Here is a 144,179-nt window from a genome sequence, read left to right on the forward strand (position 1 = left end):
TTGCAGCTCTATTTACAATAGCCTGGAGATGGAAACAACCGAAATGCCCATCATCGGATGAATGGATAAAGAAGATGTGGCACATATATACAATGGACTAATACTCAGCCATAATAAGAAACGAAATTGAGCTATTTGTAATGAGGTGGATAGACCTAGCGTCTGTCATACAGAGTGAAGTCAGAAAGAGAAAGACAAATACCGTATGCTAACACATATATATGGAATTTAAGAAAAAAAAATGTCATGAAGAACCTAGGGGTAAGACAGGAATAAAGACACAGACCTACTAGAGAATGGACTTGAGGATATGGGGACAGGGAAGGGTAAGCTGTGACAAAGTGAGAGAGAGGCCTGGACTGATACACACTACCAAACGTAAGGTAGATAGCTAGTGTGAAGGAGCCGCATAGCACAGGGAGATGTAAGAGGGAAGAGATATGGGAACATATGTATATGTATAACTGATTCACTTTGTTATAAAGAAGAAACTAACACACCATTGTAAAGCAATTATACTCCAATAAAGATGTAAAAAAAATAATAATACCATTTTGGGTGTCACAAATTAGCAAAAAATATTTTTAATAAGGCTAACCAATGCTAATGAGTGTTGTGAGATGAGCATTATCATACACTGATTTTTGGTGGTGCATACAATCCTTTTGCAGAGGTAATCTGAGGCGAACTGCATTGAAGGCTTTAAAGGTCTCCATATTCTCTTATTGAAATTTAACTTTGTGGAATATACCCTAGAGAAACAATTTGAAAATTAAAAAACTTAATGTACTAACATATTCATGGCAGTGTTCTATATATACATCCATGTAGTAGCAAAAATGGAAACAGCTAAACAATGGCTAAGATACAGGTATCTACGCATATATTTATATACAAAATAGGATATTACGTAGCCATTAAAAACAGTCTGTATGTAACACTTCCACGTTTACTACATGAAGAACAAAACATAAAACTGTTTATGTTAAAAGAGGAAAAGAAGGAAAAAAATTATGCCTAAACGTTGGAAGAAAACAAAGAAATATTAAATGCCTGGTGAATATTTTCCCCTTCTTTTAAATTTCCTGATTTTTTCAAAACTAATTTTCCATAATGAGTTTGTATTGCTTGTATAATAGAAACATATAAAATATAAGCATAGTTTTATTATTAAAATTAAAATGAAAAGTACTCAATGATTTTTGATATAGTGTCTATTAGCAGCAAAAGAGTACAACACACATATTATTCATTGAAGCTGTACACCAGCTTCTGACAACTCGATGACGGAGGGAATTGCTGAGCTTGTGCACAACTCACTTCTACCCTGATTTCAAATAAACGTGCAAACATATGATGACAGGAAACTAAGGAAAATGCTTCCTTGCACTGAGGAAAAATCTACTCATCACTCAACCCACAGCATTTGTGCATAGTTTTTCAGATTTCAAAAGAATAAACAATCAAATGTATGCAGGTAAGAATCTAATAGCATAATTTATATAAGAGTAAGCAGTAGTGCGGTATGCTTATTTTTTTTAATTAATTTACTTTTGGCTGCATTGGGTCTTTGTTGCTGCGCACAGGCTTTCTCTAGTTGTGGTGAGCGGGGGCTATTCTCTTCGTTGTGGAGCACAGGCTCTAGGGGTGCGGGCTTCAGTAGTTGTGGCACGCGGGGGCTCAGTGGTTGTGGTGCATGGGCTTATTTGCTCCACAGCATGTGGGATCTTCCCGGACCAGGGCTTGAACCCGTGTCCCCTGCATTGGCAGGCGGATTCTTAACCACTGCGCCACCAGGGAAGCCCCACAGAATTGTTTTAAAATGGTCAAAAAAGATCACTGCCAATGTAAACATGGTCAATACATCCAGGAAACTATGATTTCTACCTTCATATCAGAATGATTTCAATTTTAAAATGTGTGTTTAGTAAAGAATGAGGAAAGATAGAAAACACACAAAAGAATCTTCAAGGGCTTTTTTAATTTAAAACATATATAGCACATGAAAATAACAAATTCATATTAATACATTATATTTACATAAAACTTGTTTCAGTTAATACAGCTCATCCATTTTTGTTGTTAAATTCTACCAACTTCTTTAAAATGTTGCCTATGAAAATACCATCCAAAATGTGTCACTTTAATTTCATGAATGTTAGGTGTTATAGCTCTTTGCCTTCTTTGTCCCACACTTACACCAAAATGAATTATTTGAAAATGCTAAAATAAAGCTTTCTTAGTGGCTTAGTGGCTTTGTATTTGTATTAAAATATTTTACAACTATAAAAAGTTTAAAATAATTATATTGGTTTCCCTATATATAAATCCACATAAATATATTTGTATTGCATATTTTATTAGCTAATACAGTTTTTAAAAATATGCTACCAACTTCTTTAAAATATTTCCTATGAAAACATCATCCAAAATCTATTTTAATTTTTATGAATGTTAGGTGTTGTATCTCCTCTCTTTGCCTCATACTTATGCCAAAACAAATTATCTGAAATGCAAATATAAATAAAATTTGGTATGCTTTCTTAGCTGTTTTGTATCTTGTATTAAGATATTTTACAAGTATAAAAGTTAAAAATTTTATTGGTTTTCCTGTATATATTATATATATGTAATCTTCTACCTACTGTAAGTGAACTAATCTACAGAATTTAGTCATTTTGTTATCTCAAATGTAGAGGTCCAAAAAATCAGGGGATTACAAAAATTTCAAGGTGATTAAAGCAGATGCACATTAAAATACTACAGCTATGGCATATTTAACATCCATCAATCAAAGAAAGAGTGTTTATCTTTCCATTTGGCAACAATATCTTCAAGATAACTATTTACCACTTTTCAAAGCACTACTATCAGGTAGGTTTTATACTGGGAGAGAGGATCTATAAAACATTACTGTCCTCATCCAAAACCAAAAATAAATAAAGGACTTTAAAATACATTAATTATGAAAGATGATGACCAGAAAAAATGACTATGTCCAATGAGCTTACAGGGCTTCAAGATGAGAATGCCTTTGCTTCATTCAAGATCTAGAATCTTCAAATTTCATTTGATAAATTTAACTGGATTTTCATTTCTGATTATGTTTAACCCCTACATTTGGCTGTGTACTGTAACAACTTTTATTTTACTTGGATAGTAAAAGAAAAACCACTGAATTCTAAAGACAGATTAATAATCTGTTGAACTCAAATTGAGAACTAATCAGTGAAAAATACTTATCTGGCTCGGTAAATAAATTTAAAGAGATTGAAAACATTACAAAATAAGCTGTTTTGTAAAATATCTAACCTGAAATGATAAAAAAGTTTTTAAAAGCTATTAAAGATCTTTCCTGAGGGCTACTAAAAGCAAAAACAACCTTAATAAACACATGGTTACAAATTTCCTCACAGAGGTAAAGAGGTTGTGATCAGTATCAGGATCTTAAGGAAGTGTCATTTCAGAGACTGCATTAGTCTCTTCTAAGTGGTTTAAAGAGTCTGAGCTGGTACATCCTGGAACTAAGGAAAATCCGAAGCAATTCACCTAGTGGGATACCAAAAGGACTTACATATCCTTGATTTATTCAATTTCATTGTTCTTTTACATATATTTTTCTTCTTTAAAACTTTAAGATGATTTACTCATTTATATGACAAGCTTAATAAGGCTGACATTCAATGGAAAACAATGAAATACTTTACCTTTTAGCAATTAGAAAAATTTAAATCATTTTTATTATCTTCTTTTTAAGGGTCCCTTATTAAAGCTTGTGAATCTTATTAATGTAAATAAACTAAAGTGATTGTTTTTTATGCACCTCTTTGCACCACAGTGTAAAGGGTAGTCTCGTTAGCAGTTAACCTTTAACACTCTGTACATACTATTCTGAAACACTGTGGTGAAGTACGGCCTCTCATCCTTGAGCAAGACGCTACATAAGGGAGGGTTAGCTGAGTTGGAAGGGTCTTCCACATCCCAAATTTCAAGCATACTGCAACCAGGCCTGAAAAAAACAGGCACATATATCTGTATTAAAAATGCATTCATATCTAGAAGAAATATAATTATAAAATATCTCCTAGATTTTTAGAGACTAATTTAATAAATTAAAGATTTAAAAGCATCATTTCAAAAAACGTAAGTTTAAAATTTAGAGATAATAAAATGAAGGTACGCTGCATTTTCGTGTTCCACTTAGTGAAATAACTAATATATTATTGAATCAAATAATAAGGGCTCAATGCACATTCAGAAATATATATTTAAAAATCTACTTTCAAAGTAAAATATAAATGAATATTCTAACTGGTATTGCCATCCAAACATAAGGCCCATTTATAGCAGAATGAGACAAATTAAAGGAAAGTTAATCTAATTCCTGATGAAATTCATATTTCATATTTTTCAGCTTAAATTGACTTGGATTAGCATGAAAACATATATAGTCCAAAGCAGGGAAAAGAAGCTCTTCTGCCAACTTTATTCTCCTCAACTCTTTCCCTTCTGAATGGATTGAATGAAATAATACTTCTCACTAGGCAACAACCTGGCATGAGAGTCATTAAAGGGAAGAAGTCAGGCAAAACTGGTTTCTAATTTTTTAACAGCTATATTGAGGTATAATTTATGTACGATAAAATTCACCCATTTTATGTGTAAAGTTTGATAAGTATGGGCAAATGTGTATAGGTGTGTGAGCACCATCATAATCATAACACAGGGAATTTCCATCACCCCAACAAGTTCCCTTGTAGCAGCCTTTTAGAGTCAGTCCTCTCCCCCAAATATAAACCTAGGCAAGCACTGCACCCTTCTGCACTATAGTATTGCCTTTTTTAGAATATGCTAGATAATGCATATCTAGCATATATTACATACATGGTTACTCACATGGTAACATTGCTATCCTTTCTCCTTCAACCTTTCCTTCATGTATCTGTATTTACAATGCATCTCTTACAGGAAGGACATAGTTGGGTTTTGCTTTTGTATTCAGTCTGTCAATCTCCGACATTTGATTGGAGTGTTTAGTCACCATTCACATTTGCAGGTACTGATATGGTTTGATTTAGGGTTGCCACTTTCCTGTTTTTCTTCTGTTTGTTTCGTATCTTTTTTGATCATCTGTTTCTTTGATTTCTTTTATGTAAAGCAAAAAGGTTTTATTATACCATTCAATTCAGCTACTGGCTTATTTGGGTTTTTTCATTTTGTTTTTTGCTTTTGCATTTTTCAAGTGGTTTGCTCTAGGGATTACAACAGACATCTTCAATGTATCACAATTTACTTTACATTAAAATTGGATTATTTCCAAGGAGGTGTGCCAAGAAGGTGGAGTAGGAAGGCCCTGAGCTCACCCCCTCCCATGGGCACACTAAAATTACAACTATTTACAGAGTAACTATTGATGAGAAAGACCAGAATCTAGCAGAAAAGATCTTATACAACTGAAGATATAAAGAAAGAACCACAATGAGACAGGTAAGCGGGGCAGAGGTGTGGTAATAGTCAAGACTCATCATATACCCAGGTGGGTGACCCATAGATGGGAGGATAATTACAATTGCAGAGGTTCTCCCCAAAGAGTGAAGGATCAGAGCCCCACTTTGGGCTTGGGGTCCTATATCAGGAAGATGAGCCTCCAGGATATTCAGCTTTGAAGGCAAGCAGGGTTTACTTTTGGGAAAGACAGAGGGCTGTGGGAAAGAGAATCCACTCTTAAAGGGTGTACACAAAATCTCATACACTACAGGACCCAGGGTAGAAGCAGTAATCTGAAAGGAGCCTGGGTCAGACCTTCCTGCTGATCTTGGAAAGTCACCCAGAGAGGCAGGAGGCAACTGGAGCTCACCCTGGGGACGTAGATGCTGGTAGCAGCTATTCTGGGGAGCTTGTTCTACCACGTGGACACTGGTGCTGGTAAGTGCCATCGTGGAATTCTTCCTCTAGCTTATCAGCATGGGACCTGTCCCGACCCACCATCCTGTGAGTACCAGTACTGAGAAGACTCAGATCAAGCAGCTAGCCTGACACAGCCCCATCCACCAGCAGGCCAACATCAGCTTTGCTACACCCTGGAACCTATAGCCAGGTGCCTCATGATCTGGCCCCACCCACCACTGGCCAGTAGCCTCCACACAAGGTAGGGCCTGGCAACGAACAGGACTGGGGGCCAGCCACATCTACCTGACCATCCATAGTTCTCAGCCTGCCACAACAGAAGGGCCTGCGCAGCTGACACAGGGGGCAACCCTAGAGCATATAGCTCTGGTGACCAGAGGGGAGTGCACTTCTGGAACCCACAGGATGTCTCCTACAGAAGGTCACTTCACCAAGATTGGGAAGTGTAACCAAACTACCAAATACATAGAAATAATAACGGCAAATTAGGCAAAATGAGATGACAGAGAAATATGTTCCAAAGGAAAAAGATAAAAACCCTGGAAGAAGAATTAAGTGCAGTAGAGATAAGTAATTTCAAATAAAAAGTTCATGGTAATGATCACAAAGATGCTCAAAGAACTTGGGAGAAAAATGGATGAACACAGTGAGAAGTTTAACAACGAGATAGGAAATATAAAGAACCACCAAACAGCTGAATAATACAATAAGTGAAATAAAAAAAAATATACTACAAGGAATCAACAGTAGATTAGATGATGCAGAGGAATGGATCAGTGAACTGGAAGACAGAGCTGTGGATGTCACTGATGCTGAACAGAAAAAAAGAAAAAAAAATTACTGAGGACAGTTTAAGAGACCTCTGAGACAACATCAAGCATACTAACATTCTCATTTTAGGGGTCCCAGAAGGAGGAGAGAGAGAAAAAGGGGCAGAGAACATATGTGAAGACACAATAGCTGAAAATTTCCCTAACCTGTGAAAGGAAACAGACTTCCAGGTACACAGAGAGTCCCAAACAGGATTAACCTGAAAGGTCCACACCAAGACACATTGTAATTAGAATGACAAAAATCAAACATAAAGAGAGATTCTTAAAAGCAGCAAGGGAAAAGCAACAAGTTACCTACAGGTTTTGAGCTATTATGAATAAAACTGCTCTGACACTCTTTCTAGAGAGATGGGGTTTTTTTGTTTGTTTGTTTGTTTGTTTTGCGGTACGCGGGCCTCTCATTGCTGTGGCCTCTCCCGTTGCGGAGCACAGACTCCGGACACGCAGGCTCAGCGGCCATGGCTCACGGGCCCAGCCGCTCCGCGGCATGTGGGATCTTCCCGGACCGGGGCACGATCCCGTGTCCCCTGCATCAGCAGGCGGACTCTCAACCACTGCGCCACCAGGGAAGCCCTAGAGAGATGTTTTAATTTCTCTTATTTAAATTCTTTGGAATGGAACTGCTGAGTAATAAGGTAGATGTGTGCTTAAAATTTTTTAAGATTCCTCCAAATAGTTCTCCAAAGTGGTTGTATCATGTTCACTCCCCTTAGCAATGTCAGAGATTTACAATTATTCTGTATCCTCTCCAATGTATGGTATTTTAGTTTTAAAAATTGTATTTATCGGTCAGTCACACATTTTCTTTGGTGAATTATGTCTTTCCAAGTCTTTTGCCCATTTTCAATTGTACGGTCATTTTATTATTAATTTATAGAATTTCTTTTTTTTTTTTTTTTTTTGCGGTACGCGGGCCTCTCACTGTTGTGGCCTCTCCCGTTGCGGAGCACAGGCTCCGGACGCGCAGGCTCAGCGGCCATGGCTCACGGGCCCAGCCACTCCGCGGCATGTGGGATCTTCCCGGACCGGGGCACGAACCCGCGTCCCCTGCATCGGCAGGCGGACTCCCAACCACTGCGCCACCAGGGAAGCCCCCTATAGAATTTCTTTATATGAACTATAAGTCCTTTATCAGATATATGCTTTCAAATATTTTCTTCTAGTCTGTGGCTTGCCTTATCATTTTCCTAATGTCTTTTTGGTGAAAATATTTCAATTTTGATATATACAATTTATTGATTTTTTAAATCGTTAGTACTCTGTGTTCTAAGAAATCTTTACAATTTTAGCTCTTACATTTAGTTCTATAATCCACATAAAGTTAATTTTTGTATATGGTGTAGTATGGGTCATGGTTTAATTTTTTTCTGTACATTATATCCAGTTAGATCAGCAATATTGTTAAAAGACCCCTTTTTCCATTCAAGTAAAAAATAGTGTTTTAAAATTTTCTTTGTGGTTTTTTTCCTTTGACCCATAAATTACCCATAAGTTTACTGCCTAATTTCCAAATATGCATGGATTTACTAGGTATCTGTTTATTATTGTTTTCTATTTTAATTCTGTATGATTTAAAACCTTTTAAACATATTGAAACCATTTTACAGCCCAGCATATGTTATCTCTTGGTGAACATTCCACATGCCCTTTAAAAGAATGTGTATTCCACAGCTGTTTCCTGTAGTGTTCAATAAATGTCAGTTGGGTCAGGTTATTTGATACTATTTGTTGTTCATCTCTTTTATATGCTTACTGACTTTTTATCTACTTTTCCTAGTAGGGGAAAAAAATGTTAACTTTTCCAACTATAATTAAAGCCTTGCTTATTTTTTCTTTTAGTTCTACACATTTTTATTTTTTGTGCTTTGAAGCTCTGTTTAGAGGTATGCATATTTAAAACTGTTAGATATTTTTGATGAATTAATCCTTTTGTCATCATAAAATGTCCATCTTTATTTGTGACAATATGCCCTGTTTTGAAGTATGTTTTGTCTTAAGCTTTAAATTAATATGATACGCATATACATTATGATATTTCTGTTTCTTCTTTTGCAAGATGCCGTTTCTTCCTATACATATTTATTAGATCTTAAAATTAGATACAAAAATTAGCTACTAAAATTTACGAACTTAGCTCTTCAAAATCTGTTATAGCCAATTCTTAATTATCCATAGGAGAAATGAAAATTCTTAATGCTAAAATTAATATAACTAAGGACTTCTTAAATCAAGGAGACTAAACAAAGGTCTCAAGATATCCATTACACATCTTAGAATTTTATGTATTATTAGAGATTCAAAATTTAGAAATGAAAAAATGTTAATTAGAAATGTTTTCTTATTATGTCCTTTTGAGTTACGTGAAACTTTTCTTATGAGTCTTATAAATCCAATGTAAATCAGCTGTAGTAGCAGAATGCTAATATCTCACTTGGTTGTAAATTCAAATCTGTATTTCAGACATCTAATAAAAGTTATCAAAAAAAATTTAAAGATTATGGAAAAAAGCTACATTTAAGATGTTAAATTAAAATGAAAAAATTAGGATAGCAAAATATACTATACTTTAAAAAAAATTACATTATGCTTAAACAATAGTATAATTTTAATTTCCTACATGAAATAATTTTAAATAAAATACCAGCGCAACAATTTAATGGAATTAATTTAAAATAAAAATTTTTAAAGAATCAGGACTGCTGTAATAAAGTAAAACATTTGTTGTTTTAAAATATACCATATCATATACCACAGGACTCATACTCACTTAGTTCTTACAACACACCACGCCTCTTCTAAAATGTAGTAATTCACATGTAACTCCACCAACTTATCTCTCACTTCTTTTGCAGATTTTCGACTATATGCAGAATAAACTATTTTTGTCCGAGCTCTTTAAATTCAAACAAGTTAAAAAATTTTTAAATAAATGATAATAGATTTGTTACCAAATTAAAACCTCAATGCTTACTGGATGGAGCATTGATTATATATGACCCCAAATAGCATGAATTATTTTGGGAATAGCAATTGCCACATATCTATTTATATTTTGCATGTGCTTAAACTTACAGCAATTTGATTTTTGCAGGTACTGCTTATTAGTGTATAAACCAGTTTAGAGTCTAGAGGTAGGTAGCAGTATAATAGTTCAGAATATAAAATTTGCTTTGCATAATTCATAAAATAATTAATCTGGAACAAATTCAGATAGAGGCTAAATATAGTGAAAATATAGATTTCAGTAGATAATTTCATTCATAGAAACTCTGAAAAGCATATGAGTTGAAGCTGAATGTAGCAAATAGAACAATTAGACAGTGGGCATCTAGGGTAGTAGTCATGTAGAGAAAGCAACTTAACAGAAGCTTGAGAGACAGGGATGCTTACCAAAATATGGTACAACAGATGGTTTAGCCCTAAATGGGGTTTTTTTATAAAATCCTGAACAAATTATCAATTATGCATTAGACTTTTCTTAGGATTTCAAGCATACAGAATGCCCAATCTCTACAACCAAACATAAAACTTTAAATAATTTAAAATATTACCTCTAACAATAAGCCAAAAATACATTAAAAGGAAATGATTACCCAATTACTAGAATGATTAAAATAATTTTTAAAAGTCAGTCATTTAAGGAAAACAAAACTTTCAGACCTCAGTGGAAGCTAGAGTTCCCATAATCAGCTAGGAAAAGAGCACCCCAAAGTTTCATAAAAGCATTTAATATAGCAAATTTCATGTACCTTTTCTATCTGTTAAAAAAGGCTAATCATTGGCCACAAGTAAGATGAAGAATGGTTTCTTAAACCAGGCAGAGGGGCTGTGGAATCTAGAACAGGGGTTGGCAAACTATGGCCATGAGCCAAATCTATCCCCACTCTTATTACTATTACTTAGGAGCTTCACTGGAACACACACCCACATAAACACACAGAGGCTAGTCATAAATGTGACATATTTTTCACTTTGAGAAAAACTGGGTGTTGCTTCTTTCAGTTTTCAGAGGTTTATTAAGGTTACTTTAAGTCAACAGGTACGTATTGTAAGTTCTGAATGGTTATTATTCTTTAACTTCTAGCACAAATATGAGGATAAGAGTGATTGTGTGTGTGTGTGTGCATGTGTGTATAAAAATTTCCCTATTCCTATGAGTCAGGAGAAGTCGTTAGTGTGTCTGGTTGAAGTATTCTATCAGTTGCCCACCTCAAGCCTGCATCCTCATAATGTGGGTGATTCACAATGGGGTGAAGAGTGGAGAGCTTGACACTTGCCATTGTAGGCATGGCACCAGCAAAAACAGCATCTGGAAAACAAGATTATATTCCTTAACAACATGTTTTAAAGAAAACCAAAAGTTACCTATCTGTAATATTTGAACCCAGATTAAGAAAGACGAAGTACATTTAAATAATAATCATTGGCAGCATTCTTTTTCTTCGCTTAATATTTACTGATGGTCTACACAATAGCCAACTTTCATTAAATGTTATCTTGGTGCCAGGAACTGCTAAATACTTTTACTAGGATTATAGAATTTAATTTGCACAGCTTTGAGGTGGGTTCTATGTATTCTTATTTTGTACATCAGGAAGCTGAGACACAGCAAAGTTAATTAAGTGACTTGCCCAAGACTGCACAGCTAGAAAGTATCAGGGCCTACCCTCTTAGCCACTTCACTACAGCATTCTACCATGTTCAAGCGCTATACTAAGAGACAGCACTACAAAGACACACAGGACTGGAAAGAATTGTAAAATTTGATATCTTGTTCCAATAGTTTAAAGTTCTAGGAACTGGGAGACTATTATAAAGGGCAAGTCTTACGGTACATGTTTTAAAGTGACTTTTGTGGGTTGTGAACTGTAATCTTGAGAACTTTCCAGATGAAAGCATTGTTTTCTTCCCTCAGATCACCTTTAAATATTCATAAATAAGTTTTCTTAGTTTCTGTTTGACTTTATAAATGTATACATTTCATCAAACAATTTCATTACTTGTTAGTAGTACTTTCTGAAGTAATAGCTTGTATAAATGTATTGCCTTTTGGTTATAACTAGTCTTACACCAAAATCTACTGTCTGGCTTCAGTTTTAGTTCTGTCTCTTGGGAGACAAAAAGACCAAACGCTTACTTCCTGGCACTCGTGTACAATAAATGATTACATGATTAGCAAGGTTATCGTCATTTTTAATCAGCACAGTAAAATCACTAATAAGAACAAGGCATATTATTCAGATCTACTGTAAATAATTGAATGTTTACTTTCAAATGTAATTAAGCATTCTAAATGTAACTTTGGAGACTTCCCTGGTGGTGCAGTGGTTAGAAGTCTGCCTGCCAATGCGGGGGACCATGGGTTCGAGCCCTGGTCCGGGAAGATCCCACATGCCACAGAGTAACTAAGCCCGTGCGCCACGACTGCTGAGCCTGCGCTCTAGAGCCTGTGAGCCACAGCTGCTGAAGCCCACGTGCCTAGAGCCCATGCTCCGCAACAACAGAAGCCACTGCAATGAGAAGCCCGCGCACTGCAACGAAGAGTAGCCCCTGCTCACTGCAACTAGAAAAAGCCCACGTGCAGCAACAAAGACCCAATGCAGCCAAAAATAAATAAATAAATGGATACATTTATTTAAAAATAAATAAGTAAATAAATAAATATAACTTTGCATGAATATCTCTTTATATGCCTTAAATTTGAAAATACATAAATAAATTGAAGTAGATGTGTATTTATTATTGTAAGATTCAATAATTAATGATGAAAAGCTCTTAGGCTAGAGCAGTGGTTCTCAACCAGAAGTGATTTTGTTTCCTAGAGACACTGACAACTTCTGGAGATATATCTGGTTAGCACACTGTGGGGGGAGAGGGGCTACTGACATCTACGGGTAGAAGGAAGGAATGCTGCTCAATATGCTGCCAATGCACAGGGTAGCCCCAAATATCAACAGTGCCAAGCTTGAGAAACTCTGGGCTAGAAGGACCCAAAGCTCAGGGCCAGGGTCATCCAGAAGAAACTAGGTAAGCCTGTCCAGCAAGAACTGGAACCACTGAGAAGCAACCATCTATGAAACAGAGAGAAGGGGAGAGAGAATACTCCCCAAATGCTTCTTTCCTCTTGGGGGCAAAGTAAACATGAGTGTGACAGGGAAACAATAGGATCTTTTCTATAATATATTTAAATCTCCACTTAGCTTACCGCATGTATTAGAAAAAAATTATCCCTTTGACTTGACAGAGCCTCACTAATACATACATGACTTGGTAAGTGGACCACAGGCTGGATATCAGTTCCCACTTGTCCTCCCAACTGAGCACCTTTGTGCTGTGTACAAATTATACAACCTTACATGGTAGACCTGAATGTAAGCTCTAGTTCCACCTTTACTATAGAATTTAATAACCCATGTGGTAACCATGACAGGACTCATAATACAGCGATGAGAAAGATTGGTAAGATCAAAGAAGAGGCAAAAATGAGGTAGGAGTTTGTGAGAGTTATCTCAGAAGGGTAAGTTGCCAAACATAGGCTCTCTCTGCCAAGAACCCAAGACAAACACTGGAACAAAGAAAGACACAAGCAAACATGGAAAGAGCAGGTATCTTTTAAAGCTTTGGAAAAACAGCTGTAAGTGGGGAGGGGCAAGGGAGAGTAAAGGGACTAGCTACCTTGTACAACTGTACTACAGGGAAAAAGTCAGTAAAATGTTAATTCAAAAATTCTGATTAAACTAACCTGGAAGCTCTAAGTGATGAGGCACTGTCACCTACACCCTTTGAAAGCCATAGGCCAAATATCTGAGTTGAAGTTCATAAGAGTTTACCTTAATGATAGCTAGTTAGTAAAATGATGACTACCAAATAAGAGATAAGAAGAAACTGGCTCAAGGAGTCACAGGATAAATTTAAATAAACCATAGTGAAGAACTTGTGCCAGAAAAAAATTATGAAACGTCAAAAATTGTCTAGGACAAGACTATAGGTTACTTACAGAAAATAATGTACAATATATTTATCCTCTGGAAAGGTATTTAAAAGTGAAATAAATATCAATCTGCTTGAGGTGGTTTTGGACAAAGATAGCAAGAAAAGAAGATAAGCTAAAAGAATATTTTAAAGTATTTAAAAATAGCATGTATACTCATCTTTTTGAGATGAATTAGTGAAGAAAACAGAATATCCAAGATTTTAACTCTTCTCCATGTGACTGGTCTTACAGACATGGAGCAGAGAGTAGGCACTGAATGGAAGTGAAGGGAGGGGTATTGTTAACCTCCCCAGTCAAAACTATCTTCTCCAGTGGCCTGTCACAAGGTGTGAAAGTTGTCATTAAAGGTTTTTTTTTTTTCTTTGAGGTGTCACTGTTATGGTTAAAATACAATAATCTCAGAGTTACAGCACATAACTTGTGGACAATCAATAACTCTTAAAGTCAGTTAAAATTCTTTTCGACAGGTACCTAGGAGGGGTTTAAAGATGACACAAAACCACCTTTTAAAAAGGTTTGATTTGGTGAACACTGCAATTACCATGCTCAAAATCTGTGAAGGTATGAATGCATATGTATTTTAAATTTTTATATATATACACACATACACATATATATGAAATGATAACTGTACAATATATGCAAATGTATAATGACATATAATAATAATGTGTGTGCGTGAGTGTGTGCTAGCTATACGTATAACCAAACAGCTACATACCCGGTCTGGTATTGTGTTTGATCCACTGTATCAGTTCTTCCTGGGGCAAATTATTAAATTCTCCTATTATGTTCCATTGATTATGGAGGTTTGTACAACCTTGTATTGACATCACTGTTAGAATGCCAAAGATAACATTCTCAAAACGAACTCTCCGAAAAAGCCAGCCAAAGAGCTGAAATGAAAGAAACCAATTATTTATAATTCTTATATGAAGGAGGCTATTGGGTCAATAATAAATTACCACCTTTCTACCTAAACCAAGGTGGATTACCATTTGATACTAACAATATACAGAATATAATAATCATCACCTATTGTTTAAAAACAGCAAATATTTTGGAATTGGAGTCCAGTTAAAAATGGAGCTTTCTGGGCTTCCCCGGTGGCACAGCGGTTGGGAGTCTGCCTGCCAATGCAGGGGACACGGGTTCGTGCCCCAGTCCGGGAAGATCCCACATGCCACAGAGCGGCTGGGCCCGTGAGCCATGGCCGCTGAGCCTGCGCGTCCGGAGCCTCTGTTCTGCAACAGGAGAGGCCACAACAGTGAGAGGCCCGCGTACCGCAAAAAAAAAAAAAAAAAAAAGAGCTTTCTTTCCTCTTAAAAGAAATAAAGAAGGAATACCTGATCCTTCTGGTACTGATTTACTACCAGGAATTAAGATTAGCAAATCACAATTCTGAAACATCCTGGAACTAAATCCATAACATCTGGCTGCCTTTTATGGACATCTTGAATAACTAGGGAAACCTCATTAGTACTGACAAGTATATTCCTCTCAGGAATATAAGCATTATGATATTCTAAGGCAAGACACTTACAATCAAAACTAAATAAGGTGTCTCTAGAAGTAACTTGGTCCCAAAATTCTAGCTACTTTGTCTAGCTCTTTTGCATACAGTAACAGAACCCCAGAATTGACAATTTTCCCCCACGAATTATCCAAGCCCAACAAGACAACACTAGAGCAATTACGCTGCGTCTTCTCTAGTATTACAAGAGCACTTGAGGATAGTTTTGACGGGCCAAGAATCTCTTACACTGACCTGAACTTCAAAAAACTATATTTGTGGAGAGGATACTAATAGAGGGGAAAGTCATAGAATTATCAGCTAAAATCTAGGAATAATTTTCAAAGCTACCTGAATTTACTTTTCTTACTCTATAATGAATCATGAACTAACATTTTACATCATTTAAGATAAAAACACCTAGTGTTTTTATGTTTTGGATTACTCAGCAAAGCCATGGTAACTACACCGTAGTTGCTGTAGTGTTATAGTGTAGTTATACAAGAATGAATACCTTACCCGCCGAGAGCATATCAAGGAAGCCATAACACACATGTGAGGTGTCAAAAAGAGCTTCAGCCTCATAATTAAAATGGCAAGGGAAGCAAATGCAAACAACTGCAATATGTGAAAAATTAGCTATAAAAACACAAAACAAAATTACATTTTCACTTTATATGTTTTTTAATTAATATATGTAAAATAAAGTATATTAAAACTATTATTCACTAGGACAAGGATCTTTTAAGTTATTAATAAGTCTACTAATATTTATTCATTCATTCAACAAAGATTTATCAAATGCCTGCTATATGCCAGGTGCTGTTCTGGATGCTTTGGATATAGTAGTGAACAAAACAACACTGAGCAATTCCTGTCCTATGAGGCTCACATTTTAGTACATTTACTAAGGAGAGACAAAATAAATAGACATAGCAAATAACAAAATCTATCATACAGTCTATCAGAAAGTGGTAGGTGCAATGGAAAGGGAAGCAGAGCCAGGAAAGGAGACTGAAGTGCAGGGTGTGGTGTGAGACCACAGGCAGGAGAAGTTGCAAGTGTAATTAGGATCATCAGAGTGGGCCTCTTCAAAGAGGTGGCATTTGAGCAAGGACCTACACCAGGTGAGAAAGGGAGTCACAGAGACATAAAAATATGGGATGCTTCACAAATTTGTGTCATTTAGTCAGCAACAAAAATCATAACACAAACTAGATTATTTTAGAAGTAGTGGAATTGTATCAATACTTGTACTAATTAGTAGGACACCCCATTTTAAGATGGGGTTCCTCTGAGCAAAGGTTTCAAACAAAACTTTTCTAACAGACATATTCATAAAATTTCAACAAACTCCTCACTAGAAAAATGGACAAAGAATTAATACAACCAAAAGTAAGCACAACTAAATATTCATGTTCTAATTCACTAATATTCAAACAAATTAAATAGTAAAGATAATATTTTCACCTATAAAATTGACAAATATTAAATTAATAGAGTGTTAGAGAGTATGCCATGAAACACACCAAAATAATTGGTATATTTCTGTAATTCAGTAATATTTATCAAGACCCTAGAAAAGAGCCAGCTCCTTTGACTAAAATTTTGGTTCTAGGAATTTAACTTAAGAGAATAATCAAAACACAAAAATGCTTCTACAAAGATGATCGCTGAAATGAATTTTTCACAGCAAAAACAGAAACAACCTAAGTGACCAATATAGAGGACTAAGTAAATTATTGCATTTTCACATGTATACAACCATTAAAAGATTACATACTGGAAGATTATTTAATGGCATGGAAAAGTTTTCAGAATATAAAACTCTATACTATAATAATATTAATTCTATGAAAACCATCTATGTGTGTATATACATGCACAGGGGGAAAAGGCTGTAAGAGAATATACCTAAAAAGTTAACAGAAATTATTTCTGAATGGTGATTTTTCTCATTTTTCAAATTTTAAAGACACTTGCTATTCTTATAATCAGAAATATATAATTTATATTTAAAACAGAATGGCAAAAACTGTACCTAAAGTTATCTTTTTTCCTTTTCTAAATGGTATTTGAAATGGAAAATCTGTTAATTTTTTAAATAATTCTTGAACCCAGAGTTGGAATGTGGAACATTTATTTCAAAATCAATCCTTCATTTTTCTTTAGTCAAACTCACCTTTGGACAAAATTAGGAACATGTTTTGGAGAGAAGACAAGACATCAACACACTTCATCCTCAAATAGGTCCTTTTGTTTAGGACCGCTAAATCACAGATTGATAGGTTATGTGAGCCATCTACTTTAATCATCTATCCAAAACAGGGATCACTTCTATAAATCTATCAACTGAATATTCACTATTTCCTGAAAAGGAATATGCCATAGGAGTACCTATTACAAAGACGGATAGCTGTATATGTTAGAAAATCTTTTCTAAAACAGAACTAATGTTTTCCTGCAACTTCCACACCTCTGGAACTGCACAAAACTGGCCTAAACCCATTTGTGCATGACAGTTCTCGATTATCTAAATACTGTAATTATGACTTTGCATTATTCCCACCTTCAACCTTAGAAAGCTTTCTATCTTTAGAGTAAATATTCAGAAAAATTCAATTATTAGTTGTGTGTTGTCATAATTCTGGTTGCCCTGCTCTGAATGTGGTACAGATTGTCCATCATCTTCTTAAAATGTGGCATCTAGAAACAGACCATAATAGATAACGGATAATCGATACAAATACACATCTGAATTCTCCCAGTATTCCTTCCTTTGGTTATTTTGAGCCACAGGATGACACTATCATTTCCTCCCCTAACTTCTGTTACTTCTACTTTAGCAACAATTTCTCACATGACCAAAATCAAATCCAAGGTAGTAATACTCCTTGACTTTCCTCTATCATCTAAAGGCTGAAGGAAGGACTGTTTTCATATGGAGACTTGAAAGATCCCCACCATTACCTTGTCTTCCCTGAATGATGCTTTTTGTGGCTGGATGACACAGAACAGCTATCCCAAATGGCATCACTTACGTTTGTTTTCTATTCTCACCCAAATGCTCCTAAGCATTCACTTACCCTCAGGCTACGATTTTCCATAAAGCTCTTTTGCCATAGTTATTTTATCTTCCATTCTGTAAGACAGCCTTCTTTTTAACTACCAAGTGGAGGACAGAAGGCTACAGTCAAAAAGTATAGTACAAAAATCACTATTGTATGTATGCCATTGTCAATCTGGTACCTCTTGCCATATAAAAATTACTAGGAAAATTCTCACAACATTTTTTAGAGGCTGGAAGGAAGGAAGAGAAGCTCAGGGAACTGTTTACTACTCATCTTTGGAATAAGTGAGCCCAACTGGGTAAAATGTGAGGTAGCAGCTACCGAGCAGAAAGAAAGCAAGGACTAACTAAAGCCAGTCCAAATAGCGAGTTGTTCCTGTCAAAATTACCTCACATGACAGTGTGAAGATATCTTGAGAACATGCTAAAGAGATGCCCTTCACTGGCACAGTTAACAGGGAGCAGAATATTAGATCTGAAATTTTGATCCAGAAGGCACACTAACTGTAAAAGTGGATATTTACACAATGCTTAACTTAGACTAGGCATTATTGTAAGGACCTTTCATGTAACTCATATAATCCCATAGCAACCATACGAAGATAAGTACTATTATGATTGTTGTTGTTTTTGTTGTTCCCCAAAAGATGTAAAATAACTTAGCCAATATCACATGCTGAGTAAGTGGAATAACAAAGATCTGAGTCCAGTCTAGCTTCTGAGTCATTGTCTTTAACTACTACCCTATACTTTCTCTCCAAACAATAAACTATTCAACAACATAGTTCTATTAGTCTGTGAATACAGAAGTGTACAGATTCCCAAAATATGTCACTCAATATCAGTTTCTCAAAAGAAGTAATTCTTCCCCCAAATTCCTTATCATTTCACTTCTTCAACTGAATAGCTCTATATAAGTTCAGATGCCTTCAGCTGTATGTCACAGAAAGCTCTTTGGCTGTAAGTAATAGAAAAACCTTGTTTATAATAGAAAACACAAACTAAACAGACTTCAAATATAAAGGATCTAATATAAACTAATCACGTAATATAATAAACTAGGGATTAGAAAAAATTGAAGGCTGATGCAGGACTTTCTGTCATGGACAAAATGAGATATGAGTGGGTCAAAAGAATATTCAGGAGTGAATACTCTGAATGTTCTCTCTCCCTAGCCAATCTTCTCACCAGTTCTTCATAGTATTAGGACATTCTGGGACTAAATATTTTTCCTAAATCTCTTTCCTTTCTTTTCTTCCCTGTGAATTACTAGGTACTCCTTCACTAATTTCTAAGCCCATAACATAGAAAAGTTGGCTAAAAGAAACAAATCTGATGTAATAAATAAAACACAAATACATTAAATTATGAGGAAAAATCACAACAGTATCCATTAATCTAACAAACTTTAATAATCAATATCATACCAGTAGGGGTTAATTTAGTGAGTTGAGGTTTGCAGACTATCCCTGATTCAGAGGGTTAGCACAAAGCGAGGAATTTAGAACTTACCCCCAGTGAAAAAATTATCCTCAGGGATCCTCACCTAATTTTGAAACAAGCTGGAATGTACAATCTTTGGCTATCATATCACATTCAGAGTGAATCAGGGTTTGTGCCTCTCACATCCTATCATCCCTAAGGTGAAAACAGTCCCATCCCAAACCAAACAGATATTTATCAAGTGTGAGTCACAAGTGGAAGTGGGATTAGGAGCCACTTCATTGCTACTGCCCAGAAATCTATCATCTCCTTCCATAAGACCTACTATTTTTAGAAATTTAAATCTCTAATCTGCCTATACATCAGGAGTTTAGCATACCCTCTTTAGTTTGAAAAAATTAAGAGATTTGCTATCACTGTCTTTTCGGTCAGCTTGACTTCTTACTGCCTTTTAAAAAACCATCTTCTTTACTGCCAACAGACTTAAAGATCTGACCATACCATCTCCAACTTAACAACAAAGTCCAGAATGAAGCCCAGCTGCTTTGCATACAAAGGCATCATACTCTGAACGCTGCTTTCTTTTCCCATCTTCTTGTCTTTTTTATGCATCAGCAACACTGATTTGCCTGTAGCTCTGGATAAATTTACTACCTTCTGTCTTCTTTGCACATGTGCATCCTTTGACTTTGGTAAACTCTTCCTCTATAGTCATCTGAAAAGCCTTTCCCTAACTACCCCATCCCTTCCAAACACAGATTTAATCACTTCTTCTTCTGTACTACTTTTGTATCTTCCTTTGTCATTGCACATATAATTATGTGGTCACATTTTTTTCCCTCTACTATACCTTAAATTCCATAAAAGCAGAAACCTGGTGTATAGTAGGCACATAATAAAGACTGAACTGATAAGTATGCAGAATTAATAGAAAAAAGAAAAATGGGCAAAACAAGGACAAATGGAGAAATGAAAGAAAATGAGAAGGTAGCAAACTATATGAGAAAGAGAGGCAGAAACTTAAGGAATACTATATTTCTAAAAAGAGGTGGGTTTTAAATATTGTATGATAAAATATGAAGTACGAATGTGTACTAGTAAGTAAAGCTGGATAATGTGACATGCCTAATTTACATAAACGCAGTTCACATTAGGTGGTATCAGAGTGAATGGCCAACAGCATGGATTTTGCTGCTACACTGCCTGGGTTCATAGTCCTTGGCTCTATAGAGCTAAGGCCACTTTAGCTTTGTGACCTTAGGCAAGTTATCAATACTTAACCTCTCTATGCCACAGTTTTTTTCATCTGTAAAATAAAAAAATAATAGTACTTACCGTCAATGGGTTGCTGTGAGAATGAAATTATCAAATAACTTCCCCCAAAATGCCCTGCACATAGGAAGCAGTAAGTGCTGACTACTCCTCTGAGAGCACTGGAAATGGATTGCTAGTGGTTAAATGCAAGATTTACTGCAAATTAGCTATGAGACTTTAGGTAAACTACTTAATTTCTCTAGGTCTCTAGTCCTTGGCAGAGATCCCTTTGCTCTCTTTCCTACACACACAGCAAAACTCCATTTCCCAGCCTCCCTGGCAGTCAGGTGTGGCCATGTGCCTGAGTTCTGGCTGTGAGAAGGAAGTGATGTGCATCTATCTTTTCCAGCCTTACAAAGCCTCCAGTGCACAATCTTCCATGTTCTTTCTCCTTTGCTGCCTTGTACACATCAAGCCTGAACACCACATATTGAAGATGGCAGAGCCATAGATGGAAGGAGTCTGGGTCCCTCAAATACTGCTTGTTGGAGAACTACCTGCTAATCAGGAACTCCGGTTTTAACCTTATGTGAGCAAAGAATTAAATTTCTACTGATTTAAGTCATTTTAATGTTAGTGTTTATCTCTGTAACATCTAATATCATTTAATTAACATAATTTTCTTATTTGCAAAGTGGGAGTAATATTATTATGAGAATCAAAACAGTACAGTACATGGCACATAGTAACTATTTAAAAAATATTAGTTATCATCATAAGCTATTCCTATTAAGTTCAAATTCAGTTGCCCTCTCTTGTAAATTTGACCTGCCACTTAAGACTCAAAGTTCTATTATTTAGGAAATTGTATTTCTAGCCCATGATGATCTTTCTCTTGTATGTCACAAAATAATTTAGCACCATAAGAAAGGCTATGTTGTTTTGCTCTCCATTGAAAAATTAGACATTTCTGAGAGCAGGAACATCGCTATACCATCTGTTGTATCCTATAACACGGCTAAGCTTGTAACTGGTTGACCATCAGGTCTGTGTGTGGCAAAAACCCACCAGTTACAGGGCCACGGGTACCTACCCTGATGGCTTGTAGCTGATTAGCTCAGCGGGTTAGAAATTAATGTTTGTTATTGTTGAATGAATGAAGGAAGGTAATTTAATTTAATTATACTCTGTGGTCATAAATCAGCCTTCTGGCTGTCAAGTCCTTACTACTGTTCAAAACTGAGAGCAGATTAAAAAGTGGGAAGGATGAGCAGAAATTTATTACCAGTGCTGAAGCACTTAAGCACTGATGTTGGTGTATCAACAGCAGAGTTATACCTTTGTGAATTATCCTTGAACTAAAATATAATACACAAATCTAGCAGAGATTAAAAAGAAAGTTTTACCTCACCACGTTCAAGGAGATGTTTTCTGGAATAAAACAAAAATATTCTCTATTTACTGACTGTCCATTATACTATGATTACATCAAAATGAACTTCCATTTATTTGTTCTTATATTTTAAATAAATAAATATATAAATAAATAAAGCTATCAGATAATATTACTAAAAATTATGGCAATTTAAAAGGCATGATTTATAGTCATTCTATTTAAAGTATATCAAAATGCTGTTCTTTGGTTAACATAAAATGGGTTTTACTGATTGCTGAAAACTGTATCTCTGGAGACATAAATGAATAAAAAGAATATCTATTAAATATTCAACCATATACAGAATATATAATGCTTTATATAAGCACTGCTGTGACTTTTGAGTTGTTTTTATTTTTCACAATTACTAACATGAACATCCTTGTACTTAAAACTCTGTGAGCATCTCTGAGTATTTCCTTAGGATAAATTTCTAGAATAAAAGTTACTAGGTAAAGCTTATAAATATTTTTAGTTCCACAAAAGTTGTCTAACAAATTTTCTAAATATTTATGTCTAAAAATTTACTAAATTTTTATGGCATACCTACTGTGTTCCAGGCACTGTGCAGTGAGCACAGTGTGAACAGAATAGATACTGTTCTTATCCTCATAGAGTTTATGTTAGATCCAGACAAGAGATACAAGACTACTTATTTTATTGCCCATTGTAAAGACTGAATATTTCAGTCTTTGCAGGATGAGAGGCCTTCTCATATGGATTTTTGGGTTGGAGAGAGAAGTAAGACAGTATAAATAAGAAAGTAAGAAGTATAAGGAAGTTCAGGGGCACTCACAGATCCAGAGATTTTTTAAGAAGAGTAGTGGAGGGAAGGCCTCTTAGAATAGTAGTGAAATCACCAAATTATTTTTCCAACCTTGCAAGTCCTTCCTGAGTTTATGCAGTCAAGGGTGGAGGTGGGGGTGAATGGATGGGTTCCCACATGTCCTGAAATCTGCCAGTCACAACAGACTCTTATAGTGAGCTACTGCATGAAGGGAGAGGCCTGGTAGGTAAGTATTATAATCACCAATGACCCCAACAATAAGTATGGATACAAATAAATCTAGTAACTAATTTAGAATATCAATATACAACCAAATCATGAGACACAAATAGGATGAAAGAAAAACATCAAGATAAATGAGCAAATGAACTGAACACTCGAGAAAGAGTTAATATAAGGAATAATAGTATTAAATGAAAATTTCAATTATTATCTTCACAGAAGTCTAAGAGGATTCTGCATCCATTCAATTAAAACAAGCTGCAGTAAAAAAGAGCTTTCAGAAATTATGAAAAAACATATTTGCCTAATTTAAAACCTTAGAAGAAGGTTGAATAGCAGAATTTACACAGCTGAAATTGGTCATTTTGAAGACCCAATCATAGAATTCTCTGAGAACATAAGAAAAAAAGAAATAAAAAATATGATAAAAGCAATAATATATGTTCAAAAAAGAGAGGCTAAAGCAAAAAAAAAAAAAAAAAAAAAAAAAAAGAGAATAACTACCCCCTGAGCTAAAGAAAGATTTGAGTGTTCAGATTAAAATGCCCATGAATAAACATATAAATAACAGGGTAGAAATCTTATTTAGGGAACAATGGCTGAAACCTTGCTAACTCTGGGGAGATATGGACATCCAAGTAGAGGAGGCTCATACGTGACCTTTCCCAAATTCACTAGATACATTATAATAAAACTGTCAAAATCAAAGACAAAAACTGAACTTTGAAAACGCAAATCATCTCATATAAGGAAACCCCTGTAAGCCTATCAGCAGATTTCTCAAAGGAAACCTTGGAGGCCAGGAGAGAGTGGGATATTCTAAGTGCTCAAATAAAAAATCTGCCACCTAAGAATACTTTACCTAGCAAAGCTGTCCTTCAGATGAAGGTGAGAAAGACTTTCCCAGACAAACAAAAGCTGAGGGAGTTCATCATCACTAGACCTGCCTTATAAGAAATGCTAAAGGGAGTCCTTCAAGCTGAAACGAAAGAACGCTAATTAGTAACATGAACACACATCAAAGTACAAAACTTGCTAGTAAAAGTAACTACACAAATTCAGAATACGCTAATACTGTAGTAGGGTGTGTAAATCACCTAACTCTAGTATAAAGACAAAAGACCAAAGCATTAAAAAATAAATGTAGCTACAGTAATTTATTAATGGATACACAATATAAGAAGATCCACATTGTGACATCAAAAGCATAAAATGGGGACAAGGGAAGTAAAAAGGCAGAATTTTTATATGCAATTGAAGTTAAGTTGTTATCAGCTTAAAATAGACTCAAAACTGTAAGATGTATTATGTAAGCCTCATGATAACCACAAAGTAAAAACCTATAGTAGATACACAGAAGATAGAGGAATCAAAGCATACCACTATGAAAAATCATGAAGTGATAAAGGAAGATAGCATGAGAGGAAGAAAGAAACTACAAAACAGAAAGAAAACAAGATGGCAAAAATAAGTCCTCATCTATCAATAATTACTTTAAGTATAAATTGATTAAATTCTCTAATCTAAAGATACAGAGTGGCTAAATGAATAAAAAAACAAGACCCAATTATAATGCCTATAAGAGTCTTATTTTAGCTTTAAGGATACACATGAAGTAAAAGTGAAGGGATGACAAAAGGTATTCCACACAAATGGAAATGAAAAGAAAGCAGGGGTAAATATATATATATATATATATATATATAATATATTATATGTATATATAAAATCAGGTGAAACACACTAAGTTGAAAAATGTAACGAGACAAAGGAGAAAGTCACTATATAATGATAAAGGAGTCACTTCATCAAAAGGATATAACAATTCTAAATCTATATGCACCCAGCATTAAGACACTTAACTATATTAAGCAAATATTAATAGATAGGAGAGGAGAAATAGACAGCAGCACAATAATTCCAGGGGACTTAAGTACCCAATTTAACATTGGATAGATCATCCAGACAAAAAATCATTAAGGAAATGTTGGACTTGAACTACACTTTAGACTAACTGGACCTAAGCATACACACAGTGCATTCTATTCAACAGCAGCAGAGCACACATTCTCCTCAAGCACACATGGAACATTCTCCAGGATAAATCACATGTTAGGTCACAAAACGAGTTTTAACAAATTTAAGATTGAAATCATATCAAGTATTTTTTCTGCCCACAACAGTATGAAATTAGAAGTAGGAGAGCTGGAAAATTCACAAATATAATCCTGAACTATCAATGGGTTAAAGATGAAATCAAAAGGAAATCAAAAAGTATCTTGAAACAAATGAAAATAGAAACACAACATACCAAAATTTATGAGATGCAGCAAAAGCAATTCTAAGAGGGAAGTTTATAGCAATAAATGCCTACATTAAGAAAAAAGAGTTCAAATAAACAACTTAACTATACATCTCAAGGAACTAGAAGAAGAAGAACAAACTAAGCCCAAAATTAGAAGGAAGAAAATAAACATCAGAGAAGAAATAACTGAAATAGAAGAAATAATAGAAAAAAAATCAATGAAATTAAGAGGGTTTTTTTTTTTTTTTGGAAAAGATAAACAAAATTGACAAGCCTTTAATTGAACTGAGGAAAAAAAGACTCAAATAAAGAAAATCATAAATGCAAGAGAGGACATTACAACTAAATACAAAGAATCATAAGAAACTGTATAAACAATCATAAACCAGCATATTGGACAACCTGGAAGAAATGGATACTTTCCTAGAAACATACAATCTACCAGGACTGAATTGGAAGAAATAGAAACTCTGAACAGACTTAAAACTAGTAAGGAGATTGAATTAATAATCAAAAGTCTCCCAACAAAAAAACCTGCAAGACCAGATGGCTTCACTGGAGAATTCTATCAAACATTTAGACAAGAATTAATGCCAATCATTCTCAAACTCTTCCAAAAAATTTAAGAGAAAAGAAGACTTCCAAACTCATTTTACAAGGCTAGTATTACCTTGACATTGAAGTAAGACAAGGACAATAAAAATAAAAGAATATTGTAGGCCAATATCCCTGATGAATACAGATGCCAAAATCCTTAACAAATAGTAGAAACCAAATTCAACATCACATTAAAAGGATAATACACCATGATCAAGTGGGATTTATCTTTGCAATGTTAGGATGGTTCAACATATACAAATCAATAAATGTGAAACACTACATTAACAGAATGAAAGATAAAAATCATGTGCTCATCGCAATAGAGACAGGAAAAGCATTTGACAAAATCCAAAACCCCTTCATGATAAAAACAAAAAAAACTCTCAACAAATTAGGTATAGACAATACAATACAGGCAATATATGACAAGCTCACAGCTAACTTCACACTCAATGGTGAAAAGCTCAAAGTTTTTCCTCTAAGATCAGGAGCAAAACAAGGATGCCCACTCTTGCCATTTATCTTCAACACAGTACTAAAAGTCCTAGCCAGGGCAATAAGGCAAGAAAAAGAAACAAAAGGGATCAAAGTCAGAAAGGAAGAAATAAAATTGTCCATGTTTGCAGTACCTAGAAATAAATTTAACTGAGGAGGAGACAGACTTGTATACTGAAAACTGTAAGACACTGATGAAAGAAATTGAAGAAGACACAATTAAATGGAGAGATACCCTATGCGTTTGGTTTGGAAAAATTAATGTTAAAATGTCCATATTACCCCAAGTGATCTACAGATTCAATTAAATCCCTAACAAAATTCCAATGACATTTGTCACATATATAGAAAGAACAATCTTTTTTTTTTTTTTTGCATTGCAGTATGGGTAAGAATTGCTTTATGAAAATTCATTTACATATACATGAGTGTGCCTAAGAACAATCTTAAAATTCATAAACCACAAAAGACCCTCAATTTCCAAAATAATCTTGAGAAAAGCAGAACAAAGCTATAGGTATTACATTTCCTGATTTCAAACTATATTACAAAACTATAGTAGTCAAAACAGTGTGAGACTGGCATAAAAAAAGACACAAAGACCAATGGAACAGAAATAGAGAACCCAGAATTAAACCAATGCATAAACTGCCAATTTATCTTTGACAAAGGCACTAAGAACATGCACAGAGAAAGGACAGCATTTTCAATAAATAATGTTGGGAAAACTGGACAACCACATGCAAAAGAATGAAATTAACTCTTATCTTACACAACTCACCAAGATTGAGTAGAAATGGATGAAAGGCTTAAATTTAATACTTTAAACCATAAAACTACTACGAAAAAACAAAGGGGAAAAGCTTCTTGACAGTGGTCTTGGTAATAACTTTTTTGGACTTGACACCAAAAGCACAAGCAACAAAAGCAAAATGAAAAAAGGGTGACAATATCAACTTAAAAGCTTTTGCACAAAAAGGAAATAGAATGAAAAAGAAACCTACAGAATGGGGGAAAATATTTGCAAACTGTGTACCTGATAAGGGGTTAATATCTGAAGTATCTATATATAAGGAACTCATACAACTAAATGGCAAAACAACAAAAAAAATCTGATTTTAAAATGGCAAAAAACCTGAACATTTTTCCAAAGAATATACATAAATTGTCAATAAATTGTCAACAGGTACATGAAAATGTGCTCAACATCATTAACTACCAGGGAAATGCAATTCAAAACCACAATGAGATATCACCTCATGTCTATTAGAATGGCTATTATCAAAAAGAAAAGAGATAACAAATGTTGATGAAGATGTAGAGAAAAGGACTGTTGATGGGAATGTAAATTGGTATAACATTGTGTAAAACAGTATGTAGGTTCCTCAAAAAAATAAAATAGAACTACCATATGATCAAGCCATCCCACTGCTGGGAACACATCCAAAGGAATAAAAATCCATATCCTGAAGAGATATCTGTACTTTCTTGTCCATTGCAGCATTATTCATCATAGCCAAGATATGGAAACACCCTAAGTGTCTGCTGATGGATGAATGGTGTATTTCTAAAAGCACTGCTGTTGGTCCTTCTAAATCTTAGATCCACCACTTTTGGAACCCTCACCCTGTGAGAGAGTCACAGGATTCTCAAGGCACTTGTCTCCTGCTTCTTTTGACTTACAGCTTACAAAGGGAGAGATACTCCAATATCACAAAGGCATAATTGCTTCTATTAAAAATAACCATGTTTTGGGGAATGGGCTTAAAGGAGAGATGTGAGGTCAGAAACAGCCAACAAAGGGGAGCAGGAAAGAAAAGTACCTAAAATAATAGACCTAAAGAGTAGCACTGGTAGCCTTAGAAGTTGCCAGGAACCAGATCTTTTGGTGGAGTCACTGTCATTCATTAAGGTTATGTAATCATCTCTACTGTGCAGAAGAGAGTGGAGACTGCTAGACCAACAGAGAGGTGTGAACCATAGAGCATATGCAGAGGAAAAACCAGGGAGTTGAGAATTCTTGATAAGAAACCATAATAGAGATTGACCATGGATTCCAGGCTGTGTCAGAAAGCAAACCGGGAATGCTGATTAGATTACAGCAGTTGACATCTTGGCGCCTTGAGGCAGCTGAAGAACAAACAGATTTAGTGAGCGGGGAGAAGAGGAATGCAAGCATGTGGATACCAGGTGGGATTTCTTAAAAGGAGCAGTTTCAGGCAATGGCAAGGTCTGGGCTGTGACCACAGAAGCAGAATTGGCAGCATGCAGTTCACCCACTGTCTTCTTCAGGGAGCCTTGCAAATAAGACAGGCTTCTGTTAAGGACATTGTTTAGATTCCAAATTAAAAATGCCTTATAGCCACCAAATATTAGAGTGTTATTGTGAAGGGATGTGGGGAGATGGCTTCAGGTCATATGCTTGATGGTCACCTGGCACCTTCCCTGAAGCACTTAAACCTGAATACAAAAAACTACTGACCTATATTATCTTAGGAGGTGTTCTATTTAAGAATAATTTCTACTATTATGCCATGAAGAAACTAAAATCACTGTCTCAATTCAAAATGTCATTCTGTTGCTGACATCCAATTCTTACAACCCTTGGTTATTTTTCAATCTTGGATGAAATGCCTGTCAAGATCTCCGTTGGCCTATTGCAAGATGATTTCCCATTGGTTGTTGGTTGATTTGTTTTTTCAGTCAACCAGAGGTTTGGCTGTGGGATTTAGCTGAAAACCCAGGGACTGATTTGGAGAAGTGAAGAGAACAAGTAGGAACTGAAGTCCCAAGCACATGGCTGTGAAAGGCAGCAGAGTGAAGAGTTAAGATCACTGGCTCGGTAGTCAGATCTGGCATCAAACTCAATCTCCACCTGCCAGTTGAGTAGAAGAATCCCATTCTCAGTGTTGTCTTCTGTACTATGGGCTAATAATGTCTACTTTGCTGACTTTTTTTACAAAGATTAGACAAGATCAATTATGTAAAGCACTAAACACAGTTCATTAAACTGTAACATTAGCATTAAAAAATAAAATAAATTAACCATGTTTTATTAGAGCAATCTTTTCACAGTGTACTCTTGGGAGACAAAAACCTTAACCATCACACCGTGCAACCTGGAGATTTTACCTATTGGAAGAGACACCTCTAGAAGAACTCTCTTCAACCTTGCTGGAAGGACCCCATCAGGTACTGCTAACCAACCCTTATGCCACCAGAATCCAAGGAACAGACTCTTGGATTCATGCGACACACCTAAAGAAAGTACAGAACCCTGACTGGACCTGCACATCATCTGGTGACTTGAAAGTAAAGATTTCCCAGAACTGACGTAGATGACATCTGATGAGACAGCTTTCCCAGGATACCCAGGCCAGGACTGTTGGAAGTTTGTCATCAAACTTTTAAGGATGACATAACACTTCAGATGACCACAGATATTTAGTATCTTGATAACATATGAACTTTAGATAAAAAAGTGCCTGTGAGTTCTCCCTCTCACCCCTCCTTGTTACTCGCATGTGACCTCAATATGTTTCCAATCTGTGCACTTTTCCTCTGATGTGAGACACTACACTCAGGAAAGGTCCTTCCTGGCACTGAGGGACAAAAAGCTGCTGAAACTAGAAAACCTGACTCTTGATCAATGATGCTTTCAGAGAAAGGTCTTGATCAAAAGGGGGAAAGTAAAAAAAATAATAAATAGAAATCTCAATTAAATAGAGTTGGAGACAAGAAGGAGGAACTTTCATGCCCTGTAACAACAGCAGAGTCCAACAGGAAGAAGGAGGATTCCTCTTCTTTCCTGGCAAGGATTCAGCCAATGAAAAGCCATGGACTTTTGGTTTACTATAGCTCTCCCAACTTCGTTTTCCCCTCTATGAAAGTCGTTGCTGTGCAGGGACTTGCATGTGGCTCACCATGGTTATAAACCTCAAAGTGCAATCCTCTGCCGACCCCCAATAAACCCATCTTTGTTGGAGAAATATCTGGCAGTCCATTTGTTTTAGGGCAACTATGAATAAAGAAAATGTGGCACATATATGCAATGGATTATTATTCACCCATAAAAAACAAGGAAATCCTGTCATTTGCAACTACATGGATGAACCTGGAAGGCATTACGCTATGTGAAACAGGGCAGACAGGGAAAGACAAATATTTTATGGTATCACTCACATGTGGAATCTAAAAAAGACCAAAAAAAAGTCAAACTCAGAAACAGAGAGTAGACTGGTGGTTGCCAGGGTCTGGGGACTGAGGGTAATGACGTGATGTTCTTTAAAGGGTACAAACTTTTAGTTATAAGATGAAGGAATTCTGAGGAAGCAATGTACAGCATAGTGACTATAGTTAATAAAACTGCATTATATACTTGACATCTGCTAAAAGCGTAGCCCTTAAGTGTTCTCACACACACACAAGGTAACTCTGTGAGGTGTTGGATGTGTTAATTAACTTGGTTGTGGTGATCACTTTACAACATATATGTATATCAAATCATTGTATTATATACTTTATATATACACATATTTATTTGGCAAAAAATGAAAACTATGAAAGAGAATATGGGGAAATACTTCTACGATTTTGATGTGAAGTGTTTCTAAGCACAGAAGTTAACACAGAAAACAGAGCAAGTGTACAGTTGTGATTGTATACGAATTTTAAACTTCTATAAAGCAATGACCATTAATAAACTATATATTGATATCCTAGAATAAACTATGTTATAGACATAATAGACAAAAGATTATTGTCTATAATATAAAAAGACACCACAAATCAATTTTCAAATGGTCAAAAAGAAACGCAGGGCTTCCCTGGTGGCGCAGTGGTTGAGAGTCCGCCTGCCGATGCAGGGAACACGGGTTCATGCCCCGGTCCGGGAAGATCCCACATGCCGCGGAGCGGCTGGGCCCGTGAGCCATGGCCGCTGAGCCTGCGCGTCCGGAGCCTGTGCTCCGCAACGGGAGAGGCCACAACAGTGAGAGGCCCGCGTACCGCAAAAAAAAAGAAAAAAAGAAACACAAACAGCCAACAGACTTATGGAAAGATGTAAAACTTCACTGGCAAAGACTTGTAAGGTGAGTTACTTTTAAAAAAACTATCAGTTAGAAAATGTTATAAGTTTAATAGCAGTGGTGTTCATGGAGATGCAGAGAAATGGACACTCTCACCATTATAAGTTCTCAGTATCCATCAAATTATAAAAATTCATACCTTATGGTCTAGCAGTCCCATATCAAATATTTCAAATATTCAATATTTTAAATACTGAAATAAGTGTTCAAATGAATGTGTACAAGGATGTTAATTACTCATAGCACTGGTTGTTATGACAAAAAGGTAAATATAATCTAAATGTCCACTGATGTGGGAATGGCTAATTACATGATAGTCACTCATGATGCTGAACAATAAAACGTGGAGACTACCACAACGTATGAGGAAGATCTAGGCAGATGCCCAAGACACGCTGTTACATAAAAGTTACAGAATAATACCATTTAAACAATACATTGGGTTTTCAGAAGTGTTTTCTGGAATGATACATACAAAGCCACTTACAATCAGCACTAATTGAGGAGTACACTGAAGAGAGGGGAACATTTCCCCTTTTCTTGATATACTATTTTTTCTGATTGTATTACTATAAGCATATAGTTGACTCCTGAACAACATGGAGGTGAGGGGCGCAGTTCAAAGTCCGAGTATAAATTATAGTTGGCCCTCCATATACCTGGTCCCTCTGTATCCCGGGATTCAACCAACCACAGATCTAGTAATAGTGTAGTATTTATTATTGGGAAAAACATCTGCAAATAAGTGGACCCATGCAGTTCAAATCCATGTTGTTCAACAGTCAACTGTATTATTTTTGTGATTTAAAGGCCACTCTGCCCATAGCCATCACTTTCAGGAATGTAATCGCCAAAAAGGACCTCCTAACTTTGAGCGAAGTATCTTCCTTCCACCAATTGGCTCCCTCAAGTCTGTCATCTTCCACATTATACTCTCTCAAATGTTTGAAGACAGCTGCCATGTACCCCTCAATCTTCTATTATTCAATTAAATATCCCAGGTCTTTTCATGCATTCCTTAAGTGAACAGTTTTCAGGGCTCTAAAAACATTCTTTTTAGAATGTCAAGACATGTTCCCCCAGGCTCCATCTGACCAGAACAAAGTAGAGTGGATCTACTAACCCTCTTGATTTGGAAACAATTTCAACAAACAAGATGTTACCATTTCAACCATAAGATTCTAATTAGCTCTTCTGGCTACCATACAAAACTGTTTACTGAAAATATAAGCATGGGGTACAGGGTTCATGGAAACTCTATTCTATCTTCAGAATTTTTTCTGTAAATCTAAAGCTGTCCTAAAATAAATTTTATTAAAAATAATCCATCTAATGAACATATCTACAAATATAAAATGTAATCTGGGTAAAATTTTCCTCAGAAGGAAGTTTTCTTCACAATTCTCATGTCCTATAGCAAAGTGTGATTTGAGTTATATTTTGCTCATATTTATCCCATAATTCTAGTGACTAATAAAACTACAAAGAAATGCAATAAAACAAGCAGTTTTAACAATAATGTAGGAAAAGTTATTTCATGAATATTCAGAAAAACAAGTATGTTTTCTCTGAAAGTTCAAAAAAAAAAAAAAGAATCGCCAAAATAAAACTTTAGCTTACTTCTGTTTACTGACTTTAAATTGTAGTGGTATATTAAAATTAAACTAAATCAATTTAAACTTTGAGTTAATTCACAAATATAAACCCTTCAAAACAAGTCCAAATGCATAAAAGAGAGACAGCCATAAGAATAATACATTCGGTCTTTTTTTTTAAGAAGACATCTAAGTTTGGTTCATGTTTCCTGTTGTAATCATAATGCTTAAGTTTAATGTATATTCATTTGAAAAACTGATATTACAGTAAGTTATTTAATAACTGAATATAGTATGGTTTAAAAACAACTATGAAATAATTACCTCAGATAAGTGTTTGCAGATAAGACACGTAAAATATCACGAAAAGCCTGTGAATAGAATCAAATCGATGAAATTTCTAAGGAATTAAGTGATGTTTAAAATGTCCTGATTCATTAACAAAAATACCCCCACTAGAAAGAAGTATTTTTATTGTTAAAATGAGTCCTCAGAAACAGTTTAGTTCCAGCTCTACCTCAGGCAAAAGTTGTAACCTCCTTTTCTATTAAAAAAAAAAGTTTTGGAGTAAATCTTTCAGCTCTAAAATTCTAAGCTTTTTATATGTGGATAACTTCTTACCAGTGTTTAAGTTTATATTTTACTGGGAGGCAGGTGGGTTGTGGGGGATTGGTTTCCACAAAGGAGGCAGCTTCCTCCAGGTACTTTCAGAGACTATTTTATCTTGACCTTCTAAGCGAATTAGGAATTTCTCTCTATCTACACAGTCTATATGCCTGCTTCACTCAAACTCCTGATTATTATAAAATTAGCTATGGCGTATCTGCTTCCCTGACCTACCTCAGCCTGAAGTGACTGCTACAGAAGGCTTAAGAGCACTTATCAAAATGGGACTTCCCTGGTGTACCAGATGATAATGAGAGAGGGAGAAGTGAAGGCAAAAAATGTGGAAGATAACTTTGGCCAAAGAGGTTTTAGCAGCAATTACACACAACTTAAGAAATTTACAGGGAACTTAAAATTTTGCACTCTGCATGATATGTGGCTTATAACCCACAGATAAACAATGAAAAAAATACGTAATAAAATTTCGACTCTAATGTTAAATTAAATCTAAGTTTAGAATTTTTAACTTCTCTCATTGATTCAAGGGCATCTGGCATGGACGAATGTTTCAAATAATGAAAATGAGATTATCAGTCTTTTTGGCAAGCAAAAGCCTATTCAAAGGTATAGATAACCGAATATATGCATTTATAGGAGACTAAGATTCAATAGTGTTACAGGAAATCATACTAGACATGCCTTCCTCCTTTCCTTCTCAGAAGTGATTTCACACAAGTGAAAAGTTAAATGAACATCAGAGGTAGCCCTGAGGTGGAAAATAAGCCATAATAGGACAATTAAAGACTGAGGTGTTTATGTGGATGCAGAAAGGAGTTAAGCTTTAATGGCTGCAGGGATGTGTGTGTGTGTGTGTGTGTGTGTGCATACGTGAATGCATGCGTGAGTGCGCCTGCTACTGCACGTGCACGGTTTGAGCTGTGGTATGTTTGGGGGCTAGTATGATGTTTATGAGTCTTAGATCTTGTATCTTTATTTTTAAAATAGTTAATAGTAGATCTAGTTATCATTTTCTCCTGTGCTAGATATCTCCCCTCTGAACAGTTAATTCTTGCATTAGTCCCCCCCCAAGTGGAGCCTTGTAAGAATAACATAAATTGCCATGATGGAATAGAGAAATAGGCTAGTGGAGAAAATATGCAACTTGAGCTAAGCAGGGCCAAAGCAATGGAAAGCAGCAAACCTGTGTGTAGTTTACCCATTTGTATCTATCCTGACTCTTTCCACATGGTCCCTAGAGAACTGGATCAAGGGTGAAACAACAGAGATGTACAGGGAGATGCCTTTCTCACTCATAAATTATTCATCTTCTATGTGAAAACAAAGGAATGAGAAATGTGGGAACTGGAAATACATAGGGAAGATAGACAATTTGATTTTAAATTTAGAACACTGGCTTCAACAGAACCACACTTCGTATGACAGTAGAGAAATCATGTTATTGCTATCTGCTTAAAAGCATAAAATACATACTGACTTAAGGCAGGACAACTTTTAAACAATAAAAACAAAGATGGTTCAAAATTGCTAAAAACTGAGGACCCACTGTCTTTAACCAGACTTTTGGATAAACTACTCCCAGACCAAGAAAATCTTCCAGTGGTATTTTAAACATTATTTCTTCTACTGTGATAACATTTTGGTTTTTTGTGAACACAGTGAACAGTAGAGAATGATATTTTACTGGCTATACAAATTTCTCCTGTTCATGTCTCAAAATGGATCAAGACTTTTTTGAATGTGCTTTATATTTGAAAGATACCAAAGTGGTCATTGTACTTTTCTTTTTTAGTACCTATAACAATTGCAATTATTTAATCATTTGGGAAATTATTTGCTGAATGTTCCCCCCGGCTCAGACTGTGAGTTTCAAGATAGGGCTGGGCTTGTTTTATTTATCTCAGTGTACCTACTTTGTTAACGTAGTTCTTAGAACATGGTAACTGACAAATTTCTTTCGAAAGAATGAGTAAAAATATCTTTTCTAATGTGGCTTTCAGAAAAACACCCACATAATACTAGATAAAGAAAAATCTGAATAAAAAAAGTTTTTTAGGGAAGGAAGAGTTCATCCTAAAAGTAAGACAGAATTCTGAGCTATTAGCATTAATCTAAGTCCTTGTCGTGAACCCAACAGCAAGTGAAAAAAATTTTAAATACCTTTTTAAAGATAAAATAAGTAATCGCAATAACGATTGGAAGCAACAATGTCTCTGTGTATCTCAGTGGCGTCTGAAATATAGCAAATTATTCAAAATAATTATTTATTAAATTTTACATTAAATGAATAAAAATGTATGTCAACTTGAGTGTCACAATAAGATTTCATAAAGGTAAAAGATATCTTTGTCATTAACAGACTATATATTTATTGAGTTTCATGTTCTAATACAAGAATCAAAAATATAAAATAGTTACACAAATATATCAAATAGTTTTAATGATAAAAACTATTAAAATTAGCTATGGATATTATTTTTTCCTTTCTTTTGGCTTTATCTTTGCTTTATTTATATAATAGTAAGTTTAAAATGCGTGTTTACTGATCCCTGGGCCCTAGATTATCATTTCCTGGGCTGCAAATTCTATTATTTTCATTTGTGAAACTACAGAACTAACAATGAAGAAAGTTACATTAAGTAATTACTGTAAGTATGAATAAGTAATAAAATAATAGCAGCAGCTAAATTATTCTCATGAATTGTGATAAAGAGTGATTTACCATGTAACAAAATCATATATTTCTTGAAGGCAGGAATCAAGTAATTTTACTCTTCATAGTCCGACTACAAACTGCCTCACAGATAATTAGTGGTCAATAATTGTTTTTGAATAAATGTATGACTGATTGGATAGATAAGAGAATAATAGATGATTAGTAGTATATCTTTCTTGGCAATGTCTTATTTTAAAAGTTTGTAATATTTGGGATATTAAGTGAAAAAAACCCTGAATTTTTAAAAAACAAAAACAAGAATTTGGGTTTATATTTCCTGAGTGGTCCTCCAACTGACCCAGATTATTAAAAGTAATTGAACTGTAGTAACAGTAATTGACTATGGGTCATACAGTATGTTAGGCACTTGCCCTGGTAGGGGCCATTGTTTACTGATTTTACACATAAGAAACCAGGTGAGGAAGGCCATATAATTAGCAAAAGTTACCGTAAAAAAATGATAGAGTAAGTAAATTGGGTGTTTCTGAATAAAACTTTTGAGTTTCAGATTAAAGGGAAAACTTAAGAGCAAGAACCCATCATACCTGTAGAGGAGAAAAAAAGAAACATTCATACCGCTTTCTCCATGAAGTCAAATTCAGGAGCACAGGTGTAAATTAAAGTATCAAAATCTGTATATCTTAAGATTCTGGCTGCAATAAGGTCACTCAGGCCAATCTGGAAGAAAATAAAAACAAATTAAAATTACACAAATAATTATAGTTAATAATAATTGGTTTGATGTAATAGTAACAAAGTCTACAGAGAAGATAAATCCAAGGTACATGGATGACTCTCCAAAAAAACAAAAAATACAGTGAATCACATTATGCGCTGAATTATGAAGAAAATTGAAAACAAACAAATAGCAAGAGAAATGAAAAGGAAAAAGAAGTTCAGAAAAAGCAAGCAGAGAAGGTGATAATGTAAAGAATGAGCTAAAATCAACATTTGCTGGGCACAAACCACCATGCAGTTGATCATGAGATTTTATTATCAGATCACTTATCAAGAAAAAACCAATTTCAGTTAACTCCTTTCACCACACATTGTAAATCATGAACAAATTTTCCATGCACTGTCATTTTCACAAAGCCTCATACATTAAGCACAATTTTTGGTGCTTCTTGAATTTTTCAGACATACATTCAAGCCATTAACTATGAGAGTTATTCTTCAAGAGAATTACAACAACTATACATAGTCCTTTGATTTAGTTACTTGATCTCAAAGAACTTTAAAATAAACACCACCAACAAAATCCAATGTAGAGCTATTTTCTACTGATTATTTATTACCTACTTTGGTGAGACAATTGTTTTTATACTGCATTCTTAGAAGGCCAGATAAAGAAAAATATTTGGCATGTAAAACATTAACTCAAACTACTTGAAAAGGACATAAATTATTATATATCAACTTTGATGATTATCTATGGTTTTCATTTATTCATGATTCCCCTTATCTACCAGTAGCAAGGATAATTTACAGTTAACTTTATTTTTCTAATTTAGAATAGGCCTGGTGACTAATTACAATTTAACCAAGCCACTTTAGTTTCAAGTCTTTCTCACAGCTGTCACACAGAAGTCACTTAAGAATACCAAGGGGTGTGTGTGTGTGTGTGTGTGTGTGTGTGTGTGTGTATGTGTGTGTCTTAGGATTTGTAAAGAGCTGGGTGACAATGTGGAGCAAGGCAAGAAAGAAAATAACAGACCAACTTAATAAATAACTTAGGAGGCCTAAATAAATTTACCATAAAATGTATACCCCCTACAGAATAAAAATTTAAGAACAACAAATAAACCTAATAAACCACTCTGCAGATCTAACAGTAAATGGCAAATAAATCCTTACATTTTGAAATTTTATTTAACATGAACATGTATGCAGACTCAATTCTCCTGGATAGTGACAGCATTTGACATTTTAAGAGAGTAACTATCTATAATCCCTTGTTAACGTTGAAGCAATTTCAGCATTAGACAGAGTCCTAATTGGAGAGTACTACATAAGGTAAATTTCAGAGTAGATTATTGTATGATACACTCATCTATCCTCATATACAAACAGAGAGTGCTGAAAAATCAAAAGTTAAAATCATGCATTGTTTTCTATTCCCAAAACAAACTAGTAAATAGGAACTTTTGCTTTGAAAAGGGCCATTATTTGAGGTATTAGCCTTAAAACAGACAGAAACAACATGCATGAGGGACGTGGTCCATATATTTTCCAGAAGTTGAAAAGACAGAGAAGTTTTATCATTCTCTTTATACAAGAAAAACTTTAAAAATATCAAATCACATCTTAATTTTAATCTATAATTATAAATAAAATTATATTGAGATCTTGACTTCTATATTGCAAAGCTGAGTACAGACTCTTCATATGTTAACATTTACAATGAATTAATAACTTATTAAACAAACTACTTGTATTTTAACCAAAATATAAACAACTACTTAACATATTTTTTTCCTAGAAGGCTAAGTCACCATTCATTGATATACTTTCTTCTTAGTGGGTTGAAAAGATCTGCAGGGTATTAGTACTGACTCTGCCAATAACTGGTTTGGGACCTTGAAGAAGGCACTTAACCTCTATAAAATGAAGAGGTTTCATTTAAAAATAGATGGTTTCAAAGTCTTCATCCAACTAAATATGTATATAAATTCTAATGTTTTAACCAGAAAGTACTTACATGGTCTGAAACACCTAAAATTTTAGATGTCAGAAATTTCAGAATGATTGTCCCACAAAACCAAGCACTTCCTTGAATTATCTAGAAAATAAACAAAATAGATATAAGTCAGAAGACCAAAAGGCCCTCCTCCTGGAAATTAAACCTCCTATTAGTAAGTCTTGAGTGAAAGGGAAATACAAACTCAAAAAAAAATTTTTTTAAATATGGTTATGAAAACTACATATTAGAAACTAAGGGATGCATGTAAAGCAATGATCAGAAGAAAATTCATGGCCTCATAAACTTTTATCAATAAAAATGAGAGTAAAGGAAATAAATGAAAAGCTGGACTCAAATATCTAGATAAAGAACAACAAAATAAACAAAAACACATGAAAGGAAATATTCAAGAGAAGAACAGTCTATTATATTTAGACCTATGTGCATCCATTTTGTTGTCCTTTACTTCTTCTGGATGTTCTAACATTCCTTCTCCCATCATTTACTTCCTGTTTCAAGGATTTCTATTAATCATTATTTAAGGGTTGCTCTGCTAGCAACAAATTCTTAGTTTTCCTTCATCTGAGAATATGTTTTACTTTCCCCTTCATTCCTAAAAGACACTTTCATTGGATATATAACTTGTGGTTGACAATTCTTTCCAGCACTTGACAAATGTTGTGCCACCTCCTTCTGGCTCCCATAGTTTCAGATGAGAAGTCTGCTGTAAATTCGAATCAGTTTTGCCCTAAAGGTAATGCATCATTTCCCTCTGTCTGCTTTCAAGACTTTTTCTTTGCCTTTCGTTTGCAGAAGTTGAATTATGATGTGTCTTGGCATGGATTTTGTTGGCTTTATCCTACCTAGGATTAACTCAGTTTCTTGACTCTATAGAGTTACGTCTTTTACCAAATTTGGAAAGTTCTCAGCCATTACTTCTCTTTTTTAACATCTTTATTGGAGTATAATTGCTTTACAATGGTGTGTTAGTTTATGCTTTATAACAAAGTGAATCAGTTATACATATACATATGTCCCCATATCTCTCCCCTGTTGCATCTCCCTCCCTCCCACCCTCCCTATCCCACCCCTCTAGGTGGTCACAAAGCACCAAGCTGATCTCCCTGTGCTATGTGGCTGCTTCCCACTAGCTATCTATTTTACGCCATTACTTCTTCAAATACTTTTTCAGCCCCACTCTTTTTCCTCTCCTGTGGAACTCGCACAATACAAATATTAAATCTTCTATTATTGTCCCACATTTCCCTAAGCCTCTATCATTTTTTTCCAGTTACTTTTCCTCTGTTGTTTAGATTGGGTAATTTCTATTATTCTATCTTCAAGTACACTGATTGCTTTCTTTGTTATATTCATTCTTCTATGAAGCTCATTCACTGAGTTTTTTATTTCAGTTACAGTATTTTTCAAGTTATTATTTTTTTTTAAATTCCCAAGTTATTCCTTTTTTTAAAAAAAATTTTTGATTTCTTTGGTGATATTTTGTTTGCTTCTAGAGTACTTATAATTGCTCACTGAAGTATTTTTATGATGACTGCTTTAAAATTCTTGCCAAATAATCCCAACATCTTACTCATCTGGGTGTTAACATCTCTTTATTGCCTTTTCTCATTCAAGTTGTAATTTTCCTTATCCTTATTACATGATAAATGCTTTTACACATTTAAAAAAAAATTAAATTTCAAAAATATTAGATTTATTCAGATACTATGTATTTTTTTCTCCCTAATATATATAGCATATTTTCAAAAATATGTTTTTTGTTTGTTGCCAAAGAACAGAAATGCAATTAACTTTTGAATATTAATCTTATACCTAGCCATGTTATTGAATTTTTATAATTTCTTATAATTATTTTGTTTTACATGTAAATAATGATATAATAAATTTTGATTTTTCTTTCCATTTCTTTTCTAATCCTGTTATTTACTTTCTTGCTTTTACATGTTTGAACCTTTAATAAAATGTGAAAAAACATATTTATCTTGATCTTCATAAATGGAATACTCCAAATATCTCTCCTGCAAAACCAATGACTGCTGAAGAATTTTATTGGGTTAAGTAAACTCCCTGCTATTTCTTCTGTGCTAAGAGTTTTTATCATAAATGGGTGTTTAATTTTATGAAATTTATTTTCTGCATCTAATGAGATGATCATAAAGTATTTTTCTCCTTTAATTTGCTAGTGTGACAATTTATATTTATAAATTTTCCAGAAACATCTTTGCATTCGTGGGATGAACCCAATTTGACAAGAATGGATTATCCCTTTTTCCTACAAAAACAGGTGTTTTTGTAAGAAAAAGTGCTATTTCACAAAATAGCTTTGCTATTTCTTTTTGACGGTCTTCCAGAAAAAAGACATAAAAAGCCAGAATGTTTTCTGTGTTGTTCAGATGACTACCATGACTAATTTCTCCCTTTTGCAAGAGATTGATGGTATTAATTATATCAGTTTTAAAACGTAAGTATAAGCTGAACATTCAATATATCTTAACTGTTCTCTCCTTAGATTTTTGTTTCTTTGAAATTCTTGACTTGAAAGCTTTTTATTCTTTGCAGTCTAAAACTGAAAATATTTAAGACAATAAAATTTCCTCTGAACACAACTTTGGCAGAATTCCCTAAACATCCACAGATACTGCTCTATTTGTTGTCATTTTTCAGTAATTTGTAATTAAAATTTTGACTTCCTTTTGAGTTAAATTATTAAATAAAAATCTTTAAATTTTCTGTTGATTTCTTGGTTTAATCTTTAAAAAAACAAGCTTTGCCAATTTTTCTGAAGAAAAAAAATCAAAATATTAGAAGGGTCATATCATTCAATAACAAGTGTATTTTCACCATAGGGTATGGGAGAATGCTTCCAGCAATAAGAAACTGGCAACTCATTCCATTTTGTTTGTTTATATTCTGAGTGGCTATCTACCCTCTTATCATTTCCAGTTTTACCATACCAATATATAATATGTAATCACAGAGTTCTTTAATATGGTAGATTTTATTTTTTAGTAGGAGTACATTAAAGACCTAGAGAAAAAGAATGTCATCTGTCTGATACTATGAGAATTAGTCATTGCAGTGCCTACTTAATAAGGTACTTATTTTACTTTGTAACGTAACATACAAATATAGAGATAACATGGGCCATCCATTTGTACATTTGCAAAGAAGTCAAACAAAGATCAGGTAGTGGCTGAGTTGAAATAAAAAGGAACTGGGAGATTGTAGGGAAAATGTTAAAAGGACAAAAATAATAAGAGTCTAAAGTTGGAAGCCAAAGGAAAGATAGATGATGGATAAATGTAGAGAACAGAAAAAGGGAAAGTGGGGACAGAACTACGACTGAGTTATTTTGAAGAGAAGGTTAGTAAATGTAAAGAAAGAAACTCAAAGCAAATAGAAAAAAAAATTAAAAGCAAGGTAGTAGGGTATATCAGAAGGAAAAGTAAAGAAGAAAGGCCTGAGGGTAGTGCTGAAATAAATGAACTAACTTCTTGAAAATGACTTGTAGGTATTGCTAAGGAGGGTTTCCCACCTTATGTAAGTAGCTATTTATAACATTTACTAACTATAAATCATTCATTTTTAAAGCATATTATCTGTATTCAGTTTATAGAAATAAAAAAGGATTTGAAGAAATTGTGTTAAAAATGTTGACCCTTACCCAAAAGTGGAGTTCAGATGCATCCAATCTTTGAATTTTATTTCTCCTTAGAATTATCACCTAAAATGCATATGACATAAAATGACACAATCAAATTAAATTAACTTTTTAAAAATTACATTTCAAAAGTTACACAGCCACCCCCTTCCATCTTGGCTATCACCAGACATTTTCCTTCTTAATTGTTGATTTTTCTGAATTTGGACATGGAAAATTTCCTTGGGGTGAAAGCCAAATGCTTTGTGTACCAGAAAGTTGACCCTAGAATCAAGTTAATTCCTTACTGAGTTACTTGGGATGTTTTATGCAGGGCAGTTCCTCCGAGGAGATAGATGGTGTGTGAAAGGTATGTCCATGCAAGCATACATGTAAGTTATCCAGAAAAATTAGTGGTCTAAATTAACATGAAAATCCTTCCTCTCCAAACCCACAAATATTTTAAAATGTTTAAAAATATATATATATCTAACTGAATTTATAAGAAAGAAAAGGAACTTTCCAGGTGCCAGAGAAAAGAAGGTGATTTTTAAAAAGCAAAACATTAGTTAGGAGAGTTTTTAAGGAGTTGGCAGTTTTTAAGGAGGTCTGTAGAACAAGGTTACAACTATGGGCTTGTATTAAAAGGGAGGGCAGCAGAAGACTTGGGACTATGAAAGGTAAGAAACTGGAATTAAGACTCATGCATACAGCTGGGGTCCTCAAAAACTATACCCTTGGTGCTATCAACTGAATGTTTACGTCCCTCCACCGATCCTGTGTTGAAACCCTAAGCTCCAATGTGACACATTTAGAGGTGGAACCCTTTGTGAGGTAATTAGATCATGAGGGTGGGAACCTCATAAATGGGATTAGTGCCTTTCTAAGGACAGACATGAGAGAGATGATCGCTCTCTCCATCATGGGAGGATACAATGAAGATATCTGTCTGCAAATCAAGAAGAAAGCCCTCATCAAGAACTAAATCAGCTGACACCTTGATCTCGGGCTTTCCAGCATCTAGAACTGTTAAGAAATAGATTTCCATGTAAGCCACCCATTCTGGTATTTTTGTTATAGCAGCTTGAACTGACAAAGACATGCAGGAACTAGGAATACTCCTCCTACTATCTCTACAAGTTGGTAAGGTATTCGTTTATTCCCAAGTTTGTGTTGGAAAAACAAAAAGCTCCAATGAGAAACAAATCTTAGGCCTGTGTATTACTAAGATTTGGAGAATTTTGCATCATCTAATTGGCCCAAGATGAGCCAGGATTCCTGAAGTTCCAACAATAGGAAAATATAAATGTACCAGATTACACAATGCACAATTGTTTGTAAATGCAAAATACAAGAAATAAACAAAATGCCCAGACTTAGGAGAATGGTTGAATTATCTACGGAATATGCAGAAGGGAATACTTACTATGAAATTACAAGAAAGAATGAAGATCTCCGTGAACTGATATGGAGTGATATCTATGAAAGGTTGCTAAGTGATACCCAGAATAGGTTGATAAATCAAAATGCAAAAGACTATAGTATGCTACCTTTCATGTAAGTAGGAGGGGGTATAATAAAATATACATGTAATATTTATTAGTGCAAAAAAGAAAACAACTAAATGGGTAAACCAGAAAAATTGAGGAGGAAAATGTAAAATTATCTCTGTTCACAGATGGCATGATCTTATATGTAGAAAACATTAAAGATTCTACATACACCCACACACATAAACTGTTAGAATAAACAAGTTCTGCAAAGTAGCAGGATACAAACTCAACAAAGAAACTATGTTGCATTTCTATACACTAACAATGAACTATCTAAAAAGGAAATTAAGAAAACAATCCCACTTACAATAGTCTCAAAAAGAAAATATTAAGAATAAACATAACCAAAGAGGTGAAAGACCTACACACTGAATACATTGCTGAAAGAAGTTAAAGAAGACACAAATGAAAAGATAGTATTTGTCTTTCTCTGACTTATGTCACATAATTATGCCCTCAAGGTCTATCCATTCTGTCACAGATGGTAGGAAAACCTTTAGCTACCATTTCCAGGGCTCTTCATTTGTGTGAGCCAGACTGACATCTAATATTATATTCCTTTCATCTGAAAGACCTCCTTTAACATAAAGGTCATAAAGTCTTTATTTTGCCTGCATTTTTGAAAGACATGTTTGCTGGATATAGAATCATAGATAGTATTTTTAAATATTTTAAAGATGCTTCTTGACTGTTTTGTTGCTTGCACTTTTTTCTTATGAAAAATCTGCTGACATCCTTACTCTTTGTTCTTCTGTATTTAACATGTCTTAATTCTATTGCTACTCCGAAGATTTTCTCTTTATTGCTGATCTTAAACAATTTGATAATATGCTTACTCTAGCTCTATGTTTTTTGTATTTGAGATTTACTGTTATTCTTCATCTCTGAGACTATAATTTTCATCAAATTTGGAAAATTTTTGGTCATTATTTCTTCAAATATTTTTCTACTTCCTCCCAACTCCCCCCATTTAGAAATGTACTTTACTTTTCCTATATGAAATGTGAACTGTAAAGGAGGGATTGGAATATCATCATTTTGCAATCCCTACTGAATTAATGGTTCTGGTACCAAATGCTGATCATAAAAAGAGAGGCACCAGATAAATATGTGACTCCTGACTGAAGAACAATACTATATACTTGCCAAAGGAATTAAATCTGAACACGTCCAGGTTTTAGACCCAAGTATTAATATAAATACAGAAGACAAAAGAAGATGTAAAGCGGCACCATGAGGACTCAGGAGCAAAATCTAGACCACAGAACCCTTCACATGTTCAGTGACCCAGATAAAAAAAAATATCCCGGGGAATAAAACAGGGAGACATATTGGAAACCTATAGATAATAATAGAAACTTAAGTGATAAAACTATAAAGAAAAGCCTGGAGTGATCACCATAGTCAAGATAGTCACTACTGTTTTAGAGCAGCTCAAGGGAGTTATGATTGAGGCAGCTTACATGGAAGGCTTCTAGAATGGTTAGAAAAGTTCTAGTTTTGACTTGACGGTAGTTTAAGGATGTTTGACAAGTAACAGTCCATTAATCAGTACTTATCAGTACTAGTCAGAACTAAGTACATAAAACATTGGTTTTATGAGGTTTTCTACATCTGTGCTATATTTTAGAATAAAAAATGTTTTCATAGAAAGATGTTGATGAACACACTATTACAAGTCATCTACTTTGTAATACTGAAAAAGTGTGACAAAATGTTGAAAAGAAAGGGCCTATGCCTTTTGGAAGAGATAAAGAGAAGAAATTACTTACTGGGAGGCAAAAAAAAAAAAAAAAGGTATGGGGAGAAAAAATGTTAAAAACCTAAATCTCAAAAGATTCAGTCAATGCACCACACATGGAAAAGTGCTATATTTTGGTATTTTTGTAGTAAGTTATCATTTCTGGTCATTGTGGAAAGAGAATATTCTAGGAACATTCCAGTGGAGAACATTCCAGGTTCTGGCTTATGAATATCGAAAGTGTGACTATAAGGTAATAAAACTGATTTACTGAACCACCATTCCAAATACAACTCTAAATGAGTGTTATTCCATGAAAGTAAGTCACATGAAGAAACTACACCCTTATTATAATTATGTTGCCACTGCTCAAAACAGTTTGGAACTCCTCTTTATAAACTATCTTTAGAGATTATTTCCTTATGCGTGCAAGAAAATAGGTCTTATTACTTTGTTGTCACACTATATTTTGATCAAGATCTGTATTACCCAGCCCAATCACCCACCTTATTCACAAGACTTTGGTCATTTCCAAAAATCAAATCCACCCTTAAAAGACAAAGATTTGCCACCACTGAGGACATTCAAAAGAATGTGCCAGAGTCTGTGAAGGCAATTCAGAGGAGTTCCAAAAACGTTTTGGGCAATGGCAGTGTCACTGCAGTAAGTATTTAGCCTACTGAAGTGACTTAGAAGGAAATAACTAATTTTTGTCATAAATTATGGCATATTTTAAAAAGTAAGTCTTATTACCTTATTATTTTAAAAAAATTTTACTTGGGCATTGCCTTAAAAAGGTAAACTTTGCTTATATTATTTTGCAAGGATTAGATAGACAAAAAGCATTATCTGGGAAAAATTTTTCATGTGGGCAGTAATCCAGAAAGGGCCTTATTTATTCTCTTTAACCTATATTAAATGGGTAAACTTGCTATTTGACAGGTTAAAAAAAAATCTTCACAAGCTTAACAAACACTTACCAATGTCATCAATAGAGACGAAGAATAATAAGAAGATAAATACATTGGATTTCCAAACATCAATACAAAACAAAGGAGAACCGAAACCTGAAAATTGCAGAAAATAAATACATTTTATAGTTATTAGATAGATAGCATAATGCATACTTTGTCTACAGGGATATACTCATTTCCAATACAAACTTTATTTGCATAAAAAGATTAATAAATAGATCCTGACCAAGTGATAACAGAATTTCAACACACTGATAGGTTCTAATTATTTTCAACACCATAAATACTATATAGCAGAATTTAATTTTTTTCCCCTATTTTTAACTTGGTACAAAGAAAACAGGAAAAATCTTATTGTTTCTATTAACTCAATAATGGAGGAATATAATAAGAAAGACTTACTTATAACTATTAGTTTTCTAATCTGATTTTTGTTGAACTACTTGAGGATTTTCCTCACTAAGGAAGCTTTATTTTATGTTCTTACCTAAAAGATTTTTATTTTCTTAAGGGATATGTGTTTGGAAACTAATATAAAAAAACAATAATGCAAAAACATAAATTTCACAGAGTGTCAAATTCATGCAAAGTGTTAAAAATCTCAGGTCTCAGGGAGAAAAGGCAGTTACAAAAGTAGTGACAATAGTAATTAAAAAAAAATTTTTTTAAAGTTTCAGAGAATACAAAATGTCTATAGTCTAGTTGAAAGTATAGTTGCTATAATATGGCATTCAGTTATCCTTCTAAATATTAGCAACATCATATGTATTAAATACTACTTGAGAGGAGGTATATAAAACAGTCAGTTCTATTTTATAAACCCTGAGATCTTATTTTAATATATGACTTATAAATATTAAAAATGTTACCAGGTGTACAGCAGAAACTAATAAAAAATTGTAAAGCAATTATACTCCAATAAAGATATTCAAAAAACTGTCACCATGTTCATATAGATGATCTTCCGAAATTTTTTTGGCTCAATGTACCCCACAACATACATGGGAAATAATGAGGCTATCTGAAATAAAAATATAAAAAAAGCAGAAGTGAAAAAATGTAGAAAAGCATTTCACTATTCATAAGCAAAGTAAATATAAGAGGAGAGTTATATTTCCAATAATGATTGTCAAAGTAATGTGAACCAACTGAGAACTAGAAGAGCTCTAAAAAATAATAAAAGTACCTGTATGAAAGCCACAGCTTACTAATACAGCAAAAAAAGAATTAGGAAGCTAAGACCAGAGAAAAGGTGGAAATCTACAGAGATGAGCATGACATTTTGGGTCACTTTTCTTCTTCTGCCAATTCTAACAGAAGCAGATGCCTGCTAGCTGAGAGGCAGTTGAGACATTTCCACACACTTAGCTGTCAGGTAACCCCAAGAATGAGATCTCTGCTAAGTCCCCAAGCTTTGGTTTGGGACTTCAAAGGGTTATACTATAAGAGAGAACCAGAAATCAAAGCAGTGCTCCAAAATACTGAAGCCCACTTTTGAATTATCTCATTCTGTGATTGCATGAGGGAGATTAAAGATTGTTAGTCCCTGTGTTTGCCTGCTGGAAACAAATTTAATTTTCTCTGGAAGAACTTAATATCTTAGTCTCAAATTAACTGTACAATTGTTCAGGTACAATGTCTAATACCACATCAAAACTAATCAGATACAGGAGGAGATAAGACATTATCACTAAGACAACAGAAACAGATCTATGAAGAATCTCAATCTAGTTCAGGGGTCAGCAAACTTTTTATGTAAAAAGCCAGATAATAAATATGTTAAGACTTGTAGGCCACGTACAGTCTCAATTGTATACTCTCCTTCTTTTTCTACTATAAAAATGTAAAAACTACTCTTAGCTCACAAACCATGCAAAAACATGTCTGGCATCATCAGACATAGACTTTATGCTTGACATATGCACAGAAATAACAGATAAGATTGAAAATTCCAGGAGGGTATTGAAAGCCATTAAATAAAGAACCGAATTAAAAATATACAACTAAATATTACAATAATCAATAATAAGAAGTCAAAAATGGGTTTAAGCAGGTTGAACACAGCCAAACAAAGAAGTGATAAATTGGAAGATAGGTCAGAAGAAAGTATAAAATGACGAAGGGATGAACAACATATGAAAGAACATAAGAGATGTAGAGCATATAGTATAAAGGTCATACTTTACATCTCAGAAAGGGCTGAGGGAATTAAGTAAAATCTATACTTAAAGACATTATACCTGAGAAGTCCCCAGAATCTATAGAAAAAGAATCAAGCACTGATTCATAAAGTATTAGTAGCCCCCAGCAAGGGATAAATTAAAACAAACAAAACCCAACCATACATAGGCATGTCATAGTAAAAACTGCTTATAACCAAAGGCAAAGAGAAAACTCTTAAAAAGGGTCTGAGACTAACTGACTTTAAGACTTACTACAAAGCTGCAGTAATCAAGACAGCACGGTACTGGAGAAAAAAATAGACAAATTGATCAAAGGGATAAAATAGAGGGTCTAGAAACAGATCCACACAATTATAGGCAACTGAGCTTTGACAACTGCACAAAATGGAGAAATGACAGTCTTTTCAACAAATAGCGCTGGAAGACTTGGACACGCATGCATTAAAAAAAAATAAATCTAGACCTAGATCTTACACCTTTCAAAAAACTGACTCAAGTGTATCTTAGAGCTAAATGTAGAACACAGACTAAAAAACTTCTAAAATATAATATAGGAGAAAATCAAGGTGATCTTATTTGAGGATTAGTTTTTAGCTATGACATCAAAAGCATGATCCATGAAAGAAAAAAACTGATAAACGGAACTTCCTTAAAATTAAAAACCCCAGCTTCACAAAAGACACTATTAAGAAAACTAAAGACAAGCCAGGGACTGTGAGAAAATCTTTGCATAACCCATATCTGATAAAGGTTTGGTAGGTCAAATGTACTAAGAACTCTTAAAACTCAGAAATAAGAAAACAAATAACCCAATTTAAAAATGGTCAGAAAGGGCAACCACTGCGTCAAAAAGGGTGGCGCAGTGGTTGAGAGTCCTCCTGCCGATGCAGGGGACACGGGTTCGTGCTCCGGTCCGGGAGGATCCCACATACCGTGGAGTGGCTGGGCCCGTGAGCCATGGCCCAAGAGCCTATGCGTCCGGAGCCTGTGCTCCGCAACGGGAGAGGCCACAACAGTGAGAGGCCCGCGTACCGCAAAAAAAAAGGTCAAAAGATGTGAACAAATAACCTAACCAAAGAAGATCTACAGAGGGCAAATAAGCACATGTAAAGATGCTAAACCCAATACTACATTAGGAACTGTAAATTAGAACAACGAGATACTGCTACACACTTAATGGAATGGCTGAAATCCAAAAACCTGACAAAATCGGCAATTTCTTACAAAACTAAACATAGTCTTAACATACAATCCAACAATCACACTCCTAGGTATTTACCCAATTGAGCTGAAATCTTATGCCCACTCAAAACCTTCACATGAATGTTTAGGGAATCACCAAAGACTGGAAGCAGCCATGATGTCCTTCAAGAGTTGACTGGATAAACAAACTGTGGTACATCCAGACAATGGAATATTATTCATCAATAAAAAGAAATGAGCTATCAAGTCATGAAAAGACATGGAGGAACCTAAAATACATATGCTTAAGTGAAAGAAGTCAGTCTGAAAATGTGACACAACCTATGATTCTAACTATATGACATTTTATTTTGGTTGTACTTTATTTCATTAAAAATTGTACAGCTCTGCTGTGAATTACAGTATTAACATTTATTTTAGAGGACTGCATTCACAATAATAATTACGACTGGGCCCAGGAATTCTTTTCTTTGGGCCTTTGAAAAGTCTCATGCAATTTAACATTTAGTGGTAACCAGATTATGAATTTGTTGTATAAGTAAAACAACAATGGATAATTCATTCAAGAATTCCAAAGAGATTTTTATTTCAAGAGGTGCCAGTTGAAGATGGTAATACTTTCAAGTAATAACCAATTTACCTGAATATAGTTTCCCAGAACTTTGCTTATAACTTAATTGCTTGGAGCTTAAAGTATAGTGTTCTTAGAAACGATGCTATAAATTCAAAACCATTCAATGGATACTAGAGGGCCAATGCTATCTCCACCCTAAAGAAACTTATTTGCTGGTGGTGTGGAAAAAAAGGCAAGGACACGAATATCTCTGCAAACTTCATTTCAACACATTATCAAGTGCCTCATAAAGTAAGCTCAGGCAAGGTCATAGAATCTCAGAGTCAAAAGAATGCATAAATTGTTATAAGTATATTCTATAGATCAACTACCCAGAATTTGGGAGTTTGGTGCTAATATCTTACTCTCAAACTTCCTGTCATTTTTTCTTCTCCCAGCGTAAATACCTTACTACCTACCTCCTCCCCCAAAATGGATGGGGAAGGCATAAAGTGGTTCCAACTAAAATTCCAGCTAATGGATAATCAGAACTTTACTGGATTTAAGAAATTTGTCCCTTTTATTAAGCTTAGAGTCTCTACCAAGGATCCCTCTGTTATTTTTTTTCAGCTTTATTGAGATATACTTGACTTAAAACATTGTGTAAGTTTAAGGTATACAACCTGTTGATTTGATACACATATATTACAGTATTATTACCACTGCAGTGTTAGCTAACACCTTCATCACGTCACGAAATTCTCATTTCATTTTTGTGGTGAGAACGTTTAAGATCTACTTTCTTACCAATGTTCAAGTATATAAAACAATAACGTTAATTACAATCATTATGCTATGTGATAGATCACCAGAACTTATTCATCTTCTAGTTGCAAGTCTGTACCTTTGTCCAATATCTTCCTACTTCCCACACTCCTCAGGCCCTGGTAGCCACCATTCAACTCTCTGTTTCTATAAGTTTGGTTTTTTTAGATTCCAAACTAAATACTAATACGTGATCCTAATATTATATCCCATGATATAATACAGTATTTGTCTTTCTGTCTGACTTATGTCACTTAGCATAATGCCCTCAAGGTCCATCTATGTCCTATGGCAGGATTTCCTTTTTCTCATGGCTGAGTAATACTCCATTGTGTATATATGTAGCTCATCTTCTTTATCCATTCATCTGTTAACAGACACTTAGGTTATTTCCATACCTTGGCTATTATGAATAATGCTGCAATAAACATAGAAGCACAGATAATCTCTTCAATATTCTGTTTTCATTTCTTTTGGATATATACCCAGAAGTGGGATTACTAGATCACATGGTAGTTCAATTTTAAATTTTTTGAGGAGCCTCCATACTGTTTTCAATAGTGGTTGCACCAATTTCATTCCCACCAACAGTGCACAAGGGTTCCCTTTCCTCCACATCCTCACCAACACTTGTTATCTCTTATTTTGATGATATTAATCTCTTATCAGATATAAGACAAGTGAGATTACATCAAAGTAAAAAGCTTCTGTATAGCAAAGGAAACACCGAAAGGGTAAACAGCAACCTATGGAATGGGAGAAAATACCCCATATATCCGATAAGGGGTTATATCCAAAATATATAATGAACTCATATTACTCTAGCAAAAAACTAATAACAATTAAAAAATGGGCAAAGAATTGAACAGCTATTTATCCTAAGAAGATATACAAATGGCCAACAGATATATGAAAAAACACTCAATATCATTAATCATCAGTGAAATGCAAATCAAAACCATTATGATATATTATCTCACACCTGTTAGGATGGCTATTTTCAAAAAAACAAATGACAAGTATTAGTGAGGATGTGAAAAAAAGGGAATCCTTTTACATTGTTAATGGGAATGCAAAATTATGCAGCTGCTAAAGAGAACAGTATGGAGGTTCCTCAAAAATTAAAAATAGAAATAGCATATGATCCAGCATTTCCACTTCTAAGTATTTATCCAAAGGAATTGAAAACAGGATCTTGAAGAGATATTAGCACTCTCATGTGCACTGCAGCCCTACTGACAATATCCGAGATATGGAAATAGCCTAAATGACAATCAACGGTCGAATGGATTTTAAAATGTGTTGTACACATACAACAGAATAGTATCAGCCTTAAAAGAGAAGGAAATCCTATAACATGCAACAGTATGGATGAGAATATTATGCTGAGTAAATTAAGCCAGTCACAGAAGGACAAATACTGCATGGTTCCATTTATCAGAGGTATTTAGAATAGTCAAACTCACAGAAATAGATAATAGAATAGTGATTGCCAAGGGCTGAGGGGAAGAGGAAATGGGAAGTCGCTAATCAACACACATAAGATTTCAGTTATTCAAGATCAATAACTTCTAGAGATCTATTATACAATATGTGTCTATAGATAACAATACCTATATTGTACACTTAAAAATCTATTAAGAGGGTGTATCTCACGTTCAGTGTTCTTACCACACACATACACACAAATACACTTTAAAAAATTTTAAGGCTCATTACATAAAAATAAAAGGACTATATAACAACTGTGCACATAAAGATGTTGCATCAAAATGCTTAAAGCAAGGGGTTTCCCTCGTGGCGCAGTGGTTGAGAGTCCTCCTGCCGATGCGGGGGACACGGGTTCGTGCCCCAGTCCGGGAAGATCCCACATGCCGCGGAGCGGCTGGGCCCATGAGCCATGGCCGCTGAGCCTGCGCATCCGGAGCCTGTGCTCCGCAACGGGAGAGGCCACAACAGTGAGAGGCCCGCGTATCGCAAAAAAAAAAAAAAAAAAAAAAATGTTTAAAGCAAGAATTTACACAGCTAAAAGTAGATACAGACAAATCAGTTATAATGGAAGACTTTAGCACATTCCTCCTCTAGTAACTGAAAGCAAACAAAAACAGTAGAAATCTAAAAGATTAGAATAACACAATTAACAAGCTTTGCTTAACATACATAGAACCCCATATCTAACAAATATAATCAATCTTTTAAAATGCAACAAAAATAGAAAATACCTGGGAACAAATCTAATGAAAGATCTCTGAAAATCTGTATTAACATTATTTATAGAAATTAAGAACTAAATAAGTAGATATATATCATGTTCTTTGATCAGAAGACACAATATTTTAAAGATCTTAAAAGTTTTTATTTACTGCAATCACACTTATTGTCAAACTGAAAAGGAAAAGAATACAGTATGTATATAAATTTGGGGATGGGGACAAGTCTAAAATATAGGTTTTAAGAGAGACTGTGAGAAAGTGTGTCCAGCTCATTTAATAAAATAACTATAGTTGTTAAAAGTTCATAAATTTACTTTGTGAAGAAAATTAATCTTGACACTAATTATGAAAAATGTATCATACAGATTCTTATATAGAAAAGCAATTAGGTAATACAGTAGACTCAATTAATTATGGTTTTACAAAAGGTATAGAAGTATGCTTTAAATGCATATTTCTTTTATTAATGCTTCATGAAAACTGAAGGTATTTTAGTAAGGAAATAAGACAACACACCCAAGTGTATGGCCTTCAACAGAAAAGAGTTGAAAGACCCTAGAGATGCAGCAAAAATAAATTGGAAAGTGTTGGTGCTCTGAAGTAGGCCGACTTGATTTTAACTTAATCTCTGAGCCTCAGTGTCTTCATCTGTAATCGTAAATTAATAATACCCATGTGCCTGGACTCCTTGAGGATTAAATAAGCTATAATACTGAAGTCTGGTATATGTTAGTCTCTCTTTCCCTCCTCCCATAGACCAATACTATTAGGATATGCAGATCTAGACCCCCCTTCTTAAACATCATATTTACACTTCTGCTAAAAAAAAAACCTTCACAGGAGAAAATTATACTTAATAGCTGGACTGTTGCTATTTGAACTGCTGGTTGAAAAGAAATCCCTCTCACTGAGATACAAGCAGCAGAGCCAACATTCTGTTGTGAAAATGTAGAAAACTGACTTCTATTCTTGCCTCCTTTCATCATACTTCTCAAGATAAGTAGTTCTGAGGATAGGGCAAAATTTGTTTCCATGAAACAATAAAGAGTTTTTAATCTGTTCAAATGCTTGGACCAATTTTGTTCCTGAAATCAGAAATGAGTACAGGCATTTAAAATAAATTTTAAATAAAACTGTGTATAAGGAATGAAACTATAAATCCCTTCTGTAAGCTAATTCTTGATTCCCTGTTAGTTTACACATATAGAATCAACTATATTTTAACCACTGTGGCCACAATAAACATTGTCAAACTAATAGAAAGAAATCAACCTGTAGACTGAGTTTAACAACAAGATGCAAGGTCAGACAAAGCTTTCAGAAAGAGAAGCTGACATTTATAGTAAGAGTAGCTGCTTCTACATCCAGAAGAAGAAACATCAACTCCCCTTGGAAAAAAACATTTTGGTGACCTTTTAGGTTTTGTAGATCGAAGACTCTTCTTGAACAAAAGGTTTATTTGACTTGCCAAAAAACTGTCCTTTCTCAGCCCCTTGGTGTGTGAAATTTGATGTTCAGTAAAGACAAAGGTACTGGAAAAAAGTTTCATAAGCAGCTATGAGTCTCCTGGTGGAAAACCTTTCTGAGACTCACCAATACTTTAACATCTCCAAAAAACTAATATAATCCTAATTTGGCAAGACAGAACCCCAAGGAACTTGAGAAACAAACACATTGTGTGGATGATAGAATTCTGAACTTGTGAGCTCACTCACAAGAACTGTACACCAGAACTGCAGTCTTTTTTTAGGAGAAGCCTGGTTCTACAGACAGCATTTAGCTGATGCTGAAATTCCTTATGACTCAACTCAGCTATCTCAGCACTGCAGGCGTGCTATGAGACATTTACAAGAAAGAAAATGGTGCCACTCGTAAGTAAAAGCACACAGTCCAGGCCAATTTTAGTGTGAAGCACTTGGCATCTATGGCTGTTAGGAGTTTTCTATCTTCAATAAGGTGAATTTGAGTTCTTGACATCAGTGCAACCCAGGGGGTTTTAAGTGCACACTTGGCCTCTGGTTCATTCAGAAAGCTGTAGGACAGGAAACAGGACTTGTCAGCAGGACAGATTCAGATATTTCTCTTCAGTGGGAGCTCTCAAAGAAGTCTTCATGGTAGCCTCACCCCAGGTGACAACTCAGGAGCAAAGAAAGAAGATGCACATCACATAAATGCAGAAGCCACTCTGGCTTAGAAGATCCATAACCCATGGAAACTTCTGCAAGGGAAATGACACTTAAGAGCGTCACTTTACTTCAGGAAGCCCAAAGTCAAGGCATCCCCCTCAGGAAGAACTTAGCTCACTTACAATTTCTTCCTCTCGGATGCAATTAGGCAATCACCAAGCAACTTGCCTAGTAACATCATGGTCTCACAACACTAGCAGGTTTCTAAGGGAAGAGAGCTAGAAGGTTAACTGAGGGTCACATTCCATGCAGAAGGGGTAAGTTTTGCTAAACAGCAGTGTGGTGGCTTTGACTGTGTACCCAGATTTCTGAATCCTCCAGATACAAGTAGTCTCATTTCTGGCTTCAACAGTGAGGCAAAAACATCTAGTCCTGATATTTGGCCCAAATAAATGGCCGATGGGCTTATCGTTGGAAGAGAAACTCCAGGGTAGGAAGAAAATAATCTTCTTATAAGCAAGATGAGGTCATGGAGTCACATTAATTTAAATATTAAAAGAGATATGGCTTTATACATACCCAAGCAAAGAATCAGTTATATAAAGAAAGAATATGAAATTGACAACCAGTTTTGTATAGATATATTGATACTCTCTCTTCCGGAAATAATCTGCATCTCTATCACTTCTGATTTTATAACCTCCTTTCTGCAACTACCCCTGTTACTGTGCTTGGTCATAACAATCTCTCCTACATGAATGGGAATTCTCTAATAAAATATAAGAAAATAGAGCATATTATAAATTAAAATCCAGTTACTGAATAAGTAAGTCACAATTTCTCAGTTTCTTAAGAATGATAATGCTTTAAGGTCTTCTCACTCCAAATATTTTAGGTTTCTACAATTGTTGCTTGTAACTTTTTTCCTTTAAAATATAGCCAGTCCTTGAGTCCTTCAGCCCCATTTCTCAGACAATATGTGCAAGAGACGTGAACTAATCTTAACTTTAATCTGTGAAAAATATAATCAAGAATAAAAGCCTTAGAACACTCCCAGAAAAATAACATTGAATTATCTTCACGTTAGTATTAAAAAAAAAAAAACAGAAGCAAACAAAACTTTATACGTTAATTCAGAAAACTAAAAGCTGGGAGTTATGTCAGCATCATGGCAGCATAAGGTGTCCTGCTTTTCTGCCTCCCCCTTTTAACAACTAAAATTTGGCATCCACCCATGAACAAAAGTGCCTCTGTGGAAGTTGTGGGATCCAGCACCATATGCCAAGGGTACCGGAAGGAGTCTTGCCCACCTATGTATCTGGTAATAAGCAGACAGTACAGTTCCTCAGTACAGGCTGTGGAATAAGCAGGAGCCAGTGAACTAATCCCAGCTCTTCTCAGCTATGGTTGAAGAAAATCTGGATACTGCTGACTTCGGCAGACACCCACAGACAAGAGAGTCCTGTAGAATGCAGTCTTCCTGAGGAGAGGCTCAAGCACTTCATTGGAGCAAAAATATATATGAGTTTGGATGCACTAGAGAGAGTAAGAGGAACTTTGTCAACACCACCCTATCCCCAAGGTGGCACAGTGAGAGCCTGAACTAGCCAGTGGCAACCTCTCCCATGGGGGAAAAGGAGAATGATGAGTGTGTGCCTGGCATCCCCAGCTATGCAGGACATTGCTGGAAAAAACAATTTCTTTCCCACAGCACTCAGAGCTCTGCGGTGCGACCTCCATGACTGGGGCAGGTAGGAGATTGAGAAAGAGGCAAATAAGAATATCAGAGGGCATTGAAAGGATGCAGTTCCTTCTGGTTGTGCTCAGGACTCTGGCAGGAAACCTGCCTACCAGCTGCTGAGAAAACCACCCAAGGATCCCTCCACTTGGCCTGCAGGCACTCTTGACACCTCCTGAGTGTTAAACTCACACCTCTCCCGACTCTGCAGCTGGCTCCTTTTTCATGTTCCTTAGTGTGGCAGTAAGAGTGAGTTCTAGTAGATAAGGAGCTCATGTGAAAAAGAGGCCAGGGTCTGTGGGCCTGTCTAGAAAAGACATACAAGCTTAATAATTCTGCCACAGAGGGAGCAAGAAGCATGAAGCAGGTGTATCCATATAAGGTCAGAGAAAACCCCAGATATAAGCAGGATGAATGAAGAATATATCCCACCTGAAGGCAACCTGAAATGCAAAAACTGCAACACAAAACTTCAAGGAACATGAAGAATCAAGGAAACATGAATAAGAATAACATGAAATATCACCAAAAAATCTCAACAGTCCTCCAGTAACCAAACTCTAACAGAATTCTACGATTTACCCGATAAAGAATTCAGAATAGCTGTTTTGTGGAAACTCGACGAGGTACAAGAAAATACAGAAATACAATTCAATGAAATCAGGATAAAAATACATGAAAAACATGAGAAGATTAACAAAGAGATAAAAATGATTAAAAGAACAAAACAAATTCTGGAACTGAAGAATTCAATGAATGAAATGAAAACTGCAATAGAGTATCAACATCAGGACAGACCAAACAGAAGACAGAACAGTGAGATAGGAACTTTGAAATACGCTGTCAGAGGAGAAAGAAGAAGAAAGAATGAAAAAGAGTGAAGAAAGTCTATGTGATTTATATGAAAATGTCAAATGATCAAATAAGAGAATCACCGGAGTTCTATGAAAAGAGAGGGAGAAAGGACAGAAAGTTTATTTAAAGAAATAATAGCTGAGAACTTCCAAACCTATGAAGAGATTTGGACATGCAAGTTCACAAAGCTAATAAATCACCCCATTACTGTAATTGAAAAATACCTTCCCTAAGACACACTATAATGAAACTTAAAAATCAAAGACAGAATCCTAAAAGCAGCAAAAAAAAAAAGGACTGTAACATATAAGGAACCCCCATTACTCTATCAACTACAGTAATCAAAACAGTATGGTACAGGAATAAAGACTAATATACACAGCAATGGAACAGATTGAGTGACCGTAAGTAAACCCATGCATATACTGTCAATTAATATTTGACAAGGAAGCCAAGAATACTTAGGGGGAAAAATAATGTCTTCAATAAATGGTGTCAGGAAAACTGGATATTTACATGAAATTGGACTTCTATCTTACACCACTCACAAAAATTAACTTAAAATGGATTAAAGACTTAAATATAAGACCTGATGCCATAAAACCCCTAGAAGAAAACTTAGGGAATAAGCTCCTTGACCCTCATCATGGCAATGATTTTTTGGATTGTAACACCAAAAGCACGAGCAACAAAAGCAAAAACCAACAAGTGAGACTACATCAAACTATTGATAAAAAGCTTCTGCACAACATAGGAAACAATCAACAAAATGAAAAGGCAACCTATGCAACGGGAGAAAATATTTGCAGATCATCTATTAGGTGAAATCTTAATATCCAAAATGTATAAAGAACTCATACAACTCAATAACGAAAAAAAAACTGATTAAAAAATGGGTAGAGGAACAATAAATATTTTTCAAAAGAATACATCCAAATGGCCAACAGGTACATGAAAAAACACCCAATATCACTAATCATCAGGGAAATAAAATCAAATCCACAGCAAGATATCCCTCCATACCTATTAGAAAGGTTATCATCAAGAAGACAAAAGAAAACAAATGTTGGTGAGGATGTGGAGGAAAGGGAACCCTTGTGCACTGTTAGTGGGAATGTATATAAATTGGTGGAGCCACTATGAAAAACACTATGGAGGTTTCTCAAAAAATTTAAAATACCGCTACCATATGATCCAGCAATCCCACTTCTGGGTACATATTCCAAAGGAAATGAAAACAGAATATTGAAGAGATATCTACACATCTATGTTTACTGCAGCATTATGCACAATAGCCAAGGTATGGAAACAACCTAAGTGTCCATCAACAGATGAATGGATAAAGAAGACATGCTACACACACATATATATATGTATATAAATATACATATATATGTATATAAATATATATATATATATAAATCCTGCCATTTGTGACAACACAGATGGACCTTGAAGGCATTATGCTAAGTGAGATAAGTCAAACAAAGACAAATACTTTATTATATCACTTGTATGTGGAATCTAAAAAAGCCAAACTTGTAAAAACAGAGAGTAGAATGGTGATTAACAGGGGCTTGGGGGTGGGGGAATTAGAGAGATGTTGGACAAAGTATACAAACTTGCAACTAGAAGATGAATAAGTTCTGCAGTTCTAATGCATAGCATAGTTATTATAGTCAATACTGTATCATATAATTCAAAGTTGCTAAGAAACTAGATCTTAAACGTTCTCACCACAAGAATGAAATAATAATTATGTGACTTGATAGAGGTGTTAAATAACACTATGGTGTTAATCAGGGGATAATCATATTGCAATATAATAATGTATTGATACATCGTATATCTTAAACTTACAAAATGTTAATTACATCTCAAAAAAAAGAAACAACAACAAGTAAAAGTATACTATAACTTTTGAATGGATAGAAAATCATTAAGGCAATATCAAAATTACCGAAGGAGCTAAATTAATACATTTCCTTGCCAGGAAATGATGCACATTAGAAATCTATTCTACTATGTTGGCATATGCAAATAATGAAAACCACAGAAATTCTGTGTTAGTTATAGACCAAATATAAGGAAGTAAGGCAGAGGGAATACTCTTAACATGCTTTAAACATGCAGCATCAATTAAGTTGTGGTTATAACTTCATTCTTTGTAGACAATTGGCAGCACAAGGATTCTTGGCAGAATTTCTCACTGCCAATAAAGAACATCATTACATATTATCAGTGTTTGTTAGTTAGGTGGAAAGGAGTTCTAAAGAAAAATCATAGTAGGAAATTTCATCCAAATTGACCTTTTACTCTCTGCTTCCCCAGCTCAGTTTCTTGCTATTAGTTACTTAGTTGTTTGAAGAAACAGGATATGGCCTCAATTCACTGAATAATACCATGATTAAAGCTCTGAGAAATGGTGTCCAGTAAGATTCTGCTCTTCAGACAGAACAGCCAACATTTAGCTGGATTAGAAGCAGAAATCCCCTACCATGAAGAATCGAAATGGCCCTTACCATGTTGCGCAGCTTGGCTCCTAAAATGATTCCTCAGACAGAAGGAAAATCTACAGGAAGGTTTACAGAGATCATCTCAAATACCAACAGGAAAAATTATGGATTAAAATAAGAGGAAAAAGTCTTTTGCAGGTTTAATATCTGCCTAACTAACAAACACATTAACAGAAGGTAGATTTATATGATTAAAAAAAAAACACACATGTATATAAACTTTATAATTATTCCATATTTTGAAAATCTATTAGGGCACAAATATAATCACATTTAAAATTTCTCTGTAATGAAAAAGAATATAAAAAAAGAACGTATATATGTGTATAACTGAGTCACTTTGCTGTACAGCAGAAATTAGCACAATATTGTAAATCAACTATACTTCAATAAAAATTTTTTTTCCTATGGAAACAAGCAAGCACATCTTGCATTCAACTTAAATTAGTTTAAAATCATCTTACCTGTGTAAAAAGTATAAACTGAGCAAATTGCCAGGGAAGCATAAAAGCAACATTGGAAAGGCACAGTGCAATAAAATGCTTTTTACTATTGTTCGATGTCCTTAATGGAGAGAATTGACACCAGTAAGTTTTACTATAAAAGTAGCCTATCATTAAACTGAATGACTAGTTGCAAAATGCTAAAATCTATTGATCCCCTTACCTTTGATGTTAGACAACAAAATATAGTTAACTTTTAAAAGCTCATTAAGAAGAACTTAAAATATTTGGGTTATAAAAATGTTTATAATAAAACAAACAAAATTAGAGCTTTAAATAAAGTATTGTATCTAGTTTATCAGTAGGTATCTTAAACATATAGCACAGGGAATTCAAGTCATTATTTTGTAAACTTTTAATGGAGTATATAATCTGTAAAAATAATGAATCACTATTCTGTATACCTGAAACTAATAAAATATTGTAAATCAACTATATTCAACTAAAAATTTATTTTTCTTTAACTATGCATGACATTAGAAATTTAATACTCCAGCAAGAATGTCAGAAAGTAGAATCTGAACTGACCTTGCATACCTCGAGATATTTATACTACATGAGCAGCAATAACTTTCATATACCACCACTTTTATGTTTCAAAAAGCAATGAAGAAAAGTATAAGTGCTGGTGAAATAATAAGCTAACGACTATGAGAAAAACCTAAAGAGATTTTAAACAATGACTTTAAAGAAATAATTCTGGAATACAGTTAAACTAATGCATATTGAAGTTTAAACCGTCCATTCTGCAATAATGAGATTTATCAGTAACCAATACCTTTTACCACACAGATTTTATTACCTTTTAGAATATGAAAAAAAGAAATGCACGTATTTTGTGTAAATTATAAAACTGTAACTCTTCTTTTTATAAAGGTTGTATTGGATTTCCATAAATTCTTGTACTGTGGTATATACATTTTCAAAAGGAAAATTTTTAATGATCATATTGTTTAATAATATTATCACAAAATATATTCACTAAGTACTCAGTTATATTTATAAAATAAAAATTACTTTTGGCTAAGGAATGGAGTATAACACATGCACTCAAGGATACAATTCTAAATGTTCTAATTAACATATTTAATTCCATGAACTCTCTGATTGGTTAGACTAATATCACTTCAAAAAATAAAAGTGGAAAATAAACCATCTTTCTAGAAATTTAACTGGGAATGAGTGGGGATAAACAGGCAGCTTCCTCTACCATAATCTTTGAGAGAAGATAAGGTTTAGAGCAAAGATATAGAAATCGGGATAAGGATCAGATTCCCAAATCCATATTCAATCCAAAAATAAACTTTCATGTAGGTTAACAAACCACAAGGTAGTCTGCACCTTTCTAGAGGTTGGTAGTCATGCCAGTATGCCTTTATTTACCTTCCTTAAGCTAACATATAAGAGCCTTAAATGTCTACATGGCAGTGTGCTAAGTGCTCCATGGTTAAAGAGATAAATGTGGCACGGTCTCTGTTTCCAGTGGCATTTTAATACATTAAGTGTATGTTTAGACATTTGTGTATGTATGCTTTATTAACAAATTTACAGTTTTAAGAAAGAAAGAAGACATGTACACAAATGATCTTAATATAGGCAAAATCTGATGGGTACTAGTAAGTGAACTACGGGTTTCTCTGGGAGTTTGGAGGGGACAGTGATCACTCTCTCAATAAGAGATCTCATGAACATTCTATGAACCTATCTCTATGGTAAAGTTATTTATAGTATTCTACTATTTATGTTTTTGTTGTTGTTCCTCAGACTTTTAAAATTTCTGAAATGCTTATAAAATTAATCCCAACCAAAAAATGTGTCCAGGAAAAACAGTTGAGATGAAACTTTGGCTGAGTTTCTAGAAACATCTGTAGTTCCGATATAGTCATAAACATATGAATATAGATACTCCTTATCTATCCAACCTAGCATTTCCCAAATTTATTTGTGCATAGAACACTTTTTTTTTTCATGCTACATCAAAACCATAGGATGGACAACAATGAGTCAGAGTACATAAGCATTGAGGGAAAAAAGTAATACTTTCTCAAAAACCTTTGCATCTTTACCAAATATATATGAACACATACATATTGGTTTATTAAAACATAACAGTTATGTAAAACCTGTAGCCTAGACTCTTAAGTGGAAAACGATTTTTTACATAGCAATTTTAGATTCTTTTTAAACTGGACACACTATTTTTGAAGTAATTTTTTAAAATAGAGTCCAAATTTAGTAATTATAACGATAGGTTGAAGTAATTTTGAGAAACTTACAATTTAGCTAGTTTCGTTTTATAAATAAAAATTACCTGAGAATCACAGTTAAGATGTACATCTGAAGTACAAGAAATGGATATGAAAAACTTTCCCGGAGAGGTGGTGTCCACATCACCCGAGTAGCCTGAAATCAATAAAATGCTTACCTCACTCTATGTTCCATTGCAATAAACACAATTAATTTAAAAAATCATGGGTGGGCTGGTTTTAGTAATTTTAATACTAGGCTCATTTATTTCTGGATACCTGGTATAGCTCCTCAGTTTTTGGAGTTCTCTTACAGCACATAGCCATTAGGTAGAGAGCCATTAACTAGCAAGTCCAGAAACAAGTGAAAGATAGATCAGGCCAAACGTAAGGACACTCGAAGGACAAACAAGATGATAGGGTTAGGAGCAGTGAGAATTCTGGGAAAGACAAACCAGATCCACATTCCAGCTCTTCAGTGATGACCCTGGGCAACCCAGGGCTTTGGGATTTATACATGCTCAGAAAAATATCTAAACAAATGTCACCTAGGGCATTCACAAACACCAAATGTTTACACATGACAAGTTTAATGTGTATAGACACTCACTACAAGTAATTAAGACTGTCTCTGAATTTGTGAAATATACCTTTGAAAGAGTTAACTATAAATTTCTAAAAACAACTAGAAGTATTTGGGATTCACTGATATGATGTATACAATGAAAGTATTAATTAAATTCATATAGACTTTAAAACTATTTCCAAAACATATGGGTGGGAATATTATAAAATTTTATATCAAGAATTCTGAAATTCTAGAAAGAATCTAAACTCTTACAACTTTGCAAGAGTCTTAAAATTTATTGCTCTTCTTCCAGGAAACCAAAATCGTAAACCTCGGAAGGTGAGTTACGGTATGTATAAGAAGGTCAACTCATAGTGTCAGTCATCTGGCATACTCAAAGAAAAGGTCTTGTGTTTATACTAATACACTGGTGACTGACAATGTATTTGTTTGCTTTAAGTTAATATATTTAAGATACTTATGTATAATTTTTATGATTCCCTTGTCTAACTGATTTTTTAAAATTAACCAAGTATCTACCTTTCCCAATAGTAATGGATAGAGATTTCCACCCTATATAATCTGTGCCATAACATACTACATATTTTGCTTCCAAAAACTAGCAGTCAGATTCTTCCACTTTTCTTGGCCATATCCTCAGCATCTAACACAGACTCTGGCACACGTTTTGTACTTGATATTTTGTTGAACGAATCTATCATATTCTAAGTAAGTTTCCATGAACTCTTTTTAGGTGGACCATGTCTTATTGGGCTGAGTTAGTAAGTTAATTTGTATTTTGAAGTCAGCATTTTGTGTAATTAAAAAGGCAGCATGATGTAACAGAAAGAAGTAAGGTTTTAGAGCCAGAAAGATGTAGAAGAGGAAACCCAGCTTCATCATGGTGTGAATGTGGAATCTTGAGTACGTAACTTATCCTCTCCAAATTTCAGTTTCATATCTTCTACTGTGAGGATAACAGCCACCTCCCTAAAAATTTTGGTGGGAGTGAGATAATGTACATAAAGTGCCTAAACTCAACTAATATAGTACTTCCTTTTTCTATAAAATATATGTAACATATATACATTCTAAAACCAGGCAAGATAGCTCACACCATAAATTCTAATTATTATGTAAAAATGTGGATCAACATGATTAAAACATCAACTTACAACACAAGGTTCTTTAAAATACTGTCAAATCCTAAGTAATATACAATTAAATACTGTTTTGATGAATAAGTTTCCTTGTTCCTATGCCACCCCTTCTATTTGTACAAATTATTTTCTAGAAAACAAACCTCTCCATGGTTGAAAAAGTAGCATAATACTGTAATTAGACCTCCAAGTTGAGTCCCACTGTAAAAAAAAATGTATACAATCAAAATTCATGTAAAATATAGTGAGTTTTTCACAAAATTATCTTAGATTTTTAAAATGTCATAGTACTAAACCATATAAAATAACAGTAAAAATTTCAGAAGTACCCATGTAGTTGATGTTTTATTCTTGAATGTAAAAGCATACAAAGTGTACATACAAAGTAATCTGAATGTCATTAATTTTATATTTAAAATATTTTCTATGTAAAATATTATATGTGAACATAAAATAATTTTTAACGAACAGGCCAGCACTTTAGAGTTTATACTGTATTCTTTGAATATTCTGAGTGGAGGCAAATTTTTGTCATTCCAAATTGGATTTCAGTGACTGAGAGATGAAGAGTCTTAACAGTTTCATTTAGCGGTAACTGAACCATCTAAACTACTGCAAATATTCTTTTGTTGAGTCCCAAGAAACAACAATGTAGAATACAAAACTGAGATCAAGGATGGCTGATTATTATCAAAGATTAAAAACCACTTCTTAAAGTTGCCTTTTCTTTAAAGTATTGTTCATCATTATATACACAGCTTCAGACTCGGAAGACAATAAATATTGGTTGAATGATTGAAAAAAGGAAAGAATGAGTTTAACAAAACAAGCAGAGGAAAGCCAATGGGAAGTAATTTACCTTTAACAGTTTTCACTAAGGGAAGTTCAAAGGACGCACATCAGAAAAGAAGAAATTGAAAGGAGGAAGGTGTGAGAAGCAAGAACAAATGCTGCATATAGAAACTAGGAACATGTGGATAAATCTAAGGAAGATTTGACAACAAAAAATAACAGTGATGACTGCTGTGGAGGGGTACTAGAAGTACTAAATTATGGTAATAATTACAAGATGCTAGGGGCTGTTTTGAAGTAAAGTGTTCTGAAATTCCTTGTACTGATCAAAAAGAAGAGGAAAGATATCAATTAATTTTAGACTTGATCAAGTTAGATATGCATGTTAACATTTTATCATTAACCACCAAAAGAATAGAAATGGAATATCTACCTTCCAAGTTAGTGCCAGTGCGGAAGGGTGGCCAAGGTAAGAAATAGAAAAATTTCCCCAAATCCCTATTTCTTTTGTTTCTCATATTCTCATATGCCATAGTTTCTAATCTCCTCACAGTTTTGGTGACACTTTTATAGCCAACATATGTTATATCTACATATCCTTCTTAAAGACTGGAGCCTAATAATGTATTTGATATTCTAGAACTGTGTAACCAATTTAGAGAAGACTTTCACCTTTTGGGTAGCTCTCCCAATGAAAAGTACTAACTTTTAAAATGTCTTAGTCTCGTGTAACATTTTCCATATTTGAAAAAAGCATAATAAATAAACTATTTTTTAAACTAGAACAATTTAAAGCCTGTTAACATAATCTAAAAGTCATCCTTTCCCTCAAAATACTGATGAGCTTATGTATTTTTCCTATCTGACACACATATAGAAAAGTACATAAAAATTTCTAGATAGCTTATAGAACACTTATAAAGTAGATATTCTTGTATCTACATCATTGAAACAGAAAACTGATCACACCCTGAGACCTCACTTGCCACCTCTTAAGACAGACACTATCCTGAGTTTTGTGATTACCAATATAACTGCTTCTATATACATATCATACTATCATTTAATCTGTGTTTAAACTTTATACAAATATAAGTATGCAGTATTTTTAAATTTTGTGCATGCCTTGATTCATTCAGCATTTGTAAGACTTTTCCACATTGATGTTTGTAGCTATAGTTCATTATCATTGTTGTACAGTATTTCACTGTATTAATAAACCTACAATGTGCACACTTCTCTGCTGAAGGACACTTAAGTTGTTTCTAGTTTGGAGCTAGTACAAACAATGCTGCTATGTTCTTGTATATATTTTCTGGTGTACATAAAAGAGTTTCTTAGGCATATTTACTTTAAATTGGAATTGCTGAGTTATAAGGTACCTGTATCTTCAAATTACTAGATAATGCACACCATTTTTCCAAAATAGCTGTACTAATTTATATATCCACCCACCAGGGTTAAAAGTTGCCTTTGTAAATCTAGTAGGTGTGAAATGGTATCTCATTGTGGTTTAAATTAGTCTTTTCCCCATAATTAATGATGGTGGTCAATTTTACATGTTTATTGGCAATCTGGAATTCTTCTGGGAAATGTCTATTCATAAATATTTTGTCCGATTTTCAGTTGGGTGGTCTATCTTCTTAGTCTTTGTCTATCCCCTAGAACATAAATTCCATGAGGACAGGGATTGTTTGTTTTGTTTTCCTAGCACCTAGAATAGTGCTCCCAGTCACAGTAGGCATTCAATAAATATTTGTCTAATTAATGAATGTAAGTCTAGATACCACATTGCATACATGCTTTGCAGTATCTTTTCCCAGCTTGTGGCTTATCTTTTCATTCTATTATATCTTGAGGAACTTAAATTCTTTTCATCAAATTTATCAGTTTTCTTCTTCATGGCTGGACTTTTGTACCTTGTTTAAGAAATCCTTTCTTACCCCCAAGTTACTGATGATAATCTTCTATATAACATTTTAAACATTTTATAATTTTGTCTATCACATTTGAGTTTTTAATCCAACTAGTATTTGTTTTTCATAAGTTCTGACTCTGCTTTGTTCCATATGATCTCCCCATTATTTCAGCACCATTTATTGAGAAGCCTATCCTTACTCACTGATCTGTAATATCCACTTTGTCATATACCAGGTGTATATCAATGTACATTTCTGCTTCTGGGTTCTACTTTATTCCAGTGATCTACTTGTCTATCTCTATGCCAATATCACATTGTCTTATTTACATTAGCTTTATAATATAGAAATAATTAATGAAGCAAGTTCTCACATTTCCTTCAGGATTGTCTCAACTATTTTAGGCCCTGTGCATTTCTGAATAATTTTAAAATCAGCTTATCAAGGCCAACAATTTTATCAAGATCACAATTTTTCACTGATTCTGTGCTAGGATTTTTATGCTGAAAACTTCCAAAACCAAGGGGTATATATGTATTAATCTCTATAGAAACATAAACCTTATGAAAACTCAGTAATTGTTGAAAGATTAAATCTAAATTTTTCACTTTTAATGTTGCACAGTTCAAGAATAACATTGTAAAGAAATCTGATGATTCAGTTAAAAATGTATTCTGTTGTCAAAAACAAAATCTGACAGAAGTGTCTTAAATAATATGGATGCTTATTGTATCATTCAACAAGAAAATAAAAGATAAGTGTCTGTTGGCATTGGTTCAGCAGCAGAAGGATGTTAAGGCAGACATATGAGGGCTTCCCTGGTGGCGCAGTGGTTGAGGGTCCACCTGCCAATGCAGGAGACAGGGGTTCGAGCCCCGGTCCGGGAGGATCCCACATGCCGCGGAGCAGCTGGGCCCGTGAGCCATGGCTGTTGAGCCTGCACGTCCAGAGCCTGTGCTCCGCAACAGGAGAAGCCACAACAGTGAGAGGTCGCGTACCACAAAAAACAAAAACAAAAACAATAAAACAAGTATGGTTTATGGCTAATATGTAAGTGAAAGATTCTCAAAAGACTATAGAATCTTTAGAAAGCACAGGAATAGAAAAACTGCAGGGTTTGTGAGAGGCCCACATACTGCAAAAAAAAAAAAAAAGGCAGACATATGTGCTATGTTTATGGCCTTTTCCTCATGATCACAAAATGACTGCAATAGCTCCAGGTATCACATCCAGGTAAAAGCAGGAAAATAACAGAAAAGCGGCAGCTGAATCTAACCTTTTGTTAGAAAGGCAAATGCTTTCCTGGTGTAACCAAGTCTGATTTCACTTTCTTTTTCACCAGAAAAGCTAGCTCATATGGCTCTCCCAACATGCAATGGAGAGTGGGAAGCAGAATACACAATGGTCATAGTTAACTTCAACCTATCACCTGAAATTGGGCACCCTGCTACCCCAAACAAAATTGTGGTTGCTGTTATCAAGAAAGATAGGCTATCAAATGTAAGTGTATGCTACAAGTGATATACATTTTCTTTTACTGCTTTCTTAATTTCACATGTACAGAGATGAAAATTAGAAATATTAATACTTTGCTACTAATGCCAACCAAAGATCCCCTCTAATGTTATAATAATTTTACACATGATCTAGAGGTATTTTCATTAAAATCTTTGTTCAGGAATCTTAATAAGCTTAAAAAATACCCCCATAAGGATAAAAGACAGGCCTTTAAGATATTGTTTTAGTGACAGCTCTAGCTTTTGGCTGCATATTTGGCTCAGCTTCTGCAAAAAATAAAATCTAAAGGTTTCCTACTATTAGTCAATTAATCTTGTTATTTATCCTTTTAATTATTTATTTATTTATTTATTTATTTTTGTACGCGGGCCTCTCACTGTTGTGTCCTCTCCCGTTGCGGAGCACAGGCTCTGGACACACAGGCTCAGCGGCCATGGCTCACGGGCCCAGCCACTCCGCGCCATGTGGGATCCTCCCGGACCGGGGCACGAACCCGTGTCCCCTGCATTGGCAGGCGGACTCTCAACCACTGCGCCACCAGGGAAGCCCTATCCTTTTAATTTAATCAACAAATGTCAGAAAGTCCTTATTATCCCACTGAAAGATCTTTTAATACAGTAGTCTTACCTCAAGTATGCACCATATATGAAGAACAATCCCATCATTATTCCATTTAAAATAAAAATCACACCAACATAAAAGCAAGCAGGGTCTCCCAATCCTTTAAAAAGACACAGATTATTCAGTATTTAATGAATAAATTACTATACAGTAATTGGGCATAATTATCTCAATGCTTTGTAATCAAGAGCTAGTGAATTTGCTGAAAGCTTTGCTGCTCAGACTGCTGCTCTATTTAATAGTTACATTAGTACTTTCCCCATCCATGAGGCATTATTAGTTACATTTATACTTTTCCCTATTGAAGTGTTGTTATAGTGTAATGATTAGTTGGTGCTTCATTTTATTTAGGTGATGCTGCTATTGTTCCGTATCTAGAACTGTCTGTAGAGCCATTTGATAAATTACAAGCGAAAATCCATTGCATTAATTTTATCTTTTGCTAGGCTCTAGGATGAGTAAAATACGGCCCCTGACTTCAAGGAGCAGCTTTAGTCTGTATGGGATAAATTAATCCATTATCATGTATAGCCAGGACCTTAATACTTACTATATCCTGTGTATAAGACAATACATATATATATATATTAACACACACACATAATCTACTAGGTACTTTGCAATCATCATCTCACATAATACTCAGAACAAATCTTTGAAATTACTTGGTATGAAAATACGTTTTTTAATGGTTGAGAAAACAACACAGAAAACTTAAGTAACTTGTCAAAAGTTATTTAGCTGTAACTGGTGGAGCCAGGATCTAAAGGCTGGCCTTTCTGATTTCTTCTTCTTCTCTGATCATTCCTTTTCAGTCTGTCCTAGTAACTTCTCATCCTTTTACACCACCGCCCTTCAATGTTGGACCACCTTAGGCTCTGTCATATACCTTCTTCTTTTCTCAGTCTGTATATTCTCCTTAAAGAAATTCTTCCAGTTCCATGGTTCCAATTATCATCTATATACAGATGACTCCAAGTATACCTTCAGATGAGAACTTTCTTCTTATTCCTATAGGTATGTATATGCAGGTAGCCTCTTGACATCTACACTTTGGGGTTTCTCAGGTACCTCGAATTAATAGCAATTCAAACCTGCTACTTTTAAAAATGTTTCTTACCACTTTGAATGGAGGGACTCAATTAAGCTAGAAACCCAACAGTGTTACATAAATTCATTCTCCTTCCCCTTCCCCATCAAACAATTACCAAATCTTGTCGTTTCTCCTTCCAGCTATCTCTCAAATCCATTCATTTTCCAGTTACCTTTCCTGCAATCACTTGCTGAGAGCAAAATAGTTTCCTACCTGGCCTCACTGAATTCACTTTTGTCCTTTACTAGTGTCTTTTCCATGTAACTGCCAAAATTGTGTTTTGAAAATAAAAATCTGTCAAAAGTCTTCAATGAATACACATAAAATCCTTAACTAGTAAATGGTCCTTCATTATCGGACCCTTGCTTACATTCTAAGCATCATTTCACACCATGTTTTCTTCTCTATCTCTCTGCTCTAGGAAATCTAGCTTTCTTTCAGTTCTCCCTTGCCTCAGGACTTTGGAAAATTATGGTTCCTATTCTTGAAACACTTCTCCTAACCTCAGCAATCTTATTTTCCTATTTGTAACATCCACCACAGTTGTAACCGCTAACATCCCTCTTATGTTGCAAACTCTATGAGGGTAAGGCCCCATGTTTACCCAGTTTATCTTGGGGTCCCAAGTGCCAACACTAACCTATAACTTAGTGGCAACTTAATAAATACCATATATGTACATATATAAGGTGATTTTTTCCCATCCCTCAGAAAAGTTTATACCTTATAAGCTGGTTCAGGCAGTCGCTCAATTCCTTTAGTTTGTACAAAAAAAAAAAAACAACAGTCTAATTGCCCTCAAATATCTTCTACCAATGCTGCTTTAGACCATGGTTATAAAGACCATCTGAGGGAATCAGTAAAAATGTAAGGGAAACATGGCAATACAAATTTAGGATATATTCTGAGAACTGAATGTTACTATACACAAGTCAACAAAAATATATTTATAAAACATAATGTTCTAGAGAATATGAAGAAATAAAGAAAAAACAACTATGTGTTATGCAAGTAGATACACGTGATTTCAAATAAGAGTTTCAAGGAACAGCATCATGCTAAGATTTTAACAGTGCTAAACTGCAAACATCTTAAATGGAAGTGACAATCACAGATCCTGGAAAACTGTTAGATGATTCGAAAAGCAGTTCTTTGACAAAGATACTGATGTAGAAGATGTATATGAAGAGTTTGATTAGAACTATTCATGGACTGTGAGAGCACAAAAACAGCAGAATTTCTACAGTAATCTATTATATATCTGATTTTTAAATATTTATGCATAACTAAATTTTTACATTAACTATTTATGTTAACTATTACAGGTAGAACTGTGACTATTTAATCTACATCCCCCAAATTTATATATTCAAGCCACCCCAGTACCTTCTGAAATGGAGGAATGACTTATAATCAGTGTGGCCTTACACTGGAGCATATTAATACTCAAATTAAATTCCAAATTAACACTCTTATTAGCAAGTACATTGCCTTCTCAGAAAATTAAAGGGTAAATACACTTTTAGGTGAATCAGTTCTAGACTGTTTTTAAAGAAAAAAATCACAGTAGTTTATAGTAATTCTTAAAGGAGTCATAACATTACGTTTATGTAAACATTAATGACAATACAACAGCATTTTAGGAAGAAACATGCCTTCACAGCTTTGAACTTCATTTAGAGGTTCTACTCTGGTCACATTCCAGCAGGTCTTTGTTTCCAGCCCAAATAAATTCATTATTCCCATAAATGTGCGATACCAGAAGGCTATAATCACCTACAAAAGATAAAATCAAAAAGATAATGAAGAAAAATTCAATATCTTCTTAATAATAATTTTTCCAAAATACCATTTTATGATGGTTGCCTTTAACATTATAAACTTTGATGAATTTATTTAAATCATTTCATGTGGGAAACAATCATTTAAAATTTTATACACACACACTATCAACTAAAGTTAGGTATTACTGAGTAATGCACATCTACAAAATTTATGTTGTGATCAACATCTCTGTAATATACTCTTGTAATCAACTCTAACATAATTAATAGTAGCTGTAAAATCAAGCATGAAGTACATAATTATGATAATTAATAGCAAAATACAAAGATTTACAGAAGTATTTTGTAACACTTCCCTTAGGTCCTTGAACTTATTTTCTTCATAGTCTAAAAACCAACTCATAGTCTATAAAACCAACTGCACATGGAATAACAGCTCCTGTGCCCATTAAAACACTGACCAAGCAGATTTAATTAACCAGTACTTCCCAACCTGAAATCTACTTTAAAAAGTTTAGGGCTTCCCTGGTGGCGCAGTGGTTGAGAATTTGCCTGCCAATGCAGGGGACACAGGTTCGAGCCCTGGTCTGGGAAGATCCCACATGCCACGGAGCAACTAGGTCCGTGAGCCACAACTACTGAGCCTGCGGCGTCTGGAGCCTGTGCTCCGCAACAGGAGAGGCCGCGACAGTGAGAGGCCCGCGCACCGCGATGAAGAGTGGCCCCCACTCGCCGCAACTAGAGAAAGCCCTCGCACGGAAACGAAGACCCAACACAGCCAAAAATAAATAAATAAATATTAAAAAAAAAAAAAAAGTTTAAAGACAAGGGAAAATAGCAACAAAAAAATTACAGACAAAATGCTCATGCCTGGGAGATTTTTTAATAAATAATTTTATAGATTTGGGAAAAATAATGCAAAATCATTGGGGAAAAAAGTTAAAAAAAAGTAAAGAGGAGTTCAAAGGGAAACTAAAAATAACCTACAACTAACTACTTTTACTATTTTGGTGACCATCCTTCCAGTCTCTCCCTAGGCATAAGAAACATGTAGTTAGAGTTATTCATTATGTAATATTATGTATTATAGGATGTTAATGTAATATACATCACTAAACAATGTCATAAACATCTTTTCATATATAATATTATTTACGATTTTATCACTTAATTTTATAAGATGACATTCTGTTTAAACTTATAACTTCTATTCTTGTGTGTTTTTCATACATGTACAAAAAATTTCCACATTAAATGTATGTGCAAATTCTAGAATTATACTCCTTTCTGAGATGTCGTTTAATATAGTAGAAAAGCATGACTTTGAAGTCAAAATAGAACAAAAAATTCTGACTCTACAAGGTATTGTTTCTACGGTGTGAAGTAATCCTTCAACCTCTGAACCTCAGTCACCTCATCTGTTAAATGAGGTTAATATCAATAATAACCGTCTTACAAGAGTGATTGGAGATTAGAGCTTATATATATAAGTACTGGCATATAGTAAGCATTAAATGCTTTTGTCTTTACAAAATACATTGTTTCAAACTTACACTTTTAGGTGAGAAATTAATTTCATCTTTAGATGAGAAATTAATCTTGTGAACACAAAGTATGGACATTTACTTCAACACTTAAGTACTATATAAGGTCGCAAGCAAATGTAAATCTGCATATTGTATCTATGCAATATGAAAATAAGACTGGACGAGTCCTTGTTGCCTGTCATTTACATGCTTTCAAGTTTTGAAAACAAATGAACTACATTACCATGATTACTTTTTCAAAGCATCAAAGAAGCTGAAAACTGCAAATTATTCAATAAATATTTTTAATAAGTAAAAAGAAAAAAATTAGCTAATGTTTTAGAGACCATACTGTTTGAAACTAGTGGAACAAGAAACAGAGATGTAACGACAAAAAGTTCCAAAAGTAATCAAAAACTAAAAATAATACTTAACAAACACTGGAAAAAATGGGCCTAGTCTAATAAGCTAAGTCCTTATCTTATATACACAGAGTAAGTGAATGTTAACTAAAGTTGAAGATTCAACAAATAGTTTTTTTTTTCTTTTTGATTTTTCCATTTACACTAGAATTAGACAGATAATCATTAGAGGAAATATGGTCAGACTGCCTTTGAAAAGTAAGCCGGGATATAGAGAAAGCTGCTGCAGAAAACTGCTTCTTTCATCTTAGATCTTAGGTAGGTCTATACTATACAATTGTTACTACTACAAATTACATTGAAAAGTACTTATAGAAATTAAAAGAAAAAAAGAAAGAAATTTGGGAAACCCTTAAGTACTCTGAAATTAAATAACAATATTTAAGTATCCAATGGATCAAAGGAGAAATCACATGGGAAATTAGAAAATCACTTAAACTAAATGAAAATGAAAAAAAAGTCAACATTTAAATAATGTAAATTTCCTATTCCTACAAGTACAACTAGAACTCCTGTGAATAATATAAATCAAACACAAGAAGACCCTTAAAGGTAGAGAAAAGAGGCAAACTAGATAGGAATGTCAGGGCCCAAGGAATGACATGGTAATAAGTTCCCTGGACTTTCCCTTTGCTTTATTTTCTCAGGTTTGGAGTTAAAGATATTTTGATACTTGATACCAAAACCAACGAAGAAAGTACCAAAAAATTAAACCACATACTAATACCCCTTATAAAGACAGACGTAACAAACCCTAACAAAATATTAGTAAATAGATTTCAGCAATATACTAAAATAATTATATGCCATGATCAGATGGGGTTTATTCCAGGGATGCAAGACTATTTCAGTATGAAAAAATGAATGTACTCCATCATATTAATGGAACAAAGAAGATAAATTCCATGATCATATCAATTGGTGCAGAAAAAGCATTAGAAAAAATTCAATACCCATTCTGATAAGAACTTACAGAAAAAACTAGGAATAAGAGAGGAACTATCTCAATCTTATAAAGGTCATGTGCAAAAAAACTTACAGCTAACTTTATACTTAATGGTTTGAGACTGAATGCTTTTTCCCTAAGATCAAGAATGAGGCCTGGGGCTTCCCTGGTGGCGCAGTGGTTGAGAGTCCGCCTGCCGATGCAGGGGACACGGGTTCATGCCCCGGTCCGGGAAGATCCCACATGCCGCGGAGCGGCTGGGCCCGTGAGCCATGGCTGCTGAGCCTGTGCGTCCGGAGCCTGTGCTCCACAATGGGAGAGGCCACTACAGTGAGAGGCCCGTGTACCAAAAAAAAAAAAAAAAAGAATGAGGTCCAGATGTCCACATTCACCAGTCTTAATAAACATAGTACTGAAAGTTCTAGCCAGTGCAATAAGGTAAATAAGAGAAATAACAGACATACAGATTAAAAGAAAAAAAATAATACTCTATTTGCATATTAAATGCCTCACTATGTAGAAAACTCCCAACATATGTGTAAAAAAAAAATACTCCTAGAACTAATAATTGAATTCAGCAAGATTGCAGGGTAAAAGATAAACATACCAAAAAAATCAACTGTATTTCCATGTAACAATGAACATGTGGGCATCAATATTAAAAATATAATCCCCTTTATCATCATTTAAAAAAACATGAAATACTTAGGCGTATATTTATCAAAACACATACAAGACTCGTATGCTGAAAACTACACAATGCTTTTGAAAGAAACCAAAGAATACCTAAATAAACAAGCGACACACCATGTTCATGAATTAGAAGACTCAATAGCAAAGAGGTCAGTTCTCCTCAAATTTATTTACATGTTTAATGTAATTCTTATTAAAGTATCAATAGAATTAGATATAGAAAACATTATTGTTAAATACACATTAAAAGGCACATGAACTAGCTAAACCAATTTTGAAAAAGAATGAAGTGAGAGAAATCAGTTTACCTAATCCAAGACTTACTGTATAGGTACATTAAATCAAGACTGTATGGTACTGGCAGAGGGATAGACACATAAATCAATGGAAGAGAGAAGGGAACCCAGAAATAAACCCATAGAAATATGCCTAATTTATTGTCACATAGGTGCAAAAGCAATTCAATGAAGAAAAGATAGCCCTTTCAACAAGTGGTATGGAAACTACTGGACATCCATAGGTAAAAAACAACAACAACATAACCTTTACCCAAGTCTCACGTCTCACGTCACATAAAGAAATTAATTCAAAATGAAATGGATCACAGATAGAATTCGAATTGCTTTTAGAAAAAAACGTAGAAAATATTTAGCATCTAGGGCTAGGCAAAGAATTCTTAGACTTGACACCAAAAGCACAATCCACAAGAAGAAAAATTGCTAAACTGGACTCCATTAAAATTTAAAAATTGTCTTATGCAAAAGACTCTACTTAAGAGGATGAAAAAACAAGGTATAGACCGGGAGAAAATATTTGCAAACCACATACCTGGCAAAGAAGTAGTACCTAGAATATATAAAGAACATCCTAAGATTCAACATTAAAAAAAAAAAACCCAATTAGAAAATTAGCAAAAGACATGAAGACACATTTCACTGAAGAGGGTATATAGCTAGCTAATAAACACAAAAAAGGAGCGTTCAACAACATTAGTCATTAGGGAAATGCACATTAAAACCACAATGATAAATCACTACATTCTGATAAATCAGAATCATTAAAATAAAAAGTAGTGACAACACCAAATGCTGGAGACCCTGTGGAGAAAGTGAATCACTTATACATTCCTGGTGGAAATGTAAAATTGCATAACCACTCTGGAAAACAGTTTGGCAGTTTCTTATGGTTTGTTCCTTTTTTATTGCTGAATTGTATTCCTGGTATGAGTGTACCACAGTTTCTTTAACCATTCACATGTCAAAGGACATCTGTGTTGTTTGCAGTTTTGTGCTACAATGTATAAAGCTACAATAAATGTGTATAGGTTTTTGTGTGAATATAAATTTTAATTTCTCTGGGATAAATGTCCTGGAGTACAACTGCTGGATTATATGGTTTACATCTGTAATTTAAAAACTGGAAATAATTTAATATCCATAATAGGGAAATATACAAATAATTTTGGAATTCATAAAATGGTTGAAATTAAAGAAAAATAAATATGTACATACATTTTCAAAAATTCCAAAATAAAATACTGAGGAAAAAGTTGTAGAGTGATATGTTCAGTATGAGAACACTTATGTGAAATTACAAAAACACATAAAACAATCCTTGAAAAAAGAACTGGATGGATATACACATCAAATTCACGATAATGATGCTTGTGAGAATGGGAAAGGAACAAACTTAACTGGGAAGCAGAACAAAGATGACTTTAACTGTATTTATAATGCTTTATTTATTTTAAAATATCAGAAGCAAAAATGATAAAAGAATAGCACTTATTTATTGTAGGTGGTTGACCACACATATTTGCACATTATTCTCTAGCTTCTGCAATTTTAAACATTTAAAATCAAAATAATAATTTTTAAAAGCTATAAAATATGAAGAAAGAAATAAAAAGCTAGACTTTTTAACTTATCTGCTGGATTCTGAGATAACTCAAAAGTAGTTCTTACCATGCTGTCAAGTCAGCATTTATCTTCAGAGTTCACAAACTGAATCTACTATTTTTTTTTCTTTTTTCCAATTTCTAGAATTTGAAGACTATCATAAAGTTCATACTTTTTTTAGTATTGGGAAGTATTCATAGATTTCTAGCTATATAACTAAATAAATCTTGCCTTATTAATGTATCCCCAAGGTCACTATTCTACTCGTCACTGTCATTGTCCCTTCATGTGATCAGTATACCCATCTACACGGTCTCTAAAGCCAACAGATGCAACGGCCAAAGGATTAATCTCCAAAATATACAAACAGTTCATGCAGCTCAATATTAAAAAACAAACAACCCAATCAAAAAAATGGGCTGGAGGCCTAAACAGACATTTCTCCAAAGAAGACATACAGATGGCCAACAAACACATGAAAAAATGCTCAACATCACTAATTATTAGAAAATGCAAATCAAAACTACAATGAGATATCACCTCACACCAGTCAGAATGGGCATCATCAAAAAATCTACAAACAATAAATGCTGGAGAAGGTGTGGAGAAAAGGGAACCCTCTTGCACTGTTGGTGGGAATGTAAATTGATACAGCCACTGTGGAGAACAGTATGGAGGCTCCTTAAGAAACTAAAAATAGAACTACCATATGACCCAGCAATCTCACTACTGGGCATATACCCTGAGAAAACCGTAATTCAAAAAGAGTCATGCACCACAATGCTCACTGCAGCACTATTTACAATAGTCAGGACGTGGAAGCAACCTAGGTATCCATCGACAGATGAATGGATAAAGAAGATGTGGTACATGTGTACAATGGAATATTACTCAGCCATAAAAAGGAACGAATTGGGTCATTTGTAGAGACATGGATGGATCTAGAGACTGTCATACAGAGTGAAGCAAGTCAGAGAGAGAAAAACGAATATTGTATATTAACGCATATATGTGGAATCTGAAAATATTGGTATAGACAATCTTATTTACAAAGCAGAAAAAGAGACACAGATGTAGAGGACAAATGTATGGAGACCAAGGGGGAAAAGGGTGGGTGGGATGAATTGGGAGGTTGGGACTGATATATATACTATTGATACTATGTATAAAATAGATAACTAATGAGAACCTACTGTATAGCATAGGGAACTCTATGCAGCGCTATGTGGTGACCTAAATGGGAAGGAAATCCGAAAAAGAAGGGATACATGTATACGTATAGCTGACTCACTTTGCTGTACAGTAGAAACTAATACAACATTGTAAAGCAACTATACTCCAATAAAAACTTTTTAAAAAGAAGCTATTGTACTTATATTTGTATCTATTTTGCTTTTGCCCTGATGTTACTTTTATCAAATCATTCATTTATTTCATTTTATAAATCAAGGAGTAGGTAATTTGATGAATACTGATTAAAGAATGCTTCAATAATATCTTCCCACAGCGTTTTCTCTGCTGATGTTTTGTAATATATGGTCTTTGTAAATACTGCAGTAGCCATGTACTGCTTTTCACCAAGACTTGCTTGGGGAAAAGAAGAGGAATTTAACAGGATATATTTTTGCTAGAATTAGAAAATAATAGATTGAGGTTTTAAAAAAAATAAAGCCAACAGACCATCTCCCTCGAGAATCCTTCTTGGCTCCTTCCCATTTGGCCTATTAAACTAGTCATTAATTTCATACTAAGGTTCTATTCTTTAAGTTGTGAGCATAATTTCTGGGGCTTTTAAATTTAGGACAGGAACTTTTGATACACTGCTCAACTATAAGGACACATACAATCAATAAACTTTAAAATCCCCTCCTTCCTATAACATCATTGTGCTTACTATTTTTATCTGATAAAGAAGAATCCCTCTACAAATATTTGTTCCCAAATATTGCTTACCTCTGGATAAAGATGGAAGCGTTTCACTGTATTAATTGCAAGGGGATATTCAGTAAGCTTGTCATTCATAATCATCCATAGTCCTTCCAAAAATGAAGGTGCTTCGATAATGGTTTTGAAGTAGGAATAATAAAGTCCCTTTAAAAAAGTACAAATTGTTAATGTAAGTAAAATTTGAAAATATTTATTTTTATAACTCTTTTTAGAACAAATTTACTCTGAAAAAAAGAAAAGGATAGATAATAAGACTACCTAATTTCTCCTCGCTAGTGCATTCTTGGATGCAAAAAAGGCATACATTTTCAGGTTACCACTATAATATTCTTTCATATTTTCTGTAGGTTTGAAAAAGAGTTAAAGGGATGGTTAAACATTTTAAGGAGCTTTTCTAACCACACCTTAAAATATGTAAACAATATATTTTTAATTTTACCAAACCTGATTTTACCCCCACATTATGAGATGCCTAGAAGTTGAGATCTGATGATTCTGGCACAAACAGAGATGACTTCATGTCCTTGTACGTGTAGAACTTTGCATAGAGAAAATTACTTCTTTTTCTCCAACTCTTAAGAAATAACAGTGACTACAAGAGCATTAGATGCAACTTTGTGCTTTCATCTTACTTCCTAGTTCCATCTATTGGCTCTGCACAAAGTGAAAGCTAACTAAATGTGAACCGACTATTGTTCATGACACAAATGCTGTGTCCTAAAAAAAGGATTACTTTAGTGCATTATTCCAGCATGTGGAATAATGATTTTATTAGGTTACTAAAAGTGCTGTTTAAATTCCAAAGATTAACAAAAGCATGTTGTTTCATATTACTTCCTCATCAATTTCCTGCCTTCCTTCCTAAAAAATAAAGGGCCACATAGTTTGTAATACACGCTCCCTCAAAAAACATTAAAAGCAATTTTCAACCCCACACTCATTCCTGCTTCATACAACTATAGGTACTTTATTTTTGATAGACTAAGCAACACTAGTGACTATTAAAATTAAAGATCTGGGGGGCTTCCCTGGTGGCGCAGTGGTTAAGAATCTGCCTGCCAATGCAGGGGACACGGGTTTGAACCCTGGTCCGGGAAGATCCCACATGCCACGGAGCAACTAAGCCCGTGCGCCACAACTACTGAGCCTGCGCTCTAGAGCCAACGAGCCACAACTACTGAAGCCTGGGCGCCTAGAGCCCATGCTCCACAACAAGAGAAGCCACCGCAATGAGAAGCCCACGCACTGCAATGAAGATCTCTGCAACTAGAGAAAACCCACACGCAGCAATGAAGACCCAACACAGCCAAAAATAAAAATAAATAATTTTTTTAAAAAGTATAAAAAAATTAAAGATGTTTTAGCTAATGTCTGAAAAAGCATTTACTCATAATTTTGATTAGTAAAATAAGTTCATATAAGGATCTTTCCCTTTTCTTATGAGAAAAACAAGGCAATACTACAATGAAAAGATATTTAATATGCATGTCTATACTTAAATAGAAAACATATAAATTTTTATTAATAACAGTTATTATTTTTGGGCCAGGTACTGTGCTATGTGCTTCATTCATTTTCATCTTCCTTCATTTTCAGTAAAACCCTGTAAGGCTGGCATTATTCCCAGTTAACAGATGAGACTGAGAATCAAAGTTAACTTACTAGCCATTACACAAGAAAGCACAGAACTGCTATCTGAATCTAGTGATCTGTCATCAAAGCCCAGACTCTGCCACAGCTATGCTCTTTAATATTTTATATCCTGTCTTTGGAAATAATACCTATAATAAAAATTCAAATGCCATACAAATGCTAACACACCCAATTCTTCAAAGCTTTAAGTGGCTATACGGTGAGACTTAAAAAGCAATGGCTGAGATACCTAGAGTAGGCAGTTTTATAGAGACAGGAAGTAGAATAGAGGTCACCAAGCAGCTAGGTGAGGAGTGAGTGTGAGTGGGGAGCTAAGTGTTTAGCAGGTACAGTCTGTTTGGGATAATAAAGCTCTGGAGATGGATGGTGGTGATGGTTGCACAACTATACAAGTGTATTTAATGCCACAGAACTGTATACTTCAAAATAATTGAAATGGTAAATTTTGCTAATTTTTTTAATTAAAATTTTTTATTTTAATTTAGCCACAATTAAAACCAAAAAACAAAAGTAGTAGCTAAACAGTCAGGAGGGCCAGTTTCAATTCTTCTCTTGGCCCCTAACTAGCTGATCTGGAAGACAGCCCTGGTCTCTCTTAATTGTAAATTTCTGCAATTCTGGCATTCTTTTTCCCATTTAACCCACATAACAATTATGTGAAATACAGATGGTAGATAGATTATCTCCATTTTATAGATTAGATGTCTAAAAAACAGAAAGCATTATATCAAAAGTTGTCTCTTAAAAGAAATTATCTTGAAATCAAGAGAGCTAAAAAAAAATTTAAAGAGCCAGATAAAACACGGGGTCTCCCAACTCCACCCTAAGAGAAAACAATTTCTGATCATTTTGGTAGCCCTGTATCACTTTTTTTTAATTTATTTTTTTGCGGTACACGGGCCTCTCACTGTTGTGGCCTCTCCCGTTGAGGAGCACAGGCTCCGGACGCGCAGGCTCAGCGCCCATGGCTCACGGGCCCAGCCGCTCTGCAGCATGTGGGATCTTCCCGGACTGGGGCACGAACCCGTGTCCCCTGTATCGGTAGGCAGACTCTCAACCACTGCCCCACCAGGGAAGCCCCCTGTATCACTTCTTAAACCTTGTCTTTGTTTTCCTTCTTTCTCAGCTATTATAATTGATCTTTATTATCTTAAAAAGGAGTCTGCCTTAGGAGAGGAGGAGAATGAGGTAAAAGAAAAAGAATCCTGAAACACTTTTTTTGTTATATGTTTTATTTTTTAGATTCCATACATAAGTGATAAAATAGAGTATCTGTCTTTCTCTGACTTATTTCACTAAGCATAATACTCTCTAGGACTACCCATGTTGTTGCAAATGGCAGAATTTCATTCTTTTTTATGGTTAATATCCCACTGCATATATATGTATATATTACATCTTCTTTTATCTATTCAACTCTTGATGGACACTTGGGTTGCTTCCATATCATGGCTATTGTAAATAATGCTGCCATGAACATTGGGGTGCATGTATCTTTTCAAATCAGTATTTTTGGGTTTTTTTGGATATGTGCCCAGGAGTGGAATTCCCGGGTCATATGGTAGTTCTATTTTTAGGTGTTTTGTTGTTGTTGTTTTTTTTTTTTGCGGTACGCGGGCCTCTCACTGTTGTGGCCTCTCCCGTTGTGGAGCACAGGCTCCGGACGTGCAGGCTCAGCGGCCATGGCTCACGGGCCCAGCTGCTCCACGGCATGTGGGATCTTCCCAGACCAGGGCACGAACCCGTGTCCCCTGCATTGGCAGGTGGGCTCTCAACCACTGCGCCACCAGGGAAGCCCGATTTTTAGTTTTTTGAGGAATCTCCATAATGGCTGCACTGATTTACATTCCCACCAACAGTGTACAAGGGTTCCCTTTTCTCCACATCTTCAGCAACATTTGTTACCTGTACACTTTTTGATGGCAGCCAGTCTGACAAGTGTGAGGTGATATCTCATTGTGGTTCTGATTTGCACTTCTCTAATAATTAGTGATGTTGAGCATCTTTTCATGTGCCTGTTAGCCATTTGTATGTATTCTTTGGAAAACGTCTATTCAGGTCTTCTGTCAATTTTTTTAACTTTTTCTTTTATATTGAGTTGTATGAGTTGTTTATGTATTTTGGATATTAACCCCTTATCAGTCATAGCATTTGAAAATATTTTCTCCCATTCAGTAGGCTGTCTTTAAGTTTTGTGGATGGTTTCCTTTGCTTTGCAAAAGCTTTTAGGTTTAACTAGACTCTATTTGTTTGTTTTTACTTTTATTTCTTTTGCCTTAGGAGACAGAGCCAAAAAAAATATTGCTACAATTTATGTCTAAGAGTGTTCTGCCTATGTTCTCTTCTAGGAGTTTTATGGTTTCAGGTCTTACATTTAGGTCTTTAAACCATTTTGAGTTTATTTTTGTTTATGGTGTGAGGACTAAAACACTTTTTTATTTAAATAATAAACCTACAGGCCAGATTTCAAAAACAAACCTATGGTTACCTAAGGGGAAAAGTGGGGTGGGGAGAGATAAACTAGGAACCTGGGATTAACATACACACATTACTATATATAAAATAGATAACCAACAAGGACCTACTGTATAGCACAGAGAACTCTACTCATATTCTGTAATAATCTACATGGGTAAAGAATCTCAAAAAGAATGAATATATGTATACATATAACTGAATCAGTTTGCTGTACACCTGAAACTAACACAACATTGTAAATCAACTATATTCCAATAAAAATTTTTTTTAAAAACGGCAAAAATAAAACAAAATAAACCTATAGGCTATAGCTTGAGAAACAGTGCAATTCACCAAAAATTCATTTCAGTTCCTAATAAGTTTCCACCTTATAGTCTCACTATTCTTAAACTACAAATGAATTCATTAGAAGAAAGAACCTAACCATTTCAGTGCGAAAAGTCATCTCCCGTTCCAAGGATGAGAGGTGAGAAAAATGACGATCATTTTCAAAAAGTGTTATTAAATGTATCCTAGAAGAAAAATAACATGTTTCAAAAACAGCACTAAAATAACTATTATAAACAAAGTATGAAAGCCATAAAAAGATAAAGAATAAATTTTTATAATAAATATTGAGAAAATTTTGTAACTTGCTAATTTGTATATTTTTAGGCATTCATAAGCTAGCATTAGCACACAGCTGAAATTCCTTAACTCCCTGGTTCCTAATCTTAATTATGTATCTAAAACTCCTGCAGATCTAATCACCCTTCCTCCTACTCCAGGCCTCTAAATCAGAACAGAAGCATGTTTTTGTCTGTTTGTTAGGTTTCACAAGTGTTTCCAATGTACCAGGTTTGGGAAATGCCTCTAAATGTTGAAAAGCTTTGGAATATAATTTTAAATAAAATTATTTTAGGTTAAAGCAATTTTTAAATAAGTATAATACTACACAAAGTGCCAAAAAACACAGGACTGTACTTTGAGATATTTTATTAATGCAACTTAAAAAAACAGCTGTAGGTACTGAAAACAGGTGCATATGTGACAAATAAATTATTGTCAGCAATTATGCTACCCTTAATTTACATAGTAGATGCTTTCCAATGAAGTAAAAAATAAATCAAAATTCCATATAGCAACCCTGTCTTTCACTCACCTTCGTTTACACATAGGACACATGCCATGGTACCAACAGCTGTAGGAAATGTTTCTTACCATTACAGCCTTAGTTCTAACATCAAAATCTCCCTGCAGAATAATGATCAGAAGAGCACTGTCCCAACAGGATGTGGGGCAGATCCCATTCTTCCCAATAGTAGAAATCCTTGAGCTCAGGTAGAAATGAAGATACGTCAGAGGAAAAATATTATTTTACATAGAGTTTTTACAAACATATCATTTGTGTAAAATTATGTGCAGGTGTATGCATACTGAAAGGTTCATTTAATTCTGTATTACCATCACAGAGTGTTTATCTTCATTTCTACCTGATTTCCAATGACAGGTGTCACTGAAACTTTATCTCTAAGTTTATGTCACTAACAACACTCAATTACTATAAAATGAGGAAGGTTTCTACATGAAATAAATATGAAAAGTATACTACAAAAGCTAAATATTTAAGAAATATAGTGGTGAATCCTTTGATAAAGCAAAAATACTTTAATTCATAAGTTACTATTCCCCTAATGCATCCATTTATAAAAGTTGCTTCACATGACGTTTTAAAACAGGTTATATATATATATATATATATATGTAAACTGGTGCACATACAGACGTTCTATACATGTAACAAGCAGTTATTGTTTTATTATATGCAAACAGCAATGGCAATTTTTAATTCAAATGTTTTCATTGATTTCAAACTGAAACTAATCTTACCAGTGCAAAATTGCCACAAAGACAGCTGGAAAAAGAAGAAAAGAAAAAAGTCATTAAAAGCTGCTTCATTATAATATACCTTTAAAACAACTATTTAATAATTTTTAAAACGAACATTGCACTGTTGAAAGTTCCCAATCATGCTTCTCCAGCTCTTTTTCCATAGTCTTACCATCCTGAGCTCATTCCTACCACTCTTCAGTATTTCTCAGATTTACTATTCTTATGCCACGATCAGCAAACTATGGCCCATGGTCTGTTTTTGTATTGTCTGCAAGCTAAAAATATTTGTTAAATTTTTTAAGGGTTATAAAAATAAGGAAGAAGAATAGTTAACAGAGACCGTATGTGGCCTGTGAAGCTTAAAATATTTACCACCTGGGTCTTTATAGAAAAATTATATACTTGCTACATATGTTAACTTTCTATCTAATACATACATAATATACTCTGAACCACTTTAAAATTAAACCTATACCTCCCCTCGCAACTCAAAACAGATGCCCCTCTGATAAGGTTTCATTAACTCTTAAGATGCACAGAGAATGCCTTATTCAACTATACTTGTATCCTCTTTCTTATTCTCCAGACAATTACTCTTAAAAATGACATTTAAGGAAAAGATCAAATATCCTACTAAGTCCATCTAGCTTTCCAAAAACCCTCAAAATATTCGTGTGCCTCTCCCTCCCCTTACTCCACATTCCACACCTGATAAAATGGTAAGGTGTAATGACGCCAATATTGTAAAACTAAAGAAGTGCTTATCACAGTTCCTTTCAAAGTTGTGATAAAAAGCCTGTCCCCTGGGCCCCTGTATCCTGGGCCCCAGTATCCTGTCTCTGTCAATCTCACCTCTGATAGTGACCCAACCTTATACTTTACTGAAACAAAGATCATTTAATGCGAGCACTCCCAAAGTCTCTTATATCCACTTCAACATTTCTCTACATAGTAATCTTTGCTTCTCTATTCTCTACCATCTAAGAAGAGGAAGCATCTCTTCTTTTCAACAGTTAGCATCTCAAATTTGTGCCTTTAATTTCATCCTTCCCAATTACTCCAAGACTGCACTATCAAGTATTCCCTCTCTTGGAACGTTAATCCCACCCTCTCCCTTTGGTTCTTCCCTTCAGCCTTTAATTTTCCTAGGCCTTAAAACACTTCTCTTGATCTAGTAGGCCTTCCAACTATGAAATATTCTCTCCTCCACCCCCCTGCCATTATCTAACAAGATTCTTAGCCAACTTCTTTCTTCTAAGTTCCTATAACTCTTTTAAACGACCAATGATCAGTTAGTGATCAACATCAATGGCCTCTTTCACTTCTGCTTTTCAATCTCTCTGTAGCATTTGACCAGATTCTTAGATTTCTTCCTCTGTTATCTTCCATCATATCAACTCTTTCTGACCATTTTATTTTTACATGCTTATCTATCTGGTTTTCCTTCTCTCACCTCTTAAAACTAAGTATAACGGGTTTTCTCAAATAGCTTTACTTTGCTCTCTTTCCTCTCTTGGAAATCTCACTCAATCTTAACATTTCAACTCACTTCCACATGGATAATTCCCAAATCTACACTCCTCATGCCTGAACAAATGTTCTCTCTCCCTCTCCTCACATTCTTTTCCTTTTCTACCTCACTACCTACCCAGTTCTTCTCAATTTGTTGCCATCAACTTTCACCTCTGTCCTCTCTTCTCCATTCCTACTGTTGCTACCCTCATTAAGACCACTATTGCCTGGATTCCAGCATTCAATTATTTTTTCTGCTTCTTTTCTCAGTCCATATCCAGTCCATTTTACACAATGCTGTCAAATTATTCTCTCGGAAGCACACTTCTGATCATTTTACTCTATTTAAAAATCATTCAATGCCAACATCGTGAATGTACTAAATGTCACAAAATTGTTCACTTTAAAGATGGTTAATTTTATGTTATGTGCATTTCACCTCATTAAAAAATTATCTTCCTAAAGAAAAGAATCAATCGGTGCCTCCCTACAGAATGAAGTCCAAATGCCTTAAACCTAGGCTTGAATTAGCCTCTCCATGGCTGGTCCCAACCAACCTTTTGAACTTCCTACTTTCTCTTCTTTTTGTACCCTTACTCTGCTTTCATATTTTCTTACTTCCATGACTGATTATGCTGTTCATTTTTTTTTTTTTTTTTCCGGTACGCGGGCCTCTCACTGTTGTGGCCTCTGCCGTTGAGGAGCACAGGTTCCGGACGCACAGGCTCAGCGGCCATGGCTCACGGGCACAGCCGCGCCATGGCTCACGGGCACAGCCGCTCCACGGCATGTGGGATCTTCCCAGACTGGGGCACGAACCCGTGTCCCCTGCATTGGCAAGCAGACTCTCAACCACTGTGCCACCAGGGAAGCCCTATGCTGTTCTATAGGCCTCTAAACTTGTTCTGTGCTTCAGGCATCCATATGTTAGCCTTTTGGTCACAATTCAAATCCCACCTTTTCCTAAAAGTCTTATCTGATCTCATTTCCCACTTCCCATTCTCCAGTATGTTCACTGTTTTGAACTCTCATAGCACTTAATATACTCACTCATCATTTCACCCAACATTGATTGAGTGCCTTCAATGTGCCAGTCATGGGTGCACGAGGGCTTGTGTTTGGGCAAAACACCTCTGTATTCAAGACCATGTTGATTCTGGATGTGGAATGTATCTGTTTCCATAATTAGACATCTGACAAAATCTAAATATGAACCCCCATCTATTATTTCTCAAGTATTTTCAACACACTCCAAATGTGGACATTCATTCTACTTTAATTAACATCAGCAGTCAACTTATGATAGAAATCACAGTACTTACATTAGGAGACATTTATCCATGTTTCAATACACATCAGCAGCCAGTCTGACGAAAGACTAGGCTCAAAACTGATTTTAATGAAACAGCAATATTTAAGTTACGTCTTAAGCTACAGAAAATGAGGAATACAAATAAACATATTTCAAATGCTTAAATAAGAAGAAAATTTAAGCATCAAAGCTCCTCAGCAAGATGAAAATAAATGGAAAACATGGGTAAATATATTGCCTAATGTGACTCTATTTCCGCTATTAAAGATTCTCAACTCATTAAAATAACCAACAGTTTATTTTGCTTTATTCAAGGTGCAGAAAAATACAATGTCTGACCTCTCCCCCCCAAAAGCTACCCTATCATTTTCACAACTTGTGATAAATGGCTGCCTTAAGATGACATTTTGTTGGTGACCCATGAAGTGATCACTGTTCCTGAAAACCCTTGAAAATGTTTTAAAAGAACTTTAAAAGAAGGGGACTGGAAATTCTTGTCAGCGATTTTCCAGAGATTGGACCTCGCCATTATTGCTGCTAGACTTGCTTGTTAAACTGATCTGCAAGATTCACCAAAACCACTTCCAACCCGAGGCTCAGAGGGCCCGCGGGTCCCTCGGATGCGAGCCTACCGCGCGAGAGTGCTGGGCCTCGAGCCGTCGGGGCTCCTGCCGAGGGCTTTCCCCGGTCGACTCTGCTCACCTATGCCGAGGGTCATACTGCCCGTGAACTGATATCTCCGCAATAGATGCACCTTATCGCGGAGCTGCTCCATGAAACATCTGAGGAATTGAAAGCGGCCGAGAAGAACGGTCCTTCCGACCACTTCCATTTGCAGGCAATTCTGCGCGTTCAGGTTTCGGGTCCTCCGCGGCGAGTACTTCCGGGCGCCCCCTGGCAGGTTCCCCCCGCGTGCGGGCAAAGGCAGCTCCGTCTTTTTCACCTTCCCCTTCGGCTCCTCGTCCAACTCCGGCTCTCCGGCTCCGGTGGCCCGGCGCCGCCGCTGCTTAGACTGCGTGGAGCGGAGAGAGTACGACGGCTCTGAGGCCGCTTCTTTGAGCTTGTTCCTCGTTTGCCCGACCATTTTCTCATAGTCCCTGTTCGGATGGAGCTGCTACTCTCTCCGGCGCGGGCCCGGCCGAGTCGGGCGACGTCCGCAGGTGTCTGGCTCGGCTCGCAGCCTCAACGACTAGTCCCCGCCGCCGTTGCGGGCCACCGGGTAGTCAAGGCGACCGCGAATCCTGGAAGGGGGGCGGCGTCAGGCCCAGGCTGCCCCGCGCGGCCGGTGCGCCGCCCACGCGTGCAGCCCCACGTGCGCAGACCCTGTGCGCAGCTCGGCGCGCATCCTCCCACGTGCGCCTCCACGTGTACAGACCCAAGTAAGCGGACGCCGCGCAGAGCCCCACGCGCGTCTCCTCACGCTTATCCTCTCACGTGCGCCGCCCATCTCACCGCTGCCCTACGCTGCTGGTGGACAAGTCTAAGGAACTTTCTTCGACTTTAGGCTTAGCTTTGTTATTTTTACCAAAAGATTGTCTGTCTCGAGGTTATTGAAGGCAAAGGAGATCTCAACTGAAAGAAATAACCGTAGAAGGAGAGCGAGGGAAGGAAGTGGGTGCCTGTGATGCGCCTGGCACTTATTAGGAGCGTCTCTCCTCGCCGCCTGGGAACACTTAGCATTGGGTACTCAGTCCGTCTCCTACGCCGAGGCAGTGACCCGAGGCCGCAGGTGGCAGAGCAGGCGTCAGCCCGGTGAGTCTAACCCCATAGCCTCTGGTTGACAGGAATTCGGTGATGTCCCCTTTGAGGACAGCGCTTATTAATCCATTCTGAAGTGAAATTGTGACCCCCAACAAGGTTGCTCAGAATTCGTCAGCAGTTGAGCGCGGAGTTGCGCTCAGTAGTCTCCCCCTTCTGAACCAGGGACCACCCAGGAACATGTGAGAGGGGAGCCCCATAGTCACTGCACAGCCACACGTGATGCCAGGGCGGCTGGCAAAGATGGACAGGGGCCATTGGTATTTTTCATGTCCTCTGTTACAGGCCACGCCGCTTCACGTCCCATCTGTTTGATCATGGATCGAACTCCCTAAGCTCCTTCTCCCCCATCTAATCTAGGCTCACTGTGGCCAGGTTAATTTTCCGCATACCACACCCTTCAGAAATGCTCGTGGCTCCCATTAGCCCGCAAATAAAACGTAAACTCCTCAGCTTGTTCATCGGTACCTTCAGCAAGCTGCCCCAGTCTGCCCTTTCAAGTTTAGTTTCCCATGTCCGAGGACACAAATCTTCCTTTCCAGTCATTACAGGTGAGGTCCGTAGTGTGACTCCATAACTATCCGTTTACTTATACCGAACAGCCCTCCTGTAGCTTTTTCATCCATTTCTGCCTGCCCATCTCAATTCTATCACCCTCCGAGCTAGCCCACATTAATTTCCCTACTCTGAAGGTCTAAAGCAGTTACTGACAATATTATTCATCTTGTCACTTATTTAAATTCAATAAGTGCTAATATTAATTTGTTGGTTTGTAAGATTTTCTTCAAGGAGTGTTTCTACATCCCTGGCACTATATTTGGTGCTTAAAATGTTTTCGCATCTAGGGAATTTCCTGGCTGTCCAGTGGTTAGGACTCCGCGGTTTCGCTGCTAAGGCCAGGGGCCCCCGCGGCCGCGGCGGGGCCAAAAAAAAAAGTTTTCGCATTTAATTCACACGATAACTTTGTATGAATTAGGAAACCGCGGGTCAAGGATGTAATGATTTACCCAACTTTTAACAGCTAATAAATCGTCCAATCCTGAGTTTAAAATACAAGGTACTTATGGGTGGTTGATAAAAATATATTATTGAGTAAATATGCAGATTCAAAAAAACCTTATTTTTTCATATGAGTATTTTAATATTGTTTTTGGAGTGCAGTGATTTTGTTTCCCTTTAATAAAAAGGAAATTGTAGAATTATGTTAAACTTATAAAATGAATTGGGTGGATTTGCATCTTTTGTATGTATTAGAACATCTGGTTCTGGAGCCTTTTTATTTTTCTTTAGTCTTTAAGTTTCCTTCATTATTAATGATGTATTTACATTGTCTACTACTTCTGGTATCAATTTGGGAAATTTATATTTTCCAATAGACGTTTCAAGTCAGCTGAATTATACACCCTACTTTTACCTGAAATTGATATGGCCATCTGTGCCTTTTCAAAAAATCAGTGTTTTCCCAATTAATCTGTTTATCCTTCAAATCTCTGTGATTTTAATAGATGTGTTTATTTTAAGTTATATCTTGTTGAATATTTTAAAAGGTAATCTGAGGGTCCTTGTTGATAGGTCATTCATTTAAGTGATTTTATAAGTTTTATGTCCTTGTTTTTCATGAGGAGTGGGTATTTTTGTGGGAAGTAAGGAGTGGCTGCTACTGGAATGTTGGCCAGATGTCATTTTTAGTGACATTTTCTTGTAAAACTTTGAACTTTCTGATTTTGGTCTCCTTCTTTTCAGTCTATTTTGCCTATTTCTTGTTTCCCTTTTGTGAATTTGTTTGTTTCTTGGAGTTTCCAGTTGTCTTTTGGATCACTCCATGTCCTAACAGAATAAAGCGTATTCTTTCTGTTGGTCTAGCCCTTGAAAGTACAAATCTGGTCATTTTTGGCATTTAAAAAATAATTTTTATAATAATGTTCATTGTACTATTATTTATATAATTGAAAATTAGAAGTAATCTCCATGTCAAACAATGAATTACAGAACACTGATAACAGTGAAGCATTACTAAATTGACTAAAGTCGGTTTGAATGAATATTTAACAACATAGGAAAATACTCATGATATAGTGTTAAAGGTAAAATAAGCAGGATATATATGATTCAGATATATAGTAAACACATAGAATTAACTGTGTTCCATGCTCCATTCTAAATCTTTTACATAGAGGACTCATATATGCAAGTTTACCAAGATTACCTTTAGCCAGTAACTTAACTGCTCTAATTTATCTCCTGATCTGAAAAATGCTGAAGTACCTAAAACATAGTAAAGCATCTAAAAGAGTATATGCTTAATTTAAAAATTATTACTATACCTTGGGGACTTCCCTGGCAGTCCAGTGGTTTAGACTCTGCCCTCCCACTGCAGGGGGCGCAGGTTCAATGCTTGGCGGGGGAACTAAGCTCCCACAGGCCACACAGCGTGGCCAAAAAATAAAATAAAATTATTACTATATCTTGCTCTAGAGTGACCATATTCAGAGTATACTGATGAGTATTATTTCCAATTAATGTTTTACTCACCTGGATTTTTGTCATTAAGTTATATGTTAATTCTATTATTAAACAGTAATACAAGTTGAAGGTTCACTAGTTAACTCAGAATACTGAGAGACAGTTGCCTAAATAATGTGGCGTTCTCTCAGTAAGGAGAGGGATAGATTGTGTATGTGAGGGAAAACATGGCGCTCAGTTTTTTTTGCTTGAATAGAATCTGACAAGTTTTCATCTTTTTTAACTTCTTTAACAGTGTTCACTTATTTTGAGCTAGTTATTTTGAACAGTTATTTAAGTCATATTTTAGCTTTATGCTTATTAATGACAGTGACTTAAATCAGTATGCCTGATACTTATTCTACGATGAACTGACAATTAAAATAGTGCATTATAATTTGATATAATGCAATGTATTCTCGAATTATTTTTTCCTCTTTGAGATGAAGATACCTTGTGATTTAGTAAATTGTTTCTCTTACATAGAGATTTTCCAGTCATCTATTTCTAAAACTTGTGTCTGTTTTCTCTTTTAGTAAAACAATTGCTGATTTTTACCCCAAAATGCAATGAAACTGTATAACCAGCAGATGGCAATAATGACTTATAAATCAGAATTTTAAAAATTTATAAAAGTTTTAAAGTTCATTTTTAAAAAGAAAAATATCGCTGTTCTTGTAATATATCAGTTAACTAAATATTAAGTGTAGGGAAATTCCCAATATAATCCAGCATAAAAATAATTACATTGCATATTTCACGTATCAAAATAATTAAGATATTCATTATGGTCAATGGTTGGTTTTCCAAATAATAATGACTTTGCTTTCATTGATTCAGAAAGTTTTTAATCAAATTTAAGTGTTTTAACTTTGCGCAAATACGTAGACATAAATATAAGTGGATAGCTGAGTTACATCTATAGCTAGCTTGATTATATGAATCAGGAAAGATAGAGGTAATTCAGTGAATATCATTTTGAAACTGTTAAATTTTCCACTTGTAAGTTGATAATTTAAAGTACTAATTTCACTTTAACTGATAATCTGCATACAAGATGGGGTTTTATTTGTGCTGTTTCACAGTTTCTTATACGTTAAAGTACTTTTTTTCTCTTTCATGGTACAGAGAATTGGAATTGGCATCTAAGTGTTTATCTCTAGTCTGTCATCATCAGTTAGTCCCCAAAATGGTAGCAAAATTCTTAGAATCTCATGATTATGCTAACTATAAGTGAATCACATATCCAAGATTTTTGCTGAGCATTTTGATTTAGTAATTTTATTCATTTCAATTAAGAAGTTTTAAAAAGATGAACTGAATGGGATTCATTTTTTTTAATACTTTTGCAAGAATTCCTATAAATTCACAAAGATGAAAAAATTTCTGTTTATTCATGTATCTCTATTCTTGTCTCAGAAATAGAATAACCATAGATATAGGCTTCTTGGTAGCTATTTATTTTCTAATTGGTCTGTTTTATATGTTAAAAGATTCTTTCAAATTCTTCAGCAAGTTGCTTCCACTAAAAGAAATGTCATTGCATATGTATATTTAATAAAACAGCTGCTTCAGTCTAAAACCATTACATATCTCAGATTGATTCATTTTTAAATAGTGCATTTGCTGCTATTGAATTACTTTATACAGCCTGTTTAAATTCTAGTTGGATGCAGGTGCTTTTTCATAGAAGAAAATGGAAAGTCACCGAGTTGCAGTGAAGCATACAGTTTGAATGTAAATGCATCTGTATATGACAGTTTGCATAAAACTGCCTTTTCATCCATGGGAGAAAAGGTATCTGTAATAAGTTGGAATTTCTAGGAGTTCTAGTCCACTTTCTGTGTCCATGAGGGTACTATTCTCCTTTTAAAACTGTAGCTCTCTCAGCCACCCATACTGTTTAGTTCCCAGATGTATATCAGATGAAATGAGATCCCCTTGACCTTGAACCGCTTTATATAGGCATGTGTCATTCTGGGGAAGGAAGGTAATCCATTAATTAATTGGGAGAATTCCTTCCCCTCCCACATGGAGAGACTGCCTAATTGCATAAGATATGCACACTGATTTGAGCAGAAGCGTACTCAGTAATCATTTTTAAATAACTTAACCAATATATACACAAGCACATACATGAATATTTATACCAGACCCCAAAGTCAATTTTTCCATGAACCCAGTGGTGATAGTTCCATGAACAAACTCCAACATACTGAGATTTTAAAAAATTTACCACCGAAGTAACTAATACAAGAATTACTACGTTCAATATAAATAAGCAAAAGTCTTAAGACTATATTAGAGAATGAACTGTAGTATATGTATGGGCAGGTTAAATACAAAATATAGCAAAAACAGAAATGAAACATAAGGCACCTGTATGCTATGTTTTATATCACATAATATTTTAGATTGACTTAAGATTTAACTTTGATCATGACATAGTGGTCAAGTAATATCACAGTAAGGTATGAGCCAATATGTTTTGTGCAGTTTACTTCTCTAGCTCTGATTTCTTCAACTATGAAATAAAGACTTCGGACTACATGGCCTTATTAAAGTCTTTTAAACTTATTTGATTATAGTTAGTATTTGAACATATGTTTAGGTAGCTGGAAAAATATACCTATTGAGTCATCAGTGCCCTGTACCAAACTCCCTTCTTAACAGTGCTTCTCTTCTCTCCTCATCTATCTCCAGCTATGTGTTCTGATTCCACCTTTATGGTCTTACTCTCTGCGATCTACCCCACAATTTATCCCCCATCCTGTCCTTTAGTTGCTACAACTCTCACTGCTAACTCAGATGAATTAAGCCTATCTCTCTCTACCTATTCAGGCAGCCCAACCCGGCCTCCACCTGATCCCTGATCTCTGTTCTGGTTCCTCCCTGATTCCACTTGCTTTCCATTCTCTTAAGTATAGTGGGCTTCATTGTTCCTATTCTCTAATTACGTCTGTCCTTTAGGAGCCAAAATGGCAACTGGAGTATAAAGGGAAGGGGAAATGTCCCTAAATAAGTAATAAGTGTTTATATGAAGACCACCAGGCTCTTGCTTTGGGCAGCAGAGTCCTGCTTTCACATAAATATTGACCCATCCTTAAAAGGTAAATGTGGAAGTGTAAAATTTCCTTCTTGTTTTTGCTACAATCTGAAACTCTTCTTGAGACACAACAGTGACAATGTAAAATTCTTTAGGAGAAAAATTGTTGAGTTTTGCTTTTATGTTTCTTATTTAAGGTTGCATACCTGGATTCCATAAAGGCAATGTAGACCTTAAATTTTTTTTCTTAAAATCTAGAAATTTTTGTTATAGGGGTTAGCACAGTCTCTTAGTTATGAGTACAGACAGGATTTGAATTCCTGGCTATCTCACTTACTGTAGATCTCTGAGCATTTAATTTCTCTAAACCGCAATTTTCTCATACCTCAAATGGGAATAATAATAGCTCCCACCTCATAGAGTTGTTGCAAAGATTAAGTAAGATAATGTATATAAAGTACATAGATATATAGTAAATGTTTTACAAAAGGTAGCAATTATTATCATAGCAAGGCTCAAGATGGAGAAGGAATTATTTATGTCACCTTTTTCTTTTCGGGGAGTCCAAAGAACCAGCTACAATTCCTCCTAGGGGGGAAAAAAAAACAAAAAACGGAGCTAAAAATAAGCCAATTTAAATTGAGAGCCTAAAACCATACAATGCTATCTAATAGGCAGTATTATCTTCTTTTCACAGATAAAAAAGAATTTTGAGGCAGGCAGAAGATTCTAGACTGCTCACTCTTAACTCACAAGTACACAAGGTTTAACTCCCCTGAAGTCCTCAAAGTTGACAAGTTGGGCCCTACAAAATGGAAATAAAATATTTTCTGGATAGCTTTTTCTATGTTTTAAAGTAACAGCTTTAGTGAGATATGATTCACATACCATAAAATATGTTCTTTTAAAGTGTAGGATTCAGTGAGTTTAGTATATTCACAATGTTGTGGAACTATCACCACTAAGTCCACATTTTCACTACCCCAAAAAGAAACCCCATACTCATTAGCAGTCATTCCCATTCCTCCTTCCTTGCAGCCCCTAGCAATCTGCTTTCTGTCTCTCTGAATATGCCTCTGTTGGACATTTCGTATAAATGGAATCATACAGCATGTAGTCTTTGTGTCTGGCGTCATTCACTTAGCATAGTGTTTTGAAGGTTCATCCATGTTGTAGCATTTATCAGTACTTTAGTTCTTTTTTTTTTTTTGCGGTACGCGGGCCTCTCACTGTTGTGGCCTCTCCCGTTGCGGAGCACAGGCTCTGGATGCGCAGGCTCAGCGGCCATGGCTCACGGGCCTAGCCGCTCCGCAGCATGTGGGATCTTCCCGGACCTGGGCACGAACCCGTGTCCCCTGCATCGGCAGGCAGACTCTCGACCACTGCAGACATACCAAATTTTATCTGTTTACCAGTTGCTGGACATTTGGGTTGTTTTCATTTTTATGGCCATTATGAATAATGCTGCTATGAATATTCATGTACAAGTTTTTACGTGGACATATGTTTTCATTTCTCCTAGGTGTATACCTAGGAGTGGAATTCCTGAGTCATATGGTAACTTTATGTTTAACAATTTTATAAATGGCCAGACTGTTTTCCGAAGCAGCCACATTATTTTATATTCTCACCACCAATGTACAAGGGGTCCAGTTTCTTCACATCCTTGCCAACACTTGTTATTGTCCATCATTTTGATTATAGCCATTATAGTGGGTGTGAAGTGGTATCTCATTGGCTTTTTTAAATTAATAGACTTTATTTCTTAGAATAGTTTTAGGATTACAGAAAAACTGAGCAGAAAGTACAGAATTCCCATATATCCCTTCCCCTCCACTGCTGCACACAGTTTCTCCTGTTATTAACACTTTTTATTAGTGTGGTACATTTGTTACAATTGATGAACTAATAATGATACATTATTATTAACTAATGTAACTATACTTTGCATTATGGTTCACTCTTTGAGCTGTACAGTTCTTTGGGCTTTGACAAATGCATCATGTCATGTATTCACCATTATAATATACAGAATTGTTTCATCGCCCTAAAAAGCTTATGTGTTTCACCTATTCATCCCTCCCTCCCTCTTCCCAAATCCCTGGAAACCACTGATCTTTTTACTATCTCCATAGTTTTGCCTTTTCCAGATTGTCATACAGAGTGGCTATACCATTTTGCATTCTCACCAGCAATAAATGAGAATTTCTATTGCTCTTTGTCTTTGTCAGCATTTGGCATTGTCGGTGTTTTGGATTTTAGCCATTCTAACAGGTGTGTAATGGTATCTCATTGTTGTTTTAATTTGCATTTCCCAAATGACATGTGATGTTGAGCATCTTTTCATGTTTATTTGCCACCTTTACATATTTTTTGGTATGTTGTCTATTCACATAGATCTTTTGCCTATTAAAAACTTAGATTGTTTTCTGATTGATGAGTTTTAACAGGTCTTTGTATATTTGAATACAAACCCATTATCAGATACGTGTTTTGCAAATATACTCTCCCAGTTGTAGCCAATCCTTTCGTTCTCCTAATAGTGTCTTTCATAGAACAGACTTTTAAAAATTTTAATGTAGTCCATCATATTAACTTTCTCTTTAATAGATCTGCTTTTGACGTTGTATCTAAAAAGCCAACGTTATCTAGATTTTCTCCTGTTATCTTCTAGAAGTTTTATAGTTTTGCATTTTACATTTAGGCCTATGATCCATTTGGGGTTAATTTTTGTGAAAGGTGCAGGGTCTGTATCTAGATCCAGTATTTTACATGTGGATATTCAGTTGTTCCGGCATAATTTTTTTTAAAAAGGTTATAGTTTCTCCACTGAATTGCCTTTGCTCCTTTGTCAGAGATCAGTCAACTGTATTCATATGGGTTTATTATCTGGGCTCTCTGTTGTGTTTTGTGGATCTCCTTGTCCATTCTTGTACCAATACCATACTGTCTTCATTAATATAGTTTTATAGTAAGTTTTGAAGTCAAGTACTGTCAGTCCTCCAACTTTGTTCTTCTTCAGTATTTTGTTGGCTGTTCTGGGTCTTTTGCATGTAAACTTTGGGATCAGTTTGTTGATAGCCACAAAACTTGGTGGGATTTTGTTTGGGATTGTGGTGAATCTATAAATCAAATTGGTTGTCACTATTGAGTCTACCTATCTGCAAATATGGAATATCTCTCCACTTATTTAGATCTTTGACTTCTTTCATCAGAGTTTTGTAGTGTTCTTCATATAGATCGTGTACATATTTTATTGATACCTAAGTATTCTTTTTTTTTTTGGTGCTGATATAAATGGTGTTGTATTTTTAATTTCAAATTCCAGTTGTTCATTGCTGATATATTAGAAAGCATTTGACTTATTTTTATTAACCTTGTGTCCTATGACCTTGTTATAATTGCTTATTAGTTTTATGAGTTTTTGTTGTTGTTGAAAGTATGTTAATATTATATGTATATTTTTAAAAAATCAGTAAGAAGGAGAGGAAAAAACCTTAAAACTATAAGCAAACTGAACAAATGAACCCAGTTGTATTGCTAGTGAATAACATAACCATATAGGAGAAAGAAACTAAGTAACTGCTGAACATGTCATTTGACTATATACACTTAGTTGAGTAGCAGGGTAAACAGCTGCAAACAAATCCTGAACTCTTTTTAGAAGGTTTATTGTAGTTGTATGAAAGAAGCAATATGAAATTATTTGGGGTATATAGTAGAATTGAGTAAATAAATATGTTGATGTTGTTGGGAGCCAGGGTTCTCATTGTGCAAGAAGGCAAATACAGATATGGAATGGGGCAAAGCATGGAAAAAAAGATCCTATGGGAGAACATTGGAATTGGAGATACCAGCATAAACTCATGATTTCTAATACATTTTATACACACACACACACACGTATATTTGAACATGCGTGCTTACATATATATATATATACATTCCTAACACTGTCAGCTGAAAAGGCCTAGAAACATATGACAATGAGCACATCTGGCACCCAGATATTGGTTACTAATACAGTTTCCCAACTAAAAGGAATCTGGGCTCCTGGTAGAAACTGTTGATTACAGGGCTGAGGCAGGAAAGGAACAAGATGAGCCTGGAACAGTGTGTTATGCCAGAAATTGAAGAAGAACTTTAAAAAAAAAAAGTAAATTAGGGCATGTCAAGAGGACACAGGAGCCAATTTAAGGGGCTCCCAGTGACCAAATCTGGGATGATTTGAGTATCAAGATAACTAAGGATAGTAATAATTTATAAGCCATTGAAAAATAGGAATTCTTTTGCCATGAAAGACAAAGGCTGAGGCATAATAAGTACCAGATTAAAGGAGACTAAAGAAACTTGACAGCTAAATGCAGTAAGTGATTCTGAACTGGATCTGATACTTCTTACTGAAGGAAAATATATGCTACAAAGGACATCATTGGCGTCATTTCACAAAATTGGAGTACAGATGGTAGATCACAGTATTGTACCATTGTTAAATTTCCTGAACTTGCTAATTCTACTATAGATATTTACTGGAATCTTCTTGATTTTAGGAAATAGACTTTGAATTATTTAGGGATAATGCGGCATGATATGTGAAGCTTACTATAGGGATAATAGGGCATGACGTGTGAAGCTTACTATCAAATGTTCAGAAAAACAATTTGTGTGTGTGTGTGTGTGTGTGTGTGTGTGTGTGTATGCATTGACTATTCAGTATGAATGCAAATGATAAATGGGGCAAAAAGTTAACAATTGGTGAATCTGGGTAGAGAGTATACAGAGTTTCTTTGTACAGTTCTTGCACCTTTTCTATAAGCTTAGAATTATTCCAAATAGAAGATTTTTAAAGGTTGGTGTTTGGCATGCACAAAATATTAAGGGTAATAGAGCAGACTTCTGAAAGCAGAAGGTTTGATAACATCAAGCATTTTGAAGGACTGTTACATGGAAGAAGGATTAAGACTTTGAATTTGGCTAATCTTATTTTGTGTCAGTCTGCTTTGTGTAATATTACAGCACATCCAAGAGGTCATGACAGGAATGAGAGGTAGGAGTTCTTTAAGCTTTATGGAGTCTTCGGTATCATTCAGAACAGAAAAGTGCGAAGACTGGCGCTTCTAAAGGTTCATCAGGTAGAGTGAATGAGTGAAAGGGAGTGTAGGAATATGGGAACTGGTGGCAACTTGAGAGCAATGTCCTCTCTAAAGACTTTCAAGTGCGACTAAAGACAAAACCACAGCCCTGTGACAAAACCACCACTGCTGTGTGTTGTGTCTGGCCTGGGAGTGGCCAGTTATGATCCCCTGATCTTACCTAATCCTCCTCTTTTTTTTTTTTCAGGTGAGGAAATGGGTACCAAAAGTCACAAAGTGTGTGAGATAATGAAAGGTGTAAATGTGTGCATGTATATCAAAACACATCATATTTAATGAAAGAAATTAACATCCACACATTTGTACTTTTGTACAATTTTGGGTAATATATAATTTTAAGCTGTTTACAAATAACATGTAATGCTTCAAATATTACATAATGTTGATAATACATTTCTAGCAGAAATAAATATATTGCACTTAAAAAGAACTTCATTAGATGTTACTTTATAGTATTAGGCTTATAACTTCCTTTTTCATAAAACATTTCCCACGCCCTTCCCACCACCCCCAGCACACACACTTCATTACAGTGACTGTTCTCACGCAATTCGTTAAGCAAATGAACACAGCAAACAATAGAACGGTGATAGAGTCTACTAAAGAGGCTAGATCCAATTTTATCCTTTAGGAAATAGAAGACCTTCTTTTAGGTTTCTGAAACTAAGAAAAACAACAACTAAATAAAGTATTTTAATGTACCAGAAGTAAAATACAACAAGCTGTATTTTTTGTCCAGATGTACTATTTCACCAAAATGTTTTTATTTTCTTATTATCAGGGGAGGAGGTTGGAATTATCTAAGGGAGAGACAGAGAAATAAGGGCCAGAGAATACTTATGGATTATTTGTCTATCAAATATTTATAAATGAACCTTTGCATATTTAAGCATGCTGAAGAAAGCTAAGTATTGGAATATTTTATAACTGGCATGGAATAGTAGTGAAGAAAGAATGTTGTGATTTCCTAAAATTTTAAGAGTTTTTAACCTTCCCTTTGCTTGTTTACATAAAATCCTTACATTCTGAAATAATATAAAAATTTATAAAATCCATCCTCCATCCAAGCCTAGCTCTCTAAAGGAGCCAGCTGAAAATTTTTTCTGTCCAGTGCTTCATTTCTGTCCAGTCTAAATTTATAGTATAATATTGTTTTGTTTGTAGTAATTATCAATTCCATACACATTTAATAATGAAAACAGTTTTCCTTACTTGGTCAATGGAAGATTGAGTAAAAATATTGTTCTTCTTGCCATATTTGATCCTGTACATTACATAACTGACTTTTTGAACTTTAGTTACTGAGTCATGGCTTGAGTTTGACTGTGTTTTTAATGAGGTGGTAAAGTCACTCCATTTACCTTATTTGAAGCTCAGTTTTCTTAGTATAATTCAGCTTAAATATAAGCAGGACAGCCTGAAAAGCTAATGTGAAATTCAGAATTGGGATAAATATCCTAATATCTCTATGAAAAATTCATAGGCAGTATGGGATGAAGATGCTTTGCTTCTAAGAATACTTATTCTTGGGCTTTTAGAGGGTTTCCTTTTTATCCCCCCAGGGTGGGGCATTGTGGCTGGAGAAGTGCAATTACAGAGATGTGGATAAGGATGGAGAGAGGAGGTTTTGGAATATCCCACAAAGTCAATGTGACTCTTACACAGAGTGTTTAGTAGATGATGCATCATAATCAGGAAGTGTCTTAATATCTCCTACTCTGTGCCCACCTGCTAGAAATGGTGGTAGACCTTTAAGACAACATACCATTGTTATAAACTCAAAAGGACCAGCAATGTAATATAAATTCATTAATGTAGACCTTGTTACCTAATAATTTGTGATATGTTGGATACAAACTGGATATGTTTATCTTTATACTGCCAAGGGTGGACAGAGGAGGGGGGAAGACTTACTAAGTAAAAGAAATAAATGAGCTTACTCAGAATTATTGATAAACATTTTCAAAACATATCACATATGTAGAATCTACTAAGTTATGAATTAATTCTTTTGGGTTAGATAAAGCCATTCTGGTAGTGCCGCTTTTTAGCAGCACCATATGTTAGCCAGGCTTTTTAATACTGTAATATACCTGAGGGGGACCCTGAATTTATTCCAAATATACCATAACTCATGCTCTTTATTATTCAGTTGGCTTTGTCCCTAGTTATCTAGTTCTTGCAATTGTTTTTGGTAAAATAGACTTTAGAGTTTTAAATGTTAAATACCCGAGGGGTTAAGTAATAATCAACAAGCAGAAGAGCTCAGAAGAACCCTGGTGGGGTCATATATCTACCCCTGGTTTCCATGACTAGAGTGACTGACCAGGTTAAGCTCCATTTCACCTGTGCTGCTTCTTTCTTGTTCAAATAATACCAGATACTTAAAAAGTGTATCCAAGAATTTCAGGTGTGATTTTCCAAGAGCATACTTTGGTGTCTTAGTCTTTGCTCTTCTCTAAGCGTGCTATTTATTTTTAGTCTTATGTTGATTAATTACAAAATAAAGTTATGAATTCAGGACGTACTAGCATAAAACCATATTTAACAAAAAAATATAAACCTACTTTTGAGACACACCAATTGGGAAAAATGTCAAAATAGTATTAAAATGATCCTTTCATGCTTGTTGAAAAGAAAATTCAGATATGGATTTGCTTTAGTAGACCAGTCATTTATTAGGGTATTAAGTAGTATCATGTAAAATAGTATTTACTTTTGTTATTCTTGCTTTAAGTAGCAGTACTCTGTATTAAAAGCACTGACAACAGGCCAACTATTAAACATTAAATCCCCATCCTAAGCTCTGTGGATATGTACTTTAAACATTATGCATAACTACTTTTTTAAAGAAACGCACACCTGTGCTGTGTCTGAAAACAAACTACCTGTGGTTACTATAGCATAACATGGAAGAAGTTAGAAATAAGCCTACCGTGTCTGCCATAGGACTTTGAGATGTTTGGTTAACGCAGCTGGTGCTTCTCCATAACCAAACCTTGGAATACAGTGGAGAAAGTCAATTGCAAGGTCCAACAATAGCATCACTTAGACAGGTTGTGCCAATTATACCTTGTTTCACAGGCTGGAAATGCCCAAGAAAGTCATTTGATACGGAAAAGCCTAACATTAAAACAACCAAATAAAATCCCACTTGAGTTTGATGTGATAAGTATATTACATTTGACTTCCAAATACACCTCTACTCTCAGCAGCAAGATTTCCCATCTCTTTGAACAGATTCAATACTTTTGTAGTTAGAATGAAGTAGAATGAATATTACATTAAAAATTAAGAATATTGGGGAGCTTTGTGAAGAAGACAGGTTAAATTCTATAGCTAGAATGCATTATATCTAAAATTGAAGGACTACAAATTTCATTAAACCTCTGTTATTAGGGAAATGAACTGTTGCAAAATGCCAAATGTACTACCCTGATTGTAAATGCTTAGATATATATGGCTCAAAAATAATACAGAAATTATATATAACTACAATATAATTACTATTATAAATATTAAAAGAAGGCTTAAGAAGATAGCAAGAGTTGAAAATAAAGTGGATAAATCCTTTAGATTTACTTATAAGCACTTCCAATGTTTCAGTCAGGGTGTCATTGAGTTAACATGCAATTTCATGCACCTAGAAAAATGGTAGAATTACTGAATGTAATACAGTGAGAAAAAAGGGCCAGTCAGATAGATGGACACATACCTATTCGTGACGAAAGGTTAAGTGGTGGCTATATGGGCATTTAGAATGGTCATTCATAAATCCTTGTCAGTCAGTGGCAGCAGCTAATCAAACAACAAAGCAGATTTACTGAAAATGAGAATTTGGCCTGGTGCATTTTAACATCCATAAAGTCTCCCAAAGCTGAAGTAAAAATGAAGGGAGCTTTGGTACCCACGGCAGAAAAATTCCTTTTAGAATAGGGCAACCATCTTTTTATTGTAGTGAAAGAAAGTCTCATGCGTCAAGGTGTAGAGACTTTAAAGTGTCCCTCAGTGAATAAATCAGCAGTGTATTTAGAATGCAGCCCAGAAAAATAAAACCTCAGTTTTATTCGTATATGGAAGATTTTTCCTACATAAATGGCAAGTAATTGCAAGAAAGAGAATTAGAAAGAAAGAAAAGACTGTGAAAAAGAACTTGTCAGGTACTGGCCCTTCAATATTACAGAAAGAACTTTGTGACGTCATTACCACCTATTCATCCACAAATTAGGATGCATTAGCATTATCTCAGCTCCTTCCCCAGCAAACTAACACAAAGAAAAACTAAACATGCTTAAGCTACAGCACTACAAATACTTCTCTATTGGCTCTCATTTCTATAGGGAGAAATGGACTTCAGTTAGTCATTATGCATTATGGTATGTTATATAGTATTGCCTCTTTGAAGATTCTTTTAACCTGTGGAAAGTAGAAAGAAAACCTATACATGTTGACTTTATACATTACTGCATTGACACAGCATTTTTAACCACTAGGAATAATGCATCTTAAGATTCATCTGCCTTGTATTATTAAACTTTCTTGGTACATTGATATCCAATAGTTGCAGGACTTAGGCTGGCTAAGAACTTTACACTGATTCTCTCTCAAAGCCAAAAGATGTCCCCCACTACAGATGAATCCTGGTCCATGGTGCTTTCCCTCAGTGGTTGGTTTTATTGTGAGTCCAGCTCTCCTCTCTAATAGGTCCCATGTCTCTTGGAGAGCCCCGGCTCCAACACCCCACATCCCACCCACCCAACCCTGTCTTATATTTCCATACCCATTTGCACATTCTGGATCTAGATTCTCCTATTTTTAGAAGAGTCATACAAATGGCGTCATCACAGCAGAGGAATGGCGCAGTCCTTGGATAGCAGCATAGGGCCCCTGCTGAAAGTAGTGATGATACCGGGGCATGTGGAATGAGGGGAATGTTGGGCCACTCCCTTGCATGGAGCTGGCAATGGCCGATGGGGTTAGAGGCATCCCAAGTCGGCTATATGGTGGCAGAGAGCCCTGTATAGGGTGAGGAATGGGTGTCGCTATGGATGCTGTGCTGGTGCCAAGAGCAGTCAGGGACTGTGGGTGCTGAAATCCAGGAAAACTGGATGAAGATGATACCCAGGAACTGAGAGACAAATTATCAGATGTTGTAAAGGCTGATCCTGAAAGGAAAAAAAAAGTCTCATTAGACTGGAAACTCTACTCCAGTGTGCAAATCAAGAATTACATTATCTGAACAAATACCGTATGCTAACACATATATATGGAATCTTAAAAAAAAAAAAGGTTCTGGAGAACCTAGGGACAGGACAGGAATAAAGACGCAGACGTAGAGAATGGACTTGAGGACACGGGGAGGGGGAAGGGTAAGCTGGGACGAAGTGAGAGAGTGGCATGGACATATATACACTACCAAATGTAAAATAGACAGCTAGTAGGAAGTAGCCGCATAGCACAGGGAGATCAGCTCATGCTTTGTGACCACCTAGAGAGGTGGGATAGGGAGGGTGGGAGGGAGACACAAGAGGGAGGAGATATGGGGATATATGTATATGTAAAGCTGATTCACTTTGTTATACAGCAGAAACTAACACAACATTGTAAAGCAATTATACTCCAATAAAGATGTTTAAAAAAAAAAGAATTACATTATCTGTAAGGGTCAATTTTATTTTTAAAATTATGTAATAGATCTATAATTTAAAAGAGAGACAGGTCAATCATGAGGCATATCTAGCTTTCCACACAAGAATATATCATTTATACCATATATGGAAAAGAGAATTTACTGACTTAATAGATGGCCTGCATACTCCCTGAGAGTGGCCAAAACACTAGCAACCTGCCTGAAGGTAATGACCTGATTCCCTTTAAAGGACTTCCAAATAGCTGATATCCATCCTAACCTCTGTAGTATCCCTATAAGTAAGGCTGGACAGACAAGCCTCAACAAAGCTACCTGGTTTCCAAAGCCACTATGAAAACCCACAAGACTTTTTCTTTTTTTTTCTTTAGCTTCTGTAACTCTTTTCTTTTGGAAATAATGAGAACATTTACTATGTTGATTACATTTAAGACAGATACACAAAATCCAAACACATTTTAATATGCCAGCTCTACTCAGCATAGCTGAGTTATGTGGAAACAAAAGCACTGTCAAAAATAAAGCATAAATACTTAGAAATTACTCTGAAAAGAAATGCATGATACTTATTTGAAATTTTTCACACGACTCTATTGAAATAGAGATGTAAGGAAAGATTTTAATAATTGGAGACACATGCCATATTTTTGGATGAAAAATAAAAATTTTTTAAAAGTCATTTATTCCCAAATTAATTTATTGGTTGAGTGTAAAGCCAATGAAATGCCAATGTTTTTTCCCTCTTCAACTCGATTCTCAAAATTATCGGGACAAATAATGACAGAATTTAAAAATTTTTTAAATTATAACAAGGATAGATTTTCCCTACCAGATATAAAAATACGTTATCATGTTACAAAAACAAAATAATGCATTTATGAAAATAGCATAGTACTGAGCAAGATGAGAAGCCACATCAATAGAAAAGAACAAATTGTCACAATATAAAATAAAATATATATGTATACTGTATCATATATTTAGTATATAATAATATACTAAGTAATAATGGTAATATACATCATTACAAACTATCAGGAATGACAGCTTAGCGTCCATAATATTTTATTAGATATTTGACAAGTTGCAAGAGTAAGTTTTTCTTATATCACAGTATCCAGAAGTTTAAACAAAATTTAACACTGAATTTTCCAGTTGTATAATTACTAGTAGCTCATCTGGACTTAGCTATGAGGCATCATATGTTCTGACTGCTTATGCTATTCCATATCATGGACATAAAAATATGACAGAGGACTCTCCCCATGTGAACATCCCTGTGCCTGGGCACCCCCCTCTGGTTTCTTTTCTCTGGCCTCCCAGATGCAGAGGGCTCCTCTATGAACATCTGCAGCAAAGGAACTTTATAGTATTCCCCTACTCTCACCACCTGGGCCACCGTCTCTACGCAGTGTGTTCACTAGGAGAATCTTCTTTTTAAAAGTGTTTTCCATTCTAGTCATTGATCCTAATAAGATATTCCTGATATAAGTAAAACAGATATATTCCCTGATTTTCAGACTGTCAAACTGAGGTTGAGAAAGACTAAGGGGCCACCCCCAAAGTCCAAATAGCTCTTTGGTAGTAGATCACAGACAAATAACTCCTGGGCCCTGACTCAGAGGCTCAATGTCCTTTTACTGGAAAACAAACTACAGGAAGGCTTTAGGCAGCATAATCACTTAAGATGCAAAGACAAAATAATGATCAGCCTCAGGCTGTCCCTTCCTGAAGAGGCTTCTGAAATACTCTGGGACAGTCTCTTCCCTGAGGGCTAGGAGTCTCATCACCTCCCTGTCCAGCAGTTGCATAGCCCAGAAGCAGTCTTACCTCGATTTTGTGTTGTCTGAACCTCATCCCCCAGCACATCCTCTTCTCCTCCATAGGTACGGATGGGTGAGCGGGCATAGGAATGCTTTTGAATCAGGCTCTCCACACTTTCCCTAGATTAGAGAGTGACACATCCTGAGTAAACTAAAAAGCTAAGTACTCAGAGAAGAAGAGGAGTCTTAAAGATGATTTACCAGTCAGTAAAACCATTTTATCAGCCAAAAGACCACCACTTCAGTAAAGAATCCGCCTTCCAATGCAGGGGCTGCAGTTTCTATCCCTGGTCGGGGAACTAACTAAGATCCCACATTCCGCAGGGCAACTAAGCCCACATGCCACAACTACTGAGCTCACTCACGCGTCTCAACTAGAGAGCCCGCGTGCCGCAAACTACAGAGCCCATGCGCCACAACTAGAGAAGAGAAAACCCACAGGCCACACGTTTCTAATATTCTAGAAAACTAGAGAGAAGCCCGAGCACTATAACGAAGAGCCCGCACATCGCAATTAAGACCCGACACAGCCCAATAAATAAATAAATTAATTTAAAAAATATTTTTAAAAAATACCACCACTTCAGGGAAAGATAACATTCAAAACATGTACGTTTATTTCATTGTAGATGCCTCAGAAACATGACCTCAGGCATATAAATACAAGAAACCTAACTGGACAGGATAAGGACAATTCCCTGAAATTCTACAAAATTAGGGTCAAAGGTGAACAAGGAGCTATAAAACCTGACCATAGGAATATAGAATTTAATGATGTGAAAAAATGACTGGTGAATTTACTACAAACAGCTGCAATCCTGTGACTTCATTAGCTAATGAATACAAAACAAATACTCACCTGATAAGGAACTGCACTGATTGAACATCTGATAAAATACTGGCCCAAAGTTCAGAATATCATTAGTCATAAAAAAGACTCAATGTTCACTAATAAACCTAGTAAGTGCATAGAGTATATGACAATATGGGTAGTATGGATAATGGCCACTTTGAGATTCTTGTTGCTTTAAGACTGAAAATTATGGAAAACCTATGAAGGACACATAAAGGGCCACTAGGGAATTTAAGCCCCCAAATAAATTGGTGCATTGTCTTTGTAGATGGTCTTTCTCTTGCAATATAGTCTAAAAACTAAAGAGTGTTGTTAACTTTAAAAACAAAAATTATTTTGGTATTTGCCAGTTCAGCCTGCTGCCATTAAGAGAGAAAAACACCGGATAAGAGGTTTTTTTAAAAAATTAATTAATTAATTTTTTTGGCTGCATTGGGTCTTTGTTGCTGTGCACAGGCTTTCTCTGGTTGCGGTGAACAGGGGCTACTCTTTGTTGTGGTACATGGGCTTCTCATTGCGGCGGCTTCTCTTGTTGCGGAGCACAGGCTGTAGGCACACAGGCTTCAGTAGTTGTTGCATGTGGCCTTCAGTAGTTGTGGTACGTGGGCTCAGTAGTTGTGGCTCGCCGGCTCTAGAGCGCAGGCTCAGTAGTTGTGGCGCACAGGCTTAGTTGCTCCACGGCATGGGATCTTCCCAGACCAGGGCTTGAACCCGTGTCCCCTGCATTGGCAGGTGGATTCTTAACCACTGTGCCACCTGGGAAGCCCCCAGCTAGAGTTTAGCCAAATGATTTCTTTGCCAAAAATGGAAGTTGGTAACAGATTAGCTTATACAGTATACATCTCCAAGAATAGCTGTGGCCTAAAGACCAACACCAAATTAACCACCAAAGGACGAAAAAAGGATTTTTAAAAAGTGTGTTGAATAAAGGACAAACCGAACACCAAATTTCATCTTGAGAGGATAAGGAAAGCAAATAAAATGTCATAATAACTTTTCAAAATGTAATACTTGTTAACATTTCACAGAGATATACAGACTTTACCTGTGAAAAAATACTAATAGTGAATTTGGTGTTCTAGAAAGCTTGTATACTCATACAGATTAAAGCATTGTGTCATATAGCATGCAAATGAAGACTTAAAGGTATGCCTAAAAGAAAAATTAATTCTAACAACTATTCAAGTTATATCTTTACTCCTAAAAGGTTTTAAAATAAGCATACAGTACCACCTCATGTAGCCAAAATCACTGGGATCAGGCAAAATCCAGATCCAGTGGATTAACATGTAGGTGTTTAAAAAAATGAGGCCATTCCATATTTATTGATATGGAATGATCACCAAGACATATTAAGTGAAAAAAGTTAAGTACAGAACAGTGTATAAAGTTTGCTACCATTTGTGAATTTAAAACAAGAAATATGTATGTTTGTATATGCACAGTATTTCCAGAATGTTCCAATTTCCAGAACAGGAAGCTGCGTAGAATAGGTTGTCTCTGTAGTGTGGAACTAGGGACCTACTGGAGCAATGATTCCCAAATTTGTCCCAAATACACTTGAGTTACCTAAAGCTCTTAAAAAACAACAACTATATTGAGGTAAAATTAATATACAGTAAGTGGCATATATTTAAATTGTACAGTTTGATTGATTTGGGCTTACGTGACCAGTGACACCACCACCACAAGTGAGATAATAAATGTATGTAACACCTCCAGAAGTTTCCTCGTGCCCATCATGCTCCCTGGTCTCCACCCCAACATACTTTTCCAAGGAAAACACTAGTATGATTTCTGTTCCTACACATTAGTTTGTGTCTTCTAAAATTTTATAAAAACGAAATCATACCTTATGTGTATCTTTTTATCTGGCTCAATTACTTTGAGATTCACATATTAATAGTTCATTCTTTCTTATTCTGAGTAGCATTCTATTGTATGGACATACTATAGTCTACCTGTTTATCTGCTGATGGACATGTGCGTTGTTTCTAGTTTTTAACTGTTACACATGACGCTGCTGCATATATTAATATGTATTTTTAAATATACATGATTTCTGTTCTTTTGGGAAAATGCCTAGGAGTGGAATGGCTGGATCGTATGGTCGGTATATGTGTAATTTTTTAAGAAACTGCCAACCTATTTTCCAAAGCAGTTGTATCATTTATTTTAGTATTCCCACTCAGCAGTGTATGAGAGTTCCATTCCTCCACATTCTCACCAACACTTGGTGTGATCAGTCTTTTTAATTGTAGCTATTCTAATACACAGGTACTAGTATGTCATCATAGTTTTAATTTGTTTCCATAATGACTAAGATGTTGCTCATCTTTTTATGTGCTTATTTGCTTCTATGTATCAACTGTGGTAAAACTGTTCAAATATTTTGTTCATTTTAAAAATTAGGTTGTTTCCTTATTATTGAGTTTTGAGATTTCAATATATATTCGGGATGCTTGTCCTTATAGGATGTATGACTTGCAAATATTTTCTCCCAGGCTGTGGCTTGTCTTTTCATCTTTAACAGTGTCTTTTAAACAGCAGAAGTTTTTAATTTTTATAAAGTCCAATTTATTGTTTGCAATTTTATGGATGCTTTTGCTATACTATCCGAGAATCTTTGCCTAAACCAAGACCATAAAAGTTTCTCTTGGGCTTCCCTGGTGGCGCAGTGGTTGGGAGTCTGCCTGCCGATGCAGGGGACACGGGTTCGTGCCCTGGTCTGGGAAGATCCCACATGCCACGGAGCGACTAGGCCCGTGAGCCATGGCCACTGAGCCTGCGCGTCCGGAGCCTGTGCTCCGCAACGGGAGAAGCCACAACAGTGAGAGGCCCGCGTACCACAAAAAAAAAAAAAATGTTTCTCTTAATTTTTTTTTCTAGAAGTTCTTATAGTTTTAGGTTTCACATAATGATATATAATTTGCCTTGAGCTAATTTTGTATAAGCATGAGGTATGGATGGATGTTCATTTTTTGCTTATTGATAGCCAACTATTCCAGCACTATTCGTTGAAGAGATGACCCCGTCTCCACTGAATTACCACTGCATCTTTGTCAAAAAAAACTTCTTCCTCTTTTTGCCTTCTTTTAGGTTATATTTTATAATTCCATTTCATCTCCTTTGTTGGTTTGTTTATTATTTATAACTTTTGGTTTTTTAGTGCTTGATTTAGTGTTCACAGTAAATATCTTTAACACGTCACAATCTGCTTGGCAAGTGATAGTTACCACTTTAAGTATAAGACTCACAATAACATTACTTTTATTTCTCTCTTCTAACCTTTGTACCGTTCTTGTCAGACATTTTACTTTTACAGAAACGCCACACTACACTGTTATTTTTTTGTCTAAACAGTGAATTATGTTTTAAAAGATTTGAATAATATGAAAAAAATCGATCTACTTATTCTTGTAGTTACCATTCCCCACTGTCCTTCATTCCTTTGCGTAGATCTAGGTTGACATCTGATATAATTCTCCTTCTACCTGAAGGACTTCCTTTAACGTATCTGTAGTGTAATTTTGTGTGTCTGAAAAAAGTCTTCATTTTGCTTTTTTTTTTTTTTCTTTTTTGTAATACATGGGCCACTCACTGTTGTGGCCTCTCCCGTTGCGGAGCACAGGCTCCGGATGCGCAGGCTCAGCGGCCATGGCTTACAGGCCCAGCCGCTCTGCGGCATGTGGGATCTTCCCGGACTGGGGCACGAACCTGTGTCCCCTGCATCGGCAGGCGGACTCTCAACCACTGTGCCACCAGGGAAGCCCGCTTTTTTTTTTTTTTTTTTTTAACATTTTTGCTGGGTATAAATTTCTAGGTGAGCAGACTTTTTTCTTTCTGCACTTTTAGAAATGTTGCTCCACTGTCTCCTAATTTACTTTGTTTCTGACAAGAAATCTGCTGTCATCCTTGTCTTATCTACTATGTCTTTAATTCCCTGGTTGCTTTCAATATTTTCTACACTGGTTTTGAGCAATTTGATTATGATGTGCCTTGGTGTTATTTCTTAATGCTTCTTGAACTTCAGTTTGTTGGCCCTCTTTGGATTGTGTGTTTTTAGCTGTCATTAAATTTGGAAAATTTTTGAACATTATTTCTTCAAATATAGTTCTTCCTTCATCTCCCCATCCACCTTTTAGGGGCTCCAGTTCTCCAGTTACACATATATTAGACTATATTAATTATATTATATATATTAGACTATATTATATTAGACTATATTATATTATTATTAGACTATATTAGTTTCCCCACAACTCACTGATACTCTTCATTTTTTAAAATTTAAAAAATTTCTCTTTGCTCTCTGTTTTATTTTGGATAGTTTCTATTGCTGTGTCTTAAAGTTCTCTAATTATTTCATCTGCAACATCTAATCTGCCATTAGTCCCATCCAGTGTATCTTTCATTTTATACATTATAGTTTTCATCTTTAGAATTTTGACAAGGTCCTAATGTATAGCACAGGGAACTAGATTCAATATCCTGTGATAAACCATAATAGAATTTTGATTTGGATCACTTGGGCCTCTTCCGTGTCTCTACTTAATTTTTGGCTATTTGGAATACAGTTATAATAACTGTTTTAATGTCTTTGTCTGCTAATTGTAATATTTGTGTCAGTTCTGGGTTATTTTCAATTGGTTAATTTATGGGTTATATTTTTCTACTTTGCATTTCTGGTAATTTTTAATTGGATGTCAGACGTGAATTTTATCTTGGTGGTTGCTGGATATTTCTGTATTCTTATAAATATTCTTGAGCTTTGTTCTAGGATATAGTTAAGCTACTTGGAAATAAGTGATCGTTTGGGGTCTTGCTTTCAAGATACGTTAGGTAGGACTGGAATACTGTTTAGTCTAGGACTAATTTTGTTCTCACTATTAAAGCAAAACCCATCTGAGTATTCTATCAAATGCCCTGCAAATTGCAAGATTTTCCAGTCCATCTAGTTAGAACAGGCGTTATTTTTATCACTGTACGGACACTAGGTACTGTTGCCTCCAGTCTTATCAGGTGCTCCCTTCCCCGCAACCTCTGGTAGTTTCCTCACACATGTGCTAGTCAGCTCCCAGCTGAACACTCAAGAGGGACCCCCCTGTAGGACTTTGGCGTTCTCTTCTCCTGTGGTCTGTCCTGTGGATTCTCACTGTTTGCTCTCATTGAGCTCTCAGCTCTGAGTGCTCAACTCAGGGAGTCTGCCAGGCTCAGCCTATATTCTCTCTCCCTGTGCCATGGCCTAGATACTCTCTCAGACTATAAGCTGGGTCCATCATAGGGCTCACCTCATTTGTTTCCCATCTTTCAGGGATTACTGTCTTTTTTTGCCTTGTGTCCAGTATCATTTAAAAAAGCATTGTTTCATATATTTTGTGTGTTTCTTAGTTATTTAAGGCAAGAGGTTATATTTGGTCCTTGTTGCTTTACCTTTACCTGAAGCAAAGTCTGTCCTGAGGCTCTTCTAAAAATTCCAAAACCAGGTCATACCCACAGATCAAGTAAATCGCAATCTATGGGGTGGGACACAGGCTTCAGTAATTGTAAAGCTCCCCAGGTGGTTCTAGTGGAGGAGAAGGTGTGTGATGGATACTTTTCTCCATATATGCCTCTGTACCATTTGAACTTTGGACATGTTTATTCAAAATTAATTACAAATCATAAACTATCATAAGAAATGGTAACCTACCAATGGACAAAAGAGAAGAACTGCTGGTCTAACGCTGATACTTGGGGAACTTATAATGAATCGATAAAACTTGTCATTATCATGCTGATTTTTATATCAATATAGTAAATGCATTGGAGGCAATGTGGTATATTGGAAATTTCATGGGCTTTAAAGTCACTCATCAAATGGATGAATGGATAGATGAGTATATGGACCACCTAAAACCATTTTCACATTCTAGTTTTGTTACTTCCTTAACCTCTCTTCATCTGTAAATTGGGAAGTCATTCATTCATCCCCCCCAAAATTATTTAGCACCTTTTATGAACAAGGCACTATTCTAGGAATTATGGAGACAGCAGTAAGCAAAACGTAAAAATCCCTGCCTAATGGGAGAGAGGGCTGGGGGAGAAGGAGAAGATGATAAGAAAAATATGTAGAAAAATGTGTAGCATATTAGATGATGATGATAGTGCTATGGAAAAATAAAAGTAAAGCAAATAATAGTGATAAGAACTATAACTATGAGAATTAAATGAGGTAAGGCATTTGAATTGCTCAAAAGTGGCACATAGGAGGTACGCAGTAAATATTAGTGCCCTATAAAAGTATATCTAAAGCAGGTAAAAATTCTATTCTTTTAGATTATATTTTTTTCCAGTTTATTTCACCCATATGAATAATCCTAATTCAGAATAACGTGATCCAAACAGGAGGATTTTTCTCAGTGATTGAATGTAAAAGTCAGCAGAAAACTTGAAAAGTATGTTATTTGCATTTCTATTATAAAATTATACCTATCATAAAATATAACATTAAGCTTTAATGAGTCCATATCACCTGTTTAAAACTGTAACCTATTTTTAAAGATCCCGTGAACTTGTTGAATCCCTTGAGTTGGACTTGTTGACATGAAAATATTTTATCATTTACTAAGAGGCACCAGTAAATGAAGAAATGAACAGAAAGGGTAACTTGGCATAACATGGACCCTAACTAATCAATTTGCTAACTGCCATATATTTTAAGTTTTATATGCCCACACTCTGGTAATGTTGGACCCCTGTAGCCTTAACAGCTGAGTCACTTACTCAAGGACTTAATTCACTGTAATATTAGAGCATGACTGTCTTTTTGGGTAACTTGGGTCATTAAGAAAAACGTCAATTGAGATGAGTAACCTTTAATAAAATGACAACTATTACATACATTCAAGCTGATGTCCTTTTAGTCTAAGCCATGTGTCATACTGTTAATATTTAAAATGAACTTAGAAAAGAATTAGGTGGTTATTTTCACATGAGGAAAGAACGTGTTTCAGATACCCTAGAAAATATTTTCTCTTTGTAAAGTCATAAAGGAGTGACCATCAATGAGCTGAAATTATGGATGGTATATTTCTAAGGTGTATTCTGTTGCCCATCCTAGGCACATAGACTGCTCTATCCAAGCATTTGAGTTCAAAAGCAGAGTGTAGTATCTGCCGCTCTAAAAATGCCCTTATATAAAATCATTTAAACATTTTTCACATATACACAAGAAAAATTGTTTAAATAACACAATGAATCACTGCCTTGTGAAATATTTTGCTTTTCTATACAAAGTACATTATATTTATTTTGTCCTTGGAAGATCACTGGTATCATTACTTATTCTTGTCTCTAAGAGGGAGAAAAAAGGGATTTATTGAAGTGATTTATTTTTGTCAGGCCTGGAAGGGAACTGAAAGCAATGGCAGTTCTTATATAAAGGATGGCATAATTAAATTATTGCCTTTTAAGTGATTGAAAACAGTGGTGCAAATCAGGGCCGTCTCTTCGAAGATGTTACGAAGAATAGACAGCTCATGTTGTTTACTTTATGTCTAATCCCTGTTTCCAGCAGAATGAAAAGTGCAAAGAATTTATTTAGCCTGGAAGACTACTGTGAGGATTTCTGGAATACTGTGCTCTGAAAAATAAGGGATAACTCACCTAATGGGTTAAGTGACTTATGTATTACAAGCTAGGACAGTACCTTGTAATGCTCAGTTCTGTTACATCCCAAAGTAAGAGACAATAGTTACTTTGGATTTTAATAGATAAGTAAAATGGGTACCATTATTGAAGGTTGGCCTTTCTAATATCTAACACTAAATTATTTTTCTAGGCAAAAAGCATACATTATTAGGTATCTTTAAGAGATCTCTTCTGACTAATGTGTAACCATCAATTCCAAGACTAATATACATGTAAGAGACACAATCATAGCCAGAAGGTGGGCAAAATACAGGGTAGCTGCAATGATTATGTTGATTCTGCAAAAATGTTCAGAACTATTGGAAGTCATCTGAACTATCTGTTGAAACTCTAGATAAGCAAAACCAACATACTCTATCAGTATTGAACTGATTACCCTTCCTCTATCTCTGAAACTAGAGTACAAATTTCTTAATGATCAAAAAGCAAAACCTTCCCTTTTCCTTCACATTCTCCTTTGCACCATTGCTTTACCCAATATATTCCTCTTTAAATGCACTTACTAGATGGATGGCAATCATGTGTTTGCATGACCACCGTTACCACTACACTGTTGGCCTTTGAACGAGGGAGAGAACAATGCTTTCTTTATCTAGGCAGTGGTTCTCAAACTTTAGTGTATTATAGACTGAGTGTTTGTGTCCCCCAAATTCATGTTGAAATCTTAATCTCCAATGTAATGATTTTAGGATGTGAGGCCTTTGGTAGACCGTTAGGTTTTAAGTGTGGAGCCCTCATAAATGGGATTAGTACCCTTATAAGAGAAAGGAGAGCTTGCTTTAGCTTTCTGTTCTTCAGCCATGTGAGGACACAGTGAGAAGATAGCTATCTGTGAACCACAGGCAGGCCCTCACCAAAAACTGAATCTGCCAGCACCTTGATCTTAGACTCACCAGCTTCCAAAACTGTGAGAAATAAATGTCTGTTGTTTAAGCTACTCACAGTCTATGGCATTTTTGTTATAGCAGCCCAACAGACTAAGACAGTGTTCATCAGAATTACCTGGAGGGCTGGTCAAAACGCAGATTTTTGGACCCCACCCTAGAGTTTCTAATTTAGTAAGTCTGAAGTATGGCTCAAGAATATTATTTCTAGCGTGTTTCCAGGTAACGCTGATGCTACTGACCTGGAGGCCACACTCGGAGAACCGCTGCCCTAGTGTAGTGGTTACTGGAACCTGCTTAGCTCGAATCCTAGCCCTGCCACTTGCCAGTTGTGTGCCTTTGGTCAAATTACTTCACTACTCTTTGTCTTAGTTTTCTCATCTGCAAAATGAGGGATATTAATATGACCTAGCTTTTAGGGTTATTATTAAGATTTAATGAGTTAAATACATATAGAGAGTTTATGTTTGTACTTGGCATATAATAAGTGCTCAATAAATGTTTATAGGTAACAAAATTAAATCACTGTTATTATTGAGTATCAAAATCATGTGTTCCTAAAGCTGGTTACATAATCATAATCATTTTAGATGAAATTGAGACTTCCAGTCGCTATAACTTGCTATGCTTCATTTAAACCATCCTACAATATACATGTCAGAGAGAAAATTAAATAAAAAGTAAATATTATTTCAATTTACATTCTAACTTTCTCTCTTTCTAAATACAGACCCGGTAAAAAGCTGCATTCAGGGAGAAAATGACAGATCCATTAAAATCAAATCTAATTTACAGGAAACAAAATATTTAAAGTTGTCCGTGCTCATGAGTTTGCTCATGTTTACATCATATTTTACTAGTAGGCCTTTGTAAACAACTCCTTGTCACAATATTTTTCTAAAGATTTATGCAGATAATGTTATAAATTACTGGAAGACAATATATCAATATTTGTTGCTTCCACAAAGTACTTAATAAATGAAAACTTTAGATAATACAATTGGAGTTGTATTATAAATCATTAATTTTAATTTGAGAACAGAAATATATTATGCAATACATTTTGGAAAAACAAAATAATCTTTTTAAAAGCTTTTAGATTTTAGCTTATTTTTATTTATGTGACTTAATCCTACTAATTTTTCTTTTCAATAGTAATACACATTTCTGGTTTTATATCATTATTAGCAACTTAAATAAGTAAACTGTACCACTGTGGAAAAAAAAAAAAAACTAGTTTCTTAAGTCTAACTGTTGTGACTAGAACAAAGGTCTCATGCAAAGTACAGATTATTCAGCCTCTAAAAATAAACTTTAGTAAATTGTGAGGCAGGGAACAAATATCGTTTAGACACAGATAGAAAGAAAGACACAAGCAAGAAAAAAAGGAGGACAACTTATGACCATAAGTCAGTTGTGAATAACTCTGCTGCTCTATCAAACCCGCTGATTTGTTTGAGACTGTTTTGTAATATAAATGTTTCCTCTTAGAAGCTGTGAATAAATGAGTAACGTTTTAAATGCAGGAACATAGCTTGCTAGTTAAAAGAATTTTGTGGTAACTACTTATATAATTTGAAAAGAAAAATTTAGTTCTGTTGAAAGTCATCCCTTCCTTTCTGTGGTTGTTGTTACCAGACTATTTTAATTTATTAAATTAATAGATTGTATTTAAAAGCAGACTTTAATCTGGTTACCAAACAAAATAACTTCCATTTTATGCATACAGTCTCTTATACTAACTCTGCCTTCATTGGAGATGATAAAAAGATGTTTCTTTACTAAGAAGCTGTGCGATCAGATTCCTTATCTGTGTCTGGGCTTTGCTTTCTCCTATAAAATGAGGGTGTGGTAGGGAAATGGTGGGCTGGATTAGATGATCTCTAAGATCCATTATGGCTCTAACAATTTATGAGTCTATAGATATATAAACAGAAGTAAAAATTAAAAAGAGTCATTTTGAAAAAGTCCAGTACTAGTTGCAAAGAACCCTGAGTTCTAACCCCAAATCTTATACTAACTAATTGTGTGATCTGGCAGATTACTCTCTGGGCCCTACTTGCCTCATTGGTATAATGACAAAACTGGTTGGCTCCCCAAATCACTCCAGCCTTAAAATAAATGAAGCAGAGACCATTGTTACTAGCTTTTGCCATTTGCTTTCTTTAGTATTTTTACTTTCGAATAGCCTGCCTCTCACTGGTGGTGGCTGCCTTTAACATCCAGGGTTTTTTGTTTGTTTTTTTTTTAGCTGACTTCATTGAAATTATGTTTCACTTTTACTTTATTACAGACACTGCATAATCTACTTTATAAGAGTCTCCGTAATACTCAAGTATAGTTGTATTTATGAAAGATTAAGGGAATTAGCAAACTAAGTTATGAGCCATAACCATTTCACTATTCACTAGGCTGTAGTTTAATCCATTTATTTTCTCAGGCAATACAATGCTCCCCCCCATATATATATATATATATATATATATATATATATATATATATATATATATATTCCGCTTTGCATAAATCAGTTATACTGGTTTTCTTCTAAAGATAGAATATAAGGAGTGATATGTGAACTTATGTTGTCGGCTATTTGGGTAACAACTATTAGGTTGGACTAATCAGTTCATGACACGCATGACTTCTTCAGGAGCCCTGAATGTCAGAATTTTCTTTTTCCCAAAGCTAGCCAGAATGCTTAGAAGAAAGCCCAGATACCAGCAGCAGGTATCCTAAATAGGGGAAGGTGAAGATGAGGAGGAGAGATGAACTAAGTACACAAAAGTATACTGCAGAAAGTCTTATTCTGGACCACATTTTAAGGAAAAAAGTGACTAATATGTTCAGAATTCAAAGGTAGAGGAGGATTTTTTAAAGAAATGGCTCTACTATAGGACATCTGGAGAGAGCACTGAGCAGGACTTCCATTCAGCTTCCCACTGAGTCCACCAAAATGATGCAAGTGCCAGCTGTCTGGATGGGACCCATGATGTAGAGAAGGAAAATCCACATAATCCTTACATTTCATTTCACCATGATTTTCCACTTCTCTGCCTCTAAGGTCATCAGCAGAGCTTCTGACAATTTAAAATTTATTCCGTTGGCAAGCTCACTAGAAGTTAGTGTAGGGAGGGTCTTGGATTGTACTCCAAGGACTCCTCATTCTAAGAAAGCATGAGGTACAAGAGGAACAAATGCATAATGTTTCAGAAGACTGATGCCACCTTTCTGTCCCTTCACATCATCTATGAGTGAAAGAAATAAGGCAACATGTCCAGATAATCCTCTGGGAACTGGGCATCCCCTTCTGCCCTTTGATCAAGGACAATAAGAACAAAGGAAAAAGAATGAAATCTTTTGATCATTCCAGAAAAAAGGCTGTCACTTACATGGGAAAGAATATTAGATTGTCATCAGAGTTTGACAGCCATAGTTTATTCCAGGAGACACTGAAGTAACAACATATCTAAAATATGGCAGGAAAGAAAATGTGATGGAAGGATTGTGTATACCAAGTCCAACTGACTTTCACAAATGGAGGCCACAGACTTTCATGTTCATGCAAAAGACAAGGAATTTTGTTCCCACTATAGCCTTTCTTGAGGAACCAAGTAGAAAATGAACTTCAGACAACCAAAACACGGGAGAGATACTGACATAAGATGCATCAGGGACATTAAATATATATTTACTTATAGAACTAAGCTAAACCATGGTTATAAGAAAGGATACAGTATTCTCCGACAAGGTAGATGAGATACAGTTCTCAAAAATGGGGGGGAGAATGGGGAAAGAACATGGTAAGTAGAATAAAGTTGTTGATTATATATGTTTATTAACTGGGATTAAAAGGATGTTACTTCAAATCAGATGCTGAAAAAGAGGGAAAGTAGGGGGGAAGAAAAAAGAAGTTACTAGTTAATTTCAATATTGCTTCTAGGAGGGGACTTAAAAGAAAATTAGAGGGAGAGTAGGAGTTCTTAACAGATATTAGTGTAAAGGAAAACAGAACAAGAGTATGAATCTTGCTAGTTACCAAAAAAAAGTATTAAAAAAAAGGTTGCTAATAAAATAGACCACATAGTAAAAGATTATTTATATAAAATACTTGTATATCTATTTAAATATAACAAAACAATATGCCACAACTGAGCCCAAACATATTACTATATACATTACATGTATATTATATACTTACATAGTACAGATATATATATATGTAATAAAATACTAATGTACATTGTTACATAAAAAACAAGGTGAAAATGTATAGAGTGTTAAAATTTAAGAAAAAGAAACATATATAAACATGTATCTGCTTATATTAAAAAACATAATATATTATATTAAAAAACAAGGATAAACAATGCTTTTTCTTTTTTTTTAATGGTTACCGATAGGAGAGGGAAGAAATAGGATGGAGGAGATGTAGAATTTTGACTGTCTTTGAATAAGTCATGTTCTGTAGATTTGTCTTGAAACCATGTAAATCATGTATTAAATAACCATATAAGAAAATTATACTTTTTTAAATTCCAAAAAATAAAAAATACAATAAAACAAATGAACCTAAATGTGTATCATTAGGTTAGTGGTATGAACAAAAAACAAAACAAAACTTAAAAAAAAACACAACACTGTAGTATCAACAGAATCTACACTAAGGACAAAAAGAACCACAGAAAGATTTTAAACTATTTTTAGTTGGCACATTGTTGGAGATATGCTGACATACATATTCTGAGATTGCTGTGCTTCTCTATGCTGTGAGATAAAGCAAAAAAGGAGCAATGACAGAATATTCTGTCATTCCTGGTGTTACTGAGAACTAGAGGCTCAGCATGAGAGAAAAGAAGTACAGATAAAAGGTCAGAGAGGTTAAGTAAAAACTTTATCATCCTGAATTGAAATAGAAAGTATCAGTATGAACTTAAGTAGGATTTTACCTTTAAAGTACATGTGGGTGTGCACACACATATCCTTCAAACTGAGGACAGAGACTATCTCTGGGGAGGGGGATTCTGAGAAGTGGAGGCTCACATTTGACTTATTTAAAGTTTGAGTACTGGATTCTTACACATTTTAAATATCATATTTTTCCATTTTAAAATGCAAATTTGGGAAATACTAGTAAAAGTGTTTTAATTCTTTAACAATAAACTGGATGATGTTTTTGGAGTCTTTCTAACACCAGCTTTCCCAAATACCTTTTATACTGTTCTCTAAAGGCCCTGAAAGTTTTCTCTGAAAGAGGAAAAAAAATTACAACCTAGTTTTCAGTTATTCATTATAGTTGAGGCACAAGATTAGACGATGGATAAAAATAACATAGATAATTGAAATTTACAGAGAATCTTAAGTATGCATCTCTGAAGTTATTACTCTGTCATCCTACTCTGTCATCTTCTGGCTTGAACTACAGGTGCTAAAATGACCCTAAGGCATGTCTCAAAAACTACCATTGTAAAGATAGGGAGGATAAGGTGTTGGCAGAGATCAGATATCACCAGCTTTGTCAATTAGCATCACCATATGGGCCTCAAAATGAAATTCTGAGTTTCTTCATTTTAAATACCATCCTAAGGAGGTAAAATTTCTGGGTAGAAGTTTTCCTTGCTGCCAACATTTCCACAGCCCCTTAAAGCTCTAAGCCTGTGATCAGCAAACTTACTCTGTAAAGGCCTGGTAGAAAATAGTTTAAGCTTTGCAGGCCTTAGGATCTCTGTCAGATATACTCAGCTCTGTCACTGTAGCATGAAAGCAGCCACATACAATACATAAATTGAAAAATGTGACTGTCCTGCAATAAAACTTTATAGACAATATATTTTAATTTTATATTATTTTTGCATGTCACAAAATGTTATTTTTATAACTTTTTCAACCATTTAAAATGTAAAGACCATTCTTAGCTTGTGGGCTATACCAAACAGGTGGCAGACAGCAGGGTTTGCCAACCCCTGCTCCACGCTATTTGCCTGATTAGAGATGGGCCCCACTCACCCCACACTGCTCTTTATGAAAACATTACTGCCTCAGAAATTCCAGAAGCCAGCTTAGAGCTGTGTTAGAACCAACACTGCTTGCTTTCTAGCACCAGAAGTCATTATTTAAGACCTAGGAATTATCCATAAACTGAACCTCTTTAGCAAACCTGCCAAAATACTTGCTGCTCCATGGCTTGATGCAGGTAAAACTATAAATTTCCAGAATAGCAGATTTGCAACTTTGTTTCCTGAAGTTTTCTTCTTCATCTAAACTAATAGTGTTTGAGCTCTGAGCAAGAAGGCCTGATTCCCTCTGGGCTTGTGTCCAAATTTCATGTGTTTGAAAGTTTTGTTCAATCCCAGGGAGTTTTAAACATATTTTATAGAGACTCTCAGTGTGAAGGGAGAGTGCCAACTGCATACTTTGACATTTTAGCCACAGGAAAGGAGTGAGGGAAGCATCAAACAGCGTGCGGTTCATCGCTGTACAGGGAGGAAAGCTACTTGGGGGAATGGGGAAGAAATGAAAAGCTCTCTGTCAGAGCTTCACCTAAACCCCACCTTGGAGCAGCGGAGATTAATGATAATGGCAGATCTTTGAGCAGTTGATGAGAAGCAGATTCTTACATGGCTGGAGGCCATGAGGAAGGGATCCCACAGCAGCACCCTCTCAGCTAGCACACTGTGGTCTTGGTACATTGAAGGGTGCGGGGCTAATGACCACCACCGGCTCTGGAGGAGGGCCATGAGGTTGCTTTGCTGGGCATGGTGAGGGAACAGCTGATTTCCAGCTGCTGAGGCAGACAGGGTAATATAATCAATGCAAAGGTAAAACTCCCTTTTCCAAGGCTATCTCCACCTACCTGCAACAACTTCCTAACCCAAATAGAATAATTTTATTTCCAAATTGGCACACTCACAGTAAGTTTAAATTATTACCCCTTCTTCAGTCTGCTCCTGCAAGATTAAACAAAGAGCCACATGATTTTATTCACAATTAATCTCAGCTCCTAACGCTAAACAGACATCCCATTCTATACACGAGCTAGAGAAAGATAATTGGAATTACAAAACACTCAGCAATTCAAAAGAAGAAAACTAATTTTTAAAAATGGAACAAGTGATCTCTTTTGAAACAGACTTGTTCCAAGAAACAAATGTTTTAAGTCTCTAATTTGTAGTTTCAAGTTTTTAGTGAGATTTAAGAAGACCCTATACTAATAAAGCAGGGACTAGCAGGAATGAAAAGGAAACAATCTGAAAATGTAAAAGTATACTTGAAAGTGACAAAATAATAATTACCACATTTTAAAAGAACTCAATAAGGACAGCAAACAGAATACCGGATGCTGTAGAAAACAGAATCAACAAATTAGAAGACATATAGGAAATTCTTCCAATATCAGAGTAAACAGTTAAAGAAATAAAAATTATTAAACAAAAGATGAAAGAAGTAGGGAATAGATTCAGGAGTTGTAACATTTATATAATAGGAATTTTAGTAGGTCTGAATAGAGCAGAACAATTAGAAGCAAAAAGAATAAGGAAGAGGAGGAAAAAAAAAGAACAAGAAAATTTTCCTGAGATAAGTAACGACTTGAGTTTTCAATTGGAAGGGCTCAGTTACATTGTAAATACGAATGAAAAAAATTTACAACTGAACAAATACTGGTACAATTTCTGAATTTCAAAGGAAACTTTCTAAAAGCATTTTTATCAGATAGGAAGAAAAGGTAATTTTCCAACGAAGGAAAGAGAGTGAATTTAGCATCAGCTTTTACCCTATCTACAGTATTTAAAAACTAGATGACAAAGGAAGGTTGAAAGAGTTCTGAGGAGAAAGACAGTGACGCTAGTCAGGTTATAATAATGGCAACAGATCCTCTCAGATATGTATGAACTGATAAAGAGGGTCACCCATATATCCTTCCTCAACCAATTACTCAACATTTTTCAACAACTGAGAATAAAGTCAGAACACAATTCCAGTAATCAGAGTATAACAGAAGAAATGAGCGTTAAACAATGAAATGAGTGTGACTAGAATTAAATTTAAATGATTGTGGTTGATGTATTTGTGATCCTTACATTAACATTAAGAAAAAGAATTGAAAAAGAAGATAAAGAAGATGCATGAATAAACTGGATTTTAAATCCCAGATTTTTTAAATCAATGCTATAGGTTGAGGGAGGGGCAGTACAAGGAAAAAATCACATACTAAATATCTCCTATTTTACAAGAAAAGAAAATGTATAGTTTCATTCCTAACAATAACAGAGAAATATCAATTTTACAATTATGTCTTTCAGAATTTAAAAGCATAATTATATTAAAAAGAAATATAATGAACATTAGAGAAAGGACTTTGGTTTCAAACTAACCTGGTATAAGGCTCAGCTGTCACAAATTACCGTATGTGAATTTGAATAAAGTATTAATCTCTTTAAGCTTCATCTTAATAGGGATGATAGTCATTCTTTATTAGAGAATTATTTTGAAGTGTAGCTGAAATAAAATGTGTCAACTGCATAGCTCACTGGCTGACATGTGGTGGCTGTGGAATGTTAACTGTAATTAAAGCGGGGTGGGGTGGGGGGTGGTGCTGGGACTTGATAAATTTAACAAAAGACAGGAAGAGAAAATAAAGGGTAAAACAAATAGTTGAATTAAACAGAGAGCAGAAACAGGTAGAAAGAAACAATACCAAATATATCAGTGGTCATGATACTTGGAGATAGATTAAATTTTTCAACTAAAACACAAAGACCTTCAGACAAAGTTTTAAAAATACAGATACTCTGTATGACATCTTTAAAGACACATCATTATTTACTCAACAAATATTTGAGTGTTTACTCTATCCCAGGCACTATTCTAGGCTCTGGGGATATAGTAGGAAGCAAAAGACAAGGCATTGGACCAGATATTGGGGGCTGCATAACCTAGGCAGAGGGTAAGTAAGTATAAAGGCCCTAACTGGGGCTAAGATGGGTCTGGGCATGTTCAAAGGAAAGTGAGCAAGACAAAGGTAGGTAAGTTCAGAGAGGTAACTGGGAGGGCTGGAATCAGATTCTATGGGACCTTTCAGGCCTTGTCTGGACTTTGGATTTTACTGTGAATGGGAAGATGAGTCACTCTGAGCAAGAGTGATGTGATCTGACTTCCTTTCTTGATAAGATCATTCTGATTGGTGAACTGAAAATGGACTTAAGAACAGTAAGAGTGGGAGTAGAAAGATCAATTAGGAAATTAATGTAATAATTCAGGAAAGAGATGATATTGTCCTAGATAAGAGTGGTAGCAGTGAGAATGGTAAGAAGTAGTTGGACTCCTCTGGATATAGTTAGAATGATTAGTTGCCTGCATGTGGAAAGAGAAAGAGGGGTCAGCAAGGGTGACACCCAGTCTTTTGGCTGGAGCAACGGGAGGGATGCAGCTGAGAAGGGAACTGTAAGAGGAGAGCAGGTGTAGAAGAGTGTAGTTGGGCATCCTGTTGTAGACGTGAGGTACCCTTAGCAGAGACGGAAAAGTAAAAGAAATAGCCAGCCAGAGCTTCGACTCTAGAGAGGCCAGAACCAGAGATGTAAATTTGATAGTAGTCAGCATATAATAGCATTTAAAGGCATGAAACTGGTGATATCACCTAGGAAGGGGATGCGAACTGAGAAGAGAAGAGGTCCAAGGACTAAGGCCTGGAACACATTACTGTTTACAGATGGAGGACAAGGGGAAGAACCAACAAGGGGATGGAGAAAGAATGGCCAATGGAGTAGAATAAAAACCAGAGATTGTGAGAGATCTTGGAAGCAAAGAGGAAAAAGGGAGAGAATAAACAACAGTGTCAAACCCTGGTAATAGGTGAAGTAAGATAGGACTGAGAATTGACCATTGTGGTTAGCAATGGAGAGTTCACTGGTGACCGGGACAGAGGTGGACTGGTGGGGTAGTGTGGGTGAAACTGTAAATGACAGGGTAGAAGAGACAAAGGGAAGAGAGGAACTGAGAAGAGAATACACACAACTCTTTTTAAGGAGCTTTACTATAAGAAGGAGTCGAAAACTGGGAAAATCAGTAACTCAAGAGACACATGGCATCAAGAGAAGGTTGTTTTTTACTTAATGAAAGAAATGTCAAGATATTTGTTTGATTATGCAAGAGAAAGAGGGGTCTACTGCTGTAGGGACAAAGATTTTTAAAAATTGGAAGGCAAATAAAAGCAAAAAATGTTAAGATATACCAATATAAGATGAGACAAAGTAGAACTCAAGACAGGCATTAAATGGGATAGAAGTAAATGCTCATTTGACTGATAAATTATGGAACAAACTAAGAAAGGAGTTAAAGAAGTATTCCTCAAAAGAATAGTGCACCCAGATGAATTTATGGGCAAGACTGTAAAGTATCACTTCTTTGGATTTAAACGGATCAAACAATAAAAAGAAGGAAGATATTTCAGTTTATTCAAACAAACTAGCAGAAACCTGATACCAAAGACTGACAGAGAAGTAAAGAAGAAACAAAGTATATCTCTGTTATGAAGACTGATACAAAGAGTCTTAAATAAAATATGAGTAAGTTAAATCCAGCAATATATTACAAGAAAAACATAAAATCCAGATAGGATGTATTCCAGAAATACAAGGATGGCTCAACATAGTATGACTAGAATTAATCATATTGTTATTTAAAAGTAAAAAAATAATTTAAATTGTCTCAGTGGATGTTAAAAGAGCATTTAATATAAATTCAGTTAACATTCAGGATAGCAAAATATTCTTAATTTAGGCATACCTCAATATGATAAAGCATATCAATCTGAAACCAACAGCCAGTGAAAACCATATATAATGATAAAACATGAGGTGTTACTAAATAAGTCAAGGACAAGAGAAAAATGCTAACTATCATCACTTTTTAATAGTATTCCGGAAATTTTAGTCAGTGTAATAAAACAAGAAAGACATTGTTAAAGGCGTAAATCCTAGAAAGAAAACGATAAAATGATCATTTTTGCAAATGATATAGAAATCTAAGTGGATAACTCAAGAGAATAAAAGGAAAAATTGTTAAAACTAATTTTTTTAAGTTCAATAAAATGGCAGGATGCCAAAGACATATAGGAATCAATAGCTTTTTACAGACTAGACCGATTTCTAATGAAAAATTCTAGTACATTCTAGACAAAAGAAAAGTAACGTGAACCACGTATGTAATTTTTAATAGTCTAGTCACATTTTGAAAAAGCAAGTGAAATTAATTTTAGTATTTTATTTAACCCAGTATGTCTCCAAAATATTATTTCAACATGTAATCAATATCCTAAAACTATTGTTGAGATACTTTCAGTCTTTTATTTCATACTAAACCCTAAAAATCAGTGTTTGGGTTTTTTTGTTGCTTGTTTTTTTGTTTTTGTTTTGTTTTTTGGTGCCTATGGTATTTCTTAATATGGAATAGCCACATTTCAGGTCCTCACTAGCCATCTGTGGCCAGTGGCTATTGAACTGGACAATGTAGCTTTGTGCCTAAGAAACTGTGTAGGACTTATAAACTTGAAAATACCAAAACTTCTAAAGAACATAAGAAGAGGTTTCAGTAAAAAGACAAACATATGACATACTCCTAGAAGTCTCAATACTGTAAAGATATCATTTTTCTCCCCCAAATTATTATATAAATTCAACACAAGCCCAGTCAAAATTCCAATGACGTTTTTTGGGAAGACTGGACAAAATTCCAGAGACTGGAAGCATAAATGTCAAAGAATGTCAAGAAAATTTGAAAATGACAAGTAAAAAAAGATCTGGAGTTTGTCATATCAGATATCTATACCTATCATCAAATATTTATATATTATACCAATTTACCAAAATTATAACAATACAATACTGGCAGATCAATAAAGAGACTAAAAACAACTATAGGTAAGAATTTAGTATATGATAAAGGGGAAATTTTTTAAAAGTGGGAAGGAATATATTAGTAAATATATAGTTTTGGGGCCACTTATAAAAAATATACAATAACATCTATTTTATATTTTATACAAAATCAATACTGCATGAGTTAAGTATTTAAATAAAAACCTAGAAAGCAATAAAATGATAGAAAATCTGTAGTTGAATATTTACCTATTTATGTTTTTTTGGACTAGAGAATCTTTTTAAGATAGAAATCATAAAGAGAACAATACATTTGGTGATGAAATATTCTGTTTATCAAAAACATAAGTAAAAAGCTAATTTCAAATGGATAAAATAATTCCAATATATATTAACAATAAAAATATTAATACATAAGAACAGCTTTTATAGATGAATAAGAGAAAAGATGAACAATCCAAAAGAAAAAAACAATGGGCGAAGGACATAAATAGGTCAATTTACAAAAGAGAAATGCAGAGTTTCACCTATCAAATTGGCAAAGATAACAAGATGATGATCATATTTCACAAACGTGCAAAGAAATGGACACTCTTGATCATGACATGGACAATCTTTCTTGAAGGAAACTTGGCAGTATATATGAAAAGCCTTTAAAACATGCATATCTTTCCATTTATATGAGGTACCTAAACTAGACAAATTCATTGAGACAGAAAGTAGAATAGACTTTACCAGGGGCTGTGGAGAGGAGGAGTAGAGAGTTACTGTTTAATGGGTACAGATTTATTTGTTTGGGATGTTGGAAACATTCTGGAAATGGATATGGTGATGGTTGTATAACATTGTGAGTGTACTTAATGCCACTGAATTATACACTTAAAAATGCATATTTTACCACAATTTTAAAAAATTCCATTGCATGACTATAAAAATTTATTAAACCATTCTCCTATTGTTGAACATTCAGGTTTTCCCCAAAATTTAACAATTAAAAATAACATTATGGTTAAAATAATGTGTATCCTTTTACACAGCATTTTTATTTGTTAGTATTTATCCTATAGTAATAATGAGTAACATGTGTAAAGATATACATTTTACTTCCTGGCACTGTTTGTCATAACAAAGAGTGGGAAACCTAAGTAACTAACATTATAGGATTGGTCAAATTATTGTACACAATGGAAAATTAGACAGCCATTAAAAAGTATACTACAGACATATACCTATTGATATTAAGGGAAAATGATTAAAAATAGTGTGTGTGGTAAACTTCAAAGGAAGTTAATGTTCATATGTGCATAGGAAAGTATCTGGAAGAATATATAAGTTTTGTCAGTGGTTATCTCTGAGTGAATGGGATTTTGTTACTTTTTTTATGCTCTTTTTCTTGCTTGTCAGTATTTTTCTGCAATAAGCATGAACTCCAATTGTAAAAAACAAAGCAAACAAGCAAACAAAAAAACTTAACAGAAGAAACTTAATTTTGAACATTTAAATATCTTCATAGTCATTTCTGCTTTCTCCGAAGTAATACCATGCCTTCACTTACTATACAAAGTGCCCCTTCCCTCCCCACAAAAGAAAAACCAACTGATAGAGTGTCTGTAAGTTATTTATTATATGACACCAGCAGATAATTCTTTCCCTGAACTAAATAACTATAAATTAGATTATATTAAGAAATCCCTTTGAGCTTTTGATTTGCTTCTTGGCTGTCCATTGTAGGTATATGTGCAAAGCATCTAATGAAAACACTTTCTACTTTTGGTAATGAGTTGCCTTTTATAAATGAGGGAGATGCTGTCCCTGGAGAAGGCTGCACATGAAGTATGTAAGACATTCAGGTATCTGAATGGAACCTCATAAAATGAGAGCAAGAAAACCAGAATGCCCTTTAGAGTATCCTCAAAGTTTGTGCAGATGTAGAAAGAATAATACTGTGAGTTTAGAGGTATAAGGCAAACAGATCCAATCCTAAAGGCATTTTTGTTTGGGTGTCCCACACAGTAGCTGTAAATCTAGAACAGGAAACTTGAAATCATTAAGGTCACATATTTATAACATCATATTCAATTAGGTTAGAAAAGTGCAATTTCTGTCATCATGTCCTAAAAAGATGTGTTTTTCTCTCAGATCTCTTATTAAAAAAAGCTCTCTATATTGTTACAAATAGGGCTGTTTTCAGTCAGTTACAAGGAGCAATTCAATTACTAGATGGTTTAGTGCAGTAACTGACTCCAGACTAATTTAATTTCTTTAGGTCTCCAAAGATCAATTGATCTGACTTGTCCCATCCCCAAAGGCTGCTTAGAAAAAATTCAGACTGAAACACCTGGAAATGAAATCCAAAACCTTGGCCAATTTCACACTACTTAGGTCATCTTGCAAACTTGCAGCTAGTTACATAAGATGCTCTCTTGGCCCTCAGACCATTGAAAGCTTCTTAGCTTCATGTACATGTGAGTGTTCCCCACATCAGGATGTTTATTAAATAAGTGGAAAATGTGGCTGCGTGTGTTATCAAATCCGTCTCTCTAAAGGGTAGTGAGTCTGGGTACTTGTCTCTCATGAGCACAAGTGCAACAAAAGGGGCTATTTTTACTCTAGGAATAGTTTATTAAGACTATTAAAAGTAGCTTAGATGGGGTAAAACTATGCTCATCTAATAAAATATAATTATTTTACATTTTGAGATTTAGAAGTGCTTTCATAAATGTCATCTTACATGGTTCTCATAATAAACCTTTGAAGTAAGCAGGGTTATTTTCTCCATTTTTCTAGATGAGGAAACAGACTCAGGGGTTAGGTGACTTCTCTAGGATCACTCAGGCAGGAAAAGGCAGAGCTGGGGCTCTAACCCATGACTTTGTCTCTATATACCATGCTCATCCACTGATTTGAGACAGAAGATATGATGCCCACTGTAAAAACACATCACTTACTTCCCGACTGAGCCACTGTTTTCATTCTTGCCTGACCCCTGACTAGAACGGAGAAAAAGTTCACATATTAAAATCCCATTTGCATAAACCCAGTCTGAATCAGTACCTCTGGCACTCCAGAAATAGGAGATAAAAAAGGCCACACCTAAATGCAAGTAGCCTTTGTAAATGCACTCCTTTGTCACCCACGCTGCTGATACCACTTTCTCACTGACTTGGGTCTTATGACCTATTTGCACGCCTATGTCCCACCTAATTGGAGAGTTATCTCCTTGCTATCTCTCTGCATTTTGCAATGGATTTTTCAACAAGCTCAAGTTTCCTTCCCTGATCTCTCAATACCCCACAGTCACTTGTCAAGCACTCCAACTAATTAATCTTTTCTACTCAGATGCCACAGTTCTACCCAACTTTCAGTCTCTCCTGCTGGATACTTCGTCTCCTCACTGAGCTTCTATATCTGTTCCCACAAGTCAAAACCACACGCCTATGCGCTGCCATTTGGGAAGGATGAGGGAAGGATAAGACAGATGTTGCTAAAACACGTAATCATCCTTTAATTTGAGTTTCCAGGACAGGTCAGAGAGAAGTGCTGAGGTCAGATGTGACCATGTGGTAGGTAACAAAGAGTGTGGCAGAAACACGTAGCAGTCGGTAGGGAAATCACACAAAGATTTGGAGATAAAGCTAGGGTACCCCACCTGTCAAAAGATTCCAGGCCACGTAAAAGATCAGATACAGAAGATGAGTAAGATCTGATGATCTAATGTGTGAAATGGTGACTATAGTTGATAACATTGTATTATATAATTCAAATTTGTAAAGAGAGTGGAACTTAAATGTGCTCACCAAAAACAAAACAGAATAAGTACAGAAAGTTACATAGTATGTTTAAGGGATACAAATAATCTTCTCCTTGAAAAAAACATTTTTTGACATTAATTTTGGGCGAACTATGCACCTCAATATAGTCATTACTCATCACGTAGACAGTCTCACACCGTGTGAACCATTTTAATTAAATAAAAAGTGGGGTAAATTACGGCACATGATTGTCACTTGCCTTCTTAAAGGTCCTGAGATCTGATAGCTTTCCTATTAAGTATAAGCAGTCTATGCTGTAGGTAAAATATACCCCTTGATTTAAATGGCCTCTCCTTGTTTCAAAATTCCAAACTACCTTTATAGTCTTTATGTTAACAAATATATCCACTTCAGAAGGGAAAGGCTATTAAGAATCTATTTCTCTGTGGATTGCCACTCAAGACATGAAGCTTAATATCATGTAGAGGACTGTGTCTTTGATAACAAAGAAGCCCCGTTGAAAAAATGTCCTGTCCAAAGAAACCACTTCACTCACAAATTGAGTGTAGAATAGATCCAGCTGCTGCAGCTGTCAAAGCTTAAGCAGTTGCATATCTACAGGGTTTATAACTGGAAGGGAAGGTGGGGCAGAGAACTGGAGACTATACTGAGTATTGGAGACTCTATACAGTGAGGTTATGGCTCTTTGGTGTTGAAAGGAGTGTGCTCTTACAAACTAGTGCTTCTCTTTATCTTATCTAGGCAAAAAAGTAAACAGAAAATTCTCATTACCTCTCAATGTCAGTGAGCCTGGAGGAGTCCCGGAATCCTTTGGCAAAAGGATTACTATCTATTTTCAGCTTGGTTATCTGGAAAGGGAAGAAAGTGTAACAAAACTGTATCATTTCCATGGTCAAGGAAATAAAATCAGAAATAAAAAGTTTGTTCATTTTCCATCATGGCACCCCAAGAATATCTTAATGTCTCTCAGTATTGTGATAGAGGTTAAAATTGCTAAGGAAGTTCACAAGAGGCCTAAATTGGGTGGAATGGTCAGAGAAGGCCTCAGAGAGAAGGAAGTAGTTGAGGACAGACTGGTCCTAAAACAGGCTGGAAGTCAATGGATAGAGACAGTTTGAAATGGGGGCCTTTTACAAACAGTGTGGCTGCCGTGTGAAGTATTTAAGAGAGTAGTGAAAGGCTAGAGCTCGACTGGGGAATAGGGAAGCTGTCTAGAAGGCCAGCATTGGTGAGTAATGGGGAATAAAAACAAGAACGTTACCTCATGCTGACTTGGCAGCCTCATTTGTTAATACCATGGGTACCGATATATACCATAATGGATACCACAATAGTAACTTCATGTTCAATACTATATGAAATACCTGACATAAATACATGATATAAAGCTTTCAGCATATAAATTTACCCCTGTTCCCCTTTCCATCTGACTAAATAAGAATCAAATTAGTGGGTCTCTTATTATCCTCCCATATAATGTTACTTACAGACTCTATGCTTATATGGAAAAAAAAATTTCCTAATAAGAATCATAGTCTGAAGTATTAAGTGTCTATGTTGTGCTAGTCATAATTTTCGCAATATTAATGCAGAAAGATCCATTAAAATATATGCACTGCACCTTCACGGAAAAATGTTAGGTTACAAAGAAAATAAATAAATAAAACATTGATTAAAAGATGCTCTACTTGCAAAATTTCTGAGTGTTAAGAGCTAAAAGGAATGGAGGAGAATTATTGGAATTAGAACGACAGACACCTTTAAAGAGAGTCATAGCTCATTTGTGTCAAAATGAGAACCCACATTCATCTTTGGAAAGAGAGAGACACACAGAATAGTCTTAACCTGGAAAAAAAGTTATAGATTGAGGGCGGCATGCCTTCCTCTTTCAAAGTAAGGAATAAACACAATCAAAAATATATCTATTTTGAGATATATAATAGTTTGAAATACTATTTTGCCAATAAGCAACTTTCCCTTTGATCAGAGTGTATCTACTTTTCATTTTAAACTATTAACATCTAAAGAATTGTTTTTTTCATTACAAAAGACAGTCTTTTTTTTTTACTTTTCAAGTTTTCTTAATGTGAGCTAACCAATGTACAAGCTGCAAAAAGCTATTTACCTCACTTAAAATAGAACTTCCCACACTATCCTTACCAGAGAGACTGAACTTCTCTATCATTAACACTGGCAAGTTGTAAGATTGATTCTTTGATATTAGTTTTTAAGGACACTTGACAGTGCCTCAGAAATGCTCATTATTGTCCCATGCACATTCACTCTACAGTAGCCAAAAATAAAATTGCTAATTTCCTTTTCAGCTTAGTTAATGGACAATGGTAAACAGTGAAGGAAATAAGCTAGATAAGTAAGAAACCTGTTCTTAATGGACAGCAACAGGTCTTTGTGTGCATAGAAAGAAATATACAGGAACCACTGAGGTTGCCCCTAAAGTGTGGCCATCAAGAGTTTGTAGAGAACATTCTCTCACACTCAGCCACCCCTTTAATTAAGGGCATGGATTTCTAAAGGGTGAAAGCCATTCTTCTAGCCATTCTTTCAGACTAGGATTTAGTATTAAAGGTCAGTTTTCAGGGCAAAGATAAAAAGTTTTATTTGTTTGAAATAAATTACAAACATTTTCTAAAGCCCAAGCAGTCAATATATTCTAGAATTGTAAAACACCAACAAGATTTTTAAATCCTCAAAAATGGGATTTCTTTATCTTTTTCTACTGAATAATTATAAATGAAAATACTTTAGATTTCTAAAGTGCTTTATAGTTCATGAAAACACTTTCACAATAATTTATCAACAGAAATGAGATCACATGGTCCCTAAAATTCCATGGAGCAGGCAGAGGCATACATAGAACTGGAAGTGGTTTAAGTGCCACTAAAGAAGCTGGCACCACGTCCCCTGCAGTGTTAGGTGATGTTAAGTGTGAACCAAACCCAGATAAAAGCTTCAAACTGAAACTGTAAGATACAGCAATAAAGTTAAGTCTTCAAGTTCAATTCTTACAAGCTCATTTATAAAAAGTGAATGGATTTGCCAATGGATAAAATTTTCTGGAGACAAAGGCAAATAATATCTGATGGAGAAATTTTGAACGAAGTCCTTTTGCAGCCATCCCTCTAAAATATGAACCATATCAGGAATTCCCTGGTGGTCCAGTGGTTAGGACTTGGCGCTTTCACTGCCGGGTCCCGGGTTCAATCCCTGGTCGGGAAACTAACATCCTGCAAGCCACGCAGTGCAGCCAAAAAAAATTTTTTTTAATAAATATAACAAAAAAATGTGAACCATATCAAGCTTTGTTTGAGTCTTTATAAACTAAAAGAATAGAAAATATTATCTATCTGTTATAACAGTTAAAGAACCACCTTTGATCCACTTTGTCCCTGAAAAGGATTTTGAGAATTGTATTTGTTGTTATTTATATTTCCAGGAGGTAGACTGTTGGCTCAGAATGTAATGATTGTGGAGTTGTCGTAGAAAATAAGTATTCTCAGTGTGTGTGTGTTAGTTGCTCAGTTGATGTGTCACCATATCTAGTATTACTGCCATAACTTTGAATGAGGAAGTGAATCAAATTCAACACAAGTTTTCAGATTTCTTTGGAATTTTCTTTCATTTATTAGAACTTTCTCTTTCCAGTATCTTTTTGGTCCTTCTTTCATCATCCCCAAGAGTATCAATGGTAACTTTTTTACTTTACATTTGATATAATTTCAAACTGAAGGGAAGTTTCAAGAATAGTACAAGATGTACTCATACAGCTAGATTTACCAGTTGGTTCAGCAGTGATTTAACTTTAGTGTGTTAATTACAAAAGGAGCTCAAGAGAGTAACCAGGTATTTACTTTCTCTATGGACTATTTTATCTAATTCCAGGGAAAAAAATTGCTTTTGGAAGTTAGAGAAAAAAAGCTGAATGGATCTCTTACTACTAAAATTGTACGGGGGCCCTGAACTAACCACTACAGTCTTGAACAGGCTTTATGGAGTACTGATTAGCAGTACAGGGACTGTGGGTAGACTTCTTAATGAGCCCACCGTGCTCACTGTGATATCACAGACTCTGAATCTACTGGGGCACCAACAATAAGCACCCCAGAAATGTCTTTTGAACTTTGCTTCCAGGACAAGCAGTCAGAAATATGATTTCATATGTTTACCAGTTATAGACTAGGTGAAATTCTTGAGTCTACATAAAAAGCATTTTGTTTTCTATTTTAAGATAAAGTAATTTTTAAATAGCAAAGTTTTAACATTCTAGTTAATCATGCACTTTTAAAAGGTCAGGCACAGATTTTATTCCATGGATATTTAAATAAAAACCAGTAGTTAATAGAAAGAAATTCATTTCTGCAGATATAGTTTTATATCCCTTTATGAAATGTGGGAGAACGAAAAAGTTACGTATTTGAGAACCAATGAGAGAAAGACCTGAGTTATATACAGTGATGTCAGTTGGACATCATTTTCCTAATATAGAATACCTGCAGCTTGTAAAGCTGTTGAACAGCATCACCCATGTCAAAGGTAAAGCTAAAAGAAAGATCCAAAAATAGTCAGCTACCAAAAACATATGTAGAGAACCCATGTGAAACTACAAGTATGTCTTTATGATTCAACAACAAATTTTAAAAGCAGCAATATTTTTCATTTTATGAGGAAGAAGAATTAACAAGGACAGCAGTATGTGCTTAAGAAATCCTGTTTCAAGTGTATGTACATATATGCAAATCACTGACTAATTGTGGTCAAAATACACCTGTTTTTTCATGTATTATCTTAATAATATGGAACATAATACACTTCCTAACCAAAAAAATTCATTCTTTCAACATCTCCTTTATAGATAAATATATGTATAAATGGAGGGCAGATTTTGACACTGCCAGCTGCACCAAAGAGAAAGGGACTTTTTCTAGTAGTTATTATTCCATGTGATATTACTGGACTGAATATAGCTGGGGTTCCCAGCCACAAGGTGAAATTGGCCCTCAGAGACCGTTTCTCCAATTATCAGGAAAAGATCTATCCAAAGGCATTTAAAAATGAAACCTGACCTACACTTCAACTTTACAGCAATGGCTTGCCTGCTCAAAAACAATGTATGACCTTTAAATCTTATATTATAAAATAGTTTTTTGAAAGTATAATGTATTTAGCTTTAATCTAATAATGTAAAGAAATACAATCATTTCCTCACAAAAACCAGAGGAAAAAATAGGAAAAAGGTCCCCTTTTCATTACTTACAAATAAAACTACCAGACACAATAAATGAGAAGCTTTTTCACGAATTCTAATGGAAAATTTGATTTGGCTTTTAATATATATGTAAATAATGTCCTATCCAAAGTTTAAGAGATATAAAGGTGGTCCTAAGTATGAACTTTTAAATCTTCTTTCTCTCTTTTCTCCCTGTTCTTTGTGCATGAAAATACTCTAATATTTATACTGTACTTAGTACATATTTGTTTATTTCCTATATATTTATTTTATGTTTATTATGGGTAAATCAGTAGACAAGCATGGTATAGCAGTGAAAAGGCAGTAAATGTGAGGAGGCCTAGAAAGAATCAAGGATAACTTCAGAAAACTGTATAAGACTAATGAAAATACTAACCCCCAAAATGATTTATTCACCCCACATGAATTTCGATTGGTCTTATGAGGTCTATAAACCATTTGCAAAAATGGCTCATTAGTATACCAAATCAAATTTTTGACTATTAATTGAATTTCAAATATATATGTGAGTAGATTTCACTTCACCACTGTGGCTGCCATCTTCTTTGCCTGTAAACTGGGACTAAGAAACAGACCATCTTAGGGAACAACTGTAAGGATCAAATGAGATGCTGTGCATAAACATGCCTTTGGAAATTGTAAGGCACTCTATAAATAAAGCACATGGTGACTGTTGGACTGTCTCTGGAATGTCCAAAGAGGATTTGCCACCATTTGGATTTTTAAATGTTAGTGGCAACTTTTCAATGAAATAAATGAATGCACAAATGTTATACTATTTATCTTTAAGTAAAAGCACACACACATGCACACACACATACACACACACATACAGCATTGTGCTAGGGATTATGGCTTTAAAGGTGGGTGCACAGAAATAAACTCAGACATGGCAGGATCTATTGAGAAAAGCAGTACTGAATTTAATCACTTATTGTGGGTTATTTAGCAATGAAATGATATATACTAATCATATTAATCGTTACACTTAATGATGCAGTGAAAGGTAGCTAGGCGCTGGTAGGTGGATTTTGAGCCTATTTATAATCTTAATTAGAAATAAACATTTTCAAGAGGAGCAACTAGTTTTGGGATATGTGTTTATTAGAATCTTAGCCTATTTTAATTTAGCAGTATTTTCACATTCAGTTTCCCAACCTTGACACTGTCAGTGGTCATTTTCTTGGTCATTTTCTTTGGTAGCAATCCAGCAGGATGCTACCAAAAAGGAGGAGTTAATACCCAGAAGATGGTTCTTTCACTTACCAGATTTGTGACCTTGGGCAAGTGTATTAACCACTCTGAACCTCAGTTTCTTCATCCACAAAATGAGGCTTATGGGGCCTTATTCAGGGGATTAGTGTCAGAATTAAGTGAGATATTGATTAAAAATATAGAGAGATTCTTCTAAATTAAAATAAATCCAAACCATGAACCTTAGGTGGATACTAGTTCAAAGGCGGGGGTTGGGGGGGAAGGCTATAAAGACATTTGTAGGTCCATCCCAAAATTTTTAATATGAACTCAATTTTAGATGTTGTAAAGATACTGTGGTTACAAAGTAATCTTATTGTCAGTCTAAACTTGTAGAAGTACTTACAGGTAAAGTATCATGATGCATGCATCTTAGTTTCAAATGGTTGCGAGAAGGGGGAAAGTATGTACATGTACAGAGATTGAGAAATGGGGCAGGGGAGGTAAAGCAAATTGGAAAAATGTTAATTGTTGAATCTGGGTGGAGAGTATACGTGGTTCATTTTACCATCTGTTTAACTTTGGGATATTTGAAAATTTTCTAGATAAATGTTGAGCGGAAACAAAAGAATTCAGTGAGGTAATGTCACTAAAGCATATGGCTCCTATTAGAAACAGCTAATGCCAGTGGATATTTTGACTGTCAATATAGGTTGATTACCATCTTGTTACACTGGCTGCTGTCAGTGTGAAGAGCTCCCTGCACACAGCAGGTAAGCAGTGAGCACTTGCTGAAAAGAAAAGAAAAGAAATTAACATAAAGAACTGAAACCCTCTAAAAAGGATGTCTTGAATCCATCAGGGTCACATTCATTGAGGGTCCATTCATTGAGAGGAGGTGAGGTTCCCCTTTCTTGGGGACACCAAGCACCTAAAGAGGTTAGGCTTTTAAACCTAACTACCTGGATTCATATCTGTGATGGGAGCAGCAGGGTCACATTGGATAAGTTATTTAACTCCATGCCTCCATTCTTTGAACTGTAAAATGCAACATAAAAATACTGTTGTTCCTATCTCATAATATCATTGTGAGGATTAAATAAGACTGCACTTTAAATGGTGCCTTGCGCACCCAAATATTAGCTGTTATTATAATTATGTAGATAATAACCTCCTATTCCGTGTTCCATGATATGAGAGGTCCTGCCAATATTTATTCAGGATTGCTTCTTCATCAGTTAAACCAAATCTAAGGTGTTACACTTAGAACTTTCCTTAATTTTGTTCTGCCCATAATTTTCACTAAACAATCCCAAGTTACCTATTCTTGCTTTGGCTCCCTTTACAGATAATTCTGATAAAAGCAATGAACTTTCCATATGACAAGTTTTTATTTCATTCTCAAACATCAGCAGGTTTTCTTGTATTAGTATAAATCTGATGTTTTATAATATAAAAGCTACTAATTCAGTTAGTGTAAATTGAATTAAATGTTTCAGGAATCTTTTTAGATCCTGTGATACCTGTATTACATGTGTCCTCAAATAAATTAAAAATGGGATTGTTGATGTCAGTGTTCCAGATTCTAAGAGAAATAGCATTATGTTTTAGGGCTTTGTGGGCTTCACTCTATACCCAAATTTTTAGCTTGGGCATTCTCTGAAAGTTGCCACTGCTGTGTTGTTATCTTAAGGATAATTAAAAAGTTATAGTACTTTGCTTTTACTTAAAGATAAATAGTATAACATTTGTGCATTCATTTATTTCATTGAAAAGTTGCCACTAACATTTAAAAATCCAAATGGTGGCAAATCCTCTTTGGACATTCCAGAGACAGTCCAACAGTCACCACGTGCTTTATTTACAGAGTGCCTTACAATTTCCAAAGGCATGTTTATGCACAGCATCTCATTTGATCCTTAACAGTTGTTCCCTAAGATGGTCTGTTTCTTAGTCCCAGTTTACAGGCAAAGAAGATGGCAGCCACAGTGGTGAAGTGAAATCTACTCAAAGTCATATGGAAATTATAGGTGCTTATGCCTTACAGACACATACCCACTCTGGCCATTTTTCTACATCCCTTCTCTGACTTCCTGTTTCCTCATCTGTGTAGGGCTACCTGGGCTTTCAGTTTCATCTTCTTGCTTTTCCTGAGAGACTCAACACCATTTTTGCTTGGTTGACCATCCCACTCTGGACTCTGAGCCATCTATCAGGCAGCACCTAACAGTATTCACTCAGAACCCAAAATATAACATCAAGACATGAGGAGAGCAAGAGTCCTGGATACCTATAACCAGTCAAATAAAAGCAAGACACAAAACCCAGAGTAAACTGACAATGTGAGTTCCTTTTACTAAAGTACAGTGTATCAAAAGGAATTCTACTTCTGGTCCATTCAGACTGTGGAAAAGTTACTTGTCCTCTCTTAGCTTCAGATTCCTCACTAAAGAATGTTACTGTTACCCCTGGCCTTCAAGATTATGCTGACCATGAAAGAATACATGGGGAAGTATCTAACAGGATTCAGTCCTTAGCAACACTTTGA

The 144,179-nt window shown here is 35.2% G+C and overlaps 2 protein-coding genes across 2 annotated transcripts in view; both read right to left on the minus strand.

Annotated features, from left to right (window-relative positions):
• Window positions 1-1,967: 1,967 nt before the first annotated feature.
• Window positions 1,968-91,538, minus strand: DPY19L2 (dpy-19 like 2). Its single transcript, XM_067746700.1, has 22 exons — window positions 90,870-91,538; window positions 87,341-87,365; window positions 85,896-85,983; window positions 81,347-81,484; window positions 73,780-73,900; window positions 71,038-71,131; window positions 66,325-66,382; window positions 64,519-64,610; window positions 62,169-62,268; window positions 48,436-48,513; window positions 47,499-47,585; window positions 43,249-43,308; window positions 39,582-39,662; window positions 37,457-37,558; window positions 36,325-36,396; window positions 33,865-33,911; window positions 22,421-22,445; window positions 15,767-15,886; window positions 14,456-14,630; window positions 10,950-11,049; window positions 9,508-9,633; window positions 1,968-4,009 (listed from the first exon to the last, which is right to left on the minus strand). Exons 1-22 carry the CDS (start codon window positions 91,249-91,251, stop codon window positions 3,856-3,858), a joined length of 2,325 nt encoding a protein of 774 aa, XP_067602801.1. The 5' UTR covers window positions 91,252-91,538; the 3' UTR covers window positions 1,968-3,855.
• Window positions 91,539-107,391: 15,853 nt separating this feature from the next.
• Window positions 107,392-144,179, minus strand: part of TBX20 (T-box transcription factor 20) — a 51,252-nt gene continuing 14,464 nt past the window's right edge. Inside the window, exons 6-8 of the mRNA XM_067745548.1 lie at window positions 135,943-136,019; window positions 110,104-110,216; window positions 107,392-107,791 (exon numbers count right to left, since the gene is read on the minus strand). Coding sequence (XP_067601649.1) covers window positions 107,451-107,791; window positions 110,104-110,216; window positions 135,943-136,019 — 531 coding nt within the window. The 3' untranslated portion in view covers window positions 107,392-107,450. The remainder of the gene's footprint in view (window positions 107,792-110,103; window positions 110,217-135,942; window positions 136,020-144,179) is intronic.

This window comes from Pseudorca crassidens, chromosome 8, assembly GCF_039906515.1.
Source record: "Pseudorca crassidens isolate mPseCra1 chromosome 8, mPseCra1.hap1, whole genome shotgun sequence".
Lineage (NCBI taxonomy): Eukaryota > Metazoa > Chordata > Mammalia > Artiodactyla > Delphinidae > Pseudorca > Pseudorca crassidens.

What these genes read in the sequence shown, in the direction of transcription:
- DPY19L2 (XM_067746700.1), bottom strand. Translation starts at nt 91,251, where the DNA reads ATGGTCGGGCAAACGAGGAACAAGCTCAAAGAAGCGGCCTCAGAGCCG. An exon ending in ATCTCCTTGAACGTGGTGAG is followed by an intron (nt 15,887 to 22,420) that starts GTAAAACTTTCT and finishes GTGTTTTTATAG; the next exon opens with CTAATTTTTCACATATTGCA. An exon ending in TATGAGGATGCAGGCTTGAG is followed by an intron (nt 9,634 to 10,949) that starts GTGGGCAACTGA and finishes TTGAATTTAAAG; the next exon opens with AGCTCGGACAAAAATAGTTT.